This window comes from Cyprinodon tularosa, unplaced genomic scaffold (assembly GCF_016077235.1).
Source record: "Cyprinodon tularosa strain WSP-4 unplaced genomic scaffold, ASM1607723v1 ctg608, whole genome shotgun sequence".
NCBI lineage: Eukaryota > Metazoa > Chordata > Actinopteri > Cyprinodontiformes > Cyprinodontidae > Cyprinodon > Cyprinodon tularosa.
The window spans coordinates 344878-478741 of record NW_024039350.1 but is presented as its reverse complement, the minus strand read 5'-3'; the positions used below and the strand labels follow the sequence as shown (position 1 = coordinate 478741).

The window sequence follows — 133864 nt, the reverse complement described above, 5'->3', positions numbered from 1 at the left end:
CGGCAGTATCATCCTGAGGATATCCTTTATTAGAATGGGAGGGGTGAACCTAAAACAGGAAAATCTGGAAGAAAACCTGCTGAAGACTGCAAAGATTTATCTTCCAGCAGGAAAACTGAACCAAATAAATGTTGGTAAAGATTCTCCCCTGAGCATCCTGATAGCCTAAGTCAAACACACCTGGATTCTGTTTTTGTTTCACAGAAGACGTGTTTGGGATGAGAAGAATTTAAGTAAATTTTTTATGTTTAAGCACACGAAACTCCAAATTTGCAGTCAGAGCTGCAAAAGAAAATAATTCATTAGGATATGCTGAAGGTTGTTCCAGTGGATTCTACCGTGGAAGAACTGTAGAGGTATCAATACTCTACCAAGTGACTAAAATGAAGAAAATGTCGGATTCTGAGCCGCAGTGAAACAGCTGAGCTGAATCTGAGCAATCAGTGGTTTTATTCCAGCCCAAACATTCCAGCTCAGACTTGGTTTAATTACCACTTCCTGCTGTTTGCCCTCTCCATGATTACATAATGGTCAGTTTGGATTACAACAGGCCACAATTACTTATTCTCTATTTCTGTTCTCATCCATTATTCATTGTTGACCCCTGGAACTCACCCTTAGTATTCTGGACACTTTATGGATTCCATAAAAAAAAAGTTTCCTTCTTAATTTAAGAGAGAGAGAGAAATATATACATATATCTAATTAGACTGAGAAATAATGTCTTTATTAACTGTTGGAGAAATGAGTACACCACTGTGCATTATCTCTGCAATGACTCAAAACCCTATCACCCTTCATGCAGTAATTACATTTCTTCTCAGCTGAACAGTGGGGTGTTTGCTCCGTTATAAAGTTAAAGCTTGTAGTTTGCATTTAATTTGCTGTATTAAAATCACAGAGTCCCACTGCAACAAATCAAACGTCACTACAGCAGTGTTGCACAGAATATTTCTATTTTTTAAAGCCTTGGCTGATAAACAATGATCCTTTTTATTCACTTTATTAATATGTATTTATTTAGTTGTAAAACAGGATCATGCATATTCATTAACACAAGGTAAATATGCAGGATTATGACCGTAGCTCGTGATAATCTCCTGTCTCATGACAGGCAAAGCCAGCTATACGCAACTAGATAACACAAAAACAGATAAAAAGCACAATTACTGCAGACTATATATCTATCTGGAAAATGTTTTCTGTAGTGTATAAGAGTTTTCAAACATGCAAAAGTAATTGTCATGGAAAAATAATCATGTATATTCATCCACTATTATGATAAAGATGAGGCATGGTTATTTCATTCATCTTGCAAGATAAGACCACTGAATACCTTAAGTGTTGGCTCTTTGATCCATTTGATGTTGTCCAGATGGGCGAAATCTACCATTTCTTCACAAACCAACAGTAGAAATCTTCTCTGCAAGTGAAATGATCATGAAAACCTGCTTGGGAATTGGTGAGCAGGAGTAAATGCAGTTTATTTTACAGGACACAATCCAATTCTGTTCAGCAGCATCTCTTTTTTTCCAGCAATATTAGTGACAATAACTGCAATAGTGCATTTAGTGAACTGGATGGCACAGTGATTGTGGATTGCACTAGAACTTATGTTTCATATTTAACAAGTTTTTTTGGTCCTCACTTCTTAAGACCTTTTGGTTAGGTTTTTATATATATATATATATATATATATATATATATATATATATACACTCCTGATCAAAATCTTAAGACTAGTCAAAAAATTGCAAGTATTTGATTTTGCACTATTGAATCTAAAGAAGGGTCTAAGTAGAGCCTCACAATGTAAAAAGAAGAAATCAGCGTAAGAGACAAAAACTTTTGAGCGGGGAATTAATTGAAATCTGCATTCACACTCAAACATGATTTTTTTCAAGTATATGTATATGGTATAAATATACATGTAAATATATATACTGTGTATATATTTATATATATATACATATATATATATATGTATATGTATATATATGTATATGTATACCAGTTATGTTTAGGTTTAGGCTTTATGAATGGAAGTCAATCAAAGGTCCTTAGTGAGTTCTTAATATGGATGTATGTGTTGTACACAAAGTTTGTCAGCATGATATAGACATACAATAACCATGGGCGGTTCTAGACGGGGCCCAGCACCCCTGTAGAACAGCTCCTGGCCCCTGTATTAAAACCACTACAAACAATATAATATAAGTCATTATTCAATAGTCATAAATCAATATAAGCTGTTGGAATATGATGATTTAGGTCTACTTTAGAATATGAATAAACAAGAAAACATCTTTTTTTGAAGTGGTTAATATGTAACTATGTCATTTTAATGGCAAATAATTCTTGTTAAATTGGCAGATCATCTTATTTAAGGGAAAATACATTGATTTTAAGATGTGGTAACTTTTTTAGATGAGCTTAGCACTGTAATAATAAATCAGTTATTTATGAGGATTTGCCCTGACAGAAGATAAAACTGATTTGTCCATTTGACTATTTTAATATTTCACCTTCCTAATCTACTTGAACAGTTATTAAGAAATTACAGTCGCTTTAAAGGAATAGTACACCCAAAACATGATTAGCCTTCATTTTCTACTCACCCCCATGCTGAACAACACTCTGGAGTACTTTTTTGATATCTCAAATGCATCTGGAGATCTGGGAGGCTTCTTGCTGTCTGCTGACATTCAAATAATGGAGGTCTATGGCGCACGAGGCAGAAAGGTCCATAAAACTCCACATAAAACGTGTCAATATTCCTCCATACTGCTCGTCCAATGTATTCCAAGTGTCCTGAGTGGGTAGCGTCCATAATTTACTCGAAACGAAGTCATTTAGAATGTTTTTAGAGCATAAACAGTAGTGTATAGGATTTCCTAAAAGCGCGCGCCTGCGTGTTCACGACGCTACGGAAACCGCGGCAGACCAAACCAGATGAAAGTGCGCATTCAGCGTCTGTTCTGCCGATAATGCAAGCGTTGAAGAAGAAACGTGCTGTTTACCTGTGCAAAGAAAGAAACAACGAAAGAAAAATGTCTGAGGACTTCAGTGTTGAGGAAGAGCATGAGTTCTTTGCCGAGCTGAATGCGCACTTTCGTCTGGTTTGGTCTGCCGCGGTTTCCGTAGACTCGTGAACGCGCTTTTAGGAAATCCTATACACTACTGTTTATGCTCTAAAAACATTCTAAATGACTTCGTTTCGAGTAAATTCTGGATGCTACCCACTCAGGACACTTGGAATACATTGGACGAGCAGTATGGAGGAATATTGACACGTTTTATGTGGACTTTTATGGACCTTTCTGCCTCGGGCGCCATAGACCTCCATTATTTGAATGTCAGCAGACAGCAAGAAGCCTCCCAGATCTCCAGATGCATTTGAGATATCAAAAAAGTACTCCAGAGTGTTGTTCAGCATGGGGGTGAGTAGAAAATGAAGGCTAATCATGTTTTGGGTGTACTATTCCTTTAAGCTTCAGTCATGTTAAGATCAGAGTTGTTATCTGTTAGATCACGAGCATGAAACCTTTGTGGCTCACTTAATAAAGGTTTATAATGTAGTAAATAATGCACTATTACCCTGGACCCCAGCTTTGATTTCCTCTAAAACCATTAGTGACCATAAATTCAGCCATAGATTAAGAAAAGCAGCGTGCAACCCGTTGTATTAAACGAGATTAAACCACAAAACAATCTTTTTTTCCCATCATATCATTTTCATTGCTCATAATATTTTGGCTAGTATACCCAAAACTTTTTTTTTTAATCACTTGATCTTTGATTCCGTCAAGAATATCCCGGCCTTAAGGGTGCCCAAACATGAGATGTTGCGTTTTTATTCACAGTTATTCCATCACATGCAGCGACAGCCAGCTGAGGAAAAGCCAACAGGTCGCAGCATAAATGAAAAACTCCTCCTGACACATAATTTAATGTCATGTTACAACTGAGCGACGGGTGGAAATGGTTTGGCAGCGTTCGTTCAGTGGAGCTGAGCCTGCAGGGCGGCTAACAGGCTTTGGCATGCAATTGTGTGCACTCAAACGTTAATGTCCAAAAGGTATGTTAGTGTATCTCACCACGGGAGTGTTTAAGTGTGAGTGACGTTTGTGACTCAGAGTAATCCGATTAGATCTCTGGCTCTCTCCCCCTTCCTCTATATTTACCTCAGCTTTCTTTCTCTCTCTCTCTCAGATTATCCTCTGTGTTTACAGTTTTTGCTCCAGAAGATCAGTAAAGCATGTTTTCCACTGTGCAACCCGAGGTTCACCAGAACCAGCATCAAACTGTCAACTTTCTCGCCTCATTTCCTCGACTCTCTGTCGCATGCTGGCTTTTAAATCACCCTGATACCCGGCCCAAAAGATTCAGTGTTGTGCTTTAAAGGTTTAATGTGCAACGTGAGACACTTTCGGCTGTGAAGGGAAGGTTGAAAAAGGGTCATTGGTCTCACTCTACGCTTGTTTTAAACCAATCTAACTCCTTTTTGCATTTTCTCCCAGTGTTTCTTCCCACCCCGCTGTGCATGTCCGTCCTTGCTTAGCAATCCAATTTGTCCTCCCCCATCATCCTTCCTTTCTTCCCTTCCTCCTTCGTTTTAAGTAATACGATTTCTGCGGGTAAGCTGGAGTTTTACAAACACACACAGACGCACACAATGAAAAGCGACCTCTACCCCTCAATTACTGCGCTGCCACACCTCCAGCTATCTCTAATCTCCTTTCTGCTGGACCACGAAGAGCAGGCTGAAGCAAATTACAGAGAGGAGTGCAGAGGCAGTGAAAGGTGTCACCAAAATAACAAACTTCACACGTTTCAAAAGAAGAAAGAAAGGGGATCAAAAAGAAAAAGCAGAATGGTTTGACAGAGGAGGAAAGCTGTGGATTTATTTCTTGTCGGGGGTGTGAGGAGTTTCAAGGTGAGGTGAGTTATTTGTGCAGATTTAGCAGCCGGAGCACGCGCAGAGATTGATGCTCTGGTAAATTAAGCAGCGTTGCAGCTGTAGATCAGGCCATCGATTCGCTTCCTCCCAAAAAATCTGAACCAAACAGTTGTGAAATTACTTTTTTTTTCTCCCTCAGCTATAAAATGACACTAAATCCTAATTCTGCAGCCGGTAAAATGTCTACCAGCTTTGCCTACTTTGGTTCTAGATGCTCCAGTTCAGCATGGCACAGTCTGGTACCCAGAAGCCAAGTCAATCCCCCTTCTTTAACTGCTGCTGCAGAAATTGGTGTTTTTATCCCCACTAGTTGGGACTGATCTTTATCTCTGTTTCTGTTTTTGGCTGTAATGAGATTTATGTTTGTTGTTAGTCGTTTTTATAATATATTTTTTTTATATCCCACAGCAAGCTCTGCAACATTTACTTAAATAACTCACTTAAAGTGACTGACCAGAACCATCAAAGGTCACATGTGGGAAAGACAGCCCTGAGGGTCTGAAATGGCGTTCCTGGCCTCTGTTGGGCCCATATGACAATAAACATAATCAATCAATTCAATTCTCTGCTAAATTGAATTTAAACGCCATCTAAGACCTAATATGAAGATTCTGGAATAAACTGGCAGACTAAACATTTGGAAGGAAAAGAAAGGCGAGGCACATTTATTTTCCCAGCACATCCCACATCCCAGTAACAAGACAACTGAAAGGAAAGTAGATTGCAGTGGCAAAAAAAAGGCAGGCAAAGAAAAGTTAGACTACAAACTTAAAATAATGGGGTTTTAATGAGCAGTTTAAATGAAACAGTCAAAGGCCACTCAAAGCAAATATTTGTTTTTTATTGATTTAAAGTAACTAAGTTTCAGCACTTTTAAAGTGTTCTGGTATATCGTCCAGGTTAGTGGAGCATAAGAACTAAATGCTGCTTCTCCATGTTTGGTTCTGGTTCTGGACGAGTGAATTCGATCTGAGCCAGAAGACCTAAGAGGTCTGGATGGTTGATACACAAGTCTGTGATGTATTTAGAGCAAAGCTGTTCAACGATATATAGATTGACAGAAGGATTTAATGAGAAATGGAGAGTCATTGTTAGGACTTAAGGACTGGGGTGATGTTCTCCACTTTTTTAGTTTTAGTGAGGACGAGGGCGGCGGCATTGTGGGTCAGCTGCAGTTTTTGGTACAAGGCAACGAAACTGCATTCTGTTGCCTGTACCTGTACCTGTGTAATGACAATAAAGTTGAATCTAATCTAAAGTTGAATCTAAAAAAATGTGGTTCAGCTGCAGCTGTCTCATCATAAGAAGGAATGTATGCTTCTTCAGAAAAGTTTGAACAAGCATCTGACTTCAACAGCTGACTTCTAAATATATTTGTCGCAGATGACATTTCAAAAGCAAAAACTGTTATTCTTTTCTCAGGTACACATTTATCATTCTAATCGTATTATGCTATGGATTCTTGTAGGAAACTTTTATTGTTTTTTTAGGTCGAGGCCATTTGTTATCACTTTATATGGGCCTTTTTACAAGAAATTAATTATTTGCATATAATGTACAGCATTTTCTTGTTTTTCCTTTTATGTATTTGCTGCTCTGTTTCTACTCTTTCTTTGGCTTAAAATTTGCTTTTAAAAATTGAATCTGCTGTGCTTTTTAACTGTACTTAGAAATACAGATAAAGACATAAAATACCGACTTAAACATTTAAGCTTCCTGTAGGCGAGGTAGTGTATCAGGATGCATGCAAGCTGCAGCAGTCATACCAGAGAATACACACATACAGCACACTGTAAATCTGCAGTATGTTGTAAACGTATATGGACTTTAAGATTTCATATCATACTTTAATTCATTTCAATCCATAGCTTTAAAGTGAAAAAATACATGTTGTTATTTTTTTTTAAATTGTGACAGTGCATGGCTCCAATCCAACAGCTTTTAGAGGGCACCTAGAATTAGTGGCAACTCTGTGTAAATCAGTTTTTTTGGTATTACAGTAGAACAATAAAAATGAATAAACCATGGAGTGTGCTTTAAATGTAAATAAAAACTAGTTTCAAGCCTAGTTTACATAGACCTACATGATACAAAAAAAAAAACAATTCCAAGTCTAAAAAATAAAGTCAGGCCTTACAGATATTTTGTACTCAGTCCACTGTGTCATTTTTTTCTTTAAGCTATCCTGTTTTGATCTAAGAGCAAACATAATTATCTACATATTATACATCCAATTGAAAATGTCTATCCATTCATCTCTTGTAGAAGCCATTTTCTCGTTAAAGCATTCCTATCAGGTGCACTCAAAATGGAAAACAACGCTTATTTTGCAAATTGATTAATCTGTCAACTATTTTTTTGAATAATCGATTAATAATCGTATGGCAAAAGATTCCTTAAACAAGACTTTTTGTGAAATTAAAAGTGAAACTAAAATTTTTCCCCTTGAGGAGTTCTGGATAGAGCATATAAACAGACGAAAATGATTTTTAACTGAAATGCAAAATGCTTACATATTTCTTTGCTGGTCTATGTGGGTTGCTCTATCATTAAATGATTGATTGCTTACTAAGTTAGTTGACGATCAATTCAATAATCGATTAATCACGATTCATAAGAATACTTGTTTCGGCCCTAGAAACAAGTATTTTTTTTGTATGAAACATTCTCAGCCAGTTTTAAATACTTAATGATACGTCCATTTTTAATGCAACCATTATAATGATGTAGAGATCTTTGCAGAAAGGGATTATTATGTGGGCATGGCCATAATATGTGGCAGTGATTTCCTTCGTCTTTTTAACATTGCCACCAATAGAGTGAGGATTTGGTTTAATATTTGCTCTGGACAGTGGTTTTCAAGAATCCCACAAGGGTTTTTTTTTTCTGTAGAACTCTCTTCATATTATCCAGCTTGATTATTCTACTGTAAAATACAGATGGTTTCCCACTTCCAAGCAGAAACGGTTAAATGCTGTTCTTTCTCACGTTACTCATTTTCTCCAATGTGTACTTGAACAGAAATGTCCAATTATGTCATTTTTACCATATTGTTGAGAACTTTAAAGCAGAATGGGACCATAGGTGACCTTTTTTGGCCACAAGCAAAAGTGTTGTGGAAGATGAAAAGGCACAGCATAAAAATCACACCCTCCCCATAGAGGGATGTGGTGGCAGGATCATGCTGTGGTGAAAATCTGTTAAATTAAATGGAGCCATGAAGCTTGATGGGAAGATGGACAAAGCTGAAATTAAGGCAATGCTGCAACATCATGAGGACAACATCCTCTATCAGGACAACAGCCCTTCATTTTTTATTTGTTAGGGAGGCCTAGACAATGCTAGCCTGGGTGCCATTCCGAACTTAGTCCCGCCCACAACATTTGAGTAGGACTACGTCAGGCTAAGACAATGCCAGTAATCGGACCCAATTAGGAATCTTTGCAATTATGTCCACAGACAGCCTTAGTCTTGTCTTATGGAGCAGCAGGAGTTATTTTCCATAGAATAAAAACATACTAAGATGCTTGCAGCTGTCAATGCACCAACAGCTGGTTAAACAAAGTATTAAATGAGTCGTGTTTATACTTTTATTTTAGAATTTAATTGTAAAAAAAACAACTATTTTTTTTCACAGATCCCAGGAAAAATGTACTGAAATTATGTAGAAGAGCATTAACCAATCTAGGAAATGTTCAAGATGTATTAGCATATTTGCAAGGCAGTTGAGATGATCTTGGTGACCCTGTTGTCTCCACAGCGGGCTTTCATATTCTTGCCAACATGGTGGACCTGTTCCTGAACCGAGTTCTTGTGGAGAACAACTCAGATCAGGATGAACTCAACACGGAGCGCGAGATCATCGGGATCCTTGAAAACCGCATTCTAATGTTGTTCTTTGCATCAGCTGACTGTGAGAGATGCCAAAAGTTTGCGCCTGTTCTCAACAGCTTCTTTAAGAAGCTGAAAGATCCAGCTTACATCGAATATCCCAAACTCCTCGCTCTCATTTACATCAGGTGCAGATCTTTGCCTCTTATTTGTATCCTTAGGATGGATCCACTGATAACACACTCATGATTTAATTTTTTTTCATCCAGTTTGGATCAATCTGTGCAGCAGCAGGAGAAAATTCTCAAAGAGCTCAACAAAAGGACTTTATTCTTGGCATTTGAGGATCAATATAGAGAGTAAGTTACTCCCTCTTTCCTCATGAATGCATCAAATAAGTTTCTGTTTTCATTGGTTTTGTGTTTCTCTGTGATTTAGGGAATTGCAGGTCATGTTTAAGGTGAAGGATATCCCTGCAGTGGTGGTGCTGCGTCCAGATGGCTCTGTCCTGTCTCAGAATGCTGTGCAGGACATCTATCGCCTTGGTACTGACTGCTTTCGTAACTGGCAGGAGTCAGCCGAGCTGGTGGAGAGGACCTTTATGTTCAACGAGGAGTTTGATGATCCTAACCTGCGGAGCGCCACAGACCCCGTGAGGAGACTGAAGTACAAGACTGAGGATGACAAGAGGAAGTTGAGATGGTGGAAGATATGGGTGAAGGGAAAAGATGGAAAGAATGAGAAGGAAATGGATGAAACATGGGACATGAAAAGAAAGAACGGGGATAAAGGAATTTGGAGAAAGAGATGAATTGCTTTTATTAACTTGCCTGATTTTTTTTGTTCTTTGCAGCTGCATTTTAGCCCTGATTTCAAGAAATCTGTGAGATGAACATAAAATTATCTATCTATCTATCTATCTATCTATCTATCTATCTATCTATCTATCTATCTATCTATCTATCTATCTATCTATCTATCTATCCATCCATCCATCCATCCATCCATCCATCCATCCATCCATCCATCCATCCATCCATCCATCCATCCATCCATCCATCCATCCATCCATCCATCCATCCATCCATCCATCCATCCATCCATCCATTGTAAAGGAAGAAAATATTCTAACATAGTTAACTTTGGAAAAAGGTTGGCTGTTTCTCTTCCTTTCCCAGGTGCACTCGGCGAGCTGCGTGTGGTCACTATGAAAATCAGCAAGGCGTGTTGACATCACAGAATTACAGAGTTTAATCCAATATAAGACAATGCATAAACTTAGAAATAAGACAATGCACAAACCTACACCAGAAACTGCAGAACAACAGAGACATACATTCCATTACCTGACATAGGAGGAAAGAAAGCAAAGAGTACAGAGACATCTTTGGAGAGTTGCAAGGGCAAATCTAATCTGTAACTTCTATTTAGAAAGCTTTATCCTCTTGTATCTAATCCATTCAAAAAGGGCTGGCCCTCGGTCCTCCAACCAGACGCCATCTCTGACACTGCCTAGAGCTTCCCCTTATTTACTGCAAACATCTGGGGTCATTTGCTTCTTTGTTTTAACAAGAAAAGGCGGAAAGCTTGTCCTGGCATCTAGAATTCTTAGGGTCATAAAACACAAGATAAGCTTTCACAGACAGCTTGTGGAATGCGGGGGGCCTCACCATAAATTTTCAGGAACAAACTTAAATTTAGTAATCTGGTTCAAGGAAAGGTTATCTTCACAAACTTGTTTAAAATAAGAAATATGAGAAAAGGAGAGTATACAACATACCTTTTACACATGCCATAAGATTAACTGTATTAAAGTCTAAAAAATAATCATTTTTCTTTAACACCATCTATCCATCTATCCATCTATCTATCTATCTATCTATCTATCTATCTATCTATCTATCTATCTATCTATCTATCTATCTATCTATCTATCTATCTATCTATCTATCTATCTATCTATCTATCTATCTATAGTTTTTCATCAAATGTTTTGCTTAATGCTTACTCTGTTAAATAAAATTCATTATACAATTCAAGGATTTAATAGCAAATGAAAAATGTTTTGACAAAAATGCTTATTTTATTTTCTGTTTATATTTGAGCAAATATTAGCTCTATAGCTTAGCTAGCGGCTACAGGAAGCTATAAGAGTCTTTATTCCAATTATGAATCTATTTTGGCAGTACAGCGGGTGAAATAAGTAATGGACCCGCCACCATTTTTCTCAGTAAATATATTTTTAGAGGTGCTATGACATTTTCAAAAGATGTCAGTAACAATCAAGGCAATCCACACATACAAAGAAACCAAATCATAGACGTCCAGAAATGAAGTCATGTGTAATAATGTGTAATGGGCACCCTCTGTATATGAAGATACATTTGGAAAGTAAATCTTAGTTTTTTCACTTTGCTGTTGCCATCATTGTTGCTTTGAGAGCCAACATGGTAAAGACAGAAAGTTAAGCTATAAATATATCAGTGTTAAAGGAATGATAGAAAATGCAAAAAAATATATCTTTTTTGCTTTTTAAAATGTTTATGAAAAAAATTATTAACTTTAATTTATGATTGTGAGGCTGAATCCAAGGTTGTGTATGGAAAATAATTCAATTCAATTCGGTTTTAATTCAATTCAGTTTATTTATATAGCGCTTATTAACAACACCTCACACTGAGCCTGGTTCTGCTGAAGGTTTCTTCCTGTTAAAAGGGAGTTTTTCCTCTCCACTGTCGCTACAAGCATGCTTAGTGTGAGGGATTGTATTCGAGTAAATGAATCGATGCAATTAACTGGTTTTCCTTAGATAGAAAACTTTGAATCGATTTGACTGTATGATCTGGTGAACTGTAATGTGCCTTGAGATGACATGTTGTGAATTGGCGTTATATAAATAAACTGAATTTAATTAATTGAACACATTTCATCTCAAGGCACTTTACAGAAATAGTCTTTATATTAAATATTCAACAAAATATTAGAATATTACATCAGTCCAATTAAGAATAATTTTATGTGATTCTATTGGTAAGTATTTTTATTACCTACCGGTATTTAAATGTTGTGATGTGCAGAGGGTACTTTTAATCTGACTACTTATTTTTATTCATTAATTATGACTTTAAACTACCAATTGAACAAAGTTTTATTTTTTAGCTTTGATTATATATTTTTTTTAAAGTAAGTAGTAAATGAAAATGTTCCTGCTGTGGTTCACTATCTGCTGTTATTTTCTGCATGAATCAAATTGCTCCTATCCACACTCCTCTATCAGCCACTAAGCAATAAAGATCAGAGTGTAACTTGCTTCATTAATGTCTTTTTTCATCTTCATCACTCTCCTGATGTGTTCCTGTTTTCATTATAATCACTCAGTTCAGTCATTGGGAAGACTGAGAGCACTTCATGTTCCCTGCTCCTCTGGTCACCTTGTCCCTATGTCCCTCCTCTACTCAGACAGAGGAAGGGTGGAGCCACACCGACTGAAAGCCAAGACACAGAGAGCGGCTATTGGCACCAGTATAGGGAAGGTGGAGTCACTGGGAGAATGTAATTTTGAATAACAGACTGGGACTTGGTCTAAGTTGCATCAAGAGAGACTTTCAAAGAAAAATAAAACCCAGGTTTGAATGTTGTTCTGTGTCGGATCTGCTGCCTTGAGGGGAGATAATATAGGTAAGCAACAGCAGGGATTATCTGATTTACCAGCAAGCGAGATTATATATGTATATAATACATGGCTGTAAGTAGAGCTGCCTGCAAATAGAAACTGACATAAAAAAGTGTTCCCGCAAATAGTCTTTGTTGAGTTACATTTGCAGTAAACAGTCTGTTTTCTTAAATATTGATTGCCTTTTGCAACGTTTCAAACTTCTTTTTGATGCATTGCTAAAGTGTTATCCTCTTATTAATAAAGTGAAAGGAATAATGTCAATCAAATGAAACCCTGTGTTTTTATAGAATACAATTATTTGATAAACCATATAAAGTGGGTTTTTTTAAACCTTTGTTTACTGCCACCATCTGTGCTGGAAAACCACTTAAAGTTATCCATAACTTTTGAAATGTCTGAAAGACAGCACATAAGTCACAAATAAATAGGTCCGGGACCTATAAAGTCAACAGGGTTGACAGAAGTTGGTAAAGACGTCATTGTTAGAGTCTGCATTTTTTTATTTTTTTATTTTCTTTTATTTTACTTTATTTCTTTTCTTTTTTTTTCCTACTTGCTTTGATTCTGTTTTATTTTCCTCTATTTTAATCATGTAAAGCACTTTGCATTGTCTTTGTACTGAATTGTGCTATACAAATAAATTTGCCTTGCCTTGCCTTGTGTATTTGTTCAGTAAATTTATCATCATTAATGTTTCAGTCAGTTTCTCTGTTCCTGCTCTGGCTTCCTCCCTGTCATCTCATCATGGTGGACCTGTTTGTTGATCGGGTGCTTGTGAAGAACAACAAGGATCAGGATGAGTTGGACACAGAGCGTGAGATCGTCATGCGCCTGCAAAACCGAATCCTGATGCTCTTCTTTGCCTCTGCTGAGTCTGAGACCTGCCAACAGTTTGCCCCCACGCTCCATGACTTCTTCAAACAGCTGACTGATGAGTTCTACGTGGAGCGCGCCGCTCAGCTGGTTCTTCTCTACATCAGGTGCATCAACAAACATTCAGCGAGATGCTCATTACGCACAGGTTTTCTCATCCTTGTCAAGTCTGTTTCCCTTCATAAATTTTCTGCGCCTTTTAGTAAAGCCATTTACTTTTTTTTTCAAATTGTGTTAGAGGGTTTGCACTGCTCAAAAGCATATAACACAGCTACAGTTGTGATTGTATTTATCTACGGTTATACCAGTTTAGTCAGGCATCTTTTATTTTATAATTCAAAGACAAAAACTATCAAAAAAGGCTCCTAAGAAGGGAAACCAATATTTAATGTTAAATTCCTCAGGCAAAGCTGTTAAAAAATATGTCATTTGGATACACTTTGTAATATTTTTTAGTCCTATGCCTTTCTAATGCGCTTGCATGTTATTTCTGCAGTGGATGTAATTAGATATACAGTGATTTAACAGAATATCCTTAACTGGTCAGTTTCATAACCTACTTTTTTATTGTCTGCATAAATAAATCAAGTCCTCATAGTCTACAAAAGTAATACTAAGACACAAACTATGTTTTTTCCTTCAAAAAGGCCAATATAATCCACTGTAGTTAGTTGAACTTGATCAACACCGGCACCAAATGCAGAAAGTTATCCCTACAGCATTAATATATTTCTGTTTTCTTTTTCTGTGTTAATTAATCACTTTTCGGCTTCTTTTCCTGCTTTAACAACATCTTTTTTTCTTAATCTGATAAACATTGGTTTTGGTCTGGAAATATAATCTAATTGTTGGGATTATGTATGTCATTTTTCTCTAATGTTAATAAAGAAATATGCCAGTAGTTCTGCATTGCATTTCACAGGTAAATGTTTATAATTATACTTCATATTAACCGTATCTTCTTTGTAATTAATTAAAAACAGTCGCAAAGTTTGTTTATTTTTTTTATCTGTCTGTTAATGGTTATGGCCTAAAGCTAATGAGAATCTCAAATTTATTTTCTTTGAAAACCAGAGGATTACATTAAGACTAATAAAAACATTGTTATGTTTTATCCTACTCCATTATTAAAGTAAAAAATGCTAACTTTACAGTGACGCATATAGCGACCCTTCATTAATTATGTAGCTAACACAATATTGAATCAAAGTAAACAATAGAAAGTTGAATAGAAGGAATGTAATCATTTTAGCCATTAAGTGACAGGTTAAAGGCCTCAGCGAGAGAAGCTTCCCTCCTGGGGTAAAAAGAAAGTTAATTATTTTCAGTTGAAAGTAAATGTATTTTATTAAGAAATCAGTGTCTCAGAGTCTGGAGAATGAGAGGAGAGGTGCAGAATCCAAGTGATAGGAAGTCCAGTGTGAACTTTCCACAACCTGTCATTATGTAGAGCGCCATGTCATCTGCTGATGTTCCATTAAGTTTATTAAGGATATTTTAGAGCATTTGCTTGATTCTGTTAAGTTTTATGGAGAGCTTAATTCTACATTTCCATCAGAACTTTGCAGCTGATCACTCTGCCAAATATATTAACGTAAAGTCCATCACTGGGCTTTATTCAATAAGCAGCAGAAGGACTTGACCAAGACCCCATCAACAATCTATGGATTACTGTCAAAACATAGATGGGAATCAGCAGACCTGACAATGTCAACAACCTGTTGGTTAATAACTAGAATGACGCACTGAACTGATGCATTAACTCATGCAATAGGGACCAAATACTGAGTTCATACCTTGTAAAGTACATGGACATAATTTCAATTAAGCATTTTGTCTGTTGAAACTCTCTTCTAACAGTTTTATGTAAAACTCTAATTTTGTGAGAGTAAACTATGTGTTTTCATGGGATGAAGCTATAATCATCCAAATTAATGGAATGAAACAAACACAAATTACTGTTTATGTAATAAATCTAGTTGGTATGAATTTCATTTTTGTGAATTCAATTTAGTACAATTAACTATCTTATCTATAAATTTCTAATTTTCTGAACTCTATCTGTACTTTTGAATATAGTTTAAAGAAACAGTAACTTAGAGAAATGCCTAACAATTATTTTGTATTTTCATTTTAATCCCTCAGTCTGGATCAAACAGAGGAACAGCTTGAAAACTTCCTGAAGGAGCTCCCAAAGAAGTCGCTGTTCCTCGCTTATGAGGATCCATACAGGAGGTGTGTGAAGCACGCGAACAGTAAAGTGTTACCTCATAATGTCAACACGCTAGTGTGTCACTAGTGTCTGCTGATGTGTGTGTCTGCAGGGAGCTGGAGGCCATGTTTAATGTGAAGGAGGTGCCCACAGTGGTGGTCCTGCGTCCCGACTGCTCCATCCTGACCCCCAACGCAGTGGAGGAGATCACCCAGATGGGTCCAGACTGCTACCGCAACTGGCACGAGGCAGCCGAGCTCATCGAAAGAAACTTCCTCTCAAAGGAGGACTTTGAGGACAAGTCCATGCGCAGCTTTAGCGACCCTGTCAGAAGACTCAAGTACAAGGTGGAGGATGAGAAGAAAAAGGAGAAAAAGAAGAAGAAGAACAAAAACAGAGGTTGGGGTGGAGGAGGTGATGACGGTGATGAAGCTGAGGCCAGAGGAGGAGGAGGAAGAGATGATAAGGATGGAGGAGGGTCCATGTGGTGATGGAGATCATGAAAAAAACAATGCTGTGAATTTGACCCAATGGAGATAAATCGATTATTATTCTTTAAGAGAATTTTGCTTTTATTGGATATTTTCAGAGTAAATCTCTACATCGGGATAGTTTCACATTATTTTTTTAAACTATGGTTTAAACCAAACAGAGGTTGTGATGATCTCTTTGGCCCAGTGTGCGAGCTCTGCAAAATTACGGTATATGCATCCCTTTAGGCTTTTTACACTTTGTAACATTCTATTTATAAAAGTTAGGAGCAAAAAAGCAAAGGTTCAAAAGAGCACAGATTAAGGCAGTGGAATAGAAAAACATCTCTATCGTTTAAATGAATATTTGTAAAAAAAAAAAAAAAAATAATTCAAGAGCGTTGGTTTTTAAAAGCTGAAACCTGAGTCCATCCCCCTTTGTTTAAGGTTGTTTTTTCTTTCTTAACATAAATGGCTTCCCTTACTCCTTTCCCAAACCACCTATCTTCTTTGTCCGAAATGTGAACATTCTGGTCCTCAAAAGAATGTCCTTTGTCCATAAGGAGTAGATGTCCCGCAGAGTCTTGTCCGGAGGAGGTCGCTCTTCTGTGTTGGGCCATGCGTTTGTGGAGACGTTGTTTGGTTTCTCCAATATAAAGATCAGATCATTCCTCACTGCGGTGAACTGCAGTAAGGAATGCAAAAACCTACAATGCAGCGATAGAGTTAATTCATTCCTTGTTTGGAATGACTATGACCTGGATGACTAAGATTTTTCACCAACATTCATATAAATATGAATACTCCCTTTTACAGACTGCTGAAATCTGCCCCTCTTTGCTGTGTTTGTTTGAAATAATCTAAACATGATTCTGTGAAGTTTACCACCAAGCAAAAGGTTTGGTTTGAGCCAGAAGGAGTCGTATCCTTCTAGCTTGTTTTACTAAACCCAGGAGGACTACTAGAAGCCATTTCTCAATTTTCAACAACACGGCTTTATGGAGATGTAGTTATCCATGTTGTGTACCACCCAATCAAAGCTCGTCTTGAACAATTTGATAACCGATGAATAATTCAGCAGGATTAAAATAATGTTTAGTGAATGTTTTAAGTGTCTGTGAAGCCTGGCTGTACTTTCATGGTCTGCACAAGCAGCAATCACAGCTATTCAAAGGGAGTCAGGGTGAAAAGGGGAAACGAGCTCAACAGCATACAGTAATCAGTGATTTCCTTGCCATGTACTGAGGTCTATGTTTAGTGTCTGCACATTTCCTCTCACTTGTATACTGCATTGATGATGCTTTTGTGGGATCAGTTAGGATTCCCTTTTGGCATGTTTCCCTCCAAAGAAAAGGAACATGACTTGCCTTCGTCAATCTAAGAGCCCCGTTCCTTTAACACATGCTTTCAGCTTGTTTAAGCACAGAGTTCATTCCTGTTTTTCCAATTTAAAATTCAACATATTTTCAAACTCAAACAACCAAAACTTTGACATAATTCTTTAGCAAACATTTACAAAGAGCTGAGGCTTTATATGTATAAACGACAACTGTCATAAAAACAAAAACAGAAGGTCGAGGTCAACAAACCCACCCATTTTCATCTGATCAACTGGTTTACGGATCACGGTCAAAAACAACCTCAGTTGTATTCAAGCAGTTAAAAGTAATTGTAGGGAAGAGTATAAAGATAAGCTAATAAATGAAAACCTTTTACCAAAAATATTAATTAGAGAGAATCATCAGCCCAGCCATGAAAGGACATTATGTGTTCGTGTTTGATTAGATGAATAAAAAAACATTAAAAACAGAAAGGGCCTAAAATAGAAATGAGGGGTAATGAGGAAGACTACTGAGGTTAAAGAAAGGAGAAGCACTACTTTGGCAAACAGAACAAAAAACATTACCTAAAACCTGAGGCCAGATAGGGAAATGTTTGCCTTATTGCATTGTGTGCTAAACTATCAGAGTCACCAGAGGTCTGTTGCTTGTTCAATCACCTAAGGAATGCCAGTTAAAAAAAAAAAAAAAACTCCTCAGGGTCATTCATGCACTGGTGGTTTCCAAGTTAGCTGTGCTTAAAAGGTTAATCTTAATAATATGCGGGATGAAGAAACAGATGACAATATAGAAGCAAACCTGTAAACAAAAAAGGCACAGCAATGAAAGACCAATGAGAGGAAGAGATACAATGAAGACATGACAGGTTTAAGAGAGATCCGAGGCACTTGACACCAAATATGTGGTGTAAATGAAAAATACTAAAAAATACTTCTTGATGAATGGAGAGCCTCATATCTGTACTGTACTTAACAAACTTTCACAGACAGATATCACAAAGAGGGTAGCCAATCCAAGCCAAAATACAATACAAAGGACAAAATACAATAAAATCAAGAGAGTGTGTAAGAAAAACTCCAGTCTGATCCAAAGCTTTTTAGTCTCTAACTGCATTTTAGAAAGTATACAGAGTCTGGTCTCTATGAAGAAAGGAAATGCAGTCTATTCTGGGTACACAGCTTGGAAAGATCAGTGTCCTCGAGTCCTGAACTGAAGTGGGTGTAGGAGATCCCTAAAAGATTTTAATTATGTCTTTTTTTCAACTTAGAAATATTGAATGTTTTTTAAATATTTATTTTTATGGAAAACAAAAAGGACTGATCTGATATTATCCTTGTTGGTTTGGGTTTTGATGTACTCCTTGTGTATATCCATTCAAAATTTTTATTTTCTTAGGCTTTAGTTTTTTTTATTTCTGTGCATTTTATTCTATATTACCTGAATCTACATAAGCTTACTGTTTTTTTTCATTGTTCTTTACTGGTTTCCCCTGTTACCCTGTCTGCGCTCCATGCCCTGCTCTTCCTCAACTCAATTCAAGGATACTTCATCAATCCCAAAGGGAAATTGAAAGCTTACCTTCTATATGTTCTCCTTTTTGTTCATCATTAAAGAACTTGGTTTTCCCGATCAGTGTCTGTGCTTGATTCTTTAAGTAACCTGAAATATGATGTAAAAACCACATCATTGTGGTGTTTCTGATAAAACTGCATCCCAGAGCTATTTTACTGCATTCAAGATGCTAAAACGACAGTTAACTGAACCCATAGTTGTAGTTTATATTCTTTTCATTAGTTTGCGAAATGTCTGGACACCAAATGGGCATACATAGACTCTGTGGTGGCTAATAATTAAAATTTAAAAGTTATGGCCTACCATACTGTAATCTGGTTGTTGTTGTTTTTCTTTTTGTTTCTTAGAATATCAAGATATTTAACTGAAATGTAGGTTATGTCTGGAATAATTTTTATTGATATTGATCTGAAAATTTCTAATTTAAACGCTGTGAAAGGAAATCTTTAGGCAGACAAACAGCCAGTGAAGAGAGCTGAAAAGGCAAAAAAAAAAAAGCACATTAAAAGCAGATAATTGAAGCAGATAATCATCAGGTGTCTCTAAGAGCTCATATCCTTATTCCTGTGATTGGATGTCTTATTTCAATCTTTGTGAAACCTGGAAAAATTGACAATTATGTCAGAATTTAAGCAACATAATCTAAAGTCCTTCACGATTTCCATTGAAACATTGAAAATCTAATGCAGTCTGGCTGTGCAGCAAATACAATACCTCCCATTCGCCCATGAAAGAACTGCAAATGCACTCGGAGGTGGTCAGGAGGAGACAGATGCTGAGATGAAGGCGCATTATTCTTCTGCTTTTGCCTACACAGCAGCTTATTGTTGCTCACTCAGACAAACCTTGACAACATATCTGAATCCCTCCAACGACCGACCATCAAAACACACACACACTCCTGCCTCTCTCTGATTCTGCGCACGCACGAACGCACATAGAAAGCCTAGACGCGTTGCGCGCTCTCGAGCGCAGAACGCGCAACAAGCGGGACCAGCGGATGGAGAGAGAGAGAAGAGAGGAGAGAGAGGAGGACGGATGCAAGGCGAGGCTAGGAGAGAGGAGACCGTTTCTCTCCTGCTTTTCCAGCTGTTTCCTTTGTGCTTTTTAGGTTGGTTTTATAAAAGCATATTTTTTCTTTCTCTTTTATTAATAAAAAAAAAAAAACGTCACAGATCTCACATCCTTCCTGATGTGTCTCGATTCATCACCATCGGTCCAGGATGCTGGAAGAGGCTCCTGTCGCGTCGATGTTTTTCTCCATTAAAACTAAAAGGATGTACTCGATGAACATCGGACACATGCAGAGCGACAGCTGCCTGGCACGGTGAAGAGGAAGGAGGAGGAGGAGGAGGAGAGGAGGCATCGACGGATTGGTGTAATAATTTGCGCCTAATCACTGTTTGCGGCGGCTGATCGTGCGCTAATTTTTTGCCCCGCTCCCCATTCATCCATCCAGCTCTCCCAGAGCGCTAAGGCCTTCACAGCCCCGCATTATCTCTGGACATGAAACCCGTGGGAATTATGATACCGACGTGACGCACAGTCAGACACATCCACACAGAGAGAGGGTGTGAGGTCCAGTAGAGCGCACTGATCACAGAGGGGAGGACGCCAGTTGTTGTTTGACAAAACGCGCTAATGACTGTTATTTAGATCCAGGCGGATTGGGCCCAGCAATTTCCCTTTTCATTTTTTATTACTATTTTTTTTTATGCACCGGAGCAAGTGGAGCGGGAGGCGGGTAGGAGGGTACAGCGGATGAGGGAGCAGAGGGACGGGATGCGGGAGACGCAGTGAGCGCGGAGGAGGAGGAGGAGGAAGAAGGAACCAGGAGGATTGACGGTAAGATATGAATCCAAGCTGCGTGGATCCACCCCGCCCCTCACATTAGCTCTCTACCTACAACTTCACACATATGATCAATGCTGCTGTTGCGTTCCTGCTGCAGCCTGTGGCCATTTGATCAGTGACAAACATGCGTCTGATGCGCTGAAACTCCTTCCCCCTGGCTGCCATTAAGCCAGGCTCAGTAGTAGAGGAGACGTGGTGTGTGTGAGTGCTGTGAAATATTCATAAGGCATGTGATTGGCCTCAGAGGGTGACACTGACAACTGGCAAATGTCTGATGGAGGGTGTCCAAGCGGGCCCATCAGAGACCCAGGCTGCACCTTAATGAGGATGTCTTCTGTGTGATTTTTAAATGCTTATTCGTGACAAATAAGGAGCAAACCCAGTGAGAAGCCAGTTTATCAATATTTCAGAGAGGGGATGAGAAGAGTGGGTCAGTGGAGGAGGAGGCCAAGGAGAGAGGAAGCAGAAAAACAACCAAAAAAAGATGTTGAATGAAGGAGAAGGAGATATGCTGGGGAAAGAGTCATCTTCAGTGTCTGTATGGGTTTTTTATGTTTTTTAACGGAGATATAATCTGATCAGGTTTTTCTTGGCTGATACTATTTTTGAAGGATATTTTGACTGTAGGGAATATGACACTTAATGTGCTGCAAACAGGTAGCAGATGCCACTTTATAGGATTTGTTTTTTAAGTAATAATAAATCTGCCCTGTAGTAGAAGTCAATAGCTGATCCCTTTACGGATAAGACCTTGTTGGGAGTTCTTAGATTTGTTTCATGTAATGAATAGCAGAAAATAAAAATTGTATTTCATATATTCCACCTGCCCAGCTTGGGGAAATTTACTGCTTCCTATCTCTGGCCGACGGCTCGGTGCTTCTGCAGTGATTTGGCAAAAAAAAAAAAAAAAAACCCAAAGGAAACAGGAGATTGCCATGCATAATTACTTGAAATGTATTGACATGCAATCCTCACAAACACAGATCTTCAGATCACATTAGATTCACCTTTAATGTCATTAGACATTACACAAGTGCAAGATGCCTCATGAGGATGAGAGGTTGTAAATGTGTCTTACGGTGCATATCTAGGGAGGAAACAAAGGTAACGAGGGATGCTTCCACATTTACATAAACAGCTGAGAAGACAAAAGCAATTTTCATTAAAGCAAACACATACCCCCCCACACTCCATCACACACATGATTTGAAATGTACCATTTTGTTGCTGTATGCTTAGACCATCTCAAACAGGTTCCGGTCACGTCCATTTGAATCAGTCAGACACAATGAGTCAGTCTCCCCTGTTGCACTGGGAGCTTTTTACGCATGCAGGCCTGTGCAGAGCCGTGGGCGGATGTATCAGTGCAATATCAATCCTGTGGTACAAGACTGGACATTTTCAGGTACAGTACAGTACCGACACACTGATTCAGAAAATAATGTAATAGATCTTGCTAAATTAGTAAGCAATGTTCTGTACACAAATTATTTTGGTCGCTTGGAATAAAAAAGACTAAAAAAAGGAAGACAGCTGTTGGTAACCAGATGAAAGGATTCAGAAAGCTTCATACTGTATGTAGTCGACCACAGATCTGATTGCAACAGTAAACAGTAGATTGCATATGCTTTCTTTGAACTTTTCACTCTACAAGAGTAAGAACTGCAAATTTCCTTCTGGGATTTGGGACTCGGGATTTATTTTCTGATAGTGTTTTGCTTCATCATCGATTTTCCATCTGTGAAATGGATTTTCTATTTTATATGGTGTATAATGTTTTTTCTTAGAGTTAAAACGCAAAGTGTGGTGTGTTCATTTGTATTCACAGTTAGTTCACTTTACCTCTACTGCTGCAAGTCTTTTTGGGTATGTCTCTCCCAGCTTTGCTCATTGAGAAACTGAACAATTTAGGCATCTTTGCATTCTAAGTCGTTGCATGAATCAGAATCAGAATTATTTCATTAATCCTTTGCGGGAAATTCTTTGGAATGGAGGGCATTTCTAAAGATCACTGTCTAGCATTGCTTCTGATATTCAGATAGACTGAAGTCTGGACTATGACTGGGCCACTCTGATGACTGCTTTGCTCGAAACCACTCCACTGTAGCCCTGCCTGCTTGTTTAGGCTCACTCTGATGGGAGGTCAAGTCTTTTGCAGCAGCTAACAGATGTTCTTACAGGATTTCCCTTCATTTAGCTCCATCAATCTTCCCATCAACTCTAGTCAGCTATCCCCACAGCATGATGCTGTCACCACTATGTTTTTCAGTGAATATGATGGTTTGGGGATTAAGAACATGCATTGGTTTTCTACCACACCAAGAGTACATGTTTGTTGCATACCATACATATTTTCTGACAAACTACTAATGGTACTTCCTATGCCTCCCTATCAACATTGGCTCTTGACTTAACATATCTCCATAATGAGCAGATTTATGGTGTCCAAAACTAATACTCTTCTTGTGGAGATTATCCCACCTGAGCTGTGGATCTTCACAGATTTACGACAGGCCTCTTGGCTGCTTCAGGATGAGACATATGCAGTGGAAGATGGACCTTACCTTGCTTTAAACTTCTCTACAGCTTTATCTCCAACCTGGTCCATATGTCCTTTGGTCTCAAGGACACCATTTGTTCTCTTTAACTGAGGACTTTAGGAAAAATGTACATTAATGCTGATATACTAATGCTGATAACTTGACTGTATTTGCAAGTTAGGTTATTTCGAAAGGCGGTTGCTTGACTAGTTTTATTTTGCTTAATATATTTTAGTTATCTTAGCTTAATATATATTATTTGATATTTTGTAGACTAAAGACTATTTTGTCTCTCAGTGTTCCTATTGGAGGTGGTAATTTTGACAAATTCTTCATTCATGTTTAAATGTATTATTTAATCTGAATTAGTTTGTGACACTGGATTATCTGGTTATACACTGTACATTTTACAGTGTTAAAGTAAAACTTTAAGAGTTAAATTCAACACCACATATTTGATTCCACTCCGAATTAGTGTTAAATCAACTCTATATAGTGTATATCTTTCTCCAGTTGTTGTTGTAATAACTCTAAGAGAGTCAATGTACTTTGACGGTTCATATTTAACACTGTGGAATTTACTGTCTACATTAATAACTTAAATGCAATTAAATTACTGTCCTGAAAACCAGTGACATCCAATCTAAATTTTCTTGATTTCAAAGTACAAATTTAGTCTGATCGTGTCTCTCAGCTCTGTTCTCTAGACTTTATGGTTCTGTTAGACCCCAGTGAAAAACGCTATGACCTGCATTATTCTACATGTCGCTTTTTGTTACACTTCAGAACATCAATCCAGTTTCCTGTCCAGACATTTGCTTTGACATGCTCGAGCAGACCATCAGTTCACAGGGATCACAAAAGAGACGTCCCAATCTCACAGAAATACAGAGTGTACCAAATCTATTTTTTGGCATTTATGTAAGGATTAAAATGCCTGGTCTAAGCCTATGTTAGCATGTTGATAATGATAAAATATGTATATTGTCTGCATTAACCAACAACTAAAGAAAAAAGAAAAAAAATCATCTAATGAAAAAAATATATAAAGTGTTAATATAAACATATCAACATGGCCTTTCTGATTTGATTCTGAAAGAATAGAATAAAATAGAAAATCCATTTACTGTCCCACAATTGGGAAATTCTGGTGTTTACAGCGGCAAAAATATTATAGACAAAATTGTCAGACAAATGTGGACCTTAGAAAAATGTATAAGAATAAGATAATAGTGAAGAGTTAAAACATAAAAAATAACATAATGTACTGTAAAGTGTTTTAACAATGTAAAACTGCATCTGGAGAATAAATAAACAATATACAGCTATGGACATTTTTAAAGTAATGTACGTAATGACCTTAATGCCAAATTATTGCATTGCAGTTTATACATTAGTTTGGTTTTCAGTTTGTGAAACCTCATAGCGTGAACTACGAACAGCTTATTTACAATGGCTTGTCTTAATTAGTTCCCGTTTTTGTTCTGTGGTGGTAGAGCAGTCAATGTGGCTGTCCAAAGGGACCCATTTGCTGCTGTTTGGAAACAAGCAACTTTCATGTTTTAATAAAGAAGTCGGACCTGGTTGTCACCCACAGCTCCCTGAAAAGAAAAGCACATTAGCCCAAAAGAAAACAGGGTTACATTATTGAAATATTAATAGCTGTACCTGAATCAGCCTGCTTGTTCTTATTTGACCTCTAATTTCTTTTCTCTCATAAATCTGATGCAGCAATTTGATAAACACTATTTCTATACTGTTCTCATTCATTTAGAGCAGGGGTTCCAGAAGTGGCGCTCTGGAATCTTTGGGGAGAGTTGAGAGACACAAAGTGTGCGGTTGCAAGATGATTTTTACATCTATTGTGATGTGATGCTAAAGGTATATATTATATATAGTATATATCATGAAATATATACATGTGATGGCACTTGAAATAAATAAATGCACCATAAAGTATTTATGAATTAATCTAATACATCCATCCATTTTCCATCATGCTTATCCCAACATGACTTACTCCATCTGTCCACAGGTGACAGGCAGGGTACACCCTGGACAGGTTGCCAGTCCATCGTAGGGCAACACAGAGACAAACAACCATTCAAACACACACTCACACCTAAGGAGAATTTAGAGACGCCAGTTAATCTAACAGTCATGTTTTTTGACTGTGCCAAGAAGCCGGAGTACCTGGAGAGAACTCACGCATGCTCAGGGAGAACATGCAAACTCCATGTAGAAAGACCCCGGGTCAGGAATCGAACCCGGAACTTTCTTGCTGCAAGACAGCAGTGGTACCCACACATGACAATTAATTGCACGATTAAATTATTATATATCCCTTTGAATAATGAAATAAATATGTCTAGAACGATTAACTAAATCATTGAATGTCATTAAAAATACAAACAGATTTTAAACACTTTACTTCATAATTATTAATAAATATAGAGTTAAGCAAATAATATAAATTATAGGGGCATGCCAGTCTGATGCTTTGTTCTTTTTTGGGGTCACAGGCTGAAATGTTGGGAGACCCCTGATTTGGAGCATGCTGCCTTCCATTGTTGTATTATAGATGCCTTAACAGGCATTTTTAAATTAAATTTAAGCATTTGTCTCGAATGCTATTTTATTTATTCATATGTCACTGTACAACAAACACATTCTAGTTAAGATTTAAACAGAAAGAGATATAATATAATTGAATAATAGTAATAGTAAAATGTCATCAGGGTCACTAAAGGGTGTCCACTTACAACATTGGTGAAGCAGGTAATTTTGCATGTCTAATTTTTGAAAGTGGCTTAAATATGAAAGCAAATGCTTTTCTTTTCTTCTCCAAGTATTTCTGTAAATCTTAACTTTAAGACCTTTTGGTTTGAATGTTACCTTTCTTAGATATAGGTTAGACTATGTGTTGGATTTAGGAAATAAAACTACTGGGTAAAGCTAATTACAACAATTGAACTAAATATACTGCTTTTATTTCTTTTTTTTTTAATATTAGAGACAAACAATGACCTATTAATTACTTTGTTATCAATAAAGTTAATCATTTTCTGTCTATAGTATTCCCTTTTGTAAATATTTAGACCTTTATAACCATTCAGTACCGCCTCAGTTACAGTGGTTAAAATTGATCCGTCTGACTTTGCAATGCCATAAATCCACATTAAAGAAAACATTCAGTAAGTTACAATCTTTAATTGAAATCCTTTTGTTAGTGGTGGTGAAAAGGTCCCATATTGTTATTGTTTTTTAATTTTTTTCATACCCAAAACATCAATGTCACCTTAGTGTGCCTGCCTGACAGACCGCTGGAGATCAGCATACCTTAAGCATCGCTCCAAATATTGTCTAGAGACTTAAGATTAGTAATCCACGAGTTCCCATTTCCCAAGGGTATGAATATTCTGTGACAAAGAGGCAGTTTTCTCTAAGCTATTCTTTAAATTTGTAAAAGGAACAGTATTTAAGTAAAATACGTGTCTGTCTATAATCCTGACCCTACAAGAAAGGAGTTTCCCACCTCCGTAACAACACCCTTTTTTTAATGAAAATAACAAGCTGCATGAAAGCTCAAATATGCCTTAACTCAGCTTGGACTTTAAGGTGGAATTGATTTTTGGTCAGGTAAGACCAAGATTTAGTTTTTCAACAACTGGTGCTAAAGGTGAGTTCGGCATCAAAAGATGAAGATGCAGAAAGAGGCAGGTACAGTCCAAATACAAAACGCCATGCATACACACTCAGATAAAAGAGCAGTTTAAAGAGACATGGTTTTAGATTATGGAGGTTATTTAGGTTATGGATTATGGGAGGAAGGCATAAAGCTAAAAAAGGACGGACATATAGATTGGTAGAACACACAGACTCCATGGCGGAAGGATGGAATCTAACTAAGATTTTCTTGTCAGTGCTCCTTAGACAGTCAGCTCTACAATTATTTAACCATCTGATGACTCATGACCTAATAGCACTGCCGTCTGTCCTTCCCTACCTGCATGTCACGCAACCCTTTTTCTTCCTCCCCCCCAATCACTGTGACTGATCGAGTCACTGAAGGAAATAGAAGAGAAAGTGACCTGCAAAATTTTGACAAGGCTTCAAATACACTTTAGCTAAACGTACAAAGGCTGGATGAAATATAAGTATCTCTACAAGATAATGAATATCGGGGGTTTTAAGGCAGACTTTTAACATTTTACCATTCCTCTTTAAAACTATGCACCCCTTTATCTGCAATGATAATGATCTAAGAAGAGACAATGACAGATTTAAACGATTATGCCTAAGACTGTGATGCTCGGATAAAAGCAACATAATGACAAATGAACAAATACACTTAAAATCCTGCAGATTGTATGGCATGGAGAAAGTGCTTATAGAGCGTAATAGGCAGGAAGTGCTTTTAACTCGAAGAGCATGTGCTGAGGGCAGAATTAGGATCTTGATAAATATGTGAGAAGCCTCATCAATGTTTAATCAACCTCGGAGCAGTTTTAAGAGACTCGAGGCTTTCAGTGACGGCATATAGAATAAAGTCTCATTCAAAACCAGCATAAACTATTCCTGTCTTACGCATATTATTAAAATCTGCACATAGATTCAGGAAGGTGGAAGAGTTAGTTTGCGTTTGGTGGCATTCAACTTGTTAAGTATCCATGGTATTAAAAGGAGGTATCAGGTTTTTATTTACTTCACTGTTAAAAAGTATCTGGGTTATACTGGAGAAAATGTTGAGATTGTTCTTGTGACCTCTAATTAGCCTTTTCTATAACGCCTCAAATCTATGCTTTAATAAACTAGAACAAATTATATAAATCCTGTTTTATTTATATGTACATGTTCAAATTTTAGTCACCGGTAAATCATTTTTTTGTTATAAACATCTAGCAATTTGGCAGAACTCAACCAACCCGCTTTTATCCAATATAAGTAATCAAGTCAAACTTGAAACAGCAACTAGAAAATTAGTAATAAATAATTGCTTTTATTGCTTTTATTGGAACTAATATCCAATAATAGAGCTTAGGTAATCTATTTCTTTCTCATACCTAAATTCCGCTCTTTTAAATCTGTAGATGTTCTACTTTTGAAGCAAAATCTAAATATAAAATATATTTTTTAGATTCAGTTTAGCTTACAGATAAAACATTAAGTTAGCTTATTAGTTAGTTGTTTGACTATCTATCTAATGTATTTATCTCTCTCTCTCTCTCTCTCTCTCTCTCTCTATATATATATATATATATATATATATATATATATATATATATATATATATATATATATATCTATATATATATATATACACATAGTTTTACGTTCATCAAATGTTTTTGCTTAATGCTTACTCTGTTATATAAAATTAATTATACAATTCAAGGATTTAATAACAAATGAAAAATGTTTTGACAAAAATGCAAATAAATCAGATAACTTATTTATTTTCTGTTTATATTTGAGCAAATATTAGTTCTATAGCTTAGCTAGCGGCTACAGGAAGCTATAAGAGTCTTTATTCTGATTATGAATCTATTTTGGCAGTACAGCGGGTGAAATAAGTAATGGACCCGCCACCATTTTTCTAAGTAAATATACTTCTAGAGGTGCTATTGGCATCACATTTTCACAACATGTCAGTAACAATCAAGGCAATCCACACATACAAAGAAACCATAGACGTCCAGAAATGAAGTCATGTGTAATAATGTGTAATGGGCACCTGCTGTATATGAAGATACATTTGGAAAGTGAATCTTAGTTTTCACTTTGCTGTTGTCTACATTGTTGCTTTGAGAGCCAACATGGTAAAGAAAGCAAATGAAGCTATAAATATATTAGTGTTAAAGGAATTTATAGAAAATGCAAAAAAAAGTAATAAAAAAAAAATGTTTATGAAAATAATTTGTAACTTTTATTTTATGACTGTGAGGCTGAATCAAAGGTTGTGTATGGAAAGTAAAATTCAATTCAATTCAGTTTTAATTCTATTCAGTTTATTTATATTGCGCTTATTCATAACACCACCACATAACACACCATCCATCCATTCATCCGTCCGTCCGTCCGTCCGTCCATCCATCCATCCATCCAATTAACCAATCAGTCAACTGCGACCAGACTTGGCTACACACAATCTTTTTTTTATTGTGTTTGAACATGAATAAGCAATCTACATATCTTTCTTTATATATATAGATAGATATATATATACTCTTGTGGGAACCATTTTTCATACAGTTGGTTAAAACTATGCCAACAATGTTATTTTTAAAACCCAATTTCATTTTCTAAGGAAATAAAATAATGCAAGTCTTTTATTAAATTCTAAAAGAGACTAGCTTGTACTGATTGTAAAATTCAGTAAGTAAAGCTAACTTATTAAAAAACTTGAGTTACCTACTGGTTAGTCAGTTGGCAAGATAGCATATATATATATATATATATATATATATATATATATATATATATATATATATATATATATATATATATATATATATATATATATATATACCTTTTATATATATATATATATATATACCTTTTATATATATATATATATATATATATATATATATATATATATATATATATATATATATATATATATATATAAAAGCATATGTAAGTATGCTCTTGGTGTATCTGCAAACAATTTGTCTTTTTACAGACAGAACACAGGCTAATGCTTTCAGGAGTGCTGAACATAGTACACATGCTTTAGTGCTTTGAACTTGCCTCTAATAGCAACAAGCAAATGATTGACAAAGGGTGACACCTCCATTCCCCTGAGTTCTGCATCGACCAGACAAACATACAGGCTCTAAAACCCCTTAAGTGGCTCTGACTGCAGTATACAGGCTTCAGCCCACTGGGAGATGCAGAGGTCGATGGTTTGAAACTGGCTCGTGGACACGAACGCCAATGTATTGTCTTTTAATTATGCAATACTATGTGCATTTATAGGGGAAAAAAAACGTTTGAGCATTCATTTGGAAAGTATTCCCCTCTATTGCTTTATATTTTTGTGTGCAGTCAATCCCTCGACTCCACCACCTCTTGATTGCTCTCTCTCTCCATCATTAATATACACATACACTCACATATAACACCACCCCACCCAGCCCTCACCCCCACACACCCAACACCCCATCACATACACACTCAAACTCTGTCGTCCATTAGAACTACAATAACACAACAAGTCTGTTTTGTCGCTTAGCACTTCATCACAATCTCCCCTCCGGCTCTGTTAGCATTGATGGCAGGGTGGGGGTGAGGGATAGATGTGGGGGGTTAAATACTCTCTGCCGATCTTGCTGTTGAATTTATTGCCTCCTTTTCTAATACTGGGAATATCTTTTACTTTAGTTTTTCAGCATTTCGACAATTTTTATTTCAGAAAGCCTCATTGTGCAGGAAGCAAATCCCATCGTTTTTTTTCTTCTACTGCTTAGAAACAGCATCTTTATCAACACATGAATTCACAGACCGTGTCAACATATAGTTTTTTAACTTGAAGCTTTTGAAGATAGAAGTCTTAAGAGTCAAGCCAAAGAGATAAAACTAAATGACATTACTACGGTAGTGGAACATTGGATCATTAGTATGAGCTGTGAAAACTGTTGGCTAAAATGAATTTGTGTCTATATCCGTATTGCAGAAAGAGTATATTTAGTATTATATTATAGTTTCCCTCATCGTGCTTAAATTAGGCATCCCACAGCATAAGTTATCATCACATTGTTTTTCCAAGGGGAGTATGGTATTGTCCAACAAATATAGCTGTTGCCATCCAGGGCAAAAGGTTTGGTATCATATGTGACCAGATTACCTTCTCCCACAGGTTTAATGTGGGCCCCAAAACTTTTCAATAATTATCTGCCTCACTTATCTGCTGTGTAACTCAGTCGTTATGATGCTATTAGTTTACTGCTCTCAAACAAACAGCCAATACGTTACAGAACAGCTGGATTTACAAGAAAAAATGTAATCATAGTTTGCAAAATAAAATATAATTGTAATTTACAGCATGAACCCAATCAAGCATATTAATTAAGATGGCTTCTGAAGGGAAATTTCTTTGAAATAAAATCCACATTTTTAGATTTTTACATGTAAATATAGAAAAGTTTTTTAAGGATAAAATGTAAAAGTCATATGTAAAAGCTGTCAAAATACTTTATTTTATAATGTTTTGTAGGTAACCAGAATTATTATTCAGTGTTCTTACCAGTAACATCATGCATCTTCAGGGAAAGGTTCACCATACTGTAAATGCATTTCTAATCTGAATAAAATGGTCAAAAGGAAAAACACAGTGTCTGCATTAATGGATGCATGCATGTGCATGTGTAAATCTTTGCACTCCAGGCATTTCCTCACACACGTTCTCACTAAGAGGCTGCTGTTACTCCAAGTCAGCCGGCTGGTGGCCCCGGGCTGGATGTTGGTTGCAGGCAGGGGGACGGGGTGTACGGCTTTGTCAAGGGCCATCAATGGCCTTGCTCTACTTACTCCACATCAACACTTACGGGGTTTTTGGCTGTAGGAGTGAGAGGAAGAGGCAGACAGTCGGGAATGCAAGCAAAATAAAAACATGCTGCCATCAGGGTTTTTGATATCTCTGTGTCTAGCTTTGTGTGAGTGGGATAAAAAAAACAGAAAATGTACTCATTTTGTGTAATCTTTTGTGTATGTATGTGTTTGTGTGTTTGTTATGGTGATCCTGTGGCCTCTATTACAGCGTTGTTGGTTGAGTGCGTTCAGAAAAGGCAGAGGTTTCTGTCCCGCCTCTTAGTTATGCGTGTGCGTGTTCAAGCCAAAGCCTTTGAATGCATTTTGGACATTTGTTGAGTAGTGACCTAAATCTGTCGGCTAACATTACCTAACAAGAAGAAGGAGGGAAAAGTAAGTCACATATAAATATAAGGGCACACATATGTTTATGTACACACAAAGTACAGCCGCTTTAACCTTAATCATCAGAAAAATGAGTAATTCACATCCCAAACATAGCCGTAGGAAAGCTAAATCTCACCATAAATCTGCAGTTAGATTTTAACCTTCAATAAGCTGTGTGGATTAGTCTGAGAAAGCATGGCGCATGCCAGATAATCAAACCTAATTAACATTACATTCTGCGTAGCAAAGATATATTTTGACCCAATTAATCGTATTCCTTTAACTCTAGAAGAACATCCATTAATGATGGTTTCTTCAAACAGAATTAAATGCAGCATTAATATAAACGTTTATTGAATGAGAAGTTGTTCATATTATTTTTAATCTATAAACTAATTGACTTAATCGTTGCCAAGAAAATGTTTCCTGAAAACAAAGCTACATAGAGGAACACATGCTGACATTTCCTACATGTCACCACATTTGTTTCTACACATCTTTATGGTCACAGTTAAATATTTTAATATCAAACACATACAACAATCAGATACAAATACAGATACAAATACAACAAACAGATAAATTATGATTTTATTTTTAAAAGAATTTTTTTTTTCAAAACAAACGTGAACCTTAGTGAAAATATGATTTCCCTTTAAACGTAAAACAAGGTTGTACAAACATCACAGAACAAAACTGCCATCAAACATTTATGATAAGGAGAGGTCACAGTTTGAAAAAAATAAACCCACTCTTCTTTGCAAAATGATTGTATTAGATCATTTTGGAGGATTTATCATCATTAACCAGTTGATGCCAACTCAACTCAATTCTGTTTATGTCAAGACTTTGACAATGCCATAAAAATAAGCTCCTTTTCCAGACATTCTTTTGTCCAAAATTAATGGTTTCACCAGATTTTCTTTAGGCTCTAAAGCAACAAAACCATCATATCAGCAGTATGTAAGGTCCTCTTCGTCTATAAGCTGCACTAGTCTTAGACAGAATGAACTTTAATCCTCAGAATATTTTCCCAAAGTATTTCAGACCATCAAGATAGTTTCAATATGAGATGGACCATTTTTGATAGTTTAGCATTTTTCTCAATGGTTCTCTCCCAGCTGTGTTTTATTTTGTTGATTTTACTCCCTTTGTGTGTGATTACCCCTCTCTGATTTTAAGCATTGGGTTTTGTTTTCTAATTGCTGGGTTCTCCACTGCTCTCCACCTGTATGTCTTCTAAGTTTAATCTAATATTCTTTAAAAAAGATATCCTCATCATGCCTTTGCCAATGTCCTGTTGCCACTTTGGTCCTGAACAAGCATTGCAAATCATGACTTTTATGTTTCTTTTGGTCTGTAGTGATTTTCCCTCAAACTCTACATTGAATGCGGTCTGCATATTGTCCCTCTAGTCTTTTAATTTATAAACACAGGCATAAAATGGCGCATTTTTAACACTTTTCTGGGACTGGGACATTATTTATTAACTTTTGAACCAAAGACAGCTGTGTCTTGGACTGAGTCTCACATGCCACCCTTTCCTGCACCAACGCTGCACCTAAAATTTACATTTTAAAACCAATTTCTGTGTTCACTCATAATATCTGTGTCTGAAACTAGTTTGCCTGATTACTTGAAAACATTCAAGTGTGACAAAAACAAAACAAATGACTGTGTAAGAGAATAGATGGTTTCTTTTTATCTTCACAGCATGTCTTATGGCACCTTTCTTTTTTGTTTGGCTTTCATCTGTTCCTTTGTGCTAAGAATGAGCTGCAACCTCTAACTAAAAAGGTTTATTTTCATGATCCCAGGACGTATCAGTGCAGAGTTCCTTGTTATTACGGTTAGTTTTGCTCTTTCAGCTTGTTCTGTGTTAGTTATAATTGGTGACTTTTATGTGATTCCCCCTGTTTCCCATTTTGTGTTCATTCTGTGTTATTTATGCCGGCCTTCTTATGTTTCCTCAGGGAAGTTTGCAGAATTTGTCCATCCAGCTGATTCGTTTTCCCCGTTCCTTGTAACAATAATCACCTTCTGCAGTTCATAGCCCTTCATTCATTGTGACATTACCCAGTTAATCTTGTTATGTCAAGACTTACTGATAAATTATAGTGTTAGAATCTATAGACTTGTAGATTTATTGGACACCAAGTACCATGGATCATTGTAAATACACCTTATAAAAGTAGTTGTCTTATGTGGAAATGAATGTTTCAACAACACAGCAATAAGGGAGCAGCATGTTGGTTGCTCACCAACACAACGTTATGGTCAGCCCAAACCCAGGGTCCCAATCTAAAAATAAAAAATCTTCAAGGAGACATTAAGCATGCTTCGTCTGAGGAAAAAAATATAAAACAAAAACCCGTCGAATCAGTTCTATTATCCAGGCTGGCATTCTCAGATACAGTGTTTATACAATTAAATATTACTTCAGTGATTCATAAGAAGGCTTAACCTTTAAACATTACCAAGTCCATGCAGTAAACGTTTTAGTGAGAAGCTATTTTTGCGACATTTTCCTTACTTTCTCTCACTTAATGCCAAATTTGATCAATTTCAGTAGTTTTTGAAGTTTATGGAATTAGAGGCTAATTTAAGGGTTTTAAATATTACTTTATTTTTCAGATACACTGCAGCTACTTTGAATACAACCACTAAATGCTGTAGCTCTCTTTCATGCTGTCTTTTTGCAAGTGTCAATTTTAAGAGTCCTAAATCTTTCACGTCATAGTAATATTACTGTTGGATTACGCGCATCAGAAATTAAGGGAATCTCTGAAAATAAAATGCTTTGATATGTAGATTTCTGTTTCAGGAGCTTAGGTTTAATTTTTTACTTGACTAAGAGAAGCTCTCAAATGGGTAATTCTGGCTGATCCTTTTTTATTAACCAGGTGAGCAGTCTGATGGTTGTAATCTCCAAATGTTAGACAGTTCGTAATAATAAAAGGTAATTTCATTGTAAACAAAACAGACCATCCTAATAATTCGAAACTATAAAAGGTACATGTAGGAGAGGGTAGAAACGCCAGAAGTTCGGTCAACAGTGGAGTTGATTGTAATATGAAAAGATGGCAACTATTTTCAGGAAAATACAAAACCTGGTGGTCCTGTGAGGACCACAGCAGTGAATAATCAAAGAACTCCTTTCATAGAAATAAGAAAAAAACACATTTCTGAACACCTCAATAAATGAAGGACTCCTCAGGTGGCAGGAAAATTTTCATCCAGTTTCTTTAAAAGATTGAGTGCAAAATAAAAGGTTTGACCTAGGTTAAAACAAATGAATGACATCTCTAATGTGAGTAGAGTACATGTGACTACATCACAACATAGTGGAGAAATATTTAAACACCTTTTAGTTTTTCACCTACATATATAAATACAGGGAGATTAAATATCTTTTCAGATCTTTGTATTCATTCCTTAAGTCAACCCAACCTTTCCACACAGTCACATTTCTCTCTTTGCATGTAAGCTCAAAGTCATCCAGGTCATGGCAACAAAAAACAGGCTTAAAGTAGAAGGCAACATGACTTGGAATGTGTGCAGGAGGAAAGTCCTCCATGCTGCTTAAATACATTAGTGCACCAAGTTTGCTCTGGTGCGAGCAAAATGAATTGACAAAGACTCCTGGTTAGGTGTTGAAATGAAAGTCAGGTTGTCTTCTAATTTAAGCCTTTTTGTGATTTCCCTCTTTGTTTCTCAATTAGTTTTGCACATATCTTCTTTCCAAAATACCTAAGCTCAGGCAGACTGGGTGTAAAGTGTCTATAAGCATCAGACTTAAATCTAAAACACCTGGGTGTAGACTTAGGGCAGAGGTCACGGATTAGCGGACCACGGTCCGGATCCGGACCCACCTGCTGGCTAATCCGGATCCAAACTGATTTAAAACATTTATAAATTACCGCATGTTGTCCGACGAGAGTGTCTAACTTCACTTGCGCTGCTTCTCCTGTTAATATGGTAAATCCCTCCGGAGCGCCCGGCACCAGGCTGCATGTGATACAAATTAGCCAATGAGCTGTCTCAATTTAAACTGTGAGTTCGGGTGTTTTATAAAATATGTGAATCTTGTAATTGTCTATATACCAAACTGAAAAATTGCTTTTCTCTACTTCAGAATAATTTTTTTTATATATATTTTTGTTTAAAAATTAAATGTATAACATGGATGGATAAAAACCTGCTTTTTATTTCTGTGTTAATTCTGTTTAAAGTAATGGATTATAATTAAAAATGTCTCTGGATCTTTACTAGTTGTTTATTTTGTTTATTCGGACCCTGCTGATATTTGATTGTTACCCCTGACGTAGAGTATGTTTAATGATGATAGAGGAACCAGCTGGACTGTCTGAGGTCTGGTAGCCTGTAGCAGGTCTTGTCTTGTCCATGAGTTGACCAGCTCTGCTAAAGAAAACCATCCCCACAGCATGATACTGTTACCACGAAACTTCTCCTTGGTATTAAAGGATTTAGGCCCCTAGTTTTTTGTTTTGCACATTACGTTTTTATGTAGGCCAAGTTTAATATTTGTCTTTTATGAACAGTGAACCTTGTTCCACTGTTTGCTGTGTCACCCTCTACACATCTTATAACAAACTGCCAAAAGGACTTGTCAAAACTCTTTGTCAGAAAGTGCATTCTTACATAAAGGTCAGACTTCTGAAGTGAAAAAGCAACAGTTGTACTGTTAATATATTCTTGTTCCTGAGCTGTGGATCTCTATAGCTTTATCAGTTTTCATGGATCTCTCGGTTGCTTCTCTGATTAATTCTTTCCTTACCCAGCTTGTCAGGTAATGTGGATATTTGCCAACAATTGAGTATTTTTATGATTAGATGACTCCTAAAGGCTTCAGTGGATTTAATTTAGGAGTATAAAAGCAGCGTTTCATATGATCAGCACATTGTTCAGATTTACAGTCTCATAAATCTATATTGGTCTTTCTACTTCATAATCATGCCATATTTTTTCTCAGCATATCACAAAAGGATATTTCAGAAATGTTAGAGGGGTATAAATCTGTGGAAAAAAAACAGGACAGTGTGCTGCACACTGACTTTTGCTCATGGTTTACAGCAGAGCTCGGACCATAATGTTTAATTATCTGTTTGTGTCTAACTTTCACCTTAAACTATTCGGTTCACCCCTCGGCTCTTAGAAATCTTGTTTTACCTCATTAGAATCCGGCTTTGATCCCCATGAGGACTACAGCTACTGACAAGGTCAAAGGTTATACAAGTGAAAATTCCTAATTAGGTAATAAAAACAAGGACACCCAATCAGTTCTGCAACCGGAGTGTTTAGTTCTTCAGACCACACTGCAGCAACCGGCTGATTAGCATGCTAAGCAGGAAGAAGAAATGCAATACGGCGTATGTTGTAGTTTAGCCTCTATCTGCTGTTCTGTCGGAGGCCAAGAGTTCAGTTTATATTCAGGAATCATATTACTGTTGTTCTCTTGTAGCTCATTCGCCTGCATCCCTTATGTTCTCCTCATGAAATTGCCCTGGGATCACCCTCGCCCTCAGTCAGCTGTTTACCTCGTTACGCCTGCTACGGATGAGGTCGATTCAGCAGCATCATTTATTTAGGATTGATGAAAAGTGGCCTAAACCGAGTGCAGTCGTCCACCTGCGCATGTGTGTGTGTGTGTGAGAGAGAGAGAGCTGTTGTGATGGAGGGAGATCAAGGCCTTTTCATGGGTCAGCGGCCAGTTTCGCCTCTGGCTAATTGTAGACTTAAAACACAAACTCTATCGTATAGACTTTGACTCCCAGACAAATAAACGAAGCATATCTCCTCATTCTCCCTTCCTCGTTTTTTTCTCCTTGAGACTGCTCTGCGCGGTCGCCATGGCAGCAGCAGACTGAGTGATTTTTCCCTGCACGGATTGTTCAATTGTTATCTCTGTTTTGCTCTCTGGCTCTGTCTGCCTCTCCCTATTTTTTTTCTCTGTCTCCATTCCTCCTCTGCTGTGTTGTTTCACGTGAATCCATTTCATTCTCTGTGTGGCTTACTGATCATCCTGCATGCCCCTGCACACAGATGTGCACAGGCAGAACACAATGCAGCTCTTCGCTCTCTTTTTCACCGTTGCTCTGTCTCCTCCCTAGGGTCTCAAATTGCAGCTGGTGGTGTGAAGTCCTAACTCTTCCTGCTCAGCATGGCTATGTCTCTGTGGTGTATGGCAGTGGGTGTGCTAACTCTGGCTCAAGTCACCCCCTCTGGTCAAGGTGAGTTTTATTAGCAATACATATTCCTTAAAAATAAAAGCCACACATTGTACATTTTTATTTTTATTTATGAACGATACATCAGTTGCAGTTTCTTATCTAATTACACACTCAAGATATATAAAAAAAACACCCACATGCTGATACAGGATTTGAAAAATTTTAATTTCTCCCTGAAATCCCAAATTTGTAAAAACTACATACTGTGTAGTTTCTGACTGAACTGACATTTTGCAGCTGTTTGTAGAAAACTGTATAGAAATAAAATAAAAACTTCGGACATTGTTGACCTTTATATCTGTCAGTTAAAGTCTTCAAATAAAGGGCCTCAGGTACCCTGGACAGCAAGAACATTTTCAGTTTATTTGCCCTTTATTAATGAAACAACTTTTTTTCTTTTCACCTGTTTTTGTTCACCTGTTTTGTCTTGTGAAACAACATCAAATATAAAATTGTATTCCAAGAGCCCTAGATTTTATCTTAACTGCAACAGCAGCATCCAACATAATATTTAAGAAATATGAAGTTATTATAAACCATTGTTTTACCTTCTTAGATGATTTATTTCATTTCAACTATACACAGGGGCTGCTTGATTATTTAAATAGACATACAAACAAATGTTGTTTGAACATTTTATTTAGCAAGAAGTGCTTTCAAAATGTATGCAGTTGGTATAACTTATACAAGTTTTTTTAAATATATATCAGATGAAGCTCTTAAGTGAAAGACTTTTTTAAGATCTGCCTTAATACAGTCATCAATATTTATAACGCGTCTTTAAAGAAATAAAATAATGAAAAAAAAACAAAAATGTATTTCTCCTCAGGGATTAATCAAATTAAATTAAATTGTTAAAATTATTGTTTGTATTTTAAAGGAAAACTCTTTTGTGGCCTCCACTGTTGTAACATTTTATATCTTTCAAACAGCTAACTTTAGTTCTTACTCTTCAACCAAGTATTTGGTATTACTTCTACAGATATATTTATATAAATACATGTAATGTTTATGTATAGTATATGGTGATGAATACCTGAGCTTGCCACAGATGTATATATATATATATATATATATATATATATATATATATATATATATATATATATATATATATATATATATATATATATATATATATATATATATATATATATATATATATATATATATATATATATATATATATATATATATATATACCGTATATATATATTTATATATATATATATATATATATATATATATATATATATATATCCCATCCATCAGCAGATGGGGTGGATGGGACCCACCCAGAATGGTTAACCCAAGGACGGACAATCCTGATCATGAAGGATCCGCAGAAGGGAACAACCCCATCCAACTACCGGCCAATAACTTGCCTATGCACAACATGGAAGCTCCTGTCATAGGCATCATAGCGGCTAAGATGAATAGGCACATGGCTCAATACATGCACCCTTCCCAGAAGGGAATAGGCAGCAACACCAGAGGAGCCAAACACCAGCTACTAGTGGATAGAGCAGTCACCCGAGACTGTAAGACCAGGCAGACAAATCTGTGCACTGCCTGGATTGACTATAAGAAAGCCTATGACTCAATGCCACATACATGGATACTGGAATGCCTGGAAATGTACAAGATCAACAGGACTCTAATAGCCTTCATCAAGAACTCAATGAAGCTGTGGAAAACAAGTCTGGAAGCCAATGCAAAGCCAATAGCACAAGTCACCATCAAGTGCGGCATATACCAGGGTGATGCACTATCCCCGCTGCTGTTCTGCATAGGCCTGAACCCCCTCAGCCAGATCATCACAAAGACTGGCTACGGATACCAATTCCGAAGCGGAACAATCATCAGTCACCTCCTCTACATGGATGACATCAAGCTGTATGCCAGGAGTGAGCGAGACATCGACTCACTGATCCACACTACCAGGATCTACAGCAACGACATTGGGATGTCATTCGGACTGGACAAGTGCGGTCGCATGGTCTCAAAGAGAGGGAAGATGATCAGAACCGAGGGGGTTGAACTACCAGAAGGCCACATAACAGATGTTCGGACAGCTACAAATACCTTGGGGTGCCACAGGCTAACGGAAACCACGAGGAGATGGCAAGAAAGACTGCCACAGCTAAATACCTACAATGCCTAAGGCAGGTCCTGAAAAGTCAGCTGAATGGGAAAAACAAGATCCAAGCAATCAACACATATGCCCTACCAGTCATCAGATACCTCGCTGGTATAATAAACTGGCCAAAGGAGGAGATAGAGGCTACTGACATCAAGACGAGAAAGCTCCTCACAATGCATGGAGGGTTCCACCCTAAATCCAGCACTCTGAGACTGTACACCAAGCGTAGTGAGGGAGGCCAAGGGCTAGTGAGTGTCAAGACCACTGTCCAGGATGAAACAACTAAGATCCAGGAGTACATCAGAAAGATGGCCCCCAAAGACAAATGGCTCAGTGAGTACCTCAGTCAGGAGAAAACCGAAAGTGAGGACAAGAAAGAGGAAGGAGAACCATCATGGAGGGACAAGCCGCTGCACGGCGTATACCACAGACAAATAGAAGAAGTGGCTGATATAAAAAAATCCTACCAGTGGCTGGAAAAGGCTGGACTGAAGGACAGCACAGAGGCACTAATCATGGCAGCACAAGAACAGGCACTCAGTACAAGATCAATAGAGGCCAGGGTCTACCACACCAGGCAGGACCCCCGATGCAGACTGTGCAAAGATGCCTCTGAAACAATACAGCACATAACAGCGGGGTGTAAAATGCAGGCAGGAAGTGCATACATGGAACGCCACAACCAGGTAGCTGTCATAGTGTACAGGAACATCTGCCATGAGTATGGGCTGGAAGTCCCAAGGTCAAAATGGAAGACACCTCCTAAGGTAGTTGAGAATGACCGAGCTAAGATCCTATGGGACTTCAAGATCCAGACTGACAAACAGGTGATGGCTAACCAACCAGACATCGTGTTGATCGACAAGCAGCAGAAGAAGGCAGTAGTGATAGATGTGGCAATCCCAAGCGACAGCAACATCAAGAAGAAAGAACACGAGAAGCTTGAGAAATACCAAGGACTGAAGGAGGAGCTAGAAAAGATGTGGAAAGTGAGAGCAGCAGTGGTGCCAGTGGTAATTGGAGCACTGGGGGCTGTGACCCCAAAACTGGGAGAGTGGCTACAGCAGATTCCAGGTAAAACATCAGAGGTCTCTGTCCAGAAGAGCGCAGTCCTAGGAACAGCTAAAATACTGCGCAGAACCCTCAAACTCCCAGGCCTCTGGTAGAGGACCCGAGCTTGAGGATGACACATACCACCCCACGAGGGGTGAGAAAACAGTTTTTTATATATATATATATATATATATATATATATATATATATATATATATATATATATATATATATATATATATATATATATATATATATATATATATATATATATATATATATATATATTCTTCAAGCTTCGGTATTCAGCACAAGAATTGCAACAGCATTCAGGTACATGTTGCTGTGGACCTGAAAATGGTAATGGTTTGAAATAATTGCTGTAAATGCTGTTTATATGTTCTGAACCTTAATCATCCACCTCTGGTTATTTCTACCAAAATTCTGTTTAATCTTGTTGTTTTGATGTGCACGATTGTTAGCCTTCCCGTTTCTACTCATTTCTGTGTCACAGTGATTGTTTATATAACTTAGGCTTGCAATGCACATTACTGAATGCTAACAGCTAAAGTTAGACTACAGCACTAATCCAGAGTGTTAAATCTTTAAGTAACTTTAACTGGAGCCATTTTCTCAAATTTTTTTGACACTCAAAAGGGGATTTTATTAGTATTGCACCGATGCTGATATCAGTATGGGGCGGGGCATCCTTCACTAAATTGGTGGTATTGGTATCGGTGAGTACCAACAAATAGGGCACCGATATCATTTTGAGAGCCAAAAGTTTATATAACTATTGTTACCCATTCCAGGTAGGCAATATAAAATTCTACTGGATTCACTTTGCATTAGTCCTTTTCCTGTTTCACAAAGGTAGGCAGCGGTTTGACAAAGCCATGATGGCAATTATTTTACATCCAAGTAGTATGCAGTTCCTCATATACACACACGTCAATTTCGAACAGATAGTATCAGTACGGTATCGGTATCAGCCATTACTGCACAGCCAGGTATTGGTATTGGGGCCAAAAAATGGCATCGGCTCTTTCATATACAATCACATCAGGTTTTAATTGTGAATCTTTAACCCTTTGTAGGGCACTCAGTGAAATACTTTGAAATTCAAAATGTCAAGCCAATAGGGTTATTGGAATCCAGGTCAAGACCTTATTACCTTTGTAACATTGAATAATTATGGATATTTTGATTGCAAAAATGTATCTGAATGTAATAACAAGAAAGGCCAACTTTCTCGAAATATTAAGAAAAATAACAAAAGTGCTTCTGTAAGAAATTCATGAAAAACACTCCGAGTGTGAAAGAAACACATTTTTTTTTGGCACAACATAACCTTAGAAGCATTACTGCTGATACTGGCCCTTACATGTTTTATATTATAGACCTAAATATAATTGTTAACAAGGCTTATTAACTTTTTAACTTAACTTTTTTACCTTTAGCTTTTTACCTGTTTTTTCTTGTTCTTGTTAACAATTTTTTTTCTATTTCATTTACAGTAGGTAATATATCATTCAAGGGCTCATTTAAAGTAATAGTACACCCAAAACATGATTAGCCTTCATTTTCTACTCACCCCCATGCTGAACAACACTCTGGAGTACTTTTTTGATATCTCAAATGCATCTGGAGATCTGGGAGGCTTCTTGCTGTCTGCTGACATTCAAATAATGGAGGTCTATGGTGCCCGAGACAGAAAGGTCCATAAAAGTCCACAAAAACGTGTCAATATTCCTCCATACTGCTCGTCCAATGTATTCCAAGTGTCCTGAGTGGGTAGCATCCAGAATTTACTCGAAACTAAGTCATTTAGAATGCTCTAAAAACATTCTAAATGACTTTGTTTCGAGTAAATTCTGGATGCTACCCACTCAGGACACTTGGAATACATTGGACGAGCAGTATGGAGGAATATTGACACGTTTTTGTGGACTTTTATGGACCTTTCTGTCTCGGGCACCGTAGACCTCCATTATTTGAATATCAGCAGACAGCAAGAAGCCTCCCAGATCTCCAGATGCATTTGAGATTTATCAAAAAAGTACTCCAGAGTGTTGTTCAGCATGGGGGTGAGTAGAAAATGAAGGCTAATCATGTTTTGGGTGTACTATTCCTTTAAATAAGATCTACAGCATTGTAGCAGTATCTTTGCTGAATTGCTGGATATAGATCTTGTGCTTCTAGACCTCACTGAGGGATGGGGAGGGATCAAAAACATTAACTTGCCCTATAAAGGGTTAATGGACATACTATCCAAATGCTATAACAAGTGTAAATATTTGTTTTCTTTAAAATACATATTTACCTTAGCCTGTCAAATTCAAAATAAGTAATTTGTGTCTTCCTACTTTTTAATTAAGCTGTATAATTTTCATGACAGAGACCTTCCATACCATCAAATATGCTAAATGATTTAATTGGAAATGGATGAAATTCATAAAGGTGATTCAGTTCAATGTATAAAATGTTCAATGCATAAAATGGTCAGTAATTCAGCACCATGGACAGCTCCACCCCACCAGCAGAAAGCGAACACACAAGCCATTTTAGATTTAATCTCTAGAGGCACTCTCCCTGCCACATGTGCACGATACTTGAGCTGATGTGGAAAACTGAATTAAGGTAGCAGTAATGGGATTTTCTCCCAGCATGTTAAGATTCTCTTTACACAGAGCAACATGTTAAAATATGGTCCTCAAAGGCAAGAAACTGACACTTGCCGAGCTGTTTTCACAACAGGGTAGTACCTCATAATGTCAGGAAGCCTAAAGAGCCAACCAAATCTCATGGAAGGTAGAGGTATAAGGTGCAAGTACAGTCCAGATAATGTTTTTATATTCATCAAGGACCTAATTTCTAAAGCAAACATAGATCTTCACAGTGTTTGAATTTGTCATTCTGAGTAAATGATCTTAGCATCCGCAGGACAATCATTAGAGTGTATCAATGTTCACAGGTATGATAATTATTACTGATAAAATCACAACAGATAATTAAAGGGAACACGCTTAATTTCACATGAAAATCTCTCTTTAGTAGAGATATTTTTTGTCAATCTGAGTAGATCTTTTTTAAAGCATGCGCCACAAAAATTCAGTCTGAAAAAATAAAGCTGAACAGATCTCCATCTGCAAAACAAATGCAATAAACTGAAATAAATAGTCAGAAGACTAATTGGAAAAATACGTCTTTTTTTTGCTAAAATGAAAATTTCCTTTTTAGTTTTCGGTAACCCTCGCTTTCCACAATTTCCACTGAAATACTGTACACACACACTGAAGGTGTCCTCTGTTTCAAAAGGTACAATCAGCATAGAGTGACTCACTCTGTGCAAACTGCAGTTATTAATTACCTCAAAGCTTAGATTGGCCCTGATTTAAACATGTTGTATCCTCAGATGAAAATGAACATTTATCACAGCCTAAAATGATACCAGCTGCATATATATATATATATATATATATATATATATATATATATATATATATATATATATATATATATATATATATATATATATATATATATATATATATATATATATATATATATATATATATGTATATGTATACCTATTAGAGAATCGTGCACTAAAGGCTCTGAAACTGACAGCAGCACTGAAGTGTGGATAAAAAGGGGTGTGACGGATGCATTTTATCAGTCTTGGAAGGCAAGTGGCAGCTCATCCAGCAAGAACCGAGCTGGAATTTCAATGTGGATTTCATCTTAAAAGCTTGATAAGCAGTCTCAGGGTGTTCCAGCTCTTCCTCCATCGGTTTTAAGTAAGAACATGTCAGCAACAGTCACATAAATTGCCTTGGAAAGGAATCTATCACCCTTGAACTTTTTCATATTTTTCCATGGTATTAAAACCACAGATTCAATATATTTCACTGCGATTTTATGTAACAGACCAACATAAAGTAGTGCTTAAATATAGATTTACCTTTGTTTAACCCCACCCATTCTCATTAACACTGACTAGTTTCTCTGTTCGTCCTGATGAGAAAAATTCCAAGCAAAATGTAAAACACACCTTCCATATTTGACGTAACAGTTGTTTTTTTGCATCTCTTACACTGGTCAGCAACCTTTACAATTTATAGTATTTTTGCCTGTAGTCCAGCTAAATGCAGTTTGTTTAGAATTAAAAACGCTTTAAAAGATTTCCTGAATTTCTCAGAAATATCTATAATTGGAAAAGCTATGTATATATTTCACAAGAACATGTTAAAAACTGTTAAAACTCACATTTACTTTAACCCATTACTTTTAAAAACACTGCTTGGAGCCAGCATGGAGGCTCCAGGGAGCTTCTTTTGGCTCTGAAGCTACAGGTTATAGCCGCCTGATATGTTATGTAAAATGCCAATAACATAGTTTATCACAAGTTTTACCTTAAAAGTATTTACATAAATATTTTAGAAATACATACAGTAGAGGATTAATGCATGAGGTAAGTAGGACGCTTCAAAAGACAAATATTGGATGCCAAAATATATTTGGTTGTGTGTTACCAAAAAGAGAAGTTGTGATTCAAGGTTTTTTGCAGCGTAGGTTTTTTGCAAACTTACAAACCAAAAGCTTTTATTTTAAATGCCTTAGCTTTGATTTAACCAAAATCATAATATCCATGTGGCAAATATCATCCATCAGATGCACTATTTTTTGCAGGTTATGCTCTATATACAGTATATATAAAACAAAACTGAGAATTTGGCATCTAGGATCTTGTCAAACCAACAAATCACAAACAAATCTTGTATAAAACTTAAAAAGTGCAAAATACCTGTGTCAGTTTTTTTATGTTTAAGTTTTAAATTTCTGTGCAGTTCACATGAGAAAACATGTTGGGAAGAATTGTAACCTGTCAAAAAATAAATTTAAGAGAATAATCACCCTATTTAGCCATTTTTCACATGTTTTTACTTTAAACCTAGATGCCATTTAGGTTCATCTTTTGCCATCTTCTTCCACTGTGTCTGCATTTTATCCATTAATAGTTTGTGTAAATTATTATCAGCAACAGTCAAAGCCTTACCCTGAAAATCACCAAGTAATTATGGACTTATTATGAATTTTCCTTATCTTCCTTTCTCTCTGCATTCCCCACACGCTCCACCACCTCTCACTTGCAGCCATGTCTCGAGCCGCCATGCCGTTTGGGCTGCTGCGCAGGGAGCTGGCATGTGAGGGTTATCCCATAGAGCTACGCTGCCCAGGAAGTGATGTGGTGATGGTGGAGACAGCCAATTATGGACGCACTGATGACAAGATCTGTGACGCAGACCCCTTCCAGATGGAGAACACACAGTGTTACCTTCCTGATGCACTAAAGATTATGTCCCAGAGGTTTGTATCCATTGAACTGCATAATTTGTACATTGGTGAGGAAAACATGTGCAGTGCATTTCTCTCGCATTGTCACAATGCAATGAGCTTCATTTTATTTTCTTAGGATCTCATTTGAAAGGCCAAAGCAAAGAAGCCCACAAGTGTGAAGTAAAATAGAAACCATCAAGTAATTGTTTAAAATAAAAAAGAATTAGAAATCCTTAATTTGGCTTATTCAGCACATATTAAGTAGTATAAAAAATTTGATTTGTCTAATTTAGTCTTACTATAGATAAATCTAGCTGTTCTGGTGAACAACAGAGACATGACCATCAACATAAACTAATAGGCTGGGGAAGATTAGTTTTGGTTAGAAAAGCAGCCAAAATTCCCAATATAACTCTGGAGAAGTTGAAGAGAATCACAGCTCAGCTAGGAGAATACCTCCACAGCAGAACCATTCATTATGCTCTCCACATCTTTATGTTAATAAGAATGGAAAGAGGAAAGCTGCTTTGGGAGAAAGCCATAAAAACTCCCTTTACAACATAGCAGTAGCTGCATCATAATAAGTGACCTGAGCAAACATCCTAAACCACAATGGCATAGTTAAAAAGAGCATTTCCCCATGTTTTAACTTGAGAATTTGTAAGAAGACTTACTTATTTAATATCCTCTCTATGTAATAGACCAAGCTTGAAGTATTGTCAAAAGCATTTGCTCCTCTTCCATCACATGTATAAGAAACTGAAGTCCTTTTCTTTAATCATTGGGGTTAATGATATGTTTTGTTGACACTTTGCAGCTGATATGATTTTATTTTTTCTGCGAAGGCGTAGGGCTGTGTTTAAGGGAGTTTTTAATCATATCTTTGAGAATTTGTATTGCATTTGTATGGTTGAACACTAATGTTGGATGAGGAGGTTTGGCTCTAAATATCTGATTTAATTCATCCCAAAAGTGTTGGGTTGAGCTCCAGTCTCTTCAGGTCAAACCTGTTCATCCATGTCTCTCTGGATCTTGGTCATATTTCAGGAGGAAAGAGAAATCTTTAAACTGCTGCCATGATGTGAGGTATATTAAAAGTTTAATACTGAGTATATATGCATGTATGCCACACTTTTTAGATTTTTTTATTTGATAGCCATTAAACAGTTTTTACAAAGTCACTTGAGTTTGTTTGTTTGTTTAACACGATGAACTTTGGAAAAGTTCCAGATGTATAAATTGTTTTCCAAGGAACTCAAACAATGCAAAAAAATTATGCAAATCATGACCTTATTCAAATATGTAAAAGCATTCCTGAAGAAGGTAAACTAATCAATACAGTTTCTGGCTTGTACGCCTGGTGTAGGTGTGTTCCTGTTAAAAAATAAATGTGGATTAGGTGCAAACATTACACCGAACAATTCTCCCTTTGTGTGTCGTGTGTTTGCAAGTACTGCAGAATCTTTAGCCGCGTACGGGTTGTGTACTCAGCTGTGTTTTCCTAGAAGAATTGATCAATATTTGGCCAAAGAGAGTAGACAAATGGAGGATCCTTTGCCTCCTCTTTTCCTGTCTGTTAATCCCTAGACTTCCTTTTCCCCCTCTTACTCTTTCCATTTCATTGACCGATTAATCAATTCATCCATTCTGTTCCTCAGATGTAACAACCGAACTCAGTGTGTGGTGGTCGCGGGGGTTGATGTCTTCCCGGACCCCTGCCCCGGAACGTACAAGTACCTGGAGATCCAGTACGAGTGTGTTCCTTATAGTAAGTACACATTAATATGCAATTAATACACAAAGAAACAACGAGACACACACACTGAACACAGATTTAACCTAGAGTCATGATGCAGGTTGGATTTTTGAGCCTCAACCCTCTGATGTCAACTATTTCGCTTAGAGATTGATGAAATTAAAAAACATGTGAGATATTTTATAATTTTTTTTTCTCAGGAAAGGTGTGTGTGCGTGTTGGTTTGTTTGAATCACAAACCGAAAGCGGAGAGAGAGAGGTAGAGAGAGAGAGAGAGCTGAGAAAGAAAAAAGGAAGAAAACAAACTGTGGGGCATTTGCAAATTGTCACAAAATGTCACGTGTGTGTGCGAGCGTGTTTGTGTGGGTGAGCTGTAGCGTGCATGCGCGCTTGTGCTTCTCTTTTGCAGATTCACGCCACAGGAGTTGCTCTCTTTTCTCCACAGGAGCCTGATTGAGGGAAGGAGAGATCGGGGGGGGGGGGGGAGTGGGGAGGTGGAAGAAAAATATGGAGAGGGATGGAGGGAGGTTGTGGGGGGGTGAAAAGAGGAAGGGAATATGTTGGGGTTCTTTTATGGTTTATCTCTTTTTTTTTATATAAACAATAATGTTTTACGTGAGATTGAGTTCCAAAAAAATCTTTATCTGTGCAACTTTCTTTCTTTCTTTTTTTCTTTCTTTCTTTCTTTCTTTCTTTCTTTCTTTCTTTCTTTCTTTCTTTCTTTCTTTCTTTCTTTCTTTCTTTCTTTCTTTCTTTCTTTCTTTCTTTCTTTCTTTCTTTCTTTCTTTCTTTCTTTCTTTTTTTCTTTCTTTCTTTCTTTCTTTCTTTCTTTCTCTCTTTCTTTCTTTCTTTCTTTCTTTCTTTCTTTCTTTCGTTTGTTCGTTTGTTTTTATCTTTCTTTCTTTCACTTCTTTCGTTCTTCCTTTCTTTTTTATATCGTTCTTACTCTCTTTCTGACTTCCCCTTCTTTCCCCCTCTGACTTTTCTTTCTTTCTCTCCCTCTTTTTTTTTCCTATGCTTGAGTAGAAGTGGACCAAAAAGGTAAAGACAAACACTGTAGCATCTTGAACTCTCCTTACCCCCAATCCCTCTTCTTTCTCTTCTTCCTCTACTTCTCCTCTCCTCTTCGTCTATCCTATCATTTCTCTCCTCCTCCAACCCTAGGACGTTGTTTCGTAATCATGCTGGATGTTGCCCCCTTCCTTTCCTCCCTCTTTTTTTTACATTCTCCACACAGTTCTTTGTTTTTTCACATTTTCTCCATCTCTTCTTGTATTCAGATCTGTCTATTTGATCCAATTTTATCCAGGTTCTGCACCTCACCTTCTTTTTTTCTTCCTCTCTTTCTCCCTGCCTCTCTTTCTGGGCACACATTAAAACACAAGTAGTTGCACAAACATGAACACTTTCTCTCTTTTACTCCCTCTTAACTCTTTCTTCCTACCTTTCTTCCTCTCTTCTTTTCCAGTCATCCTCTTCATGCTTATTTTCCCTTTTCTTCCCTTATAGGAAGAGCCCCTTATTTATCTTCATAGGAAAAATAAGACGAAACGTGTGTGTGGTTGTGTATCCGTCTGGATGTGTGTGCTTACCAAGCACCGCTTACATGCGCGGGTGTGTGTGTATGTATGTGTGTGCGTGTGCATGCCTCTTTGCATGCCAGTGTGGGACTGTGCAGTATACATATGTGTCCATGCAGTTATTGACATGTGGGTGGACCAATCGTTGTGCTCGGCGTAAACTAACCTGCCCTCTCATTCACTTCAAGGCAAAATTTAGCCCCGCCTTCTGCGCCCCAGACTCTACCTCACACTCTTGTTCACTTTTGCACTAACCCCCCAACCCCCTACACACATACACACACACATACCCAAAGAAATACTCAGATGCACAAAACACTTAAATGCACTCATACAACTTTCATTGCAGAGTCCTTATTGTATTATCACCACACACACATGGTCACACAGTGTGTGATTTGAAACATTTACTCGTCTCTTCTATAGCTTGTCTCCTGAAATCAGAGCAGGTGTTTTAAATCTCTTTCCTTTTTTCTCTCCGTTCTTTTTCACGCAATCTTTCTGCATCATCATTTAATTCGATATATTTTTTTCACGCTTTCATTCATTTTTCTTCGATCTTACATCGGCCTCCACTTTCTTTCTCACTTCCCTTCTTCCTCTTATGTTCCCTACTTCTGTTTCTTATTTCTCCCATCTTGCTTTTGACCCACTTTCCTAACACCAACCTCTCAGTTTTCGTGTGCCCGGGCTCGCTGCTCAGCATCCAGCCGGACTCCTCTCTCCTGGAGGCAGAGCATCAGTCCGGGGCCTGGTGTAAAGATCCCCTACAAGCAGGCGACAGGCTCTACGTCATGCCATGGACGCCTTACAGAACAGAGGTCCTGTATGAGTACGCCTCGTGGGATGACCTCCGTCAGAACAGAGTTACAACTACCTACAAGTGAGTTTTTTTACACTGTATAAACTTTCCTGAGAAGGATTGTTAAAAACCCCTGCAGATTGTGATTTTGCTTTTGTTTTTTTCTCAGAAATGCTGCGATATTAGACAAAAATGGGGGGAAAACAAAACAAAAAAGAATATAATTTAGAAATCAATTATCTGTGATAAATCATATTGTTTGGCTCATTTTTTCCCCCGCTCCAAGCTCTGTTTGCTGTTAGACCTGAAGCATGAGGACTGCACTTACAGTAGCAGCCATTCAAAATGGCTCTTCCCAATCAAACGCCAGCCGAATGGCAGCCCACTTCCATGCGACTCCAAGCAGAATCCCTTCCAACTTCCAGCCAGTGACCCCCTCCTTCTCCTGGGCGTGCATATTTTTTACTGACTTACCCTTTCACTGAATTACACGGAGATGGCGCTTCTCTTTAGATCTTAATGTCGACAAATCATGACAGAAAGAATATTTACAAAGATTGATTTAAAAAGGAATTGTAGGGGACCAGCCAAGGTCGAGACAAGGGCCCATAAAGGAAAGTGGAGACATTTTGAATGGCTATTACTGTATATAGAACTTGAGCAATATATATAAAAAATTAATAAAGCATGCCAGGATCTAAAAGAAAAAAAAAAGAACAAATAAAAATCAAAGGAACTGACATGCGTCAGAGTTTTTTTCCTTAAATGGTAAAAACAAGGATTGGTGGTTATCCCACCCAGGTCTGTTTGGCCCACAAAGATAGTTTATGATACAACTACAGAAAAATAAAAAAGAAATAACATCTTGATCAGTTGCAAAACTTTTAGAGAAAAATTTTGTGGCAATCAATTAACAAAATAGAATGAAATAAAACAATAGTTTGTGGGAAAATGGCATACAAAGAGTGTTTGTCAGACAACCACTGAAGGAAGAAAAATAGACCTATCGGAAATGTAATCACATAGATGTGTTTTCTTTGTCCTGGTAATTGTCATAAATCTGCTCCTCAAGCCAATTTTCTCTAATTTACAACAGGATTTATTTTTAATGTTGTGTTTTTTATTCCTAAATAATTATGACATGAGCTCTTTAATGAGTGTTTCTCTGTCTTAGGTTGCCGAGTCGTGTGGACGGTACAGGTTTTGTGGTGTATGACGGAGCTGTGTTTTACAACAAAGAGCGAACGCGCAACCTTGTCAAATATGACCTACGCACTCGCATCAAGAGCGGCGAGGCAGTGGTGGTCAACGCCAATTACCATGACACCTCTCCTTACCGCTGGGGAGGGAAGTCGGACATTGATCTGGCAGTGGACGAGAACGGGCTTTGGGTAATCTACTCTACCGAAGCCAATAATGGACGCATCGTGGTCAGCCAGGTAAGAGGATCAAACGTAGATCAATACTGAGAGTGAGGAGGAGGAGGGCAGTAAGGAGGAGGGGTTGAATTCTACTTGTTCTACCCAAACAGGTGAACCCATACACCCTGCGCTTTGAGGGCACCTGGGCCACAGGCTTTGACAAGCGTGGAGCGAGTAACGCCTTCATGGCCTGTGGCGTGCTCTACGCCGTGCGCTCCGTCTTTCAAGACGACGAGGGCCAAGCGGACAGCCGAGCCAGCAGCAACATGGTGGTGTATGCCTATGACACCAGCCGGGGACAGGAGCTGCCTGTTCAGATACCATTCCCCAACCCTTACCAGTACATCTCCTCCATCGATTACAACCCCAGAGACAACCAGCTATATGTGTGGAATAACTACTACATGCTGAGATACCCTCTGAGCTTCACACCACCGCCACCAACTAAAGGTGTGGACACCAACATATCTGTTGTGTCATATGTAGAAATATGCAACATTTGGCTATTTTCCTGAAAAGTTTGCCAGGCATCTTCTCACATCATCACCTTTTACTCATTCAACTACAGTTTTCGTCAGTTCTCATAGAAGATATTCTAAACCTCTGGTGGTGGCAGTATTATGCTGTGGGAATCATTCATTTTTGAGTGTGGCAGGGAAGCAGGTCATAGTTGATGGGAAACTGGAGAGAGTAGGCTCAAACATGCAGCCAGAGCTAAAATCAAATCATGTGTACATGTTCGAATGGCCCAGTCTAAATCCAACCGAGAATCTGTGGCAAGACCTATAAATTCCTATTCACAGATGTTTCTTTTCAAATCTGGGAAAGAAAAATTGGTAATCTATTGAGGATTTTTTAAAATGCAGACTATGAAAGAATTTCCCCGTAGGTTAAGAAACATTTCTTGTAGCTCTGGGGAGCTAAATAAAAATGCAGGTCGTGCTTTTTCTGTTGTTTTTCTTTTATCATCGCTGTGATCCTTCTATATTAGATTTTATTTTGTCTTTTTGTACACACAAGTGTAAACCAAATGACGTTTCGTTAAATACAGCTCTCTAGACTATTTCATTTTTTAAAGTTCAGCCTTGATAAAGGTGAGCAGCAGTGCTAAAAACATTGTGTTGAAAAAAAAAAGTGATGTAACAGTTTTTAAGTTAGTTCTTTGTTTTTCATGAGTGCAAAAAAAAGGACTCCCAACAAGCTACATAGAAGTTTATGGATGTTTATGTGTGTATAAATGTGAAAAAGTCCAAGCAATAATAAATCTTTAGATCAGATTCTGTAGGAGGACGCTGCTTCATTCAAACTTCCTTTTTCCCATATAGGTCCCCTATCTTCTTTGATGACCACGGTGCGGTCCTACACAGCTACGGTGGCGCTGACCCCAGTGCGGCCATCAGCCTCACACCCCATCGGCGTCATCAACAGGGGGCCGATCACAGCCATGGTTCCGCTGACCCCACGCCCTCCTCTGCGGGTTCCCTTGGCCCCAGGTGGGCCCGGTCAGGTGGGAGGATGCGAGGGCCGGGTGGCACGAGGAGTTCAGTGGCCCCCAACCCTAAAGGGAGAGACAGTTGAGCGGCCCTGTCCTAAAGGCTCCCTGGGTATGTGTAGCATTTGTTTTAGTGTGTGTGTGTATCTTGTTTTCCTTCCAAATGTATTCAGGTGTCCTCTCTATGAACTCAAACGAGACAGACCGATAGAAAGAGAGGAGTTACATGGTGCAGAAACAGTGGATTTGCCAAGTCCTCCTCTCACTGAGCAGCTGTCTCTCCAGCCCACCCTCCCTCTGAGGAGGAGCTGTTATGCAGATTATGTAGATAATCCTGCGGTGCATTTTGCCGAATCATGTCAAATCATTTTGGCATGGATTTAGTACCGGGGTGATGATTATACTGCAGCGGAATTATCTCATGTCATTTTTTAACTGAAATCAGGTGGATCTGTTGTCTTATTCCTACACTTAATTTGCAGAGCGTGTGAGTAACTGTCCATTAATTAGTACTTTAATGAATTTATGAAACATTTGAGTGGATTGCTTATAGTTTTACACTGAGAAGACTGCTTATTTTGAGAAGTTTTTTTTTTTGTCTTTATCAGCAACAAAGTATAAAGACTATAAAACTAAGAAAATCTTTTTAATGTGTAAGAACATAGAAGAATCTGTTGAAAACTCTAAATATATGGTCAAACAGAGAATATCGCAATTTTCAAACGTATTAATTCATACATAATACCTGTTCTTTACTAGTTAAAGTTGTAAACTACAGTTTGCCCCTAAATCCTTTTGGTCAGCCTAGATTAAATAATTTTTCTTCAATTTGGAGAGCTAGAACCAGCCAAGTATCCAAGAAGGAATTACAGCTCCCTAACATCTGGTTTTATTACCGAGCAGCTATCTGGTCACGATCCAGAGAGGAAATCATTTCAGTTTCTCTGTTTCTCAGTGATAGAGCTGGATTCAATCCAGATCTTCTCCCTCTATTTTTTCAAAGGTTTTTGCTCCCTGTGTGGACAAAAATGGTTCTAATCCAGTTGATCAGAGAATTCTTCAAATTTTGGGAAAGCAAAATGCTTAATTTCTGCTATTTTATATATTATTGGCCAATATTACTAAAAACTAGATGCATAAACAATATAATCTGCCATGTATTCTTTCATGAGTACCAGTATGAAAGCAGGAGAGGGTGTGGGCTTGTGTTTTGTGTTCCTGCCTTTGCTGTTCTCTCTGTTTTTTGACTTTGTCTCCCCCTTTCTGTCCCTGCAGGAATCGCTTCCTATCAGTGCATGTCATCTCCGGTGGGTTGGAACTCCCGTGGGCCTGACCTTTCCAACTGCACCTCTCCCTGGGTCAGCCAAATCGCACAGAAGGTCGGTGCCTCACACAAACACATTCACACTGATGACCAAAGTAAAAACACGCGCTAGAAAATACCCTGGAGCTGCGCAACATGCACCGTACTCTGTCTTTTAAATGTCAAAACATTTGACATTACAAACACTCTTGACTCATTCCAGATCAAGAGCGGAGAGAATGCGGCCAACATCGCCGGGGAGCTGGTCAACCTGACCCGGGGACGGACCTACGCTGGTGACATCAGCATGTCCGTCAGGCTAATTGAACAGCTGCTGGACATACTGGACTCTCAGCTCCAGGCCCTGAGACCAGCCAATAAAGAGTCTGCTGCACGCAATTACAACAAGGTAGATTAATATTATTGGCGCGGATGTTAAGAATGACCTTTAGGGGAAATAAGACTGGAAATGTCAGTGATTGCAGGTTTAATTGTTCGTTTAATTTATGTTTTTCTTCTTCTTTTAGCTGCAGAAGAGAGAGAAGACGTGCAAAGCATATGTTCAGGTGGGCATTTATATCATAGACCAACACAAGACAGATTATAACTGTAAAGCGAAAATATTAAGCATACATAGTTCATTTTGAGCTTTATTATTCTGATTCTTCTTAATAAAACCCAGTGCGGCCAGATGCTTTCAGATGTCACCTTGTTAATGAGCTAAGTATAAGAGCTCAGTCTTTGATTTGAGCTTATAAAGACAATCTAAAAGAGTAGGTGCTGCAAATGTAGCAATGGGTGTTTCTTTTAACTCAGGGAGACTAATATAAATGCATACCACACCTTACATGTCTTAAGAAAATTGAACTTTCCTTCCATTTCACATTTATTTAATTTATGTCAGTGTGTTACATAAAAACCAATTTCAATCCATTAAAGTGTGTTGTTTTTGACATGGCAGAAAGTAGAACCTGCATGCTTTAGTTTGCTTGGCACATTGATGAACAGACTTACCTTCAGGCTGACGCCTTCCTCTGTCTCTGTCAGGCTGTGGTTCAGATAGCTGATAACCTGCTGGGCCCTGAAGCCCTGGTGTCCTGGGCCGATATGAGCAACCTTGACCAGTCCCGCTCTGCGTCGCTGCTGTTGGATGCGGTTGAGAAAGGAGCATTTCTGTTGGCGAATAATCTCTACGAAGGCCGATTCAGTGACAGGGCGCCTAATGTCGGTACGTCTGAATTCTCTTTTCCTGCAGTTTTTTTTTCTTAGTGACTATCCTCATGTTATATATGATCTTTTTCTCTTTTATCTCATTCAGAAATATTTGTGGGTTTTTTTCTCATTTACAGATCTGGAAGTGTACGTTCTAAATACTGAGGCCGACATACAGGACTTGACATTTCCTCACTCCTATGACAGCGACAGCATCCTGCAGATATCAGCCCAGGCCCTGCAGCAGTACAGCAACAATGGTCAGTGGAGCTTTCACCATTTTACTTTAAGTCACCCAACTATACATCACCTGCAGTGAAAAGGTTGTGGGTTTTATTCCAGCTTTAACCTGTCAGGTTTAATTGGCCCCTGTCCTTTATCCCCTAGTTTTTTTCCCCCTTCTTTGGTTGTCCGATAATATGTTCCACTTGGGATCACATATCAGTGGCCTTTAAACGCCTGAAAACATCCTCTTAAATGTCTTTACCCTCTCTGACTTTTGCATGTTTTTCTGCAGGTCAGGTGAAGCTAGTTCTCTCCCTCTTCAAGAACCTTGGCCCCTTCCTCACCACCCAGAACTCAACTTTGCGACTAGGACTAGGACTTGCTCAAGGCCAAGAGCCGAGTCGCAGAAGCCTAGTAGTCAACTCCCACGTCATCTCTGCTTCGGTGCACAGAGGAACCAACCGAGTGTACCTCACCGAGCCTGTGATCTTCACTCTCAGACATCTTCAGGTGTGTTTATTTGCATTTAATCGTCTCAAAATTACCATTTAGATAGAGTGAAGTCCTCCTGTTTGGATTCGGAATTTCTTTTGAAGTAATTTATGGGACATTTGTTCTTTTTTTTTTTTTTTCATCACCAGCTGGAAAATCACTTTGGTCCCAACTGCTCTTTCTGGAACGCCTCGGGGGTTTCTGGGAGCGGCAGGTGGTCCACGCAGGGCTGCAGACTGCTGCACACAAACAACACGCACACAACTTGTGCATGCAACCATCTGTCCAGCTATGCTGTCCTCATGACTTACCAGCAGCCAGTTGTAAGTCACACATCTGTACATAACCGCATATGATACAGTTTTAGACACGGTCAAATTTTTGGGGCCGCTGATAAAGCTGAGCATCAGGCAGAGAGAGCCATTGATTTTGTGTCTGGTAAACGATTCCTGTGTTGATTCAGTCATAAACTCTAGATTGGTATCAAGTGAAATGAACCATAAGCCATACTTCAGTTTCTTGAAGAAGGTTTTTATTTAAAATGTCCTTGTGTTTAAAAGAGTTCATGATGCCATGTGGTTTTTAAAGGTTTCTACGTTGTTTGGTCAAAATGGCCCACAGCATCACTATACTCAGCCATGGAAATTAGGCATTTTTCCCCAGATGAAGGTCACATCTAACAGTTTTTTTTATGGAGACTTGCAGATCCCACTCATTAATGCAGTTTCATAATATTAAAACAATATCCTCCTCACTATGAATGTGTTGAAGATAATCATGAATCCTCTTCCGGCTTTTTTCACACATCCAGTCATTTAAAATGTTTTAATTATTGTTCTGACTGAAGATAGACTTTTCATGGTATTTTATTTCCTTTCCCACCAAGTGTTTAAGTAAAATGGCATCATAATCAGTCTTAAACTAATCAATCAGAGAATCACAGATAACTAAGGCTTACTGAGTTCTAACAACACTGGTCTATTTTTTTCCTAATAGTTTTCTTCACATGTTGTTAAAGTTTAAGTATTAAATAAGAGATGGATTAAAGTCTGTGCTAGTGTGGGCAATTAATTTGATCCGTGTTTCTAAATCTGAATCAGGTTTAATCTCCAAACTAAAATATATCTCTAAATTTAAATATTAATTAACCATGGTGAATGTGGTTGTTGTTGCTTTAAGTTTCATTTTTTTTTCCTATTTGCTTTCTCTTAATCTTACACAGAGAGCTGAGACTGCAGTGTGCTCTCTACAAAAAAACCAAGTGAAAATATCAGACGCAGAGTAGGCGGTAAATAGCTGCTGCAGACGTGCAGAGCGTTATTGTGTCCTTCCATGAAATCAAATTAAATGTTCTCTGCATGATGTTCTCTTTATTAGCTGTGATTTATTCATATAAATAGATGTTATGTAACAAACACACACAGCTCCATACTCTAATACATCCACATATGCTGAGTGCACCAACACCCAGCCTCTGCTTTCCTTTGTTCTTGTTCTCACATCTTGACTGACAAATCTTTCTGACTTTTGCTTCCCAGTTTGGTGCCGGTGTAGAGGAGCTTCTGGTCTTTGTTGTTTCCTGGGTTGGCATTGCTGTTGCTCTAGTGTGTTTGGCTACCTGCCTCATCACCCTCTGCTGCCAGGGCGCGCCGTGGCACACAGACCACAGCACCATTCACTGCAACCTGTGGGCCAACCTGCTCATTACTGAACTTATCTTCCTCATTGGTGCCAACAAGACTAAATACACAGTTAGTACTTTGATACCAGCCGACCAGCATATGTTCTAGATTATTTTCGAGTGATTTATTTTTCGTTTTCCTTTTCTTTTATATTTTCAGGTTCTCTGCTCTATTACTGCTGGGCTGCTGCACTTTTCGTTGCTTTCTGTTTTCTGCTGGTTGTGCCTGGAGGCGGTGGAGCTGTACCTTCTGCAGAGGGAGGTGTTCGAGGGACGTAATTCAAGGAGAAAGTATTTTTACCTCTGTGGTTACTCCGTGCCTGGGCTGGTGGTGGCTGTGTCTGCAGCCATCGATTTTAGAGGATATGGCTCAAAAACGGCGTAAGTTGATGAGTCTGTGGAGCACTCTGCCTTAGCTACCGTCTAATATCTACGTGCAAAGTTCAGGTTTTCATTTTTTCTGTGTGTGTGTGTCCATACTTAGGTGTTGGCTGCGCACGGATAACTATTTCATCTGGAGTTTCCTCGGACCAGTAGCTGTGATCATTACGGTGGGTATCAGTGTTTGAACCACTGTGCAAAGGTTTGGAGTCATCTCTTATAAATTTGTGTTTTATCTCCAAGGGGTCACTCATTCTTTTATTTGAAGAAGTCTTCATAAGAAATTCATAGTTTCTCCATATAAAGCCTCCTAAACTCTAGAAATGACCCAGTCTGTTATCTATAGATCGACATAGAAACTATCCCATTTTAAGTTAGATCCATGATGCCTTATATGAACCGTTACTTTTTTCTTTTGTTTTTTTAAACAAAACTTCTAATAGGTGCTTGATATGTTTGAAAAACTATTTTTTTTCGAGTTTGATTTTGTAATGAATATAAATGCTAGGTTAGATTATACTATTGTATAATTAATCAGTCATGTAAATTATGCTTTATCAATCAGCTAGTCTCTTGATTTTGATGAATAATTTGATTTGAATTATTTACCACACTGAATCAAATAGCCCACTTATACAAAGTTATAATTCATTTATATTTCTACATTCTTTGACTTATATCTGTTATGGAAAAGTATTTTGATATAAGGATTATAAAAAAAACCTCTTTATCTCAAATCGATTGAAAGTGTACTTCTTTTTTAACTTAATTAAAACTTAATTTATATTTACAAAAGCTAACTGGTTATAGATAAAAGTCATAGAAAACAAACAAATGTTTAATTAAAAGTCTGTAATAATGAAACAATGCTCTGCAATTAAATTGTTTAATGAGTAAAGCTTTTAGGGTTATTCAAATGTCAACAGACTCTCAGAATCGTTGTCAGAGTCAGTTTTAGTCCTCTTTAAAGCTTGCATCCCAAGTCCCTAGTCATGACTACATCAACGTTCACCCTCCCTTTTTCGATGCACAGAAGTGCTACAAACACACAGGCTGCTTTCTTTATTTTGTTGTTTTTGTCTCTGGCAGCAAAGATGGATGGGGTGCATTGATGCAACACTCACTAATGGCATTGGTTATTTCATAACAGATTTAGTGGAAATCCTTTATCGTAGAATGTTAAACTTGACGTATCACAGTTAGTATATCCAAGATGTATAAATCCATCTTTATTAGATGGGTGTTGTATAATTTGTCATTAAAAAGTCTTATAAGATCACTGAAAACAAAAGGGTGAGAGAATACAGAGTTAGTTTTCAACTGATACTCACTGAAAATGGAAAAAGTATGTCTACTCTAAGAAAACCTCTTCCTGGCATCGCCTTACATCGAACAGGATGAGGATGGTAGCAAGCAAGAAGCCATCAACACTGAATTGAACCAACACAAAGTAACTTTTCAGCCTTCATAAAATATTTTCATAGCTTTTGTGATTATACGTCGACTTTTAACTAGTTGAATGACCCTTCTATCATGGCCTGAGGGGGTCTATATCACTTTCACTGACACTAAGCAAATTTGAGGAGGGGGGGTAGTAAACCTGCCACACAAAGCAAATGTGCAGGCTGCTACCCCCTTTCCCTATTCATTAGAAAGATAAGAAATGGATGCAACTAAGTTTCCCTGAGAGACTGCATATTCGTGCAAACTGTGCAGGGTTTCAGACAAAGCTCCACCTTCCTGCTGGAAACTTATGTACATGTGTTTCAGAGGCGGAGCTAGATGGGGGGCCAGGGGTGGCCATGGCCACCTTTACCCAATCTGTGGCCATCCCTATCATGTATTCCCTATAATACAGACGGTGGCAACAGTAATACTCTCAAGTGGAATGCTCTAACTTTTTTAAAATTTTTATTTTCTAAATGTATGTGAGGTTATTTATGCACATCAATATACTAACATTAAAGATAAATACAGAATTCTGCTCTTTTCAGAACTAGATTTAGTCTTTTATGGGATACAGAGAAAACTATGTCTCTGCAAGTCATCTAGGAATCTTCAATAAAATCAGAGATAAATAACTACTTTAATAATAGGTAATCCATTTATTGTAGATATTAGTACATCTAAAAATAAATTTTATGCTGAATTACTCTTAATAAAATTAGTTTAGTAATGACAATGAATAAGATGTTTGCCCCAGAACTCAAAACTGAAAGAATTGTGTCCACTACACCTTTTATTTAGACAGCATGGATGTTTAAATATATGCTTGTATTTCTTAGCAAAGGCTTTAGGAAAGTATAGTTTGTCTTTATTTAGAAAATAGGGATGTTGTGATTGTTCATTTTTCTTTTGGAACAGTGTAGATTGACCCTGAGGTTCTGACACCTATCCGCTTTTGGCCCCCCCTCAGTGTACATTGGTTATTGCCTGGCCACAAAAAATTTTTGGCTACGCCTCTGATCTGTTTACAACGATATTATCAAACATAACATTATATTTATCTGTTTCGAGGCTATAAACTCAAGATGAGGTGGGTGCAGCGGTGGGGGAGTGATACAGCACAATTCTCTTACATCTCTAACATCAAATTGTTAAAGAATGGGTAGAAAACACTTTGAAGGATGAGACATGTGGTTGTTAATGAAAATGTAAAACAATTTAGAGGTTTCCAAATCTTAGCATTATTTAAAAAAAAATGTTTTTCTTCTCTGTCTTTATTAAATAACATATCTGCCTTTGCTTACTTGCCTCAGCTCAACCTGGTTGTTTTGGTGATGACCTTACATAAGATGCACAGCACTGCTGCACTCAAGCCTGACTCCAGCCGCCACGACAACCTGCGGTCAGTCATACTGTTTCATGCTGGGGTTTTTTTTGTGGGTAAAGGTCACGGTGTCTGAATGAGTTTAAATCGGTATGTTTGAAGAATTCATGGCATGTACGGCTTTAATACAGCACCTTTTTTGATGTTTCAAGTCAGACATTTCAGGGTTTTCAAGTCAAAATTGAAAAAGCTTTTCTAAAGCTTTGAGAACGGCATGACCTGCATGTTGCACAGAGAGGAAATATGAAAGAAATGACTCAGTAAAGATCTACACATAACCAGGAGTATGAGTGAGTTTTGTTCATTAGCTTTGCTCAAGCATGCACGTCTCTTACTGCGTTTCCTGTTTTCCCTTATAAAACTATTGAGTAGAAGCCTCAGGCACTGTTTTGTTTAAGGTTGAATATTTTGCACCATGGAGGAGATACAAAAGCTCAAAGAAGTTTGGAAAAGCTTTGGGCGACCCAATAGAAATGTTTACTACTGTGAAAATTTCAGCTGAAGATTTATTCCAAATGGTATTGAGCCGTACACAAAGTAATGTTTGTACCCTTTCACTTCAAGTTCAAGTTCTGGACAAAACAGAAGTAAAGGAACATGAAAAAAAGAAACTTTTTCTGAAATAGCTTTCAGCTTGTATGGGGAACCAAAAGCTTTTCCGTGTTCCTGCAGCAAAATAAAAAGCAAAAAGGTAATTTTGAACCAGTTGTCAAACTCTAGTCCTCGAGTGCCAGCGTCTGGCAACTATTAGATATGTCTCTGCATCAGCACTGCTGAAATAATTAAATCATAAGCAGGACTGTTCATTTCAAGCTAAGAAGGTAATTTACCTATTTAAATGAAGTGTGCTGCACCAGCGATATGTTCAAAAGCTGCAGGACATTGGTCTTTGAGGACAGTTTGACATCCTTGATGAATGAAGGCAGCTGGGGAATGTAAACTAAGAGAAAATTGGGTTCAGGTTGTCATCACCTTGGTGTGTTTTGTTATTTAAACAATTACATTAAGTAGAGAGGTGATCCAGATGGGCACCACCTAGAATCCTACGAAAGATAAATATAAATTTAATACAGGATTCTTATCGTAACATCTTCTTGATGTAAAATAGAGCCATGTGAAGAAATAAAAATAGACTTTAATAAATAAACAATACATGAATGTTACGCTCCATTAAGATATTTATAATCCATCTTCCCCTGAGGAATTAATCACTGAAAATTAGCTTGCACACCAGACCTTAAAAAGCATACATTCCTCTTCAGCTTTTGTTGTTGTAACTTAACAGCCACAGACCTTAATGTATTTTATTGGGATTTTATGTGAAAGACAATAAAGCATAAAAAAATTTAGTTTTACAAGGTTTTGCAAACAATAAAATTAAAATATAAAGGGGCAACTTTTGTTCTAACCCTTCAGATTTTATAGTTTTTTAGAAGAGAATATTGTAAGTTTGCCGCAAATGTTTTGGGGTAGGTTAACTGCGGACCAAACAGTTTATTTTTGCTCCTTTCCAATGAGAGGACTTTCTACAGGTATGCTGTGTCTCCTACATGGCCAATGATGAAGTTTTAATAGTTTATTTAAACAACAGTTTTGTTCTTGCCACTCTAACCAAACCCGTAGAATGACTAAGAGATTCTTCCACTGTAGCAGTGGATCTCTAAAGCTCAGCTGATTTTAAACATGAGATTCAAAGTACAGTGAGCTGAAAACCAACACATGCCACAGTATTCTTTTTTTTTATTTATTTCTATAAATGTCAGCAACCATTAAAACTTTCCTCTCTACTTCACAATTTCACAAATTTCTGTACGTTTTACATTAAACACAGTGTAATATTCTTATTTTAAACTAGGAAACAGTTAAACCTTAATCTAAACTATACATACCCTTTAAATATGGGATTGTTTTTATATATTTTTTGATAAAGTTTTGTGAAAAAGGATCATGTTTCACTAACAGTATTTCTAAAATCTAATTATGGGACTGAATATGCTGTAGATATATAAGCTCTTAATAAATTTGTCAGAAGGTGGACTTCATGTATCTTGTTTCATCATCCTACTTCGCCTGCAGGGCCTGGGCGGTGGGCTCTCTGACCCTTCTCTTCCTGCTGAGTGTCACCTGGTCCTCGGGCTTAATGTTCCTGTCAGGTCCATCTCTCCTGCTGGCTTATCTCTTCTCCTCCCTCAACACAGCCCAGGCCCTCCTCATCACCATCCTCCACTGCACCCTCGCTAGGAAGGTCAGCCTTAGCGTTCAGCAGTTATTACATAATTATATTTGTTTGTTATTTATGACTAAACGCACTATTTGTGTAATGGTGTGTAGGGTCAGAAGGATTATGGCCGATGCCTGCGTCTCTCTCAGTGCTGTGCAACATCCACATCCAGCTCTCCAGACTCAGTGAAAGGTGCTGCGCTTCGCTCCAATAGCCGCTACACAGGCAGCCAAAGTCGAAGAGCTACAGCAAACAGACAGGTGTGCGACCATGCATTTTATCCGCTGTAGGCTTTGTCTCTGTTTGACCTGAGCCTCTTTTTAACCACGAGCTCCTTTCTGCTCCAGAGTCGCATCAGACGGATGTGGAACGACACGGTTCGCAGGCAGACCGAGTCCTCTTTCATCGCCGCAGATGTTAACAACACTCCGACACTTAACAGAGGTGAGGTTTAGCCATTTGCTTTTCTTTCAGCATGCTGTAAAAAGAAATAACCATTTGACTTTTTTCTCTCTCTCTATTTCTCCATCAGCTGCTCTGGGAAACCATTTTCTTACAAATCAAATGCTACAGACTCATGCTGGAGCTTCTCCTTATGACACAATGCTGGCGCAGGGATACAATCAACCCTTCACTTCCACTGGTACGTCTCAGTAAATCATTTGTGACTCTTCTGGTTTTTACTCGAATCCCAGAGAAAGAGCACAATCCTTACAGAATACCTGCTTTGCCTCAATGTGTTTCTTCAAAGTGTCTCCAGAGTCATTTCAAATTCTTATTTTTCATACAAAACTGATAGTACTAAACTGATAGTGAAGGTAAAAAAATCTCTTGTTTTCAATACTTTTAAAGTATAACAAAAAAGAGGGATACAGATACCCCTATTCAAATTTCCATGTCAAATTCTGGTCATAATGAGCATAATAACCTCATAATTGCCTAAATGATCGGTATTCATGTTCAGCTGCAGAGCTTCTACATCTGAACTAAAACGCCATCTAAAACCATGAGCTCATTTTTTTTGCTTTTTGTCTTTTTTTTTTGGTGACAGTCTAACAATTTCGATCATATGTGTCAAACTCAAAGCTGCAGGCCAAATTTGGCTAACAGCATAATGAATTTAGACATGGCCTGCGAGATCATTTCATCTTTCTGTTAGAGCTGGTAGAAAGCACAGGCACCGCTAATATTACAAATCCCAGAGTGCTCTGCCGGTGCGTTGGCGTTTAGGTCAGGACCCACGAGCTTCCTCATATGTTGACATTTATTAGTGACCTGATGCTACAACCAGTCACAAGCTATCTGTTTATAAAAGCTACTGAACAGAGCTGTTTGTCCTGTGTGCTGCACCAACATGTCTGTTGCCAAAGAATCTAAAATATATCTGGTAAATATCAAGGTTAAACTACAGTTTTATTTTTGTCTTTATTTTTTACCAACCTGCCCCCCTATTTTAGATAATTCAGCTATATAAGCTGGTGGAATACAAAATTGTGTCTTAAATTCACATATTAATGGAAATGCTCACATTAAATAATGTGTTGGACTTTGTATCCAAATGCCGACCTTGAGTCTTTAGAGGTAACACCAAAGGAAAAAACCAAGAAATTTTTAGGGGCAGACTTTTTTTTTACAGCACTAGGAGGTAATAAAGGATTGCTGTAACATAATGGCAGTTTAAAAACCAATGGAGTGAACTTTACAGCTTTATAGGGGAAAATCCTCATAATGTAGCCGGGATAGAATATTTAATAATCATACTTGAGCCAAGTCCATTTTAAAGCATGTGAAAGATTAAAGGAGACTCAGAAAGGAGCTGGAAAAGAGACGCCTACTATTTATATAGAAAATTACCCTTTTAGTAAATTACATCAAAGGAGATTTAGTGAGATTTGTTTTTAAAGTATTTTAAACTATCCCTGCTTGTTTATAGAACTGCTAGCAACAGTAGCCCCATAGTTTATTTTCTAGATCATAAATATTCCCACCATGTGTAAAATCTTTCCAAGAAGCTGCCAAGTTTTCAAATCCAATATATTCCATCAAAGTTAGAGGCTCAGAGCTTAAGCTGAACACATAAATACACATTGCAGCCTGATGTCCCCAGCGCCAGCTTTAGCCCGCAGCCTCTTGCTGCTTGGCCATAAGGAGCTGCTCTGATGCTTTAGAGCAAATGATAAAGCTAACAAAAAAAAATTTACTTCTAACATTACGCTACTGCACAGCACAAATTAAAAGAACTTTAAGTAAAACTTAAAAGAGTTGATATAGATATTATGCATGTCTAATAATAAAAACTGACAAATAACCAATATTTATATGCAAAATATGTTTTCTTATAGTTATCTATTGTGTTGAATGACTAAATATTTTTTGTCTTTTTCTGTCCCTGAACATTAAGGTTTTTTAATTTAATTTCAGTGTCAGAGCTGATAAATATTTTGTTGCTATTTCTTTGTTTACATATTTTGTCTTTTATTAATGTCTTTCACACTTTCCTTCTCTGTCTCTCTGTCTTTATGTCGACCATTAGGAACCTTCAGAAACAAACAGAGTATGACTCCTTTCTTTTTGTGCTCCTTTAAATCATTTAGTGCCATTTCTTTCAATTCATGGGCTCTCAGTGCAACGGCCACCGAAAGTAACACAAATCATACAGTCAAATTATTCACTCCTGTACTTCTCAACATTTTGTCATGTTCACCCTGAAACAATGGAAGATTTATGTTACATTAAAACATGATCATTAAGTCAAGGCAAGTTTATTTGTAAAGCACAATTCAGTCCAATTCAAAGGACAATTCAAAGTGCTTAACGTGAAAATAGAAGAAAATTTAAACCAGAATATAAGCGGTCTGGAAAGAGATCCACATTATTTTTTATAGCATCTGCAACGATTTACAGCTTGAATGGGAATATACCAGTAGAACAGCTGTGAACCCATCGTATCAGGCGTTAATGAAAGAGGAAACAAAGCCATTTGTTTACTAAAATGGAGCCCTTTTCTAAAAGCTGTATTGGGGACAAAGCTAACATGTGGAAGAAGGTGCTCTCAAAAGCTGACCTTTTTACCCAACTAACCAGGCACATCTACTTGATATAAACCATCTAAACTGCAAAACACTGGGGTGGCAGTATCATGGCGTGAGGATGCTTTAATTCATCAGAGTCAGGAAAATTGAATGGACTCGATGATAAATTAATATACTTCGAGAAAAGCTGTCAGAAATTATGAAAGACTTTAGAATGATGGATAGAATGATGGAAAAAAAAAAAATAGAATGATGGATAGGCTGTAAATGGAAGATAATATAAATAATGCACCTGAGTAAATCCAATTAACACAGGAGATTGATGATGATATTCATACTGGCAATTTTATTGTTAAATCTTGCAAGAATGAGAACAGAAAAACATGAAAACCCACATTTGGCCTGCCCTGTTCTGCTCTTTCATTCCATTAGTACAGACAACTAAAGGAGGCTAGTTTGGTGCTGGAGCTCTGAGGCCAAAAAAAAAAAGACAGCCAAACATCTCAAGCTGGTATTTTATGAATCGTCATATAGCACATGCAATGCAACAAAAGACATTATCCTCAGGAAAAGAAAGAGGTGGCATGGTTCTTTTAAATGCTGACCTGACTCTTGATGATAACAAATGGGATAATCAATCGAAATTCTTACCTGACAAGGTTTACTTTCCAGGAGATGGCAGCACTAAATATAAGACGGGAGCCTTCAGTTGCATTGTTTTGATCAAATCATGTCAACTTATCTAAGTGTCTAAGCAATCAACATTCAGACTTAAATCCTTCTGTGATTCTGTGGCCAGGTTTGAAAATCCAGCTGGGCTATAGCTATTCAACAAAGATAAGTGCAAATGTTTGAATCTGATGTGTAAAGATGGCAGACTACTTCACAAAAGACTTGCGGATGTAATTCCAGCAGAAAGGGAATCTATATAGCTTTTTATTTATCTAACATCCAAAACAGTTTAATGTAAAACCTCTATTAAGTGCTACTGGTTGTAAAGTGACAAAGTGGGAACAAGTTTAAGATATGGTAAAACTTTTGAAGGGCACTGTAAAGGCACAACCTGCATCTCTTCATGTGGCAACATAAGAAGGCATTTCATTAAGGAATAGCTTTTTATATTTCCTAAATCATTCTGGTAAACCTCCACCATCAACAACATGTGAACTCTAATCTTTATTCATTCATTCATCATTTGTTGATCATTATTTGCCCTGTTTAGAGCTTTCTGTTTTTCTTTAACTTGTGTATTCTTATTTCTTCTGACAGAGGGTGGAGTGTCACAGAGCCAGGAATCCTGTGCATTGGACAGTGTTTGTCTGAATGGAGGCTACACCCCCAACACCTTCACCCTTCATGGTCTGGGTACAACACCTGGGTCCCGAGCAGGAGTAGTGGGCAGTGCTGATCTTCTGAGGGAGGGAGGGGTTGGACTTGGAGGGGATGACATCTCCCCTGGCCTCCTCACACCACACGGCTCGACAGATATGAACAGTGGAGCCGGAATGCGTCGTAATCTGTCTGACGCAGCAGCTCTGGAGAAGATGATCATCTCAGAGCTGGTACAGAGCAATCTGCGGCCATCTGTCCCAATGCCTGTTCCACCAGAGCGCTACGGGAGCCTGGCGAGGCCGCATCACCACGAAAGGCCAGCTCTTACTCACACCGCTACTTTAACCCGCCACACACAGGCCTCACAAGAGGGCTGGTCTGCCACGGTGCAGCCAAGCTCCCAGAGGAATGGACAAGAGGGCTGGGCACATGCTAGGCAGACAACACAAGACAATGAGACAAACGCCCCTACACGTGTTCAAGACCATGCTACCGCGCCTCGCTTACAAGATGGCTGGTCACACGGGCGCATTTCTGGGGATTCTGACACCCAGGAGCTGCTGAAAGATGGAGACCGCTCGCAGCTGCAAGGGACTCTGGGACGGCGTGGACACCAGGAAAGACTGCCGGCACGACCCCCAGATGTTCAAGCTCGGCCTTACTCCACCCTTAGCCGCACCCCTGGTACTTTGTCCCGCCACCGCAGCACAGCAGAGTCGACTGGAGGCACAGAAAGAGACAGGGAGAGGGACAGGGAGCGAGACAGGGATCGTTACCGAGACAGACCCCTCCCTCCACCTCCTCCCCCACCACCACAAGAGCCCGAGTCCTTATACAAAACTCTAGAAGAGCCATTGCTTATGAAGCAGAGAGAAGCAGTTGTAGAGGCTTGGAGAGGTGGCCAGGACAGGGAAAAAGAGGAGACATTTCTTCTGAAAAGAGATGGAATGAATGATGACTGGAGAGGAGGAAGTGAGAGGGGGAGAGATGAGCCTTTTACCTCTCATAAGCGAGATGGGGCGATGGATGAATGGAGAGCTGGCATTGAGAGGGGGAGGGAAGACTCTAAAATGCTGGAGAAGAGAGATGGACGACTGGAGCTGTGGAGGTCAGGGGAGACAGAGCAAGGAGAGACTTTTATTACTCAGAAGAAAGATTTTGGGATGGATGGTTGGAGAAGTGAGATAGAAAGAGAGAAAGATGAATCCTTTTTCTTGAAGGACAGAGATGGGTGGAGGGCAGGGATCGAACGAGAGAGTGAGAAACAAAAGGTCAGAGCACTGGATGTTTGGAGAGGGGGGATAGATCTGGACAGGGAGGAGTCTTTCTCATTTGAAAGCAAAGACGGAGGCCTCGACGGGAGGATCAGAGGAAAAGACAGAGGGTCTCTCCGGTATCATGGCGAGCGACAGGATTCAGACAGCTTCACCCTACCTTTGACTCCCGATCTTGACTTGGACCCTGACTCCTCACCCATCTACACCCGAGATTCAAACCCTTCCCCTCTGTACCCTGGAGACCGCCGCTCGCCACCACTAAACATCTTCTCGCGAAACTCTCCTCCTTCAAACATCTTTTCTCAACGAGAGGACAATTCACCTCCAGGCAACCTCTACTCCCGTCACTCTCCGCAGGTGTACAGCCGCAGTGGCTCCCCTCCCCGCTTTTACACCCGCACCTCCCCGCCGACTCACATGTACTCAGACAGCAGCCCCGAAGGCCCGGAAGAAGTTAGCCCCACCAGTGGGCATCAGCCCCAGCGGCCGACTCTGGAGCTGCCCTACAGCCTGGGGCGCCCTCTGCTGGGACCACGGCCCAATCACCTTCAGACCTTCTACCAGCCCCCGCCATTAGCTTCAAATGGAGAGACAGGGTACTCTGCAGAACCCACCTCTGACGGAGACGACGGACAGATGCAGCGGGTGACGAGCCTGTGACTAGGGCGGTGGTGATTGGGGTTTAGACAACAGGGAGGAGAAGGAAGATGGTGATAATTTCAACAAGTAAACAACAAACACTTTGAAACTAAGACGCTTTAAAAAATAACAATGATGGACAACTTTACCAATTCTGTCATTTACATGATGGCTCCTCCCTGCTTCTACACCCTGATCACCACGAGACTCCCCCCCTTTCACCGTGTTTTTGTTACTTTTGTACGACTGTGATCCATTTATAGCTGCTTCTCCTCCTGCCGCTCCCTCTTCTCTCTATCTTCAAACCCTGTTGTGTCTTCCCGACTCATTGGTGCTTTCCTCAATCGGTCCATGTCTCTACGTTTTGCTCCATCGGCTGGGTGTTGCCCCTCCCTGTAGCAAACAGTGTGTCAAAGAAGCACTTGTGTGTTGCCAAAAAAAACCTTTCAAAGAACTCATGCATGACTTTATAGTGGCTTTGCAAGGCTACATACTGTAGGAGGACGCGCTGACGCGTACATGCGAGTGAGTGTGCATAGCTTGATGAGCATGCGTGTGTGTAAGGATGTATATATGTGCGTTTGAAAGAGAAAGTATGTGTATATAAATCATTATTGTATATTAAATGTGTCATGTTGAAGCATTTTATCAAACCAACTGGAGGAGCTCTCCGTCTCGTTTCTCCTTTGGATTTTGACTCGACCCATTTCACGTCAAGGCCAAAACTTTCACAGAGGCTCCACGAACCATAAGTCGTTGACTGCAGAACCGGAGATCGTGTAAAATCTCAGAAATTTTCTGCAACCCCTCCTGAGATCCTTGTACATATCGACCTCAAGTGTTCTGATTGTCTTGTATTGCTATTGAAGTTCAAGTAAACATGTGAAATAAATGTTCATGTTTTTTTGTTTGTGTGCGCAAAGACAGATGACGGCATTCAAAGAAGTGATAAGATTTTGTTATTATTGAAGGAGAAATGATGTTCTTTTAAAAAAGCCTAAAAAAATATGAAGAATTAGAAAACATAGTTATGTACAATTTAAAAGTGGATAAATAAATGCTACTTAATACATCTACTGTGAATTCTGGGTCAGTTTGCCCCCTTTGCCAATTCATACCTTGATGTTATACCTAATAGCTGTTAACACAACATCCACTGGACCATTTCATATCGGTTTATTTCTTGGTAGTTTAAAATGCTTGCAGTCAGGTTGTGAAAATAGGGTCTGATGGAACAAAACACTTTCAGTTTAAAAAAATATATTGGAGGTTTATGCAAACCATTTTAACCTTTGACCACAATGCAGATTTATTTACAAAGAAGCCAAGGATTACATATAAAGAAATATATTATTGGTAGCAATAATCTTCGTGTAATACAGCGGAAGAAAATAACATGAAAAACATTTCTGATCAGAGTTACTATCTTCTAGAACAGTATTCTACTGAATAAAGCGTAAAAGTTCATTTTGGTCATTTCACCGCCACAATTTTGATTAAAGTTTAGTTTGTAGAAATTGTTTGATGCAGGATGATAATTAGTGGTACACCACCTTTTACTTTCATTCTGTATAAAAAACAATAATAATGACTATGCCTTTGCAAAAGTTTGGTTACATAACTTTCCAATGCAGATAAAACAACAGCTTAAAGGTGTTTGCATTACCTATAATGATGTTTTTTAAACATTTTAAATCAGATAATAAAAGTAATCTCAGTCTCGGCCCTCCTCACACTGGCTTTTATCTTGATCTCAAGTACCACCTAATCCACATTAAACCAGAACCTTATTTTAAAAATATATTTAAAAGTAGTCTTATTGATGAATCACGGAGTTGAATACTTATAATAATGAGCTAATATTACTTCAAATTAAACTATTTAGCTTAGATTTTATATAACATCCTATAAACATGGATTGTGAACCTCGATTGAACCAACATAATAAGTCATTTAAGTTTTGAGTCAAACACCATGAAGACAAGTCATTAAGAAGGAAGCAATGATGGTAAATATTCAGTCCCCGAACAATTTGAAGAAAATAAAAATAAATAAATAATGCAAATGTATGAAATGGTGAAGGGGTCTAATAGCCAGCACTCTATACTGTGTGGTACAGGATTTAAAACACAATATATTGACATACTACTATGAGCAAGTAAGGTAAAATTAAACATCTAAAAGAAAACAGCATGAAAGTCATGGAATTTTCTGTGGTTTTTCTCAAATCCTCAACCTGTAGAGAAAAATCACTTCTTTTTTTATATAAATAGATATTTAAATTTTACAAATGTCCTGTTCTTTACAAGTATCCGACCACGGTAGAGCATTGTAAAATATGTGCTTTGAAAAAAAGAAGAAAAGGTAGATGATAAGTATATAAAACTCCTGCCTTTAAAAAAAAATTTGATAATTTGCTGATCAGATTTTCAGTTTATTTGTGTCATGTTTTGGGACGTTTGAAGCTAAAGCGATGGGAACATTTTAGTCTATTAGACTCAGGTAACAAAGTGCCCATTGGTCTAAATTTAATTGGTTTCTTTGATAAATTGCACATTGACACATAACCAGTTTGGCCATTACATTTTGGAAGTGTCTTAAGTGGCCTAATTTAGATTATTTTAGCCAACTACTGGACTGTAACTTATGTAAAAACTAGCAAAAGCCTAAAGAAAATCTTGAAGATCATTGCAGCTTTAGATATTAGAGTGTTGAACACAGAGCAAATATTAAGGGGTATATTTTAATTTTCCGAGAGATAAAACTTTTCTATCTTCCTGTATCGCCAGCTTAGCTGGAAACTCTACATATATTTATTATCAAATTAAAAACCTTTTGATCAGTTTAGAACTACTCAAGGCAGCAGCAGCAGAACATTTTCAATCCCAAATCAAATTAAGGGAATTTTACCAAATGTTTACAAGCTAAATTGGATTATTGTTTAAATATAATCGTGACATTTCTGAGTAAATTTAAGAGCTTTCTTTAGGCTCCAGCTATTAAGATGATGACATTAATTTCAGGTAACAAAGAAGAACTCGGAATATAAATCAGGAAAATTATTTTAAGATTGACTATGTATGATTTTAATGACAGATATAAAGATTGTATTACTTCTTTTGATGTAATAAAGATTTTTTTTTACTAATAACTTCCTTCTATAGACTGTTTTCACTTGAATCTGTTGATGATACCAGCAAATAAGGGTGTATACTTCCTATAACAATCTTTAGTAAAGATGAATGCAAATCACTCTAGAATGTGAATCATGGTGTTAAATCTAATTTCCTTGATAAGATTTAGCAGCATCATGATATGAATCCCTGCATCACATTATACAGTTTTATTAGAAATATTTAGAAATGTTTGCTGTAAAAAATAAAGTTTCACTGACTTTCCAAACCATTTAATCTTAGAGATAAAAAGATAAAAAAAAAAAAACAGTTGTTTTACTCCGCCCCATACATATATATACATATTTATTGTCCTTTAAAGGATTTATTAAATTGAAAAGGTAAAAACCATTCGGATGAAATTCCCTTGCATGTGAAAAAAATGCCTTTAATTAAATTCAATAGAAATATGGAACACTATGAAAATGTGTCGCTTGCTAAAACTCAAGCCTATAAATCTGCTCAGTTCTAAAGTGTTTTTGTATTGTTTTTAAGTTTTGATTAACAGCTACAGAAACAACAGAGATGAGTCTCTCTTTTAAATGTTTTTAGGGTTGTAAGAATCACGATGGTTAAAAAATGTTGCGTGAAAAAAAATCTTAACTACTTCTCTTATAAACAATAAACAAAACATGGTGGAAGTCTGTGCAGAAGAGCGGAAGTAAATCAACAGAGGATGAGTGAACATGATTCACAGCCACATGCACTCTGAAATGACAGTCATTTTCCAATACTGTCACTCAATAGATATTGAAAGAAAAATCAAGTCCAAGTTTTAAAAAGGGGTATTTGGTGTAGTAGTGTTTCTAGATTCACATGAGGCCCAAGTAACTACTAACTAAGTTTATGTTAATATTATTAAGAGTGGTGTGCTTCGGTGGTGCAGTGGTTAGCGCACAGGACCCATGTATGGAGGCCTTAGTCATTGATCTGGCCGTCCCTGGTTCGAATCCGACCCGTCGTCCTTTGCCGCATGTCTCTCCCCCTCTTTCATACCCTTTCCTGTCAGTCTACTGTCAGAAAAAAAACACTAGTGCTGTAAAAAGTCAAATTTGTATAAAAATAACACAAAATCAAAACAAAGTAAGTATAAAAATTTTTATTTCTAACACTGTATCTGAGGCTGACAGATACATACAATAGAAATGGCTGACAAATAGTGTCAATACCTTTATATGTGTTATTTTCTGTCAGGTAGTCGATTAGTCATCTTTACTATGCAGGATATATAACATCTGACACAAAAAAAAAACATGAAGAAAAGGATTGCTTACCTTCAGAAACATACAAGATTATTTAAAAACAGTTAAATAAAGTGATCTATGTTTATAAAAAATATATAAATTACATTCTATTCATTGCAGAGTTGTAATAAAACTACATTGGAAATTAAAAGTGCTTTGACATTATCTTATGTGCTCAAAAAATATGTATATATTTACAAGTGGTGCTAATTTATGGTGGCTTTTGTTTTCAGTCTCATCTTACAGGCAGGTGGGGCGTGATCAGTCACAAGGAAAGAATGCAGACTGTCCACACAACAGACAGCTTTCAGTCACTTTTCCTTTCTACTTTTCAGTCACTTCTATGTTTTTTTATGAGCTGCAGAGATTGTCCAGATAGTCTTTTTCTGCTCTCTGCCCAAACACTGAGGTATGTCTTTTGATTCCAGAGGAAATTGCCAAACATTCTTCACATTTGCAGTCTGAAGGTACTGTAGGTTGTGGGTTTAGCAGACAGTGTGGTGGGGAGACAGGGGGCTGTCCGGTGTCTCATCTGCAGACAGGTCTGAGCTACAGCTTTTAAACATTGGTGAGATGTAGATCGCCTGGGGAGGGGGGAAACAAACAAAACACAACTTGAGACATGAGCAGAAACTGACAGGTGGCCACGCTCTGATGAGCCAAACAGAGAAGGAGAAGTTTACTGACCACCCAGTAAGCAGTGAGGGCCCCCTGTATATATCCTGCTAGCACATCCGTCGGGTGGTGCCTGTACTCCGAGATACGGGTCAGACCTGTGTAGACCGCCAGGAGGACCAGGAGGAACTGAAGCATCGGCCTGAGCAGCCGGGCCCCTCGCCACGTCAGCCGGGCCTGCAGGTAGAACTGGAGATAAAAAAAAAGTTTATTAATACAAAAAAGAATACCAAAGAAACACTATTTATGAATGAGATGTTATAAAAAAAGAGGAAATAAATAACATCTAGATTTTTTTTTCAAAAGCTGACTGTTGTTCCAGAGGTATTAAAAAACAACTTGATATGATTCAAGCTTCTTTCCATGAATCAGACGAAACTCTTGAAACATTTTTTTAATTGAACGGTCCCCATTTTTTTTCTCCAAAAACTTGGATTAACTCAATACATTTTTTTTTCGCAAAGCCAAAATGTTCAGCTGTTGATTAAATAATTTTTGCTTTTTCTTTGCAACCAGGTGAAACAATCGGCTTAATATTGATTCAAGACATTTTGTCGGGTTTGTATATCTATGAATGTTTTTCTTTGTGTCAACTTTTAGAAAAAAATGTCCTTACTTAAACTTTGTATACAGTACATGCATAGTGGACTGATCAAATAAATCTTAGTTAAAAAAATGAACAGTACTATATAACATTATTGCAAAAATGTGCCATTCTGTAATTAATCCTATTTCATGCTTTAACTTGGTGAGATTGTAAAAATTAAGCAGAGACCTACTTTAACAAGGAAACTATAGGCTCTCATTATATGAGCCAATAGAGAGCCAGACTTTTTAAGGAGTTTGGTTAAGCTTGTCTGCTATTCAAACATGCTTTAGTTTCACCTTGTTAACAAGCACACGGCAGTTTATTTAAAAATTTTAGGTCAGCTGAACCACTTCAAATCTGCAGTATTTCTTTTTCAATAAAGCTTATATAAAGTGATGACGGACTCATTTATTAACTGTCTACAAAGAAGAAGACAGTAGAAGAGACAAAAAAAAAATACAGAGTCATTTTTACCAGGGCAGCAATGCATTTTTTTGTGTTGTCTAAAAAACACAACCCCCCCCTCACTGTATTTCTTGAATAGAAGCATCATTGTTTTTCCTGTTTACTTGCTGTCTGAATCCGAGTCAGAGTTTTGAGTGTTTGGCGCCCCCTGTTTCTGATGGCACATTTTTTGTTACAGCTGGAGCTCACAGCGCCAACAGTAAAGATCAACAGTAAAGATGGTGATGTTTACATCACACAGGCTTTAAATCTCACAGTGAAAATAACAGCAGAGTAATCGGTGATGGTGTAAGGTAAGTCTGATTACCACAAATAAGCCTTATCCTTTATCTATGCAGACCTTGAATAGTCATGAGCTTTATCTCTAACATGAACTAAACAAACAACTCTGGTTTTGCTGAAAAGTTTTCATTTTCTAACCAGTACATTTTATAAATGTAAACTTGGTTTAAAAAAAAACATCAGGAAACCAAAGTAAAACCCTTTTTGAATGCACCGTAATTAATTATCATGCAGAGACACACATTCATTCACCCACCCACACCTACACACACACACATTTTCACATAATACAGTAGAGCTGTGGGGCGATGTTAACGCTCCTCCCACAACAACAAAACAAAGCAGTCTTTGTTTGCCGTGTATCTGTCAGTTCCTCTCCTCTCTCATTCTTGCACGTTTTGTTGCAAACTGGACTGACAATAAATTTGTGTTTCAGAAAATTTCCCAAAAGACAAGAACACAGCGAGTTTTATTTAATAAACACACAAATAACTTAGTGTATTGAATAGTGTAATTAATAGCAAAACCTCATTCAAATATATGTTTAAATCCATTTGCTTTCGTGCTTTTATGAATATTCAGATCACATTTCAATGACCAAACTGCACAAATTCATGGATGGAGGAAATGCAAATAATTTGAACCTGCAAATTTCATTCATTTAAAAGTGATGGAAAGCAAAGTTTTTGAGTCTATTATCCAAATACATATATAACAGAACCAAACCAGTTTGGACGTCTAATTGTGTGCTGTAGATCAGCTGCAACATGTCTTATTTTCTTTATTGATTTTTTATTTATTTTTATGAAATTAAGCACTCCTCATTTCATAATGTGTTTAGGAGTCAGTTATTAAATTATTTTAAATTTTACTAAGACCTATTAAACAGATGCTGATGACTTATTATTGAACTTGCACAACCAACCAGCAGACCAATCACTTTGTAGACATTTTAGCCCTGTACACTGATTTAAATAGAAAAGATTTCTGACAACTGACTAAATAAAATAAATAAAAATGCAATAATTTCCATATTTATTTAACAAAGTACAAATGTAGTGCATTACTTATTATTTACTATTACTATATTACTATTATTATTTCAAAAAAATAAAGCAGTATTTATTTAAATTATTCATGCATTTCCATTTTGACGTGTATGAAAGATAGAGAACATCCAAACTCACCGCTAAATAGAGCATTGTGTACATGGCAAAGGAAGCATGGCCAGAGAAGAAGGATTTCCTACAAAAACAGAAAAAGTGAAGACAATTAAAAAGAAGATCCAGAAACACATGATTTTATTTCAAAATCATGTCAATTTCAAAACAATGGGATATAAATATATTTATATTCTATTCTGGAACTAAAAACACTTTTTATGTGTCTTTATTGGCATTACAACTTCAGTGAAAATTTTGGGATTTCATTAGCTGGGATTTAAATATGTCAAATATTTACAGAAAGAGGTGATTCAGAAGTATTCCTCTGTTTTTAGGAAGTTACATTCTTATTCTTTGCCTTAGAATCTGCGTTCTGATGAGGCTTGTTAAAGGTACCTTTTAAAGTAACAACCTTTAAGCATGTAAAAACAGACTTTTCATTCAACCGAAATTTTCTTTTTTTACTGCCATAAGCAGAAAAACTTCATAACTGACAAAAACAAAGGCTTAAATATCTCAATCTGCAAGTTAATTGTCGATATAGTCTGTTTTATTTAGTGAAATAAGTAAACTTTTAATTACATACTTTCCATAAAGATTTGAACTTGTTGACTGACTGTATATGATGTATAATACTAACTTTTAAAGTTGAATTGCTGAAATACAGGAACTTTGTTACAGTAATGTAATCTATAGACCTGCAGCTGTTTATTTCTACACCCAGGTTGTGCATAGTGGTGGCTTAATGATCCAGAAAATCACTCATATTCTCACCTGGCCTCTTCTACTAAGTGAGGGTCAGAATTGAGACAGGTCACTGTTGCCACATAGGTTCCTGGTGTGCAGTTGAGCGAAGCATAGGTGACCCCACATACAGACAGGAAGTGAGGTCGCAGCCGGCCCACACCAAGCTTGGCCATGTTTGTGAGCGATTGGCCGACACAGCAGCCAAACAGGAAGGAGCCCAACTCCTTGTACAGGCAGGAAATATACGGGTTCCTCACGAAAGATTTTGAGCTTGTGCTTTGGATACGCACCCGGCAACACTCCCCTACAGCAATCTGAAGGAGAAAAAATTAGGTAGGGATCAGTATAAATATTAAGAAGAAAATATCTGATTTAAAGGAAGGGGGGTTAATCTTGATCACTCACCGCAAGGCCTGTGATGAAGATTCCACCTGCTATGAGAAGCTCATCTGGTATGGCTTCATTGCGTAGATGAGGGTAGGTGATGCTGGGGTCTCCGCATATGAAGCCTCTTTTGAAAGGGCCCACTGCCTTCAGCTCACATGCAAAGAAAGGAATCGATGCTGCATGGACAGAGAAGATGTGGAAACCAAGTTAGCCAATAGAGATAATTCACAGGATGCGTTCAGAGAGCAGCAGATGCTAAGACTTGTGTGTTGCTGGTGTCCTTCTGGTGCTGCTAAAAATCTAATGCTGTCAGAATACATCAGTAACAGAGAGCTGGGCAGCTGTCACCACAATTCTTCTTTTGTCCATTGTAAAAGTCTTATTTCTTGTTAGAAAGCAGCAATGCTGTAATTCTAAGAAAAGGGTCTGTTATTGGATAAGATGTAGGGACAAACACGTCACAAACTAACATTTTAAGCCTTCTAAAAATGACCAGTACTCTGAAATATTATCACTGCAGTGATTAAGTAACTTTTAAAAAAAGAAATTTGTCTTTACTGGTTTTAAATCAATTGTCAATTTGAAACATTTTCTATAAAGAGCGTAAAAGCCTATAACACAATGTTTTGGACTCTGTGCATGAAGCTGTTGCAGAGCAGGAAAACTCCTTCACGTACACATTGCATCCTAAATGCACAAAGGATTGTCATTGCAGATCCTTCCTCCCCGCAACTCCTACACTTCATAACCATCACTCCCAACACATTAAATATGTATTTTAATCGGCAACCAATGACGGCAATGTTTTTTCCCATGTCGCATATTTGACCTTATTGAACATTCCTTTATTCTTTTTATTTTTTTCTCAATTGTCTTTATATTTTTAACCTATAAGCTTGCATTTGCATTTCACTCCGCTGCTGGGAATTTCCCTACCATTCATGCTTCCTACCTGTCTTATTTTGATGGCAGACTTCTGTCTTCGTAGGAGGTGTGATCAGAAACTGATCACACCTCCTGTGAAGAAGATGAAGACAGAAGGTGTTTTAAATAAGATCTGTCTGACTCAAAAGTGTAGGAGTGTTTTATACAATTATATATTCCTTTTTTTTTTACTACAGCCACACCGTTCGATTATCATAAAACAGCTATATGAATAAAAGCCTGCTTTTTTTTCAGTGAGGAATTTTTCAGACAGTGACACATAACATTACTTTTAAAAGGAAGGGTTTGCAAAACAGAAATCAAATTAGAAGCATTAAGCCACTAAGAAAAAAAAAATGTTAACATGTTTTCATGTTCAGTAAAGAAGCACATGATGCTATGCCATTAATTGTTCCATACAAAAAGGAAAGTTGTGTTTAAGTTTAGAAAATAGAGCTTGTATTAACAAAATGTACATTTTTTAGATTCCAGGAACTATCTATGGCCTTGCTCTGACCAACTTCTGGCTCCAATCTCTGATAAGAACTTATTTTAGTTTCTGTAACATGGAAATCTTTGGTCAGGGTCTTATTAGGGGTAAAATACCGAATGCTAGTAACAACTCCAATTTCAGAAAATCCACTCTACCATTGTTGGATGTTTCTCTTAAGCTACCCAACATTATTAATAACAGGCTGTCAAGTTCTTTGAGAATTTAAAATTTCTATTTGAAATTTGGCTGTTTTTCCGGTAATTTTTCGCACTTTGAGTAACATTTTTTGGGTAACACAAAAATCAAAGATTAATTTAAATTTCTTGACTTCCTGTCATTTCCAAACTATAACTGTTAATATCATATTCACAAGAACAAACTAAAGCCTATATTAGGATGTTGTCATTATAATGACACTATGAGATTTTTCTTTACTATAAAAATTTCTTTTGAATAATAAACTTTTTAACTTTAACACTGTATGGTAGTCATCCTTGACAATGGGAACAACTTATGTTTTTTGCAGTATGCTTGAGGCATTCAGGTCCCTATTGTTACCAGTTAGAATATATTGTTCCCTGATAGTATGCTGAGAAAACACTGATGTACATATACACTCTATATTATTCAGAACAGATTTCAGAATGAATTTTTTTATTTAAAGAAAAATGAAAATATAAATGTTCAGTGCAATTTATGTTTTGATCCTTGTGCATGCAAATTAAATCTAACAGACTATGAGCAAATAAACTACGAACTGTGTTTGATCATTCCTATTTTCTTGACTGTTGCTAAACAAAACATCAAAACAAAAGTCAAAGCTAAAGAGTAAGAAGTGAAGCATAGGGGATTTAAGAAAGGGCGAAAATGTCAAATATATTTACAGGAAAATAACATTCAGGAATGTGGGCATGAAATGAAAGAAGCTCCACGGAGGAAAACTGGAGATCCTCATGTGCTCTGAATGAAAACAAGCTGAATTCTCCAAAGACTTAAAATAAGGGAATGCAGTAAAGCGGAGCTCCAACAAAGACCCGGTTCCCACTGCGCATGTGTGTGAGAAGCATTCTGTTGTTGAAGAGAAGGAGGGGGGAGAGTTGTTTGTGACTCCAGTTCAACTCTGACCAACAAAACAAAGAGCAAATGGAGCAGCCGAGCAGAGCCAGGACCAGCTTCACACTGTCTCTGCTTGTCCCTGGAGATCCTACCCTCACTGTCTCTTTCACGGTTTCTGTTTTGCATGCCTGCACACACAAAACGGGGAGTGGAGAGATAAAAGGGGAGATAGAGAGACTTCTCACAGGGGCCCTCTCTTCTGAACAACCTGTTAGTAACATAAACTGCTTCAGCATACAACTTTTTTCCATTGAGCCAATGAGACGTAATCAGCCCTTATTTCTCATCAGAGGGTAGGTCAGCAATTAGAGGTCACACACACATGTACATGTGCAAAGAATGCAGTACTCATGAATTGCCCATTTATTTATTTAAACTAAATTTCCCCCTAGACTCTCCTCTAGCCTGAGAACTGGGATGTTGTCATGGAAAGTGCAGAAATCCCCAGGCAATGCACAGAGCAGCTGGTACAGAGCGCTCAATAAGGCACATGAGAGGGAAAGGAGGGGTCCATATATGGAGTCTTTTTCTCCATTAATTCAAACATTTTATAGGCATTTCTCTATGATACAATTATTATAGGGTCAAAGTTTTTATCCAAAAATCTAAAACAAAAATATACAACAGAAAAGGATAACTTAATCTTACTGTAACGCCATTTTTTTAAGACAATGTTCCCATTGAGCAGAATTCTTCCTTTTTACCTTATGAATCCAACAAAAGGCCTGCTTTTATTCAAAATCTTTAACTTTCACTATACAAATAAATCTAGCTCTTTATTTGTCAAATTGCTCAGATTTTTACACTTTCAGTGTTTACTGTTGTCTAATTGTTGTGTCCTTTTTTTAATGTGCTGCTGCTTTTCTTTTGCTCGATTTCTACTTTAATCATAAAATAAATGTTGAATAAAAATACAGAAATACGAATACGAGTCTGCTGCTTTACACCCTGCTTGTAATGTATCCCCTTATAGCTGAAGGGGTTAGGAGGTCTTGTTACAACACAACTATTGACGGTATTTTTCTTCATGTGAAGTATTTACTGGAGATGCAGGATATGTCAGTGTTAATATCAGAGTCAACCGTCGGTTTCCATTTTCATGAATATTGATATCGGTGTGATAAGCAAAACTGGGCAGATATTAACAACCAATTTTTTATTTCCAGGTTTTTTTTGGGGGGGAGGATTGAGTATGTTGTGCTCGTTTAGTCATGTGAAAAAGATGCAGTCCAGGAGTTGTGGCTGTTTCATTGAAGCAAAGAAGCAATGTCAGCACATGTGGTTGGTCTTCTATGGTGTGCAAAGGGTAGAGAATTGTAAATTGGAATAAATCATATAGCTGCAATTGCTGTGATTTTAATAACAGATTGATATCGGTCAAGATTTTCACATCAGTGCATCCCTACTGTTTGTGTGGGATCTCTTTCTGTGATATAAATGTGAGATGATAATATGAGTGCTGCTAATTTGCCACCCTGTTTCAAATTCTGTTTAAATAGTTAATCCCCAAGGACAGATTTACAAAACACCATGAGAACAACTGGTTGGCACTGGAAGATCACCACTGCTAGCTGCTAACAAAGCAGAAGCTTTTGCTTCAGGGCTTCACTGACACTAAACTAAATGGCTTTTCCACTGTGTTTTTATGAGCCTCAGCTGCAGTCAATGACAGTCTGAGATTCATAAAACTCTATTCTGAAAAGAGCATTTTCAGGTTTTATATGTGAAGGATGACAAGTCAAAAATACTACAACATGTGTACGAATCAAACCTTACCTGGAATATATAGACAATTAATCCTTACTGCTTCTTATAAAAGTGTGGCAGCCTTCTTTCAGCCAGCTGACTGGCAGTTGTGAGCTCTGCAGAGCTGAAGAAAACACTCTGCTCCTTTTGACACCTTCCCTGGCATCTGATCTAAATGACTTTAAGATAAAGGAACCTTTTGATATGTTTTATGCAACTTTTGAAAAATATTTTAAAATAGTTCTGACTTGGAAACCTGTTATTTGAGTGTTCATATTGGACGAGTTCAACACACTGAATATCAGATGATGTGTTATCTAAACAAAAAGGAAGCAATTGTAACGAAGCAGAACAGCATTAGCACGAATGAAACAAAAAAGGGGAAGGAGAAACTAATTTCAACACGCAAAGAAAAATCAAGTAAAACCAAGCAGAGTCTGATTATTTCCACAACTGGTTGCAGAATATTTGAATGAATACAGAGTAGGATAAAATATCACCCCTTACTGCTGACATTACATAAAAATATATGTGCTATAATTTAATAAAATCTGCAATATCATCTAGTAAATGTGTTGTTTTCTTGCTCTATAAGACACTTTTTAGATTTTTGCTTCTTTACTTTTCATTTTAAGTTTGTACTTCTAATAAAAGTACAATTATTTGATTATTTGAGAGATGCAGGAAATGAAATTATTTTTAAAAAGTATTTTGAAAAGGCTGTAAAAACGTGAATGTTTTCTTATGATGTAACTCTTTAATACTATATATTTAACAATATAACCCCTATTTAAGACTAAGCGCAATATTTACCAATTAAAAGGTAAAGTAGGTCAATATTTACCAATTAAAAGGCAGAGTAGGTCTAATGCGACCAGGAATCTCCTCTTGGATAGAGCGGATCCAGTTTTCTGCAGGAGTTTCTTCCCGCTGTCCATCCCTGCCGGTGCCAGGCTGATCTTCTTGTCTGCGCTCGGTGCGCTCACAGCTGCGCTCTGGGTCCCAAACGCTTCCAACATGACGTCTTTCTTCCTGGCTGCGTTGAAGCTCAGTGTGGAAAAAGAAAAAACTTGTTGGCAGCAACAACCTTCCTGCAGCCTCAGTGCGTAAAACCCAGATGGTGGCTGCGTGTTTTAAACGCTCCGAGAGGCATTTGCTGACGCGTTGATGCGGTGTCAGGTTTATGAGTTTTTACTCATATTCAATCGTCACTGTCTGCCCGGCCTGCCCCGACTTGTTGCTGCTGACTCGCCATGTTTGCAAAATCTTGGATAAGATCTTTTCCTCGCTTTGTCTCCTCTTATTCCGGTAGCAGGAGATGTGGGATACGGATAGGTTTCCACTCACCATAGTGGGAGGGATCAGGACCAAGTGCGTAAGAAATGTGTAAGTGTCTGGATGTTCTGGATGAAATCTGGTACATTTATTCATCACGATAACCTTTCACCCACATTTATATTACCCAAGACTTAGAATCCTCCATCATAAAAAAATCTGATAATTTGCTTTTCTTTTTGATGTTGCCATTCTCTAAATAACGTCCATTTCTTTAGTGTTTAATCTCTTATACTGCACTGTAATTTTTGTTCTTGTGTTTTATTTGTTTTTATTTTTAACTGTTTCTTCTGTGTGTTTTTTTTACTGATTTTATGTAAAGCACTTTGAATTGCCATGTTGCTGAAATGTGCTATGCAAATAAAGCTGCCTTGCCTTGCCTATATGGACCAAAATATCAAAAGTAGGCTAAAAAACTTTCACTTTTTATCTATGCTTACTTGCTCCATAAAACAAGCATTCAGATGTGGATTCGTGTTGATCCGAAACAAAAAAAATGTGTCATTGGTTTGCTATCTTTATAACATAAGGGTTATTTTTTATTTTATTTAAAGATATTTGTCCATTATCCTTTTCTGTGTCAAGACAATTAGAAAGTTACCCAAAATATTCTCTTCAAACAAGCAATTAAAAACTTTTATGGAGGAATTTGGTGTGGATTTTGTCTGGGACATTTGAGGTTATAATTATACGTTGATCCAAGCTATTTACTGTAGATCCAGCTGTTAGTGTTGTCCTGCTAGAAGGGGAACTTCTGCTCCAGTCTAAAGTCTTCTGCAGCCTTCTGTATTTCTCTTCTTCTCTACTTGTAGCTCCATCTATCCTGTCTCAAACTGCATGACCTTTGCAGTGTTTTTCTCACCATGAGTGGGGATGGCATGTTCATAGTGTCATTTATACTGTGTGTAAATGGGTGAATGACTGAATGCAGTGTAAAATCCCCAGATAGAAAAGTATGTTATACAAATACTGGCCAATAATCAATGATTAGAATGAATGCTCCAAACTGCAAAAAACTTATATCACAAAAATAAAAGTTTTCAAAATGTGTGCCCTGACAGGAATTCAAACTGTCTAGGATCTTCACAATATGTAGGGCAAAAAAGATCCCAGAACAAAAAAAACAGAACATGAAATATCTTTTTTTTTTTAATTCATTTGGAGGTACATCATCTTCTTGGGTCACAATAAGGTCTACAGTAGTTGCAGAAGTACAGAATGATGCAACACCTACAAATGCTTAGTCTCTCTTAATAGATGATTTTGTATTATGATTATAAAAATTGTGTGTGTACTCATGAATTGCTGATAACTCACCATGTATGCGAAATCTTGGATAAGATCTTTTCCCCTCTCTGTCTCCTCTTATTCCGGTGACAGGAGATGTGGGATGCAGATAGATTTCCACTCATCATAGCACAGTTGGATCAAGACCAAATGCATAGGAAATTTGTGTCAGTGTCTGGATGGTCTGGAAGGAATCTGGTATATTTCTTCTTCACAATGACCTTTCGAAGCTATTTTGTCCCTTATTCTTTTGGAGTTTGCATGTTCTCCCTGAGCATGTGTCAGTTCTGTCCAGGTACTCTTGCTTCCTCCCACAGTCCAGAAACATGACTGTTAGGTTAATTGGCTTCTCTAAATTCTTCTTAAGTGTGAGTGTGTGCGAATGGTTGTTTGTCCTGTTTGTCTCTGTGTTGGCCTGAGATGGACTGGTGACCTGTCCAGGGTGGACTCCGCCTGTAGACAGCTGGAGATAGGAACCAGCAACCGCACTTGGGATTAAGCGTGGCAGAAAATGGATGAATGGATCCTTTTCTGTGTGAGAGTAATTAGGAAAATTCAATAAAATATTTAAATAAAAATATTTGATTTAAAAAAACAATTTAAAAAACAATGGAGACATTTGATGTGGATTTTGTGTGGGAAATGTAAAGTTATGATTTAATCCAAGCTATTTACTGTAGATCCAGCTGTTAGTGTTGTTGTCCTGCTAGAAGGTGAACTTCTGCTCCAGTCTAAAGTGTTGTGCAGCCTCTAACAGGTTTCTCTTCAGGTTTCCTAAGTGTATCTCATTGTCTCCTTGGGTCACTATTTAGGTCTACAGTAGTTGCAAAAGTAGAGAATCTTGTAAGAACACCTAATTTTTCTTGCATAGGATGCATCCTACTTCATTTCCCTACCTTCTTCTTTGCTGCCAGAGCTATTCAGGCAGCAATCGTCATGGCAACCGATCATGCATTTCCACCTTGGATAGACAGTCCTCATTGATTTGATGCATTAGGATTGAGCTCTTGACTGCATGCTATTGAGGGAGTCTAGTCATTTGAAAAAAACTTAAAATCAGCTGACAAAGTGAAAAAGATGAAGTGAATCTAGCCAAGGATTTTACTTTCTTAAATCCACCTAAGTAACATGGATTTTATCGATACATGTCCTCTGACTGGAGTTAATATCAATATGATAGAGTGACTGTATGTAGGCAGAGCCTGAACTTCAATGTGATTGATAATCTATGAAGGGAGGTAAAGATTATGGTTATGGCACAGAAGGCCTTCACACCTCCAAAACTTGGAAACCATCACCAAAACGGGTTTAAACTAAAGCAATATCTAAATATTGAAAATTATTTAGATTAATAAATTCTTGACAGTACTTTTCAATTGTTTTATTACCTGTTGATGTCATTTTTTTTCTTTTGAAACCAACTTTCTTATTTAAATCTGCCAGGGGTATGAGTAATACTGTCTGGTTAGTTGTAATGTTTAGTTGTAATGTTTATACTGTAATGTCTTTAGCAGATCCTTTAACCCCTTAAGCTTTTACTTTCTGCAACAATTTAACCTAAATAACTTGACTAGTATTTCTCCCTCCTTATGATCAAACTACAACAACTTGAGCAGACTAAAGTCAACAGATCTGAAAGGTGTTTCTAGCTCCTGTATTTTAGAAAACTCACCCTTTCAACATTAGTAGAAAGTCAGATTATGCAAACAATGGTTAACCTATGAATCCTTAAATCAAACAGAGGAATGAAGAAAAAAAGCAGGGCTTTGTTGTAAGAGGAATTGTATTTTCTTTCTGTCTGTGTTGTTTTTTCCCTCCCAAGGTGAAGCCTGCGTTCTGGTAATCGTTCACCTGTGCTTGTTTCCTTGTGAAACAATGAGGTGAAAGTATAAGTGCAGATTTGTCATTGTTACCTTCCTTTTAGTGTTTGATGTCTGCAAACCTCCTGATCCTTAAGCCTCTGGGATCTCCTGACTAAACTTCTCCTGGACTTAACAGCTCAAACTGAGGAAAACCTTTCTTCCCTCTAACCACTGTTAGCTCACTGAGCAACAGAGATTTTTTATTTAGAAATTGGCCTTGTGTTGTCTCCTGTGAGAAGCTTTGAATGAAAATCTTTAACCTACAGATTTGCTTCTGTATTCAACTTTAGGTGTCTGGAAAACATTATTGCATAACAAACACATAAAACCTCGCAGGAAATTAAACTTGAAAACTAAACTTTGCTCAGGAGCAAATTAACAAATTAACAAAGCAAACAAAAAAGCATCTCTAAATTTCAGCTTCTGAGATTTGAAACCTCTTATACAGAGAAATTCACTTATGAAACGTGATGTTTTTCTTTTTTCCCAGTGTTTTTTATTTTCATTACACTATTATAAGTACAGAAAAATGAAATTCACTATTAATTAAGTATTTAAAAAGCAGTGGGCTGCCATTGTACGGCGCCCGGGGAGCAGTTTGGGGTTAAGATTCTTTGCTCAAGGACCCAGAGTGGCAGTCTGTGGGAGTGGGACTCGAACTCAGAACCTCAAGATTTCAACCGCAATTCCCTCACCACTAGGCCGCCACTCCCCAAACAAACCCCAAAGATGTGAAGTTAAATGTAGAAAGGCATCCCACTTCGGGCCATCCAAGCAAATTTCATTTGAACATCCTGATCAATGCTGAATTGATCACCCATTGGAGAGTACCAGATTCCTCCTGTGATATAACTCATTCTAAATATAAATTACAAAATAATGTGAATACGCCCAAAAATTGGTATTCCCTTCTCTAAAAAAATTAACTTTACAAAAATACACGAGTCACTCTTTATTTAGTTATAGATTCATTAAAAATTAAGCCAGCAGTTATGCTGTATTTTGTATGCAAATTCAGACTAAACTGTCCTCCACTGTTTTACATAATTTACATATATAACTCACAATATAACTGTAGATAAATACATAAGAGTAAAAGAAACAGTGATGCAGAGCACTTTCAAACTATACGCCTTTTGCGATATGAAATGTAAGCACAGGAGAACTCTGGGAGGACATAAGAAGCTGGAAGCTGAAGTTCAAGCAGCAAGAGTCAAGAAGTCACCTGATAAAACCCCTTGGCTAACAAAAATGCTGTAGATAATCAAAGATCTATGTCTAATTTGTGGATTTTTTTTTAACTAGCTACATCCCACACTACTGTCATTGCTCATCTCAGGGTGATCTGACACATCCCTAATTGTTCTGCCAGCTCCATTGGAAAGTTCCCATAACTCCAGTGGGAGATGTGTGGTTAGAGGCACCACATGGGATTTAGTCCAGATGGGTGAGGAATTAGAGGAATTTAGGTTATCATATATTTTTTGTTAATCTTCCTAAAATCAACAGTGTAGCTTGTGATTTGTATTTTTTGTTTACATTTATATAATAAGCTTGTGCATTGAAATAGTTAATGCATTTAATTCATTATCATCAAGAGTCGGCATCTAGTGTCTATAAAGGGACATTGCACTTTGAGGTTTTTCAGAATCTATCATTTATTAGTGTGCATTCTTTGATAAGTTCTAACAGTTTGGTGAAAAGACTCACAGTAATTTACCTCAAAAAAGTTGGTCAAAATCACTAATGTTTTAAAAGAGATATCTTGGTACGGAAATATTTAAAGAAAAATTGTGATTTTCATAAACTCTAAATTCAAACTTTGTAGCTTGAAATAACTTATTTTTGCCATATTTAGATCATGCTTTTTAAGTCAAAAGGTAAAAATCCTAAAGTCTTCTCTGTTTTGTCGATTATATATGCAAGAACTTTTCAGATAAGTTATTACAAAACTTTTTTTTTTTTTTACTGGGACATTATGAGTGAGTCAACAGGAAGTCATAGACTGACTAATTTTTTTGCGTACCATAAGGACAAAATTGTGAGTATGAAATGTTGCTACATGAGGTACCAGAACAGAAGGTTTTATTCTTTGTTTTTAGTGATATGATTAACTTTCTGTTTTTTGTACGGAGAGAAAAGAAAAAAAGACAGAGAAGACAACAGGAAGTACAACAGAGTAAGGTTGTTACCCTACAAGTTGTAAACAAGTGTTTAATTTCACACTTTTTACCTGCTTTGTATGCATTCTGTAACATTTTCACAGTTATATTTCAGTTGTTTCTCCATTTTAGCTGCTGCTGATGAGCTGCTATTTTTGTCTTTCGGTTTTGAATAAGTTTTAATCCAGTATATACCACCAATTCCCAACACATGTCATGTTATGGTACTTCATGAAGTCTGGTAAACCAGATTATGCTGACAGACTGTTAAGGTTTTCTGTTGAAGGAAAACCAGCTGTTTGCTTTGAGTCTTTGAATGCAGCAAATTAAACCAAGACACTCACATTGGATTCTCCATCCAAACTGAAAAAGAAGAAACATCCAGCAGAACCAGCATAGGTGTGAAAAGCCTTCTGGCATAACCCATTAAGGGTTTTTTAGCAGAGAAATGTTAACTCATTATAAATCCCTGATCCAAAAATACTTTGTCTGTTAGAGAAGGTAATGTTAAGCTAGCTCCTTGGCTTTATCTAGACAAAAAAAAGGCAGTTAAAAATGAGTACTGAGCCAGTTTTCAGGTCATAATTATCAAGAGAATTTTCTTATGTAAAGACTTGATTGCAGTTGCCTTTAGATCTGTGGCATATATCGCTGTATTAGACATAGATGAATCATATATACAATTATTTTTCAAAATAAAGGGAATATTACCTTAGAGGAGCAATTACTAAATATACCCCTTTCCCAAAAACCCCGTTTAAACCCAGGAATAATCAGCTTTTAGTGGCAGTGGGAACAGTTCACTGATCGGTCCAAAAACTCAGGGTTAAAATAACCGTGGCTCTGATTTGCATGGTGTGGGAACCCCAGACCTGGGTTGACCAGCTAAATTATGTGACACTATTGAAAGCAACGGACGGACGTCAAAACACCGCACCAGTCGCTTGTGAAATAAGAAGCTGAAAAAGCACTGTTTACATTTGATAAACATATCAATCTAAAATACAAGCTGGCGGGTTAGACAAAGACAATTAGGACACCTGAGTCGATGTCTCTTTACTCTATTGAAATACATTTTTTAAGTTTCTGTAACTATCAGCTTTTTCCACTGTCCTTGAATCTTGGCCTTTCTGTATGGAGTTTGTGTGCTGACCCTGTACAAATGGGCTCTCTGGATACTTCTGCTTCCTCCAAAAGTCAAGAAAACTGCCTTTCTGACTTTTCTGTTTACTGGTTTCCCTCTATTTTTACATTTGGAAATGTTGTCTATTTATCTATCTATCTATCTATCTATCATCTATCTATCTATCTATCTATCTATCTATCTATCTATCTATCTATCTATCTATCTATCTATCTATCTATCTATCTATCTATCATATATATGAAGAAAATCAGGTTTGTTGACTGGAAAACTCTCTCCATCCATCCATCCATCCATCCATCCATCCATCCATCCATCCATCCATCCATCCATCCATCCATCCATCCATCCAATTAACCAACCAATCAACTATGACTACACACAATCTTTTTATTTTTATTTTGTTTGAATAAATAACCAGTATAGAAAACAGAGAAAACAAAACAAAAGTAATGCTACTTTGCTCCTCAAAGGGGCAGCAAAAGCATTGGAACTGGAGGTTTTCCTGACGTTTTCTGCTGACAGTCAGCAGTTTCATTTTTTTCGTTGTTTCTGTTCATTAAGGAACACCGAAAGACATCAAAAAGTGAGAGTTAGTACTTTTCAAAATGTGAAATGAAAGCCATGTCAGTGACTTCCCAGGGAGAATGCCCAGTACATCACAGTGCTGTTTTTGTTTTGGTGAAAAAAAAAGAAAACAAGTCATAATGAATTCCTGACCACATAAAATATAAAACTAAGTTTGCAGATTAATGATGTTCCAGTAGGGGCAAATCACTCACATTCCTTAAGTGAGTGAAATGACGTGCCTCTTATGCAGGCTTCCTCTGGTATTCAGTGATAGTATAAAATTAGAGATTTTACAGTATGACATTCTATCTTTCTGAATAATCGTATTATTATTAAACAGGGATTATAATTAAACATACCCCCCACACAAGTGTGTGTGCTTTTGTCTTTTCCTACACCTAACTTAAACTCAGCTCACTCAGTCATAAATATAACTCATAACCCAAAAATAACATCAAAAACTGAGCACCAGAAATTTTTTTACCTCTCTCCAAAAATGACCTCACTCTGATTAAACTCTTCTGACAGTCCCCTCTCAGCAGCATAGACAGGAACGCACTATCCACATAGAAAGAGTTTCAAATGTTTTAGGTTTTTAAAGAAAAACAAAGCTCTTCCCATTTAGTTGGGTTTTTCTTTCAAGTTTCTTTCACATAAACTTTTGAGGAAATCAGTGTGTTCATTAATTTCTTAAAGGAACAGAATTATATGGGGTTTTTTCCCCCCTGATGTAGCATATGACATCCAACAAGCATGTGTGCTCTTTGCAATGTAGAATTTTTAATTTTCTCTGTTTCGTGTCCGACTTCCTCATCTGTTACTCCTACACAGAAATAGTCCCCTTATCTTTCCCATTACACCGCTGCACTTCTCAATTTTCAGTCCTCATTATTTTTTCACTACCTAGGCACTTTTTTTTTTGTTTGTTTAGAAAGTATTCTGTCACTCCATGTGATGCTCAGAACTCGGGCTTTTACAGACACACAACAGTGAAAGTTCCTGAACCTATCATGTTTCTACAAAGATGAAAAACAAAAAAATTCCAAGAAAGCTCAGTGTATAGAACATTGATTTTTTTTTTTTTTTTTGTTGTTTTTTATGTAGGTATTATCAAATATAATATAGAAAGTTCAATAAAGAGACCTTATTTAAAGTTTTAATTTGGGCACAAAGTCTGGTAGTGAGGATCAATAATTCAACGAACACAAAAAAACATTTTGGTGGGCTGGTTATGCTAATGGTAGATGATAAATTCGCTGCTTGGCTTCTGAACTTGTGAACCTAGGAGTTCTTACAGGAAATTTCCAGGATGATTTCTCAGAACCATTTGTCTTATGACACATCATGTCAGGTAGGTGAGTATGTGGTAGGCAGCCAGGTGAAAATCAGTAACACAGAGGGAGGAAGTGTATTGATCAGACATGGAGCAGTCTGGGACAAAAAGTTGAAACCTATATCCATGGTACCTCTCGTGAATTCTGAATAAGACCTACAGGGTGATGTAGAAAATCCCGAAGGCATATGAAGGGTCATAATGAGATCAACAATTGGTAAAGAAGTAAAGCTGGATGTTTAGAAAGCCTAATTGAGCAGGTGATCAGAGGTGGGTAGACTACCCAAAACTTGTACTCAATTAAGAGTAGCATGACTTTAACATGTTCTACTCAAGTAAAAGTAAAAAGTAGTCATCCAAGAAATTATTCAAGTAAAAGCATTTGGTAAAAAAGTGCTGAGTAACGTTAGATAATAACATCAGATTTAATGGTTACAAATGACGATTGCAAACAACTTTTTCATGCAAGTTTCTGTATTTTAAAGACTCAAATGGCTATAGCATACAAATAAATCCCATGAATATGAAACAACAAATTTGTGCAGAAGAAATACTTTTACAAATTTGTTTTTTCAAAATAAAACTTATAAAACCAATCCTTACAATAGAACTATATGCATGTCAGGACAGGGTAACGAAATTCAACTGTTAATGTCTACTATTTATTCTATATTTACCTTGTTTTGAAATGGTTAAAACTACTCACAGACTAGAGTACGCAGAGATTTTACTCAAGTAGGAGTAGCGATACTTTACAAGGATAGTACTCAAGTAAAAATAAGAAGTATGGCAGAGTAAACCTAATCCTAAAAGTTTTTTTTTTCCAATTTCTAGTTAAGTAAATGTAACTAATTAATTCCCAACTCTGCAGCTGATAGACAGCAGAGCAACAGTCAGGCACAGGGGGGGTACATGTATGTATGCATGGAAGAACAAAAACTGATACATTATATTTGGACCTAATAGCCTCTTTCAGCTCAAATATGTTTATAATCCTGTGAGATTTAGGTTTGAAGCACTTTTCTTTTAACTTCATGTGGCCAAACTACCAATTTCAAACCAACAACTAATAAATATCAAAACAGCCTGCCATAAATCATTGTAATGATGGTAACCTTATGGGGAAAGTTATTGGATGTATGGTAGTGGATCAATGTATTACACCTGAAGATGAAGTATAAAAATGTTTTTCAAACAGGTAGGAGTTTCTCCTCATTTTTATTCTGTATTCCATTACAAACTAAATAGTAAATAGCTGTTTGAATGTGCAGCCGTTCACATCAATGTTCTCCCACTGATATCAAGTTCTGTTAAGTCCCAGTTAAGGAAGTCTGTGTAATGCAGCAAATCTGAGGACAGATATTGTTCTAGGTGTATAAGATGGATTGTGATGTAAAACTTTCATATTCAGAAAGATAACTTTCTGAATATGAAAGTTAGGTGATCCAAAAAGCCTCTCACCATAAATATTCAACTATCTTCAAATTAATGCCTTCCAGACTTTATTTGGATCCTCCTTAGAAGGACATGCTATGTTTGTGTTCCAATGGACCTTGTGAACAGTTTTCATTTTATTAAGCGCACTTGACTACAACAGACCTGTTCTGACTAAATGTGGAAATAATTCAACATGTTTGGTTTTAAGGAGAGCGAAGACAGAGGACACTCTGAGTTTATTGAAGAAAACCTGCTACTGACCAGTGGAGCTCTACGGGGGGCAGGCAAGGAGTTTGAGTAAACTCTTTTCATGAAACAGAAAACTCAGTTTCCCTGAGTATAGATTTAGAAAACTTAGTGTTTTCACAAAACCTGATTTTTAAAACGGGTCCCAGGTTTTATGAATCATTGCTTAGTAGAAAACAATGTTATTGAAATTCTACCAGTGTAAGTATTTTAGGTATAGAACTAAATATGATCTAATAAAGTTCAGATTGTGTACAGCAACATACACTGGGCACAAAGTATCCCCCTCTCAACCCACTGGACTGGAAAAGCAATTTGTCTGTAATGCGTACTTGATGTCTATTCTTGCAAAATGTTCTGACATCCCTTGAAATGATGGCCCCCAGGGTAGTGAACCATGTTGACAATATCCAAATACTTTGGTATTCTTTTGATGTCCTTTTATTAAGATACAAAATTTTTCTTTTTTATTGTTTTAAATTTCAACAACATATCACTGTAAACCTTAACAAGTCCAGATGCATAGACTCGCATGGGTATTTTAATATTTGGAGTTAGATAGTCACCGTGTTAAGGAGGATTAAATTTTTGACTGTAAAACAGGGATCTGGATTTAAATCTTGCGCCAGGAAGAAAATCTGGTGTAAAAACGTTGCCAATGGAAAATATTTGTATGCATGGCTCAAAGTTCTTATGTAATATGCCTGAGTATTGTGGAATGTCTTGGGTTTACAAAGAGACCTCAAGAGACCCACAAATTATTAAACTAACTATATAAACTCTCTACAATATTATTAATATATAACACTATTCTTGGTCTAATGGTATATAATCTAAATAAGGCAGTGATCATAACAACAACAAGAAAGCAAGAGTGGTCTAATAATAATTTCTATGACTGTATAGTAATTTGGTTTTATTAAGTTATTACATTATTTTCATTCAAATGATCTCTGACATAAATAAAAAAGACCAACTATAGCAGCTAATCCTTGCATAAAATGATAAATGCTTAGATGAGCTCCATTTTAATTATTATATTGGGGAAAAAAATGCATCTGAGCAGTCGGTAAATGTCGCGCAGCTCAGAAATTATTCACAAATGTTTCACTAATTGCTGAGTTTTAAAATTTAAAATGCTCTCTCTAAGAGTGATCAACGATTAACAGACAACAGTGTACATATTTTTGAAATAAAAAAAAGCAAGAGAGGATCAAATGTCATAATACAAGATGTGCAGTGCTAGTTAAACTGCTGAAATTAACAGAGTGAGCTGTTAAAGTTAGCCCTAAGTATGACATGTGACACATACTTCCTGACTTGTGTCTGTTTTTGTCTAACACTTCAGTTCCTGTTCAGACATTGCCACAAACATTCCTATAACACACGTGGCAGCAAAATAAAGGGATTAAAAATAGATCCTGAGGTCTATTACCATAAATCTAAAGAGTTAACTCATCAGCTGTGAGACATCAGGGCCTTGTTTATTTTGAAAAGCCCTCATTAGTAATGTGACCTGCAATATGTAAACTTTACTTAACAGTGTGGTTTGTCCTACAGTAACAATACCAAGAGAGTCCAAGACAGGAAAAGAATACAGAAAAATATATAGCTCTGCTACACTGTAAATTTTAATATGCATATATTGTATCTTATCAGCATTTCATCGGCTGCACTGATCCAATGGATGCTTATATTTTTTATGCTCTCATGATTTTTTTACCCTTTAGCAGCTGATACTGTCTGTTAGCTTGGTCAACTGCTTGATTATTTTGTCTATGAATTTAGAAGAGATAGATATATTATCAAGAAACACTTATTTTGGCCACAAACTGAACTATGAAAAAATTAAGAACAATTAAGAAGGATAAAAAGGAAAGGTCAAACAACTACAGAGACTCCTTCTACTATATATATATTTATATCTATCAGTTCTTCTGGCTGAACCCCCACAGGGGATCACGCCTCTGAGCAGAAACTGTAATATAATAGATTCCAGGTTTGTATTAAAGGGGTTAGGTTCACAAAGTAAATTAGGCGCTATTTGTTGTCAACATTGTGATACTCTGGGCATTTTCCCTGGGAAGTTACTGTCTAGGTTTTCACTTCATGTTTAGAAAAGTACTTGCTCTCTTTTTGGTGATGTCTTTCTGTTTTCCTCTATGAACAGAAACAGAAAAAAGCGATACAAGGCTTTGCAAAACAATTTTCACTCTGCAAAGTGTGGCATGCATTCATATTCAGTCCCCTCTTCTCTTATATCCATAAAAAGTCCAATCGCAAAATCAGCAACACAAAAAAATAATAATGCAATCGTTTTTGGTATCTATTTAAACATATTATGATTACGTAGGTTTATGTCCTACCATGCTAACATGAAAAAAATAATGTTTAAGTAACTAAATATGCTTAAGTAAATGACAGAAACAGTTACTTCATGTTTTTCAGTGAATCATGTTCCATCTGTATGTATTTATTCACATTATAAAGCGAGTTGCTCTGCAAACGCCTCAGAAAATTGCTGAAGAAACATCAGTAAATAAACAGCTGATAGGTCAGAGGGAAAGGTGCTGAGTTTCTCTCATAATTGAATTTCGCCTTTAGAGAAAGAAATGCTTTGTCTAAAATAACTTTCTTAACTTTTAAATAGGAAAACTTGATATAAATATTTTCCTCCATTATCTAATTTAAATACATATTTAAATGATCATAAGCCCTAACGTCAGAATGCACTCACACATTTAATATAGTCTGGGAAAGGTTTTTGTAAGATGTAGTGTGACATTTTGTCACCACAAACCCCAACCTATGCGTGTGCGTGTGTGTAGGGATGTGTAAGCTTGTTTCCAGCACACTTTTTCTGAGAGGACAGCTGTGTCTATTTCACTAATGTGCTGTCTGTTTTTTTCTTCTTCACCAACCTCACCATGCTTTTTATCAACCAAAACCTCATTACTGATGTTTCCCATGATGCAGTTGTAGACAACTTCAAACGTTTGACCACTGAAATTGTCCTATTTCAAAGATTTTAACCCTGCTTTAAGATGATTTAAATAAAGGAAAATGGTGGCAACTGAACTTAAATGAGTTTAAACCAGGTCAAAGGTTAAAAAAAAAGGAAAAACTATTCCTTTTGTCAGATCACAACACATAAGTGTGTTTTCTTTTTTTTTTTTCTATACAGGAATTGCCTTGATATTTTAATAGAAACACATGCAAGCTGAACACATTACACTTTCTTTGGGAAAACATAATTAAAAAACTGATGTATCTTACTGGCAGATCAACACAAATCAGAGCAACATTGTAAAGCTGAAAGAAAACTGTTCACGATTTTCATGTTCTTTACAAATATGAAAGGGGCTGCATACATTTTTATTCAGCCCCTTTTATCATGGACTTGAGTTAAATGCAGGACAATCCTAGAAAGAAATACATGAAATTAGAGTGGGGGCGCTGCTTCCAGAAAAAACAACACTTAACATACATCTAGGGCCACAATATGATGGTTCAGATTAGGGCTAAAACAAATAATCAGACGAATCATGATAAATCAATTATTGAAATAATTGTCAACTAATTTAGTAATAGATTAATAGTTAACTGACGTGTAGATACACTATATTGCCAAAAGTATTTGCTCACCTGCCTTGACTCACATATGAGCTTAAGTGACATCCCGTTCCTAATCCATAGGGTTCAATATGATGGGAAGGCTGTCCACAAGGTTTAGGAGTGTGTTTATGGGAATTTTTGACCATTCTTCCAGAAGCGCATTTGTGAGGTCGCACACTGATGTTGGACGAGAAGGCCTGGCTCTCAGTCTCCGCTCTAATTCATCCCAAAGGTGTTCTATCGGGTTGAGGTCAGGACTCTGTGCAGGCCAGTCAAGTTCATCCACACCAGACTCTGTCATCCATGTCTTTATGGACCTTGCTTTGTGCACTGGTGCACAGTCATGTTGGAAGAGGAAGGGGCCAGCTCCAAACTGTTCCCACAAAGTTGGGAGCATGGAATTGTCCAAAATGTCTTGGTATGCTGAAGCATTCAGAGTTCCTTTCACTGGAACTAAGGGGCCAAGCCCAGCTCCTGAAAAACAACCCCACACCATAATCCCCCCTCCACCAAACTTTACACTTGGCACAATGCAGTCAGACAAGTACCGTTCTCCTGGCAACCGCCAAACCCAGACCCGTCCATCAGATTGCCAGATGGAGAAGCGCGATTCGTCACTCCAGAGAACGCGTCTCCACTGCTCTAGAGTCCAGTGGCGGCGTGCTTTACACCACCGCATCCGACGCTTTGCATTGCACTTGGTGATGTATGGCTTGGATGCAGCTGCTCGACCATGGAAACCCATTCCATGAAGCTCTCTGCGCACTGTTCTTGAGCTAATCTGAAGGCCACATGAAGTTTGGAGGTCTGTAGTGATTGACTCTGCAGAAAGTTGGCGACCTCTTCGCACTATGCGCGTCAGCATCCGCTGACCCCGCTCCGTCAGTTTACGTGGCCTACCACTTCGTGGCTGAGTTGCTGTCGTTCCCAAACACTTCCATTTTCTTATAATACAGCTGACAGTTGACTGTGGAATATTTAGGAGCGAGGAAATTTCACGACTGGATTTGTTGCACAGGTGGCATCCTATCACAGTTCCACGCTGGAATTCACTGAGCTCCTGAGAGCGACCCATTCTTTCACAAATGTTTGTAAAAACAGTCTGCATGCCTAGGTGCTTGAATTTATACACCTGTGGCCATGGAATTGATTGGAACACCTGATTCCAATAATTTGGATGGGTGAGCAAATACTTTTGGCAATATAGTGTATTTTAAAATGTCTCTTCAGCTGACATAGCGACCTATTTGATTATACCAAAATAAAAAAAAATAAAAAATGTAAACATTTTGAATTTAAGATAAAAAAAAAAAAACGTTTTTCTTTTGTCAATATGCTCTATCCAGAATTCCTCAAGTGGAAACTTTTAGTTTCACCTGGTTTAATTTAGTGAAAAGCCTTCTTTACGGAACCTTTTGCTATCTGTTTATTAATTGATTAATCGTAAAAAGTAATCGAAAGTTTAACCGATTAGCCAAATAATGGTAAGTTTCAGCCCTAGTTCAGACTCGATTAAAGCAGTTAGAATGGCCCAGTCAAAGTGTGGACATAAAGTGCATTAAGAATCTGTGAAAAAAAAAAAAAATAAACTGACTGAGGTTGAATTCTTTTTTAAAGTTTAATAAGCAAAATAATTGCAAAACTGTCGACTAAAGTCTTGCAGCAGTAAGTAGGTGTTTTTACAAAGTGATGACTCAACAGAGCTGAATAAAATGCATGACGCACATTTAAGATCATTATCTATAGAAGAAACTTGAGAGCTAACTAGTGCTTCACACTTCACACACAAATCAGATATAATCCCAAAAACAAACATGGAAGTTTTGCTTCTATTATTGGGGCAAAATGTGTAAAAGTCTAAGGCGTGAGCAGATTTGTGTAATGGTCTGTTCAAACAAGACTTATGACAACACAACAGAATTTCCCTCTGACGTTTTCTTGTTTGGGTTATTTCGTCGTCGTCACATGTTCGCTTCAGGTCTGTTTTGTTCCGGTCAAAGTGATATCTGTATCGGACCAATCAGCGCCCAACTTCACTTCATGTTCTATTTTTGGAGTCTGACACTCATGGCTGAGTGTGACATCAGAATATTTAAGCCATATTTAGAAACAATGAGTGATTGATTTCTTTGTACACCACACAATATCCAGCAGACAATTCTCCCATAACTTCTAAAAGAAGTTTTCTTTTTAACATAAAAATGGAAACAGGAAAGATTTTTGCCCTTTTTCTCATTAAGTAGGTACATTTCAAAGGAACTTCTAAATTACACAACCAATAATAAACTATTTTCACAACAGAAACCTCAACCATTTGCACAGAGCTAAACTAATAAGTGATTTCCCTCACTCATGACCTGCAAAAGAGGAACCAAATGATGTTCTCACGAATATATTTGTTATATAGCGACTTTATTGGCACCATGAGATAAATCATTAAAAGGTTTTAAAAGTTTATATTTTATTGCAGCATTATAATTTCATGCAGATACATTAAAAAACTAATATTTGAGAGCATCCAATCAATCCAATTTTAAGAGTTAATTGTCTTTTCCAAAATCTCCAGATGCAGAATTATTTGTACCTATAACAATCTCTGCGAAAGTAATGTGACTAAAACATTCTTCTTCTTAAAATAATCAAACTTTAGATTATAATGCAGAACTCAATTTATGTTTGATAAATAACCTGCCACAGGCTTTGAGTTTTTTGTTTTGTTTTATTGTGTGTTGGGCAGGTTTCAAAGGTGGCAAAGGGGTACATTTTCAAAATCGTGCCAATATAGGTGCTAATATAGCGCTAATATAGGTGCTAATATAGTGCTCTGAATAGTGCCGGGGCAGAGAGGAGACCTTTTTCACTTGTTTAATTCCCTTCAAGTTGTTGAAAGTAAGACAGTTTTGATGGAAGTCTCTCCTTTAATGCCCATGCTTAGCATGGTGTATGATGTGTGATGCTATGGGCCTCTTTTTCAAGCAGAAGGCTGTGAGATCCTTGTTGAATTCTTCAAAATGAATGAAGAAATGAATTTGAAATCAGCTGAACACTTTCTACAAAGATTTAATCATAACGGCCAAACCAAAACCAAATCAATTGGCTATGGCTTTCTCAGTCCTCAAATATCCTCTCATTAAATCTGTAAGGCAAGCAGGACAATAAAGTGCATAAGAGGACCCAGAAATATCTGGATCATTTCCATTCAGATGTCTTTTTTCTTAGAGCCAACAAATTCTAAGCCTGTGTAGCTTTTTAACCATCTCGCCATCTCTTTACAGTTCCTCAGTTTGTTGTATGTGCAACGACTTTTAAACCAAATGAAATCAATAACACACAGCACACCTTTCTATGCCATTTATCTGAAAAACAAGCACCGTCCTTTATGAGCTGCAACTATTTTACTTGATTTCACATGAATCTGTCCAAGGTTTATGTGTTCTATTAAGAAAAAACATTTCTTCAAACAAAGTCTGTGTATCCTACTGTAAACTGAATAAGTACATCTTTTGTAATAAAGGAAAAGAAGCTATAGTACGACAAGAATAAGTACAGTATTATTGGCACACACTGACTATATGTGTGACTGACATTTTTGTAAAAAGTCATCATTTCATAACTCATAATTTCCAATAGGCATGATTGAATGTGAGATTATACTTTTGTTTCTGGGAAAGTTCTTAACATTCCTTACTGCAAGGTAATTTATGTTCTTAATTATCTTCCAGTGGTTTTTAGTCTTAAATACTATGCATCTGTCAGAGCATGCAAACAGACATGGCATTTTTTAAAGTATGTCTCCCTTTAGGATGACTTCCACTGTGATTTAATAACCTGACTACGTCGTCTGGGTGAAGCGGTATGAATGAGTGGGTGTTCATAGTGGGAAGAGGTGGGATTTTTGCCCTGATCAAATTCCAAGATGAAAAGTTCCCATCATAAGAATAAATCTTTAGCTATGGGGGCACATTCCTGCTTGCCGTCTGCCTACAGATAGAGGGACGAGTTACAACAGGCTGGAAGAGAAAGTGTTGATGACAAGGCAAAGTCTAATGTTTCATGTCTCCCACTAATATTTGGCCCCTGGAAAGAGCGGTCCCCTACATGAGTTTATATATGATTGCATCGGAATGTAGTCTGGCACAAAAAAGGAGAAAAAAAGTCATTGGATGGCACTTTTCTGTCTCTATCTTCCTCAGTCCCTTTCGCTTTCCACCGCACGCGCTCTCTCTTTGAGGCGCACTTGCGCAACAGAGAGGACAGCCGCGGAAAGTCTGCTTGTCTTCTTTTCTCACCTCTTGAGAGCCAAAGCGACACCAGGGGGGGTGATGTGTGTGGAGGCGGGAGGGAAACCCATGACTTCCGTGTTTTTTCCTCTCTCTGTCTCTGACTGAAAGTGCTGAAGGCTATAAAATGCTTGATAGGTCCAAGAGAACGCCACTCTCTGACTGCGCTCTGGTGCCGTGGACTAACTGTGTGGAGATAACTGACCCATCAGCTGGAAGTCTTTGGGTTTTGTTTTTAAACAACTTTTACAACTTACATTGGTGACTTTAGGTGGTTTGTGTCACAAGTGAAGCTGAAAAACAGCCCATCAATGGAACAGCAGAGCAATCAAGTGGACGTTGAATCTCAGAAGAGCAGCGCACGGCGGCGTGGGAGCTGCGTGACCGTTTTTCTTGGCATCTCCGTCCTGATGCTGTTCGTGGCCGTGGCAGCTCTGGCTGTCTGGGGGATGCTGGTGGTAAAGGAGCTGCGCTCCGAGCTCCATGACACCACATCTCATGTGGCTTATTCGAGAAACAGTGATCCATCCTCTTCATCATCTTATAAGGTAAACTATGTTTTTAATCAGAGGCTCAGTTGTGTTTGTTTTCCATTCGGATCCCTGGTTCTTACTAACTTTTATCCCTTCTTTGTTTGTTCCAACAGATGCAGAACTTTGTTTATGTGAAACTTAACCAGGGTAAGTAGCCTATTTTATTTTACTCAAAGAAATGCATCACACTGCAAAAATGATCTAGAAATAAGCAAATATGTCTTAGGTCAAGTGTATTTACCCTTAATTTGAGGAGGTAAATAAGTTTATTTGCCAGTGGAATTAGTTTTTTACTCTTTAAATAAGATACTTGGATAATATGCGCTTGAAACAAGACAATGCAATTGTTTTTTCTTATTTTCAATGTAAATGATCTTATTCCATTGGCAAAGTGTCTAATTTATCTCCTCAATTTAAGAAAAATGCACTTAAGAAAAAATGACGCATTCAGATGCAAACACTCTAACAAGCTTGAGGACTAAATGAAGAGTATATAAATATATGTGCATGTATCTGTGTGCATATTTATGTATATATATCATAGATAACTGCATGTAAATGTATTTGCGAATTGCAATTAGATGCTGTACTGTATGTCATCTCCTAATACTGTGACTAAAACTGCAATTAATGTTTTTACCTATGGCAATTTGACTAAAACTGTTATAAATACTTAAAACTATTAAGAAAACAAAAAAAAGGTCCTTCCCCATGATAAATATGAAGCATAAAGAATGGATACAATTAGTTTAACAAAGATATATATGTTTAGGGCATTTTTATATGTATTTACTTGTAGTACTTATTTGGTCATATTAAAGTCTAAAGCAACCAGCATTACTTAGGGTGCTGTGGCTACATATCTTCGACCTATATTTGAAGACTGGGTGGGACCAATGTGAATGCTATGCAGTTAAACTGCTCTGCAGGTTATCCAATCAGATTTTAGGGAATTATTTGAGAGCCAGAGAAAAAAAATTAACGAATTTCACCATGGGATATAGGAGGAAATATTAAACATATGTGTTAAAATTTTTATGTCTAACGAATAAGATTAAAAAGGATAATGTGACATCATACTCATACTTACATGTTCCCTCGTCTGTACAGATGTTTTTATTTTTTTAAATTTTGAATATTATAAAAGAAATGCTTTTTCTTAGATGACAGTAGGAATAAAATGCCCCTGATGTTCTAAGTATTAATGTGTTTTTCTCCTCTTTTAGCATCACCAGACAACGTCACAACACCTTTGGAGTTGGTCAAATCTGGTGAAGGGACATCAGTCGGAAGCAACTTCCAGTATGACCAGTTAAAGCAATCCTTGAAGCCAGCAAAGGAGGGGGTGTACTTTATGTACATCCAGGTCACTGTCAGTTGTACCCACCACTGTAAGCCAGATCTCCTCCAGCTGGAGGTGTCCAACACCCAACTAACCTGCGATTTGGAGCTGACCAAAGATATACATTTAACACCACTGAGTAGAAAGTGCTGGGCTGTGGAGCGGTTAGATGGCAAGGAACTAAACGTACAAATGACCATTCAGAGCAAACAGAACAACTTGAGGCTGGACGTTAACAAGTCAGGTTTTGGAATGTTTCTCGTAGAGTGATGCTTTGCAGCTGCAGTTCTCCGGAAGAGGAAAGGACCCTGACCTGCGGGTTTGTTACCCACAAATTGGAAAGCCAGTGAACTGTCCCATTTAGGTCAGGAACGTGAAAAAGTGCTGGTGGTGGTACCTGTTAGGTGTTGTGGTAGGGTTTTTTTTTTTTTTTTTGCACTGAACATACAAGACGAAGAGCATTTGCAGGACGTTAAAGTGAAACCTTCATGTCACCTCAATCTGTTAAAATCTCCAAGTCAACCCAGTACTCTGCATCTTTTTTTTTTTTTTTTTTTTTTTTGCAGTTTGTGTATTTATTTTATGCTTTATTTATGTACCTATATTTATACTACTGTGGAAATGTATTTTGTTGTAGATGCCACTACATTTTTCTTGATGTGCAATACCTTTTGGGGTCAATGTGACTTTATACCAATGATTTTGTTTAGTTTTGAACTTGGGGAGCTTAACATTTCAGAAAAGGTGCAAGTCAGCACTATGAGCAACGACGAGTAAAAAACCTGCCAGCAAACAAAGTTCTTAAATCCTGATCACAGTGATTGTGGAGGACACCCGTTCCATTTGGAGACTTGTAAGCCAAGAAAATGCTTTGCTTATGAGATAAATGTAAGCCCTATGGGCAAACTATATTCAAACTTGAATGTATTTTATTGTAATCCATATTAAACATGGATATATTTTTTTAATGCGTTGTAAAAGAATAAAATACAGAAGAAAGTGATATCTGTGACTTTTTAATGGATTTTGTGAAACCTTTTTAGGTGAAGGAAAGTTCCCTGGTGTCATAGAGGTTGTAACGGGAACTGGACGCATATCACATCCTGTTTGTTGATTGCAGCGAGCGGTTTAGAAAAAAACCATGTGAGCCAGCAAACAAATACACACACACACCTCCTGTGTTGATGTCAAGCGAATATTTCCGGCCACAAAATATGTGTGATATGTATTTTTTTTTTTGCCAGCGTGGGCCAATTTTTTTTTTTTTAGAAATTGTGGTATTTCTCCTGATTAAGATTCAACATGCTCTCGGGAGGAACATTAATCCTGCTCACACTAATATGGAACTATTTTATTTTTAGCCCGTGTAGATTAGTAATATCAAAAGTACGTACCAAACCTTTCCACCATTTTCTTTTAAACTCCACTTTACATTAAAAAAGAATTCCTGTTGCCTTTTGATAACTATTTAGATTTAAAAAAATATTTTTTCTTCTATCTATCTATCTATCTATCTATCTATCTATCTATCTATCTATCTATCTATCTATCTATCTATCTATCTATCTATCTATCTATCTATCTATCTATCTATCTATCTATCTATCAGCATATATATATATATATATATATATATATATATGTATGTATATATATATATATATATATATATATATATATATATATATATATATATATATATATATATATATATATATATATATATATATATATATATATATATATACACTATATTGCCAAAAGTATTTGCTCACCTGCCTTGACTCACATATGAGCTTAAGTGACATCCCGTTCCTAATCCATAGGGTTCAATATGACGTCGGTCCACCCTTTGCAGCTAGAACAGCTTCAACTCTTCTGGGAAGGCTGTCCACAAGGTTTAGGAGTGTGTTTATGGGAATTTTTGACCATTCTTCCAGAAGCGCATTTGTGAGGTCGCACACTGATGTTGGACGAGAAGGCCTGGCTCTCAGTCTCCGCTCTAATTCATCCCAAAGGTGTTCTATCGGGTTGAGGTCAGGACTCTGTGCAGGCCAGTCAAGTTCATCCACACCAGACTCTGTCATCCATGTCTTTATGGACCTTGCTTTGTGCACTGGTGCACAGTCATGTTGGAAGAGGAAGGGGCCAGCTCCAAACTGTTCCCACAAAGTTGGGAGCATGGAATTGTCCAAAATGTCTTGGTATGCTGAAGCATTCAGAGTTCCTTTCCTTGGAACTAAGGGGCCAAGCCCAGCTCCTGAAAAACAACCCCACACCATAATCCCCCCTTCACCAAACTTTACACTTGGCACAATGCAGTCAGACAAGTACCGTTCTCCTGGCAACCGCCAAACCCAGACCCGTCCATCAGATTGCCAGATGGAGAAGCGCGATTCGTCACTCCAGAGAACGCGTCTCCACTGCTCTAGAGTCCAGTGGCGGCGTGCTTTACACCACCGCATCCGACGCTTTGCATTGCACTTGGTGATGTATGGCTTGGATGCAGCTGCTCGACCATGGAAACCCATTCCATGAAGCTCTCTGCGCACTGTTCTTGAGCTAATCTGAAGGCCACATGAAGTTTGGAGGTCTGTAGTGATTGACTCTGCAGAAAGTTGGCGACCTCTTCGCACTATGCGCTTCAGCATCCGCTGACCCCGCTCCGTCAGTTTACGTGGCCTACCACTTCGTGGCTGAGTTGCTGTCGTTCCCAAACACTTCCATTTTCTTATAATACAGCTGACAGTTGACTGTGGAATATTTAGGAGCGAGGAAATTTCACGACTGGATTTGTTGCACAGGTGGCATCCTATCACAGTTCCACGCTGGAATTCACTGAGCTCCTGAGAGCGACCCATTCTTTCACAAATGTTTGTAAAAACAGTCTGCATGCCTAGGTGCTTGAATTTATACACCTGTGGCCATGGAAGTGATTGGAACACCTGATTCCAATAATTTGGATGGGTGAGCAAATACTTTTGGCAATATAGTGTATATATATATTGACCAGATCAAGAGCCCCTTGCTGCCTGACATCACTGCTACCTGCATACTCTGAGGCAGTTGGTGCAAAGCAAATGGCAAGTCATCTGCTTCTGCTTTCGGCCTGCTTCTTCCCTTCTAAAATTACAAATATGACATTGTAAATTCAATGATTTTGGAGCTGTGATGTCATCACAAACATACAGAAAAGAAGGGCATCACAAAGAATAAAAAAAAAAATTTTTCTCCAGATCCAAGTTTCCCCTACGACTCCAGTACCGTTTATTTAGGAATCCTGACAACTTAGTTAAATCTTATGTCACCGATTAAGGTTCTATGTTGAGTGGTGTTGAGATCATGACTTTATCAGTTAAAGAACTTGGCAAAAATGAAACCCTATCATTGAATGCAACGCTTTAAAACACTAATCAATACTTTTCTTAATTTAAATTTCTATCACGTTTAAAAGCCCATTTCATAAAACACAAAAGTCGTGAGGACCAAATCATGCAGGTAAACTTGTTGATAATTAAAATGTCAGCAGATTAATGAGTTAATTTCTGTGGATGAGTGTGTTTAGAATAAGTAAAATGTCTAAAATCGGGGAGTGTTTGTAGTGTTTACTTTTTAAAGATTCAAACACTTATGTCTGACATAAAAAAGCCGGTGTTTAGAGGGGCTTCTCCTAAGACATTAATATCCATATGTTAAATTTATGTTGGGAGGAGATATAAGAAAACTTTAAAGTAAATCAAACAGATTTTTGTTCAGTGAATCAACACATTAACAATTTAAAACATCTTTCGAAAAGTTTAAGTTGTTCATTGTCAGAATTTGTTAGTTTACAGATTATATGTAAAAAGATCAATTTAATTATGAAGCAATAAAAATAAGACTTATAGTTATGATTAACATAATAAATATTCAGATATGTTAAATCTTTTAACAATATTACTGATTCCTTTTTGTTAATAGAAAATATTGGCATATTTCCATCCATTGAAACCTCGTATCACGTTGTGTAAAACAAATCAATTTGTATTAAATTTAGAGGCTGTGCAGCAACTAAAACCGGACCTCTGCTCGTTTATCACATATTTATAGATATTGACTGTCTGGGATTTCTGGAGTTAGTAGAACCAAAGTGTAAGCAGGGCCGTGGGAAAAAGAGACGAGGGAAATAATTCTTTTATAAAACACTTTGATAACAAGAAATTACAAAGCTTGAACATAAAAGTTAACGGAAGATTTCCACCAGGAGCATTGTACAAATAACTGGTCAGATATCGGGATCCTGATTCATCAAACTTTTGCCTCTATCTCCTGCTCCTAGCTTCCCTTCCTTCACCTTTTGTTGGGTCAAAGGTAAGAATGGAAGAAAAGAAGGTAAAAAACGTTCAAAATGCTGTCTTGAATTCGGACATTTGCAATTGCATCCGTCACTCAGAGTACATGTTAAGAAAATATACATTTTCTTGAGGTGGGCTCTTCCTATCTGCCCTGTCATGCAACGGATTGTGGAATTCCTATAACTGTAGGTCGTAAGCAGGAGAAAAGAATATTGGGAGGTCCTTCCTTCCTGCCAACACTATTAGAATAGCACTTATCATGGTAAATGCTGACGCACTTCTGCTTTGGCTCAAGAAGTGGGACCAGTTTAATGAATATGTCTGCGTCCTGGAAGTGAGAGAGAGGGATGACGACAAAGGAAGCAGGTGAGGCAACCAGGGGAGAAGTGAAAACAGCTGAGAAGGATTAATGTAATTAGCTGAGGAGAAAGAGAAAAAAGAGGTAAGAAACTTAACAAGAAGAAAAGATAAACATAACTAGACCCCAGAGAAGATAAACAAGGATTATAATAAAACTAAACCTAACATGTCTCAACTGATGTGGCAAAAAATAGAAGTAACAGAAAATGAGAACTAAACAAATAACAGAAAAGTGGAAAATAGAAAGCTAAAGAACCTAAAATTCTAATGATTGTGACATTGACTGATGCAATTTTTAGCCAGTATCAAGGAAATTGTTTGGCCATAGTACAATGGGTGGAAATACGATATCTAATCGAAAGGCACAGTGACCTGAAGGCTTCTGCTATATCAGCATATTGTAGTGCATTGTATGGATCTGATGGTACCTGCGATGTAACGCAGGCCCTCAGCGTTTCACAGCGTAGCCATGCAATGTGCATGATGTTTTATTTTGTGATGAAGAGAAATTAAAGTGAAGTCTGTCTCTGTTGTTGTCGAAATTGTTCTTGAAACAACAGACTGGCGGAGAGTCTGAACCAATGTGCAAACAAGGAATTAATGATGTTGTTTAGCCAATCAAAGAAAACAAGGGAGAAAAAGAACAACTATTGCTAAGATGTTCGATGCCCAAGCACGTCATAAGGGAGCTAGCATGTCAACCACCACCTTTATTTCAGCCAGGGAGCTAGATCTGGCTCTCTACAGTAGGCCACACATGAAAATCCCTGCTTTCTGGCCATATAAGATTGTAACCAGGATTAATCCTTACAGCTGTTGTTTGCATGTTATGCCTTCTATAAAAGCGATCTTAGTGTTTTTGCAGTTTAAGCCCCAGATCCTGTCCCTACTAGAATTCAACCCTCCCTATGTTTATTGATGGCCACTTAATTAACACTCAGTCTGATGTACGAAATTTTGTCATATGTACCCGGCATATGTAGTGGCAAATAAAGCGTCTTATCTTATCTTAATGCAGCAAGTTCCTAGCCTGATAAACCAGACTAAATGTGAGTTTAAATGTGTATTTAGTCTGGCCACAATGAATGAGACTTTGGAAGATTGTGGGTGAGAACAACCCGTTGTTTATCAAATCATGTCTGTGCCTATTTGCCAACGCTCTGACCAATGAGCGCAACTGACTGTGACGTAGAAAGCGCAACCGAAAGCTGATGGGGGAGTGTAAACAAACAGCCTGTCTGTAAAACATCGAATACTTCCTTCTAGAGCGTCTTCCTGCTCATGTTTCAATGAAAACCCCAAGTCTAATCCTTCCTAAACGCATTCCAAAGCTGAGTCAAGCGAGAACTGTTCAACAGTTGTTGCCATCTTCCTTGTTGTGCTTTCTCCAGCGTCGTGCAGCTTTGTGGTCACGCCTCAAAACCCCGCCCGCTTTGCATCCAAAAATTCAAAACACATTTCTGCGTTGTGATCGGCCCGCCAGTTCTAGGGCCTGAGGCATTGATCGAGTCTAAACCACTCGCAGGCAAAAATTATTTTGGCCGCTGGTGGGTGGGGCTAGTTTACTAGGTTAACAAGTACCCTCTTTTCTTTCTACAGTCCTGGTTTGGTCTCTGGTCCTTTTGTAACCGCAACTCTTTTCTAAAACCGTGATAAGTGCTATTAATATTTACAAGAATAAGCTGTATGTTTCTTCCAACATGCAACCAGTATTTAGCATATTTGAGAAGAGCAAGCAAGACATGAGGGCATATCTATGTGAGTATCTGTCCTTGGTTTGAAAGAAGGGTGTTTTCATCATGGAGATGCCACAAGATTGCTGGTTCAAAAACAGACTGTCGCTCTGGGTCACTTAGCAAGACCCTTAACCCCACATAGCTCCCTGTGCAATACTCAGTGTGACAGCCGACTGCTTCATAACAGACAAGTTAAGTGATGGCCCGAGAGATCATATACCCCTCTGTGGGATTACAAAGGGATCTTTCCTTTCTTCGTGAGAAAGATAATAGAGGAAAAAATACTGGGGGAAAAGTTTATGTAGGATTTTCCACCTTGGAACTGATAGAGGAAAGAAGGCTACTATCAAATTCAGAGAATGAGAAGTTCACCAACAGGGAAATAAGCAGAGGGCAGTTCAGACCACTAGAAGACTCTTACTCCCATTGAGACCTTTGGGTTTTAACATGAATTTTCCATCATTATCCAAAGTCAACTATTGGAAAACAGAACTTCCCCAAAAGTGAAAATTAGATATCCACCAGCAAACAGTACTATGATGATAGGACAAAATTATTGTAGGGAAAAACAGCTCCTCGCAAAGGAGAAACTTTATACCTAAAAGCATTAAGTGGATCAAGGAGCTGATAGAATTCAGTAGCATCATACCATAAAGTTTTAGCTCAAAACTTCGGGAGCTGCCGTCATTATGGCAGGGCTACATACTTTCTGTGTGTGTTTTTCTTTTCTAATCTGTTAATGTGTGGCGCTTAGAATTGTCTTGTTACTGCTATTCAAATAAACTTTCCTTTTGTTCCTATCAGCGGATCAGATGCAGCTGTTGTTGGTAAAATACAAATTATATATTGTAACACAAAAAAAGGGAAAAATTTTAATACACACTGAAAACACACTTTAGACGCTTTAATTTTTTTCAGACAAAGGCCAGATTAGGCACTTCTATGGATATTTTGCCTATATACTTAAATGTTTGGAGACAAAAAGAGCAAAATTTTAAGATGGCATGATTATTTAATTTAAGGAAATATACTTGGCTATGAGATTCACTGTAAGGTGACTACAAAGACTAAACCAATATGTTTTGGCAGTATGTGACAGGTGCCTATGTGAATGATCAGTCAACTGCATCATGGCAGCCTCAAAACAGGCTTAAATTGGAGGCAATTGGATTTTATGCTCAGGTTTTCTAAAGTCATTTAGACTCTTATCCAGGAGTTTGCATCTATGCTGTGGCTCTAGGTGTCAGAAAACTGAGCCAAAGTCTGCTTGCCTCCGATTTAAGCCTGTTTTGTGGTTATGTGGTGAATATCAGCTACTTTAAAAGGTATAGCGTTCAACTCCTAAAGCCATCTCATTAGCTACCAAAAATCAAACCCTGGTGGGGTTTTTTGGAATCCAGATTTAAACTGATCCTCTAATTGTTATTTTTTATCTCACCCCTCGTTCCATTTTTATATTAAATTCATTTTATTTCCACTTTCATTGTTCTCTTCTTTTATACTGTACATATATTGTTTCACATGTTGGTTGTTTTTTATTTCAACAAGACTTAAATGTCGGGAAAACAATAAAAGTAAAGAAGCATAATACATGAACACCTCTATGCAATACCTTGACAAAAAAATAAATAAATCGAATTATCCTCAGGAAACTTTATATTACCAAATTTGGACTTCCTTTGTAGCAAAGAGCCTGTGAAGAAGCACATAATCTTACAAGTTTTCAACTTGCGAATTCTTGTATAATTACTTTTATTATTAATACTTTACAGTGATCTTTTTACATGGCTCTGATGGTAAATACAAAACATATATAAATATCACATAATTCTTTTTACACCTTGTAAAAATATGCTGAATATTAATTGTTCAACCACAAAGTCTAGCTCATCAAATTCAAAAAAACGTCTCAGTTCCAAACCAGCAAAGGAACAGGAGGTATTATTTCCCTTTTCTATCTGATTTAACAAAACAATTAACAAAGTTTAATCTCCCAAGGTCCATCAAACAGCTCAGTCACTCTTTAATTACTATTCCACTCAGCCTTAATGAGCGCTATATACGTTTTTATCCTGGCGCTCAGATGAATCACCCACATCTTTACTGCTCTGAGTCAGACTCCCCACTCCATTACATTGTTTTCACACCAGTAGCTCTAGAAAACCGGCTTAACACAGAAACTCTAAAAACCAAACAGCAGTCTGACAGTAAGCAGAGCATGCAGCATTTAGAGGAAAAGCAAAACCTGAGAAAAAAAGGCTGCAAATCTCAGACTTACCAATTCTGATCTTTAAATAGCTTCAGTATCAGCTTTAGTTTCAATTTAATTTACTGTTGTTGTTTTTTTTTTTACATAAGAATAGACTAATATTACATAAAATATCTGTATTCTCTATATAATTATATATATTTGCTTTATCAATTGGATATAATCACAAAATTCATAAATAGTTAAAAGAAAACAAAAGTTTCATAGAATAATGATATAATTTCTTGTTATATAGTCGCCCCATTGAACACAATAGCACTCAGCCTTACCTTAATGGTTTGCTTAGAAGCAGCTGTGGCACCTTTTGCACTTACGCCACCGCACCTGAGTTTACTTTAACACTGCTTCCATATGGCGCAACTCCTACGCAGTGGCATCCTGCCTACTGCTGTCAATCAAACTCAAACACCTACACGCCCCACTTGAAAGGAAAATCAGAACACTTTATTTCAAAAGCAATCAAAACCTTTGAAATTTTCCAAACTTGTTTTGCAAAACAACCAGGAAATTCAAATACATTTTATTGTTAAAAAACATAGCCGCTAACTGTGATGTAAAACAATGTTGTTTCTTCTTTAATTATTTAAATATGAAATATGTAAAGTGTGAAATGGAGTATGTATTTTGCACTTTTTATTCTGAAAGCTATGAAAAGAATTCAGACAAATTAAATAGGTAGAGTCCACTTTTTGTTTAGGAAGAACCCAGCTGTGGTGTGAAGGCCTCAAAGGTGTGTTAGTGAACAATAGTGAGCAATCATCATTCTGAATATCTTAGATCACAGCAGAGATGTTGGGATCAAATTCTGCTAAAGTTTAAAGCATAGTTTGGTTGCTTTAAGCAGAGTTTCGTAACCCTGGTAATCAGGGCCCACTGTCCTACATGTTTTAGGTGTTTCCCTGCACTGAAAAAAATAATGCAACCGTTTTTGACATTTACCTAATCATATTTAGTTACTTTAACTAGTGTTACGTCAATGCCATTTTTTGGCCCTGATACCTGGCTGTGCAATATAAGCCGATACCATTTGTTTGAAATTGATTTGTGTATGTATATATGAAGAACTGCATACTACTTGGATGTAAAATAATTCTAATAAGACTAATACAAAGTGAATCCAGTAGAACTTTTTATTGCCTACCTGGAATGGGTGACAATAGTTGAATAAACTTTTGGCTCTCAAAATGGTATCGGTGCCCTATTTGTTGGTACTCGCCAATACCGATACCACCATTTTAGTGCTGGATTGTGGACCAGTCCGATACTGATATCGGTATCGGTGCAACACTAACTTTAACACAACTGTTTTATGTCCTACCCTGCTAACATGAAACAATTGTTTTAAGGTAACTAAATATGATTAAGTAAATGCCAAAACCAGTTGCATAATTTTTTCCAGTGTGCCTCCCCACTCCTGACCTGAAGGAAAAAGAAATTACCTACTTATTTGCAGCATTTGAGCATTTAACCGTCGTTTAACAGAGAATGGAAAACCTGTAACACCAATGCAAACCTACCAAGACATGGTCATCAAAAGTTCAGGCATGTTGAACAATATTGGTCCACAGCTCAGGTAGGAGAACTAATATTACGACCACATATGGAAGACTGGCAAGATGCGTCATTGATAGAAAAAGTTCACTCTGGAGTTTCCCTCAAGCAATTTATTTAACACAGTGGAAGAAATGTGCTTTTGGTGAGACTAAAATTAAACAACAAATGGTGCAATGACCAGGTGAAACATGGTGGTGGAAGAATCATGCTGTGCGGATGCTTTTATTCAGAGACAGGAAACATTTTCAGTTTATATATATTATGAATTGAGCTGAATATGTTAAGAAAAACTGCTAAAAGATTGTGAGGATAGAACTGAACAATCATCCTTGTTTTTGAAGTTAGCAGCGAGCTGTAGTTTTAAAGCAGCTGGTGGAGCAGTTCATCAAAATTTCTTAATGTTTTTCTACTACAGTTTTCACATAACCACCTAAAATGCCTACGTTTTGCAAAAGCACCCAATCATCAGACAAAGCTTGATTTGTGGCTTCAGTTTATTTCTCTAAAAAAGACAGTGGACTAGATCTGTGAGACATGGTCACATATGGAAATGCCAAAACCGAAATTGTCAGCAGACTTAATGCAATGCAGTGTTGGATGGAGGAATAAGGTACAACTGTTTTGTTAAGTCAATTTAACCAATGTGTTCCACTTTCATAAAAAAATTGCATCTTTTAAAATGTTATTATCACTACAGAGAGACTTTAAAATTAGTTTTAACGCTTATATGAGAGGAAGAAAAACTAGCACAGATAACCTCTGTTGCTTATTATATTTTATAGATTGATGATAAGGTCACAACCTATTTCTATAACTGTACATCTACTGAAGGAAGAGTTTAGTTCTCCATTTGCAGGGCTGGTTCTAAAAGTATTTTTGAATTATATGTTTATAATATTTTGTAGAAACCATTATTTGATCAACAAACCCACCATGAAAGACTGCAGACATAGCCAGTCATCAGTCCATCTGCATTAGGTAAATGGGGGGTTGTGGTTGAAGTTTTTGTGGGAATTAAGGGTTATCACAGTTGTTTTCACTCTTTGATTGGAGTAAGATTGTAATCTTTTATGGTTTGTGATCGAAACTGCTTTGTTTCGCATTTGCAAAGTTCCACTGTGCAATGCAGGTGTCTTGTTTCTTTTTCGCTGTTGCATCCGAGGTTGTCAGCATGTTTAGTGACTCATTTATTGTGGCTCTCTGCCTTTTTGCAATCAACTTGTGGGACAATGTGAAAGCACTGGAGCACATTGCTCTCAAGATGAGGGCACCGCTGCACTGCCTCTCTTTCATGTGGCTTGTCGGGTGCAAAATTAGCTTTTGTTCCAAATTTACTAAATATTGTTTTGGTAAGGTTTTGTGCTATTTTTGGTTGGATTAGATCTAAAAGATGCCTTTTAGTGCACTTTGTTGAGAGCTCTCCTACATAATCTTGCAGTATTAAATTTATTTGCTCTTTGACTGTTTTTCTTTTTTAGTTTTTAGAGCTTCAAACATTGTTTTTTATGCTAACCCTTCTTTGAAAAATTATTATGTTTTTTCTCCTCTGAACTGTCCACTGTGTTCCTTGGGCTTGTTGATGCTGTTTGTTTCCTACTGATCTCTAAAAATAAGATTAAATGACAAACAGGTGACCTATAGTTATTATTATGGTGACCTTCTAACTGCTGTTGTTTGGATTTGAGTTCATGAAGGTGCATCATAGTTATTAGGGCCAAACTATACATTTCAAATACAACTCATTATCCATATCATTTCCTGTATCAAGTATACAATTAACTGAAGCTATATGCTATGATTAAAACTTGCTAAGAATTTGTAATGCAGCATATAAAGAAAATGCATAAGACAACTTCTGCAGCTGATTGAATTAGGTGCAGGCCCTTAATATTCATTTATATGCATGAAGCTTTTATGCATTTGTTTACCAGGGTATTTTGGTGTGCTTGCTTTGTCAAAATGCTGAGATGTTTATCACAATCTCACAGCAGGAAATGACCCAAATTTGGTTCATATGCAACAGCCCAGTCTTTCCACACACAAGCGCCTCTCAGAGGTGATCTAGTTACCTGGTCTTTCACCTGCGACCTTGGTTTTTCTGTACCCTCAGTGCAATTTGTTCATAAGTCTCCAGCTTTGTGTTTCGCAGCTTCTCGTTTCTCTTTCCCCTTTTTCTTGCACTTCTTGGCAGAGTACCTCATTAACTATCAAACTTTAGTTTACTCACTTCTGTAATGCATGTCCCTCTTTTTTTTTATTTCTGTTCCATTTGAAACATTGCTTCGTCTCTGAAACTGACTTGTGTAAACTGTGGGAAGAGCTGAGTCAGCAACACAAAGCATTTTTGATATCCCCCCTCCTACCTCCTTTTCTCTATGCATCCTTGCTCAACCACATCCTGCTCCTCATTCTCACAAATACATGCGTGCATACACAAACACTGCCTGCATTTTCCCTTGAGCTGGTTGCAGATTTGTACACCTGCTGTCACATAATGTGGTTGGGTTCAGGCTAATCGGTCTGCTCAAAAAGTGCAGGGTTGAAACTACTCTCAGTTTTACATGTTAACAGAAAAACACTATTTACTTTTAAGTCTTTTGTTTATGTTGAAAAAAAAAACATTTTTATTATTCAAAATCAGTTTTATTTAAACAACATATTTTGTAAAATAACAGTTGCAAATACGTATATATATAGATAATCTGAATATCAGATACTTTCATTTTAAAAATATTTGTTCTTCCATTGGTCAAAATGACATCCATCAGGTACAGTACATATATATATATATTAGATTACATCTCTAACATAAAAAAATAAACACTGTTCAGACAACATGCTTTGTTATTGTCTAATGATCTATCCTGAAAGCCCCCAAGCTGGACCCTTGACTCAACTGTTTTATTCTGCTCAATGTGACATAAATATGGTCTCCTTCCTGCAGGTGGAAAATTCCTGCCAGGAAACTGCTCCTCAGCTCCTCGGCATCAGAATTAGCAGAGCTTCTATATTGGCAGCAAGTGCTAGAAAAGAATATGGCCAGTGTCATATTAAGAGTGTTCTATTACATTTTCAGTTGTTATGCAATATATACTAGAAAAGGTAGGAAAAAAAGTAAGAAAGCTCACCTTTTGGAATGGAGTAGTTCTATAGGCTTCCCATAGCCACTTGTGTTTCTCATTATTTTGTGGAAGACACCTTTATTAGTAGTTTCATTGGAAAAATCTATCTCCACCCTGGAGTAAACGTAGTAGTAGCCTTCCTCTAGGATTATAAGGCCGCTGTTGTTAAACCCCATGTTTTTTATGTCTTGTTCAACTGGGTTCCACCGCACTTCATTATCCCTCAAAGGACCATCACCTGGAACGAAAATATAAAAAAATATTTTTCAACAAAAAGCTGAAAGAGAAATATCATTAAATAATTTGTATTTCTTTAACTGGGTAAAGTTGGTTTAGAAACCTTTTAATAAGTGTAGAACACACTGATTTTTGTTGAACAGACAAAGAAAGGATTCTGCTTTTCAATTAAACCTAATTTTTGAAAAGTGAAAAGCTCATAGAAATCAAATGAAGTTTTTATAAGTTGATTGGGTTTGATTAAATCTGGTAAACCAAAGTGATATTTAATTTCTTTGAGTACACTTTAGGCCTTCAAAGGCCTGATAAAGACATTGACTTGAGGGTTCTTACCAAACACGTGAGCAAATGGCCTTATTGGTCTCTCTGGAGGAGCAATTGGAAGAATCTCATTGGATTCTGCAGATAAAATTAGAGATTGCTAATTAATGAACAGACAAATACATTAATATAGAAAAATCAACAGATTGATCTGTCACGTTCTGCACGACAAACAGTAGTAGTATCTATAATGGAATTTCTGTTAAAAACGAATACATTAAACAACACAATCCCCACCTTTAGTTTTGATTTGACTTGACATCCTGCCATTCTGAGAAAAAGATATAAGAACTCATTTGTTATGATTTCTTCAAAGGAGTGAAGTACAGTAACAGCCGATTCATGTAGTTTATGCAAAAATGTTACCTGCTGTTCAAGCATCAGTGGGTGGGAAGAGTTATGGCACGGAGGATTAGTCCCGCAGCGAGACAAAGGCTGTACGGAAATAGAGGAAAAATTTGTGCAATAGTTTTAAGCGTGAGTGAACAACTGAGTCAGGTTACCTATGACAGACCAAAAACATAATTAGTAACTGTATTAACAAAAACGTCTAGCGACAGTAAACTGTAGTGGAAATGAGGCCTACAGGTGCAAAACCGTTTTTCTCTCAGCTAGTAAATGGGAAACTAACAAGGCCTATTGCAGTTCTAGAATTTTATTGCATGGAAATATCCTTTGATAACTTAGGTAGGTTTTAAAGACCAAAATTCAGTCAGGAAAACTTAACCATCATTTCTAACCCAAAATGTCCAATCTAATTTTTTGGGTTAGACAATTCAGTCCTTGACATTAAAGAAACAAATATATCACAATAAAAATCTTGATGTGCTTTATCAAGATGAACTGCCTTAATAGTATTTGTTCAAAGATTCAAGATAAGAAAAGGGAAGTACAATCTAGACCAAAATATTTCAATAGCTTCGTTGTCTTTGACAGAACTTCACAGGTAAGTCAAAACCCATGCAGAAAATTCTACTCTATTGTGTGACGTAGAAGAAATATGCAAATAGTCACGCAAAGGAATTTCCAGTCTCATCAAGCCCTACAGTGTCCCCCCATCATTCAAGCTGACATGCCAAAAGACTCTCCCCTTACCTCAGTCCTTTGGTAAAGTATGTAGATCAAATATCCCTCAACAAAGACTCCCAGCACAGCCAATCCCAGGAGAAGGAGGAGAAACCTCTGGCCTGCTGTGGCCCATGAGGATTTCTTGCTGCCAGGCATGGATACGTAGCTGGCCTGGCTGTCCACCACAAAGACCTGCGGTGGGGGAGCTGCACCACCTTCTGACATCCCAACTGGACCACAGATCCACAACTCTACTAATTTGGCTGGGAAGGAATTAGTAAAAAAGAAAAATATATATTATTTTGTTAGTCAAGTAAAAAGAGAAACAAAATGAAAAATAAATCCCATAAAAATGAGTTAGTAAAGGAACAGAAAAATTACTTTAAAACTTTCTGAAATTTCTAGTCAACTACTGTACAGACACATATGACAGTAACATTCCTGGGAATAAAGTTATGTCTTTACACCCTTACTATTTTAAGAAAGAGAGTCACCAACAGTTTAATGAATTAAAAAAAGACGTATACATCATTTCACATCATACTCCAAGTTCTTAAAGGAATATTACCTCAGAAATAATTGTCTCCCCACAGTTCAGTCAAACATCCAGCTCCTCACTCTGACCTCTGAAGCTTGTTGGTAATCTTGACCAGCACATTCGTCCTCAACAAAATGTTTGTAAAAGAAAAAAATAAGAAAAAGAAATGCTACAAATCGATACCACAATGAGTTATTTTATGTTTCGGCCAAATTTGTCCATTTCTTAGTGGAAAGCTTCTCTCACGGTCCAGATTTTAGTTCTCTCCTAGCTCTCGTATTTGCTTGCTTGCTGTCAAGTGTCACTTATATTGCTTTTGAAGTGAGCTAATGGGGAAAATGCAAGCAGAAAGAGAGAGAGAGATAGAGAGACAGAGCAGTCTCTGTGTGTGCACTTGTAAGGGACACTCCCTGCTGAATATAGCCGTCAACTAAAAAATGACACTTCCCTTTTGCTTTCTGCTGTCAGTTTCCATCCTTGTTTCAACCGATCATGTGCTCGGTTTCACTTTGTTTTCTTATTTTAAACAGTGTAGTTTTTGTGAATTTATCATTTTCTAGTTGTTACCGTCGTCCAAGTTTACAGTAAATTTGGCCTTGAGACTGTAGCACAGTTACAGTGACATCTGCTACATTTAAACACTCTGTGCCGCCGCAGTGCAGTGCAGTGCATCTCACCTCTATTTCATCATGCCCCTCAGACAGTCTGTGAAAAAAATCTCAGGTGGGACATATGTTGTTTTTCCTGTTTCTGTACCTTGTGAAACAATTGCTTGAACAGTAGCCGCCTGCAGTAACGGGAGATGGGTTGCCAAAGACTAAAACAATGATGCAACATGCCCTTTTTTTTAGTTTCACATGTTTTGTTCATGAGTTTCTTAATTCACTGTTCATTCTCTCCATTTCTACAATAACATTTTAAATGGTACAAAACAGTGTCTTTCTATGTTTCTTTTCATGTGCATAAGCAGAAAATAAAAGCTATTATATGGATTTCATGCAATGGAGGCGGCACCAAAATTACACATACAAAAAAAAAAAAACTTTTTTCAAAAAGAAATCTGAAAAGTCAGGTCTAAAGTTGCTGTAAGTCTCATTTACTCTCAAGCCTTGACACATATCCACTCCACTGCCTCCACTGGCAAAGATGGTGGAGGCAGCATCATGTAGACATCTTGAAGCTGCTCAGTGTTGATGGGTTAAGTTAAATACCTGGAAACAGGCTAGTAGTAGCTAAAAAAGATAGGAGAATGGGGCAGATTCTCTCCTTCGTATAGGGGAGATATCCTAAAAATGCAGCCTGAACCACAATAAAATGGCTTGCATCAAAGCCTGCTGCTGACAGAATAAACCAAAGTCAGAAACTCAGTGAAAACTAAAGGTGAAAGACACTTTGTGTTCAATCAATGAGAGAGAGACATGAATGAATAAAAAAATGGGCAAAAAATATTCTGTCTCCAAATACAAAATATGCTGTGTGTTTGTGACTGCTGTCTCAGAGAGGATTGAAGATAAATGCATCTTTAACACAGCAAGACGAGCTGTCTCTTAAAAACTCATGAGTTTCTTTTTTTTCTTTTGTTGTAGGAGGGGGTAGTTTGACACTCTGACTTACTTTCTACCCACACACTGTAAGTTTCTACCACTCAAACAAACAAGACATATGAACTCTGTGTTGGGTGCAGATAAAGATGCATGAGGGACTGACGGAAGTCTATAGACGGTTAGGGCCCTACCTACAGTGCCTGTGGTCGCCGCTTGTCGAGTGAAGAGATAGTAAGAACTAGAAATGCTAGAGACACATTAGTTCTCACATGTGTCCCTGAAGTCAACCTTATAAACTGATAGCTTGAACTACATATAATGAAGGTAAAAGAAAAACATTTATACCATTACTTTAAGATAAAACTCATATAATAAACATAGAATGTTCCATATACACTCATCTTAAACTACTTATTCCTTTTGGACCTCAAATGATTTCATTCAATGCAGTTATTGTTTAGGGTAATCCAAAAAGAGTTTTAAAAAAATTGGATTTCGAAACAAAACAGTATTCATACTGAAAATGAAAATCCCTGTTGTTATACGTTTTATGACAACTGGCCATGATGTTTGTTCACTTACATTTTATGGTATAGAAGTTGTTCCTGTTTCTAAAGTAGGAGGTGACAGAGATGATACTTCAAAGAGAAGCATTTTGGGTTCGCTGTACAAACAGTAAACTTTTGAGGATGCTGTGTGAATACTGCATGTATTCACCTATTTATGTGGCTTTGTATTATGTTTATTGTTGTGGAAGTGTAGTTGTGACAGGGGTTTTCACTTCAAGTTTAATCTCTGTAATGACTACTCAGAAGTCCCCTCTGATTGGCTTAGATGCTTTCTACTCTCTACATAGACACGTACCAAAGATATAGACATGTAGCCAAAATGCATTCCCTTACTGATATCAAATTTATGAGGTACCTCGGAGTGCTGGTCATCCACATATTTTCAGTGTTATTTAAGACCCGGGGACCCATTTACTCCCCTCTGTTTTACTTTTTAACGTAGCATGCATTGATTTTGCTCTATTCATTACTTTTCTGTAAAAGAACTGAGCTTACATATTTCTAGTGGTTGTGGTTTTTGAACTAATTAACTAAATATATGGAAGCATTTGCCCAAGATGTATAATAAGTTGCAAAAAGGTCATAAACTTCTCCTTAACTGGCAAGGCCAAAGAACTTTGTTTTACTCATAATTGTTTACTAAGTTGGGTAGTTTCTCTACACCAACATTAAAGCAAGTTTCACATAGAGTGACAGTTTGAGGAACGAATTTGAGGAACAAATTTGCAGCACCATAAGAAAACAAGCCAAATATCTCCTGTAAAAAAAGTATTACAGTGAGATAAGCAAAGAGTGGTCACAAAAAGACAAAACAAGTATGGTTAAATGGCACAAGATGAGGTGAAGAGATTTGTACCAGTTGTTAAGCATGGTGGTGATAGCATCATGCTCAAGAGATATATAACCGCTTGTTTTACTGCTTTATCATGCGGCTGGATATGATGATATAGAAGTAGAAGGGGCTCCGAATTCTCTATTTCCACTTCAAATAAAGTAGTATCCTTATTCTTACTGTGCTCTCAGTATAATCCAGTTACTCCCTCAGTGCCCATGTATTATAAAGGAACTTATCTGAAGCCTGTACATATAGAAAAGCGCCTTTTTCATCCTCTAACTCATTTCTGGTTTGAAAATCCTGCAATGGTCACCTAGGAAACTCAACAACCTCTTCAAATGAGTAAACAGCCTGAATTTCCCAGAGCCACAAACTTGTCTGCATTAATCAATGGCCACAAGTAAAGATCACAGTCCAGATTGTGACCAAACTTTTTTCACATATTTTTAGTTCAGTTCATGAATAGTTTAGTAATTTCAAAGGGAAAATAAACACTAAAATTATTTTATTTTTTATTTTTTTTATTGAATTGTTGTAGGTCAGCTGTAGGGTGGAACGATCTTTTGTTGTGGTCTGTCTTGCACAAGATCTGGAGAAGCCTCTTACTGAAGACACTTTCTTGGTGTTTGACAATCAGATGAAGAGCATGTATGTGTTATCCATAATCTTCTTCACTTTATGAAGAATTCTTCTTTGTGAATAAATCTCCAGAGGAGTTCCTAGAACAGAGCTGGCCTCCTTTATTAGCTTGTTGACCTTTTTTAAGTAATTTACTTAAATTTTCTGATGCTGTTACCACAGCAGATGATAGAGGAGGAATACAAACTCTCCCCAAAAGACTTACAGAAGATATGTAGCATTTTCTTGCTAACGCTGAAGGACCAAAGCTTCCTTAGGAAGTACAATCTGCCCTGTCCATTCTTTTTTTTTTTTTTTGGTTATTATTCAGGTAAAACTTAATCGATTATTAGACATGCTAACGCTACAGATGCTCCCGACTACCCTGCGATATGTTAGTATTGTTGTCTGGGCAACCACAATATTTTTCAGCCATTGTGTAGTGTAACATGACTGGCATGTGCAGGGCCCGAGCAGATCTGACCACACAAGCATATCTGGTACCTACACTGTCCCCTGTAATGCTCTACACCTACATTACAAAAGAAAAGGAGAAACATGTTACAGTACATGTTACATCACTGCAGCCAAGACATTGAAGGGTTGACAGTTCGCTGTCAACCAGATTATTAGACCAGAGTTTACCAGTGTTTTGTTAGAAACTGTTTACATTCCACCTTTTGCTGTTGCCTACACTGCATGTCAGGTAATCAGTTCCATTGTTTCTAAGCTCCAGACACAACAGCTAAATAAAGTTGTGATTTTAATCACGATTCACTCTCTGCTACACTGCCAACAGTCAGTCAGCTGCTGTACCAGAGAAAGGAACTGCTATAAAACCTCTGGGGATTATTTCATAAAGAAGAATATTTCATAAAGTGAAAAAATATCATGGATAACAGTGAGACCCCTTTTCATTAGATTGTTTAACACCAACAGAGTGTCTTCAATCAGATGCTTCTCCATATCTGGTGCATGACAGACCAATACAGAAGATATTTCCTGCCTACAGCTATCAACATCTACAACAACTCGATGAAAAACAACAACAACGAATTCTTCACATAACTGGATCGTGTTTTCCCTTGAGAAGATTTGACTGCACTACCATAAGGTAGCTGTCCACGTATTACTCTAACACCATTAATTAAGGTTATTTGCAACTTGTGCTTTATCATAAACCACAATTTTACACTAAACAAATACATATGGATCTTAGAGGGGAGGTAAACTTAGGACACATAGATGGCACCTGTAGTCGAAGATTTACTTATTTGGTTCAGATATAGAGAAAATTAATGCTGCCAGACAGTTGTTGGCGAGAATATTAATATTTTTCATAATATTATGTAAAGGTTTTGATATAATCCAGTGTCCAAGGATGAGACCGTTTAGCAAAAGGCTTAAGCTGATTTTCTTCAAAATATATGAGGTGAAAAAAGGGCAGTGAACATCAGTGGATACACTTAGTCACTGTACATGGGTACATAGATAGCTTTAAAAGAATTTAGTAATGTGGACTATGGGTAATAATTGTATGAATGAAGATTCATGTGTAGGCACATGTCTGTGTAAAAATGTATGCTATTAATAAGAGAAATACATGATCTGCTCACTTAATTGACTTCTGATTAGTATGGACTCATGTGTAAAGTAGGAATACTGTTGATATTAAGGACAAGGAGGGAGGAGGGGTATGATCAAAGATGTTTCACTTCTTCCAGACTCTCTGAAAGCTATTCATTCATTTCCTGTTGCTAGCAGCTTGGTGGTCTGGCTGTTTACTTCCTGCCAGTGCAGACCACAATATAGGAAGCTGTCCTGGGCTGCAGTAAAAAAAAAGCAAGCATCAACAATGTATATAAAGATAGAAGGTGAGAAAAATGACCTTTGTATTCCCTTGAATGTCAGTATCATTTCATTGTGCCATTTGATACAGGTTAATAGAGCAAGGGACACATTTAAATGTTGCATTCAGATCACAAAGTGCTTCTGTGAGGAAAACCTGCCCTTCAGTTTCAGACCACTGATTAAAAATCACTTGAACAAGTTAAAATCTAAGCAAGGTCTTTTCCCTCTTAAGTCAGACTTGTTCACCTTTGATTGTAGGCTCTAATTTATATTTAAAATGGAAAAAAAAGTTACATTTTGAACTTATTTTTGCTGATTTTTAAAGTCAAGTCACCATTTTATAGTATTTTATGCAGATTACAGCTAGACAGATCTGAAACTAACAACTCAAGATAAGTTTCAGTTCTGGGAGTGATTTAGGTGTAGACTTTGTTTTTCCCCTAATTTAACAAACCCAAGGCTGACCATCTACAGTATAATTCTAGTGGTGAGGGAAAACCCAAAATACATAATACAATATCGTCAAACAGCACAATTTAATAATAGTATTTCTTAAAAAAGTAATTTAAAGCTGTGCAATACACCTGACTGGTCTGCATATTTAAAAGACATTAACCAAACCTGTATTTTTGATCACTTCAAAACTAACAGCAAAATTCAGGCGTTGCCTTTTTTAAATATGAAAATTTCTAAAATTTCAGTGGGTCAATTCTATGTGTCTCCAGTCATGGATTTAATTAAGCTAAACGGAAACAAGTTTTTTTAAGTTTAACTGTACTTTTAAAATATTCTGGATTTACATCTTTATGCAACTAGGTATACCAAAGTATTAGATATTTGTCCATTTTAAATTGACTACCTTTCTGTTAGTTTACAGGTGTTAAATAAAGTGCCAAGAGGTAGTGGGGAATTGTTCAGGTTTCCTTTAACTAAATCAAGCATAGTAAAGTTGCCCCCCAACCATATTTGTAGCTGCCCTCTTACATCTACAAGAAGTTTTATTCCTAAAGGAATTTGTATCAGATAGCCCAACTAATTAAAAACATTAAATCACAATATTGTACATTTGGTATGAATAACGAAAAACAAAGTTAAGTATTAACAGTACTCATTCCAGTCATGTTTAACAAAAATAATTGATACAAGCACAAATTGCAGAGGAAGATCTCACCTTATAATAGGCCCTTACGTTTTGGCCATTTCAAGGGGAAGACCCCACTGAAAAGGGAGAGAGTTTCTGCTCATCTTCCCTTTTTATCTAAAGGTCAGTCAGCATGTCTCCCTCCCAAAGCAACCCAGTCAACATTCAGTCCATAAAAGATAATGCTGCAGTCGCTCTGGCCACCATATGGCACCATAAGAATGCCCATTTTGGCTGACACACACAGAAGAGTGAACAGATGTAGAAATTAACAGATGTAACAGCTTTTTAAAACAGAAAATAAAGTGCTAAAACTTTGGTCTTGTTTTCTCACATCATAATCAACAGAACAAACAACAACCATGCTATGTGAAAAGTATTAATAAAGAGAGTTGATCACTTGCTCACTTGTTGTTATGACAATGTTAGAATGCTTAAGCAGCAGTAGAAAGAATTACAGCTTTTTGATTTTAATTAGATCAGTTTTGTTTTCCATGTTTCCTTTAAATCTATCTGTAAAGTAGTGTAACGCCATAGGTTTTCTACTCAAGGCATTATTATGAGCATGTATTGACCCATATCATTTCTGTAAATACATCGTATTCATTACAATTACAAAAATCCATTTTATAGGTTTAAAATGAAATAAAATGATGTGCAAGCCACAGTTTAATATGTAGAGGAACATACTAATTCTGACATACATGCATTATTATCAGGGATTTATTCTACATGATATTGTTAATAGTAGGCAGTTCACAGTCAGCAAATGTCAATTTGACCACATAACTTTTCCCACTAGACCACAACGATTTCCCCACCATCTGCATCACCATGGTGTGTTCTCACCTTTCAATGGTGACTCTTTGAAGAAGTGGCTTATTTACTTCCTCTAGGTTGGAAAACAGACACTCTTCTACACAGTTTACAGTGAGATGTGAGAATTAGGGGGACCTGTGGTGGACTGCCATCATGTTTAGGTTTGCCGCCTCCAAAGAGAAGACTTATGCGGGCAGGGTGCCATATGGGTAGATGAGTCGACTGTCATGATATGGAAGACCACTTTTTTACTTTGAACTCTCAGTTTAATTCACAGTTTTTATGAGGTGTTTTACATTAATTCCTTAATAGGTCATAAAAATATCACCAGAATAAATTACATTTAGGAGGACCACTTATTTAGATGATCCAATATAAAAGATCATCCTCTATAAGAGTCAGATATAATACAAAAGTGGAATCATAAAACAGGGTTTAATAGATTAATATCCCCTTTTCTTCAATTCTTTTGTATCAATTATCTAATATTTGAGATGTCTTTATTGCAAAAAATGAAAAGTTATTGATTCTAAAGATCAAATTCATTGCCTACATCATCAATGAAATTATTTTTTAAACTCCAAATACATTTTGAACTTGAAAGTTAAAGGTAAAAAAATCTACCAGTTATTTATGGTTAAAGAAAATAAGATCTACCTAATATGAAATGTATATCTTCTGATTATAACCTGATTATAAGTGTGAACTAGAGATTGTAGATCAGAGCTTTTACTGTACATTCATGAGAGGCAGCAAGATTGCCAGTTTAAAACTAAGCTGCTCACTGCTCCCTTAAGAACGTTTTAAGATGGAATATAATAATAGGCTGCAATTTTTGTTTCAGTGTGTGATAAGGATGTTCATTCTAAACAAAACTTAACTAAACCATTTTTTCCAAGACAAATAATTATGTTTCTGTGCAAAAGACAATTCTTAGTTAACTTAAAGAAAAGCCCTTCTCTATAAGATTTTCAGGGAGTACAAATTTAAATGATAATTATGATGATCTAAACTTTACATGTAATGTACCACTACTAGTCTAAGGAAATTTAAATTGTCTTATGTGACCCTCAAAAAACAAACCAAAGATCTCCTTCTAAGCTAACAGTGAGAGGCTTTCAAGTAAATGGAAAAGAATAAAATTCTTGGAACATTTAACAGGAAAATAATTGTTTCCCATTCTGCAGCTTAATTTCACAGTATAGGATTTTAAAAAATGCAAATTTCTGCAATATCAACAGATTAGATCTTCAATTAAAGATTAATGAAGTAGGTCTACAAATGCCACCTAATGTAAATGATTTACTATGCATTAATACTTAAAATTTCCTGTCAAAGATTTCTAAGAAGTTTATCTTTTTTTTTTTTTGATTGCCATTATACTGTCATAAGTAAAGAGCAATGAAATGAACTCTCTGCATTAAACCCATACCCTTATTGGAGCAGTGGGCTGCCATTGTGCAGTGCCTGGGGAGCAGTGTGGGTTTAAGGGTCTTGCTCGGGGACGCAGAGTGTCAGTCTATGGGAGTGGGGCTTGAACTCAAAACCTCCGAGACCCAAGCACAATGTTCTAACTACTAGGCCACCACTCCCCCAAGAGAAAAAACTAGATGAGTCTATATCACTTCCCACTGAAAAATGGGAAAACTGATTTAACAGTTAAGCTTGATCAAAATGTATAGTCTACAGTCTGTAAGAGAATATTCAACGTAAATAGAAATCCTAATTTACTACTAATTCAATACAAAACCCTTCATAGTGTTAACAATACAGGCCAATGGGTTTTTCCACAGTCAGATGTCTGCTTGCATCATGCAATTAATGCACCACATGACTACATACATGCACTATGCACTGTTGTACAGAGCTTCTGGTGTTTGGTATGGGAGGATCTGTCAAAATGTGTGAGATGTAATATTTCACACTCCCCCTGAGTCTGTTTACTTGGTAACCTAGATAATGTCACCTTAGACAGATCATCTTCACTGCCTTATATGTATAGCAAATAAAACTATCCTCATTAACAGGAAAAATAAAAACAGTCTAAATATAAGCCTATGAGCCTCTGCCTCATCACTAAATATATCTTGCTTGCTTTGATTGGCTACCTTTCCTAGTACGACTGTGTGGCCTGTGGCTACTGAGGTACTGAGCACATCTGGGGGGGGGGGGGGCCTGAGTCCATAGAGTGGCCTACAATTCGGTGGGATCCCTGCTGGGGGTTGGGGGCTTGGTTTGTGGACTGGTGCCAGCTTTGATGCCTATCCTGTTCTGGGGTCCAACGGCGCCAATGCTGGCACTGGGGCCATTGAACTGGTGGGGAACATTCTTTATAAATCCTTTATATACCAGTACTTCGGGTGCTCTTCTCTTGAGGGGACACACTGTCAGTAAGGGAGGAGAGAGGTAGGGGAGGGGGCTGTGAAAGCTGCCACCTGAGGATTATCCTACCTGGTGGATGAGCTTTGGGCTCTCTGAGACTTTTCTTAAGTTTCCCCACAGTCACTCCCCAGTGGGGTGTGACTGTGGGGAAACGGGTTAGCCTGTTGCATGACCCTTATATGAGGTGTGTTTGTGTTTAGGTGGCTGCTGGGAATCAGATTGGCCAGTGTGAGGCATGCCATCTGCCTTGGCGTTGTGTGGGTCTGGTTGTTTCCTGATCTGCCTATAGCAAGCCCTGCACTGGGCTGGGGACTGGGTCTGAAGCTGTACCCTAACTGGAGATCATCTGGGCATGGAGACCCACAGTAAGATCGCACCAGCTGGTCAGATCTCTCCATGAAGGGCTTGTGCTCGATCGCCTCTGCGCCGTTTCTGGCCTCTCTTGTGACTGGCTCTCCCTGGTTTTAAATACACAGTAGTCAAGCAGAAAACAACACTACATCTCAGAAGGAGGGGGGCTGGCATAGGGTCTTTCACACCTCCAGTTCAGCTGGGGGTGCGGCTGAGTCCTCGGGGTTGCTCATGGCTTGGCTGGGGTTTCTGGCTGTTCTTGGGCTCTCGGGCCTTTGGTTCCCATCCTATAGCTTCAATGACTTGTTTGCCTGCTGGGATCGGGGATGCTGGTTCCTGGCATTGGGTGGGGCCTGGGATGTTAGTAAGTTTGGCCCCATCCGGGGGAGGCAGCTGGCTGGCATGGCTGTACGGCTGTTGGGATACAACCACCTGCAGGGATGCACCTCAGCTTGTGGTGGGGGTCTGTCTGCCCTGAACCTGCACTGCCTGTGCCTGCGGTTGGTTGGGAGGACACTGAGAGTTGTCTGGCGCTTGGGCTCAGGTGGTTGGGGCTCAGGAAAGCAAAGCTGTTTGGCTTTCATCTAGCTCTGGGACATCTATTCCCAGAGCTATATTACAGAACAGAACACACACATTTAAAAATAAATTCTTTCTAGTGTCCAATGAAAGCTTATTCCAAAATAAGTTAAAAAACACAATCCACTGGACTTTGTTTCCAAGATTAATGATGTTTAGCTTCCCATCCAGGAAGCTTTTTCAATAAAAAAAGCTCAAGTTTACGTTTCAGCCTCCGTTTAAAAATGTACAGCTGTACAAATGCAAGTCATTGCTGACAAACAAATGCAAGTACAAATGCAAGTCATTGCTGTCCTGTAACCTGTACCAGGTATAACTCAAATATTTTTGATACATCTACAGGATATGAGTAAAGTCTTCTGAAATAGGAATTTGACTAAAATAGTTTGTGTGTATAAAAAAAAAAAAAAAAACTTCTGATATACCTACTCTGAAGCCTTCTAATCTCTAGATATTTGTAATGCCACCGTGGTGTATGTAACTGTAAGTTTATTTTTGGAGTGGTACCTTCTGTTCTTAATGGATAATGATTTGCTAAACAATAAAATAACAAATAAAAAAGCTCTTGATGTGTCATCTCATAAAATGAACTGTATTCAAACCGAGTGCAACTGGTTATTGCACTCAGTTTGACTACAGTTTAAACTGAGTGGATTGATTGGTTTTTATTTATTCATTTATTTTCTAAGAAAATATAGGGAAATGGATTACAGATTAATGATGCAATAAAGGATCCAGCAACTCAGGGGTTAGAGTTTACAGCTTTGTGGTAAATTTATGTGTTCCAAACCATTCCTTCCCCAGCTTCTTACCACCAGACAAATAACATTTCCTTTTTCTAAAAGGCAAATTTCCCAGGTGATATCATTTACCTTGTTCTCCATTTTGCAACGGTACCCTTTTAAAACCATTGCGCTCCATGTAAATAACAATGATGTATTCTGTTTGTACTGAGGTCAGATATTTGTTTGGGTTAAGGTTAGGGTTCGTGTAGAAATCTCAGTTCCGTCATGACTCGGTTTTGTCTTGTAAATCAACACGGCAAGTTTGAAGAACAACATTTTTAGAAGCACAGTCACAACCAGTAAGTACTGTATAATAGTGAAACTGCCTGACCTTCTGCACATCACAGAAGTTGATATGTCAGGTGAAGAACTATAATCAATGTTCCTTTAACAGTTCAGGTGAATGTCTTGTATAGGCTGTTTATTTGGGTTCTCTCCGGGTACTCCGGCTTCCTCCCACAGTCCAAAAACATGACTGTTAGGTAAATTCTCCTTAGGTGTGTGCGAATGGTTGTTTGTCTCTGTGTTGCCATGTGATGGACTGTCCAGGGTGTACCCTGCCTCTCGCCCATTGACAGCTGGAGATTGGCTCCAGGACCCCAATTGGGACAAGCGTGTCAGATAATGGATGGATAAATAACTTTATGTCCCACTTCTACTATAGAGTTGTAGGTTCCCTGTCAAATATGGACCACTTCGTTTAAAGATCCTCTCATCATCAATTTGTATAATGTTGCTTTTGTAGTTTTCATGAGTAATTTTACACCTTATTAGCAAAACTCAGAAAAAATTGTTGATCATCATTACCTGGCCTGGGCCCCGTCCCAGACGAACATGCCGTGTCTTGCAGTAGTGTGTTGGATATGTGAAGTTTTAACAGCTTGAATAATATGCTGGATGCTCTGCACCAGTCTCAGAAGAAGATCTATGTCCAGACTGGATCCGGTGAACCCCTGTATAGAGCAGCCCTGCTTCTGTGCCGCAGGGAAACCATGGTTACTTTAAAAGCTGAGACGTAAGGACAGGCAATTTAGACTCTCAATATTTGCGGTTATCATTTATTTTAATTATTATTAACTAGTTTCCTCACAATACAAATGTGAAAATACAAAAATCCAACAAGTACAGAAAAAGACAGTAAGCAGTGAAACATACCATTCAATAGCCTACTTTTTTTTTTTTTTAGACATAAATACGTGTATGTATCTTTGCTGGCTATACATGTGTAAACGTACTTTGCTACCAAATGTTGCTTCATATATTCAAAGAGAATATGAGCTTTTATCAAGCTTGCAATGTTTTGGATGGTTTTAAATTTCAACATTTTGTTTTTGAATGCCTCAATAACAGACAATGTTTTTTAAAAAACAGTATTTGTGAATAGAGAATTTTGTCAGTACATTTAAGTTTTTTTCCAATAATCTGTTTAGTTTCTTACTGTTTATAGACTGAGTTCCATCCATTTTCACCCACTTCATCTGTCAGATGTCAAGGTGGGGCTGGGGCCTATCTTCGGCAGTTTATGGTTGAAAGACCGGGTACACGGTGACAGGTCGCCATTCCATTGCACGGCAACTCAGAGACATTCAAGCATGCATGCACACTCATAACTAAGGGCAATTTAAAGATGCCAATTAACACAAGATACATTTATTTGGACTGTAAGAAGAGACCACAGTACTCAGAGAACCCATGCATGCACAGACTAGAGAGAACATGCAAACACAATGTATAAAGATGCTGGGCCCCGGAAGCGAACCCAGGACTTACTTGCTGCAAGGCAGCTACAAACTGCCCCACCATACAACCATAGACTGAATTTTATTATCTAAAAAGTTAAAGGACATAATATATTTTCTCATAGTATCCAGCGCTGCAAAGAAGTCCAGAAGTTTGTGAATTTTCACATGAATAACCAAAAGAAAAGATGCTCCATTGATTAAGTATAAGATATGCAAAGGGATATTAATTCAAGTCAATGGATTAAGAAA

The 133864-nt window shown here is 37.4% G+C and overlaps 6 protein-coding genes across 9 annotated transcripts; 4 read left to right on the top strand and 2 right to left on the bottom strand.

Moving 5' to 3' along the window:
• Positions 1–4857: 4857 nt before the first annotated feature.
• Positions 4858–9751, top strand: LOC119798050 (nucleoredoxin-like protein 1). Of its 2 annotated transcripts, none has more exons than XM_038307392.1 (4): positions 4858–4941; positions 8721–8979; positions 9061–9150; positions 9230–9751. In XM_038307392.1, exons 2-4 carry the CDS (start codon positions 8744–8746, stop codon positions 9600–9602), a joined length of 699 nt encoding a protein of 232 aa, XP_038163320.1. In that variant the 5' UTR covers positions 4858–4941; positions 8721–8743; the 3' UTR covers positions 9603–9751. The 2 variants fall into 2 exon arrangements, with proteins under 2 accessions (XP_038163320.1, XP_038163321.1); XM_038307393.1 differs by having other exon boundaries at positions 4864–4936.
• A 2429-nt stretch (positions 9752–12180) lies between these two features.
• Positions 12181–16410, top strand: LOC119798023 (nucleoredoxin-like protein 1). Its single transcript, XM_038307350.1, has 4 exons — positions 12181–12469; positions 13167–13447; positions 15486–15575; positions 15665–16410. Exons 2-4 carry the CDS (start codon positions 13212–13214, stop codon positions 16041–16043), a joined length of 705 nt encoding a protein of 234 aa, XP_038163278.1. The 5' UTR covers positions 12181–12469; positions 13167–13211; the 3' UTR covers positions 16044–16410.
• A 3522-nt stretch (positions 16411–19932) lies between these two features.
• Positions 19933–73861, top strand: LOC119798022 (adhesion G protein-coupled receptor L1-like). Of its 3 annotated transcripts, XM_038307347.1 has the most exons (26): positions 19933–20779; positions 38379–38498; positions 46851–47064; positions 48693–48802; positions 49817–49831; positions 51046–51253; positions 52347–52611; positions 52704–53043; positions 53919–54197; positions 55361–55464; positions 55612–55797; positions 55916–55954; positions 56436–56616; positions 56738–56860; positions 57118–57335; positions 57467–57640; positions 58856–59068; positions 59159–59379; positions 59483–59549; positions 62139–62227; positions 64286–64454; positions 64541–64690; positions 64778–64874; positions 64963–65073; positions 66964–66984; positions 68732–73861. In XM_038307347.1, exons 2-26 carry the CDS (start codon positions 38429–38431, stop codon positions 70729–70731), a joined length of 5664 nt encoding a protein of 1887 aa, XP_038163275.1. In that variant the 5' UTR covers positions 19933–20779; positions 38379–38428; the 3' UTR covers positions 70732–73861. The 3 variants fall into 3 exon arrangements, with proteins under 3 accessions (XP_038163275.1, XP_038163276.1, XP_038163277.1); XM_038307348.1 differs by lacking the exon at positions 49817–49831; XM_038307349.1 differs by lacking the exon at positions 66964–66984.
• A 1106-nt stretch (positions 73862–74967) lies between these two features.
• On the bottom strand, positions 74968–85079 carry LOC119798021 (phospholipid phosphatase 3-like). Its single transcript, XM_038307345.1, has 6 exons — positions 84559–85079; positions 79454–79611; positions 79076–79362; positions 78326–78383; positions 75815–75991; positions 74968–75711 (listed from the first exon to the last, which is right to left on the bottom strand). Exons 1-6 carry the CDS (start codon positions 84731–84733, stop codon positions 75613–75615), a joined length of 954 nt encoding a protein of 317 aa, XP_038163273.1. The 5' UTR covers positions 84734–85079; the 3' UTR covers positions 74968–75612.
• Positions 85080–102950: 17871 nt separating this feature from the next.
• On the top strand, positions 102951–105857 carry LOC119798042. The gene is made up of 3 exons (XM_038307387.1): positions 102951–103533; positions 103632–103665; positions 104745–105857. Exons 1-3 carry the CDS (start codon positions 103297–103299, stop codon positions 105128–105130), a joined length of 657 nt encoding a protein of 218 aa, XP_038163315.1. The 5' UTR covers positions 102951–103296; the 3' UTR covers positions 105131–105857.
• Positions 105858–117750: 11893 nt separating this feature from the next.
• LOC119798030 (tumor necrosis factor ligand superfamily member 14) lies at positions 117751–121996 on the bottom strand. The gene is made up of 7 exons (XM_038307358.1): positions 120430–121996; positions 119889–120124; positions 119160–119228; positions 119031–119064; positions 118806–118871; positions 118242–118473; positions 117751–118136 (listed from the first exon to the last, which is right to left on the bottom strand). Exons 2-7 carry the CDS (start codon positions 120084–120086, stop codon positions 117965–117967), a joined length of 771 nt encoding a protein of 256 aa, XP_038163286.1. The 5' UTR covers positions 120087–120124; positions 120430–121996; the 3' UTR covers positions 117751–117964.
• Positions 121997–133864: the final 11868 nt, after the last annotated feature.

Coding starts and splice junctions, on each gene's coding strand:
- LOC119798050 (XM_038307392.1), top strand. CDS start 8,744: ATGGTGGACCTGTTCCTGAACCGAGTTCTTGTGGAGAACAACTCAGAT. Junction 8,980..9,060: donor CTCGCTCTCATTTACATCAG/GTGCAGATCTTT, acceptor TTTTTCATCCAG/TTTGGATCAATCTGTGCAGC. Junction 9,151..9,229: donor TTTGAGGATCAATATAGAGA/GTAAGTTACTCC, acceptor TCTGTGATTTAG/GGAATTGCAGGTCATGTTTA.
- LOC119798023 (XM_038307350.1), top strand. CDS start 13,212: ATGGTGGACCTGTTTGTTGATCGGGTGCTTGTGAAGAACAACAAGGAT. Junction 13,448..15,485: donor CTGGTTCTTCTCTACATCAG/GTGCATCAACAA, acceptor TTAATCCCTCAG/TCTGGATCAAACAGAGGAAC. Junction 15,576..15,664: donor TATGAGGATCCATACAGGAG/GTGTGTGAAGCA, acceptor GTGTGTCTGCAG/GGAGCTGGAGGCCATGTTTA.
- LOC119798022 (XM_038307347.1), top strand. CDS start 38,429: ATGGCTATGTCTCTGTGGTGTATGGCAGTGGGTGTGCTAACTCTGGCT. Junction 38,499..46,850: donor AGTCACCCCCTCTGGTCAAG/GTGAGTTTTATT, acceptor TCTCACTTGCAG/CCATGTCTCGAGCCGCCATG. Junction 56,861..57,117: donor GCAGCAGTACAGCAACAATG/GTCAGTGGAGCT, acceptor GTTTTTCTGCAG/GTCAGGTGAAGCTAGTTCTC.
- LOC119798021 (XM_038307345.1), bottom strand. CDS start 84,733: ATGTTGGAAGCGTTTGGGACCCAGAGCGCAGCTGTGAGCGCACCGAGC. Junction 79,612..84,558: donor CCTACTCTGCCTTTTAATTG/GTAAATATTGAC, acceptor CTGTCCATGCAG/CATCGATTCCTTTCTTTGCA. Junction 78,384..79,075: donor CACTTAGTAGAAGAGGCCAG/GTGAGAATATGA, acceptor CTGTTTTTGTAG/GAAATCCTTCTTCTCTGGCC.
- LOC119798042 (XM_038307387.1), top strand. CDS start 103,297: ATGGAACAGCAGAGCAATCAAGTGGACGTTGAATCTCAGAAGAGCAGC. Junction 103,534..103,631: donor CCTCTTCATCATCTTATAAG/GTAAACTATGTT, acceptor TTGTTCCAACAG/ATGCAGAACTTTGTTTATGT. Junction 103,666..104,744: donor TTATGTGAAACTTAACCAGG/GTAAGTAGCCTA, acceptor CTCCTCTTTTAG/CATCACCAGACAACGTCACA.
- LOC119798030 (XM_038307358.1), bottom strand. CDS start 120,086: ATGTCAGAAGGTGGTGCAGCTCCCCCACCGCAGGTCTTTGTGGTGGAC. Junction 119,229..119,888: donor TACTTTACCAAAGGACTGAG/GTAAGGGGAGAG, acceptor ATTTCCGTACAG/CCTTTGTCTCGCTGCGGGAC. Junction 118,137..118,241: donor GAACTACTCCATTCCAAAAG/GTGAGCTTTCTT, acceptor ATTCTTTTCTAG/CACTTGCTGCCAATATAGAA.